This window comes from Spinacia oleracea, chromosome 3, assembly GCF_020520425.1.
Source record: "Spinacia oleracea cultivar Varoflay chromosome 3, BTI_SOV_V1, whole genome shotgun sequence".
NCBI classification, from domain to species: Eukaryota; Viridiplantae; Streptophyta; class Magnoliopsida; order Caryophyllales; family Amaranthaceae; genus Spinacia; species Spinacia oleracea.
This window is the reverse complement of record NC_079489.1, coordinates 105,832,119-105,976,297: the sequence shown is the minus strand read 5'-3', so window position 1 is coordinate 105,976,297 and position 144,179 is coordinate 105,832,119. Positions and strand designations below refer to the sequence as shown.

Genomic DNA, 144,179 nt, shown 5'->3' with positions numbered 1-144,179 from the left:
TTAAGCGAATTATTAAACCAAAATTAATTAAAATTCAATTAGGGTTTCAAACTTTACGAATTGCGGAAAGGAAAAATTAGGGTTTATACTTATCGCAAAAATCTGAAATTTTTACCATAGATCAAGCATGTACCCAGCAACATTTTGTCATAATTTCAAGCAATTCCGAGTAGTTTAGGTCGACCTTTTAATTGAATTACTGTCCGACACTTTTAATGAAACATTAACAAAAACGCCAAAAAACGATACTTTGAGGCCTGTTTTCGCAATTCTATTTACATGAGTTGATCTTAGAAAATCGTTTTCCATCAGATTAGGGTTTTAAAACTCGAAAAAACGAACATTTTTTATTTCGGACCTGATTATTACGCAATTCATCCAATAATTCCTAAAAATTCCGAAAAATCAACAAAAATTCCAAATTTTTCGGCAGATGCAAAAACAATAATAATCATGCTAATTCATGCTTTGAATACATAAGGCTCATGATACCACTGTTGGGGAATACAGTTAAACATAATAACATGTGCGGAACAATCCCCAAAGCCAGGAAACATGTATAAAGCACAGATTAAGCAAACTTACATTCGAAGCGTGTTTTCCACAATAATATGTCAATGAACACGAACAAAGAACTCCACTTGTCGTTCCTCTACTTGGTTCACCGACACGTTCAGATCCGTCTTGATTATCGTAGCTTGGACAATTGATCAAGATACTTTGCCTTTTGGGATGAACACACTATGGAGGCACAGAGAGAATTAGGGTTCTATGTTTTCTCCTAGGGTTGTGTGTAATCTGAATTGTGATTGTGTTAAGTTGGAAATTAGGTTATAAGGTTATTTACATAACCTTACTAACCGACCAAGCCTTGAGGCAAGGCCGGCTAGCAAGCCCCGCGTGAGACAAGCACAGCGAGCTGGGCCATGGGCCTCGCTGCTGTAGCTGTGTCGCTGCTTCGGCACGCGCGCACACGCGCAACATCGCTCGGCCATGGGCCAGCGCTGCCGTGTTGCCTTGGCCCTTGCTTGCTTGCCTAGCGCGCGCCCATGGGCCTCGAGTGCTTCGTGCACTCGGCTCGTGGGCCGCTCTTCGTATTCGCGTTTAATATATTTCCGATATATTATTTATCGTTTCGTATACGACGAATCACCGTCGTACGATACGATTTATTCGTGTCGCCTAGCTTACGAATATTCGCGATACGATATACGATTCCGATGCAAGGTCGCGATACGATATAAATTCTAAAAGAGATAGAATTTGCATTTCTGGTATATTTCGAAAATAGGAGTTACGTATTAATTAAATTCCTAACGAACCTAGAGTTTGTAACGGGCCCAGACGCATTCCGTCATAAGTTAATATGCACTAAAAGACTTGGATAATGCTCAAAAGCTTCGTGTTCTAAAAGTCCAAATCTGACAAAGAACTCGGCCCAGATCCCATTTTCAACGCCTGGATCTGGGCGCCAAAATCTTCGGCGCCCAGCCCTGGGCGCTGAAAGTGCCTGGGGCCGGTTTATCTCCGGGTTCTTTTTGGATTCGTATCTTAAAATCTATCTTTCCACACACTCTTTTCCTATAAATACAGCCTAAAACTGACGTGAAAACACACACAATTCCATAATCTGAGTATTGACTCTAGCCTTAAGCCTAAGCCTCACGCTGCGAAATTGATCCAGCGTTCTGTCGCAATCGACCCAAAAGTCGAACAGAACGCGTCCTGCCCCTTGTAGCTTGATGAATTAAGCCTAAATACTGGAACATTGCTTGGAAACCCGAGATTCGTTAAATAAAAGGAGAAATAGCAAAGCCAAGTGGTTAGTTTTCTGAGAACCACAACGCACCTCTCAAGGGTGCGTTGTAATGTGTCCCTCATATGATTTAATCGCTTTCATCACCCTTTTATAAAATTGTCAAACTATTAATTTGATTGATCTATCACGCCTAATAAGATAATACCTTGGACAATTGAATTATCATGCTAGGTACCTTAAATCAATCTAAATAAGATAATCACGATCGATTTAGTATTATGTGTTGCATATTGCTAAAATCAATTCAGAATAGTTTAATAATTTAACGCATGTCCCTTCAATTATTTATGCTAAGCTAGTAAGGATAACCTGCCTCTGGAGTATTATCTATGAGCACTCCTCTCGGTAGTTACAGTCCCCCGAACTCTCAATCTCTGCCCTGCGGGTGTATGTTGAGCGATCCCCACACCAGGGATCACAAGGGAACCTATGGCCGTCGTGGTCGAACATAATGGCACTCCCTTTATGTCATGATAACCGGGTTTTGTCAGTTTTTCTCATTGTCGTTAAAAACTGAATGGCGACTCCTATATTACTAGTCGATTGGGTGTAAACTCACAGGAAATCTAATTACACTTGATCTGACAACATCACGCCCACGAGGGACGAGGTCACGCATTAGCCTCGTGCTTTTTCGACCCCCTCACAGTACCTAGTCGGAAGTTTTCTATAAAGGTGGACGCATAGAAAACGCTAGACGCCTAGAATGCAAGATGACCAGTAGTTCCGTTTCTTGAACTATGTGGACATGGCAATGTCGCAATCATTTCCATAGATACTTACTTGAAGAAGATTAGTATCGGACAGACCTATGAAACTTTACTGTAAGAAATGAAAATCTGTCATAAGTAAATTTCATTACATTATTAGACACTAATCCTCAATACCTGAGTGATTTGAGGTTACTTGTTTGAGAACTGGTTACTTTGACGTTGTCAAGCGTCGCACCGTAAAAGGAGACTATAACGGCAACGCTCAGGTAATCACCTATCAAACGAAGTCTAACCTCAAGATCACAAGATTGGGATTGTCCTCCCATAAATCGGGATGAGATGTCGAAAGTTGTACAAGGCCACTCGGAGAGCTAGAAACGGAAAAATGCATGGTCGTGCTCTGATGAATCATAGGCTATGATTATCTGTTTATTTGATCAGTTGAACTCTGAAATCGAGGAATACCTCTGGATATAATAAGGATGACTATTATTACCTTATGTTCATGAGCAGGCATCAAGCGACAAAGGAATTAGGAAATGCACACTTGTCCATAAGGAAATAACGCCCTTGGTCCAAGTATGCATTTAATTCTAAGTCTAATAAATGCGGTTCAGTATTAATTAACAAGTTAATAATTCAGTGAGATCAAGTGAACTGAATGCCTAGCTAGAGGTCGCTTCAGTTCAAGTGGAATTAATAATATTAATCCAGAACTTACTCTTGATTGAACCCGTAGGATCACACAAATAGTACGTGAACGGATCAAGTATTTAAGTGAATATATTATTCATTAAGTACTCCATTTATGAACATTAGGAAACTACGGATCTCGGTTCCAGTGGGAGCTGAAATCGTCAAAAGGCAAAATAAAGAATACTCCGGAAATGATGATATTGCCGGAAACGGAAATATGGTTCATGACGGAAATATAAATATTATCCAAGTCGTAGATGTTGCCGGAAACGGAAATATGGTTCGTATCGGAAAATATTATCGGAAATAGAAATATTGCGGAATCGGAAATATTGCCGGAAACGAAAATATTACCGGAATCGGAAATATTGTCGGAAAAGGAAATAATTTCCGGAATCGGAAATATTAATGGAAACGTAAATATTGAAATGGATTCCGGAATCGGAAAACGAATCGGAAGCTCGACGAGCAACAAGCCGACAAGCGAGCCGGCCCGTCGCTCGACAAGCAAGCAAGGCAGTAGCACATGGTGGGCCGCGCCAAGCAAGCAAGGCAGCAGCGCCATGGGCTCCGCCAAGCAAGCAAGGCAGCAGCAGCTCCATGGGCCGCGGGAAGACAACGAGCAAAGCAACAGCGGTGCTGGCCCGCCAAGGAAAGGCCGTAACGCGTTGGGCCTTCGGCCATTTGCGGCTGTGGCTGGGCCTAGGCAGGCACGCGCACCAACGTGGACCGTTGTGGCTGCGTCGGATTGCTTCGTCTTGGGCTCCAAGAAAATTCCAATTGCTTAATTCTCAAGTAACCTTGGATTAAGTATTCCTAGTCCTACTGGAATTGATTTAATTAAGAGTTTAATTAATGTTGCAATTCTAATTGAATAAGAATTTCAATCCTGGTAGGGTTGGTAATTCTATTCCTAGTAAGACTCAAATTCCTTATTTCCTACCCTATAAATATGAGGCTAGGCCCTCGTAATTATACACATCAATTACATTGAAAGTTATATTATTTATTCTCATTGTATTCAAGGGAGAACATAATATAGCCTAACCCGAATACATAAAACCTTAAGTAAAATCCTAGTTGGTTAAACCTAAGGCGGATCTGAACGTGTTGTGGACTTTCTACGAAGGGGCAACGTTTGGGGATCTAAAGACTTGTTCTAGCTTGTTCGGTTTGGGAGCAGCTAGGGAAGGCACGCATCACATTGTATGTAACCTAAATTATGCTAATTGACTATGTGGCAATTAATTTGGATTATGGCTTTATGGTTTTTCCGCATGAATTATATTATTGTATTATTCATAACCTAACAATTTTTTTCACCCTGTACATAGAAATATGGTTACACTTGCTAGGCGTAGGAATGTGCTTGAGGTGTTCGTTCACAACAGTCTTCATAACCCAATTGTTCTCTTTGGTTCGAGCACCATAAAGCATAAAAAGGCAATTACACTTCTTCGACTTCCTCTTAACAATTGGTTCCTCAACGCAGGTGACTAACCTCCCATTAACCTTGCGCCGGTAATTTGGTCTTCCATATCACTCACACCTCCGCACATAGCTCTTTAGGGAATTTGATTTCCCTTTTTCTTTACTTTTTTACTCGAGCTATTTCCACCAATACAAACTACAACAAATCTTTGTTGCTCCCCATACACACGATAATAGTTATTGAAAACTTCCCAGTGACAAAATGTCATTCCAGCAATAGGGCTAGCTACAACGGGAGCAACAATCCTCTTTGTAGGAGTCGTATATACATCACAAATTTTTGCTTCTACACCAACACCAACACCATTTTGTACATCCTCTCCACCACCAAAAATGTATCCTCAACAATATTTTCATCTCCAACAACCTCATCCAAGTGAGCAAAAATATTTTCATTATTTTCCTCATTCAAGTCATCGTCATTTTCCATAAAAACTTCCTCATCTAAATCATCTTCTACATCCAGTTCCTCATCATAATCATCAACCACTTCATACTCATTACCACATTCATCACCATCTTCTTCATCACCTTCTTCAAAACCATCATCACTACATAAATTTCATTGTCCATCCAACACATCTTCATCCAGATCATTATCAACAACCTTAGGACCAACACATACACCACATTAATTGTGGAGGCTGGTACATGAATTCAATACCAAATAGTTATAAAGTTTATGAAATATATTTCGTATATATGGTACCACATCAAATACTATTTCCATAAAATTTACAATGTAAAACCCCATCATTGTAGTACCAACTTATTATCATTAATAACATCAATAATTAATACCGCATTACCAACATCGTACTATCATTAATTAATCCAGGTTAATTATCAACTTATTATTGCAATAAACCTTCTGAGTTTACTTCTGAAATCTAAGTCTGCCTGGCCAGGGGGTCCATTATCACCCGAAACTTCATCCGACGTGATCTCTATTATATAAGTGAAGATCTGAGGTCAATATAATATAGTAACTCCACTTTTGGTGTCCCCCTTGGAATATACTAAACTATCCTCTACCATTTTGCAATTTAATTGTATTACAAACCTAATTATTAAAAAAGTTACTAAATATTTATTCTGATTTTAATTAGCTCATATCGAGTTTAAAGTTAAAAGTGAAATTGTTTACGTTTATGTAGCCTAACAGACGTAATCAACTCATGGAACCAAGCTTTACGTTGTTAATACTTAGACTAATTGAATATTTTAATCCAGAATATTCTTATAGTGTTAGTTATGTGTTGCAAATCGATTGGGTGAAGAAGTGCACGTGGTTATGCAATATATTGCGAGAAAAATCCTATATAATAATAAAAAAGTCACTGGAGTATGTGAGGCCTCCAAAACCCAAATCCAGCAATCTGATTGATTCCCTCCAAAAGTACTAAAATCCCTCCCAAGAAACCATCACAAAATTTAAAAATTAAATACTCATTTAATAACTTCCCAGATAAAATTTACTATAAAAACAAAAACCAACTAAATTTCTTATTAAAAAAACTAAATTTCTGGGTCTGGGTCTCTTTTTAATAGGGAGAAAAAAAATGAGAGTAATTGGGGAAGAAGAGAAAGCGACATCAACAACAATCAACGATAACGGCAACAACCAACAACCAACAACAACATTTTCAACTCCTGAAAATGTCGACGGAAGTCGGTGCCGGATTGCGACATGAATCGGAGGCTGAAGGGTAATGGGCTGGTGGGGCGGCGGCGAGGAAACACGGGCTCCGACGAGATCAGTGCCTTCAACTCAAGACACTACCGAGCAACAATTTTTTTTTAATTCTTATATAGGAATTTCGTCATCTTGAAGAGAAAAGTAAAAAGATTTTTTTTGTTTAGGTTCCATGGGGTTATCTGAAATTGATTTTTACAGTATTGTTATTTGTTAATCATGGTCTTATTTGGAAAGCACAAAGTAATTGTCATCTTCTCCGGCAATAAATCAATAGAATTTCTCCATGGTTGAGATTTACGGTAATGGTGGAGTTGTTCTTCCCCACAAGGAGATCAAATAGAGTTTTGAAACCGGAAATAGTAATGTGATCGAGTCAAATAATTCACCGACGAGGTAGATTATTCTCGGGAAGTTGTAATTTAACTCCACTCTATATGCTTTGTTTTGCATTTTGTTAGAGTGAGTTTTGGAAAAATTTCAATTAAGCATCCCTCTATGAAATTTGTTTGTTAGTCATTTATCACACTATTTGTATGTTAGTCATTTATCTCACTCCCCAGTGACCTCAACTGTAAACATAGAAAACTCATTGTATTCGTCTGCATTTTTCAGTGGTTCACCTCATTGATTTTTTGTTGTAATATTTCAATAATACATTCTTAATGTCAAGCCCATGAAAATAATTCATCTTCAATTCTTAACGTCAATTTTTCTTTATTTTAGCCTCTCGGAACCTTCACCAACAGAAGTATGCTTCCTGCAAATATTTGGTAAACATTTTGTCTCTAATACTCCGTGGAGGAACCAAATTTGTTAAATAATTTTGAAAGAAAATTTAATTTTGCAATGTATTTATTAATTAACTAATTGTGTTTATATGTTTGTGTTGTACGGAGTATAATGAAGTGCATGGAGGCATGAGCTTTAAAATCGAGTTTTTCATCGGAATTACCGATCAAAACAACCCACAAAGTATTTATGATGATTAGAGGAGGTATGCCTCTTACTTAAATCCACATCCTTTATTGCAAAATAAGAATGTGATTATGACTATATAATAGTTGCTTACTTGGTTTGATATTTTTCGATCTTTATTTTTTATTTTCAATTATTTACATCGTATATTGATATAACAATTAGGGCTCTAACCGTTATCTCTATTTTGCAAGTTGCAAGGATGCGATGGTTTGTAGATTTTACGCACTACTCTGTATTAGATAAAGCATATATATATATGTAAATTTACTAAATTTATATGTTAAATTGATATAATTGCTTAAAATTACTTTGTGCTTTCTATTTGTGGCAGTGATATGATTGTGGCTCATGTGGCCATGTGGCATATATTGCTTCCCTTCTTTGATTTTACGTCTTTCGAAATGGAGGAAAGGTTTAAGGTATTTGATCCAGTTATTTGCTGCACTTATATGCTTTGTGGTTTAGTTCTTAGATTAGGCAGTGTATGCAACTTTATGTTTCGTAGGATTTTACGGAAGTATCTTTGATTTGGTTATCATGATTGTTTGTACATTAAAACAAACATGTGCCCTTAAATGGTTTATTGTTCATATTTAACTTCAAATACTCAGTGATTAATATCCCGTGCTAATGCACGGGCACATACTAGTTTTTAAAACAAAAAAGTGAAACGCAATATTTTATATGTTACTTTTTATATATGTATTGGTACTACAATTTAAATTTTTAGTCATGTAAGGACATGAGTATTACATTGTTTCATTATTTACAGTTTGGTTCATGTTGAAATTGATGATGTTTAATTTTTCTTTAGAAGATCTTTGTGAATAACTTTTCCTGCTTATTGTTTAGGGTGACTAGTTGTAATAATATAATACTAGTCTTATATGCACGCGATGCGTGCGAGATTATACACGCGATGGATATATTGTCACAAACCTCTTTAAATTGATTGCGAGTACAAAAAAATACTACAACAAACAAAATGCTACGATTATGAGACTTGATTGTGAGTAAAAAAAGAAATTGAGTATAAAAATAAGACTTGATTGCGAGTACAACAACTATTCTGTCTCTTTAGCTTCGACTTGTCACTCAACATTTTGACATCTCTCATTCTATTCATTTTCGACAGTGCCGCAGCTACAATAATGCTAGGATTATGAGGTCCACTGCAATAGAAAAAGAAAAAAGAACGTCGTTCAATAGAAGGGAAAAAAAGAAATTGAGTATAAAAATAATACTTGATTCACAGGAAGATATCAACCAAAGGGATATCAATAGATTGTTACTACTTAATACATATTTCAGAATCGATATGATCAAACATGAATGGTTTAAGTTTAATTAAAACAAAAGATGACATCACGAAATTTTAGAAGACCAACTCTAGCACTAAAACAACAAATAATCAATTGAACAGTGAGCTTAACCATGTTAAAATTGCATTACTCAAACCTAGCCTAATACACTGTCTTCTCAGGAACAAAACCACCACCTACGTTTCCTCAAGCTCTAGAATTAAAAGAACAAATTGCCCGAATTCTTACTCAATCAAACATTCGTAAATTACACGAAGTATATAAAAATTAGCAATCAAACTAAGCTTGATCGAGCCCATAAAGTAATTTCATCATATTGTAATCTGCTGGTGCATTGTACCAAATTGAAACAAAAAAGGTGAAAAAATAAATGACCAACAATCAATTTTGCAAGTTCAATCAATTTTGCTAGTCTGATCACAGTGTAATAACACAAAATTCAATTAAAAAAAAGTAATTGACCTCCCATCATCAGAAGAAGAATACTGCAGCAACTGCTCCAACAACCTTTTCGCCGACCGCAATGTTCGCTTCCCCGAACAAAGCTCACCGACAAAACCACGCCAGAGGCAGCCGTCTCCGCGATGTCTGGAGCTGGGAAGGCCCAAGGCAGCAGTCGTGTGGGCAAGGAGCCGCTGGCTCTCATTCAAGGTTCGACCTATAAATGACCAACAATCAATTTTGCAAGTTCAATCAATTTGTAATAACTGACACTTCATAATCACAGCACGAAAGAAATTAAGATCCTTATAAATCAAATCGAAATCATTATTTTTTGAAAAATCGAAAATAAAAAGAAAATCAACCTTAATAAAAACGTTTGGTAGACGGTAATCAATTACTAATGTCACCATACATTACGACCTACCAAACAGGCGGTAAAAGTCAGTTAAATGCCGGAAAGTCAGTTGTTAACTTGTAACATTGTCAAGCTAATTCTTTTAGCTTGTGTCATTGTTGGTGTATAACACCCTTTCAAAAAAAAAGGCGCTATTCTTGTATAGGTGTATGTATCTTTGTATGTTTCATAACGTGTTTCGGTATTATTTCTTATTTCACAAAGCAGTACAGACTATATATAGAGGTCTGTAGTTTGTACTATTAATTTCAGCGCAATTAGGCGCAAATGAAATGCAAGTAAAAATGCCAGTAAAATTCTTACAGGTATAGCAGCATCTCGGAAATCTTTAGAAGTGAATTCCACAATAGGGCCGGGCTGATTGTTCCCAGAAGATGGTGCGACACTCCTTCAACACAAAAATTCCATCTCAGAAAAATACACTAGAGGAAAAAAGCTCAAGTGCGGGCTCATTTTAAGGGGTTTAGTGCGGGCTTTTACATGTGCAGCACATGGAGTGCCCGCACTTGATGTTTCTCAAGTGCTGCCAAAATATTGGCAGCACTTGATGTTTCAAGTGCTGCCAATTTGAAAAATGAGCCCGCACTTGACTAATTTGGTGCTGCCAATTTCAGAATATGAGCCCGCACTTGACAAACTTGGTGCTGCCAATTTTGAAAATGAGCCCGCACTTGACATATTTGGTGCTGCCAAATTTGAAAATGAGCCCGCACTTGACATAGAAATGGGCAGCACAAGCATAAAAATGAGCTGCACTTGATATATAAATGAGCCGCACTTGGCCTATAAGTGAGCCGCACTTGATCAAGATTTGTTATATAACCCTGCTACATATATTATACAATTGGACCACGCCATTGATTAACCTCCATACATCACATAAAAGTATCCAATTATATAGATAATTAAATTAAAAAGTATATAATTGTAAATCTAAAAGTCGATTACATTATAATCATATGAAAAACTAGAATCCATAATATAAGATTCATTACAAGAAAATATCAAAGATAATCACTAGTAATGAAGTTTGTCAACTTGTCTCGAACTTCATTTATCCCCACGGTGGTGAAAAGCTGGTCCCACGGATTGTTGAATACCTTAACAAAATCTACCATCAAAAAAAAAAAATACATACTTTAGTTATATTATAAATATTGTATCGCATAATAAAGTAAGACTTAATTTGCTCCTAACAATGAAATAATGAACCGTATAATAATAAAAATGACTTATTTCACTCCTAACTTTCAACTAATGAACCTAAATGAGTTTTTTGAACCCTTTACATGTTTAACATACTTAGTTTTATGTTTCAAATACTCATTCTAACCTACTTTGGTAAAATTATGCACATTTAAGGCTCGTTTGATCATTATAGGCCACATTTTGACTAAAATGGCTACTTCGATTCCAACTTTTAACCAATGAACCTAAATAAGTATTTTTAAACCCTTTGTGTTTAATATACTTATTTTTATGTTTCAAAGACTCATTTAAGGTTCATTTGATTATTATTGGTCACATTTTGACTAAATGGCTTATTTCGGTCTCAACTTTCAACTAATGAACCGAAATAAGTATTTTAAATACTTTACATGTTTATTAGACTTATTTTAATGTTTCTAAGACTCATTCTCACCTACATTGGTCAAGTTATGCACATTTAAGGCTAGTTTGTTCATTATAATTCATATTTTGACTAAAATGGCTTATTTCGGTCCCAACTATCAACTACTGAACTTGAATAAGTATTTTAAACCCTTTACGTGTTTATTAGACTTAATTTAATATTCTTAAGTCTCAATCACACCACCCTTTGGTCAAGTTATGAACATTCAGGGCTCGTTTGTTCACTATAGGTCATATTTTGACTAAAATGGCTTATTTCAGTCTTAACTTTCAACTAATGAATCTAAATAAGTATTTTAAACCCTTACACGTTTATTAGGTTTATTTTAAAGTTTCTAAGACTCCTTTGCACCTACTTTGGTCAAGTTATGAAAATTTAAGGCTCGTTTGATCATTATAGGTTATATTTTGACTAAAATGGCTTATTTAGCTCCCAATTTTCAATTAATGAACCTAAAGAAGTATTTTAAGTCCTTTAAATGTTTAATATACTTAGTTTTATGTTTGAAAGAATCACTTTCACCTACTTCGGTCAAGTTATGCACATTTAAGGCATGTTTGATCATTATATGTCATATTTTGACTAAAATGGCTTATTTGTCTCCCAACTTTCAACTAATGAACCTAATTAAGTATATTAAATCTTTTACATGTATAATATTCTTTGTTTTATAATTCTAAAACTCATTCTCACCTACTTTGGTCAAGTTATGCATATTTAAGGCTCATTTGATCATTATAGGTCATATTTTGACTAAAATGGATCATTTCGCTTCCAACTTTCAACTCAATGTCACCTAGTTAGGTCTAGTTAAGCACATTTAAAGTTTATTGGATCAATATAGGTGATTTTTTGCTTTCACCAAAGTATGTTTTGAGCCAACCCATTTGTTCATTATTAAGTTGTAACAAAGTTGACTTAGGTTCAATAGAAAGTCAACCTAAGTCAACTTATGTCAAATGCAACTATACAGCAGCAACGCATATAGCAGCAGCAGAAAGAAGATTTGTACAGCTGTACAGATCAGACATAACAGACAAGCAGATCATTAAGCATTAGTGTAGATCAACAAGCATCAATGCAGATTAGAAAAGCAGAACATGATCATATCAGAATGCAGCGCATCAGTACAGAAACACAGAACATGTGCAGATCAGAATGCATCACAAAAAGCACTGAATATGTGAAGCTATTAAATGAAGGAAACCATATTATTGCAAATAGTCTCACCTTTAATTGATAAAAATAAATCAACCTGTTAGTGAGGCAGCAGATTGTGTAAGAATGATAACGCATAGAAGAAATATGAACCATAAGAGATCCATCATTAGCACGGTTACAAAATTCCTCAGCATCTGTAATGAACCATCCTAACCGTCCAACTCGTGTACAGCAGGAAGCACAAAAGGGGACCAACAACAACTGACAAAGCACCAGACAAGAACAACCAACACAACACAAGTGAGGAAGGGGAGAAAGAACTGTTTCCACACTTGTAGACAGAAAGTAGCAGCAGAGCTTCATTAAATGCATAGTACTAGGTAGCAATCCCTAAGTGCTTAAATAGAGAAAGAGGAGAGATAGAAGGGTTCTGAGTTTTGTATTGAAAGAGAGTTGTGACCTACAGTCACTAACCTTGAGAGTGGTAGCCTAAAGCTACTGATTTTGTATTCCACTCTGTTGAGTTTTCATCAATTAAACTTCTCCTTGCTTCTCCTATTTCGGTGTGTGAGAATTATTTGTGTCTGAACTTGCAAGTCTGTTGCAGCAGCATCATAAATGAGCAATATATATCGAATATCTGGTTTCACTTCAGACTTCTGCAGGCAAACAATCCCCATCTCTCCATCAGTTTCAAGCTATTCTTCAGGAATTAGGATATATAGTACGTTATATAAGTAAGGAAGAACATTGTGGTGATTGGGAATAAAAATAAAAGAATTCAGGAAGTAAAAAGGAAAAGGATAAATTAATAGTAATTAAGGTTTAACTTGCATCTTCCAATTAATTGCATATTATTTTTTATGTCCGGAAATCGATAGAAATTATCGACAGGATATATGAACTAATAGTTTCATTTACCTGATAAATATTTTCTGGAAGAGTAAATCTCCAAACAATTGATTCTTCAACGGGATTTGGATTTATTTTATAATTGAGACCTTTCTCGTTAAACATTGTTAGCAGAGGACCTATATCCAACGAAAAGTATCAGTAAGACTAAAACTAGAAGATAACACTCCTACAAGACTGAAGTTCAGCAGATATACCCTTACCGGGCCTACCTCTAAGTGAACCTGACAGAACGTTTAGATCAATTTCAGCCACGATGTCATTCTCATTGAACTTATAGTTCTCCAATTTCTTCCTCTCTTTCTCCAACTGCTTCTGTTTAGCAGCTTCAGCCCTCAAATCTGCTTTACATGACTTTTCTTGATGGGTTATGAAAAAACTCAGTAAGCTCTCATCTGAACATGATCCGCAAAATTGATTTGTACAACAAAAAATTGACCTCCTTTTAGAGCCCTTTTTTCGTCCATTAATTTCTTCCTATATGCTTCCTGATTATCCTTGTTCAATTTTTTCTTTGCATTAGCATCACTCTACTTTTTGGCTTATGGATTGCAACTCCTTTTTTCAGTCTGACATTTTCTTTTCCACGATCATGATCCTGAAAAGACACCATACTTGCATAAGCACATGAAGAACATATTTGGCATTTTGTAGCTCATCAAAATGCATAAAAGGACATCAAGATATTAACAAACAACTAACTAGCCACCTAATGCTAAGAGTATGCATCCAACTTCCAACAGCTTTTATCTGTACAACTCTGAACTGAGCTGAATATCACCTACTATTCTTAACTCCTCTCCTCCCACCCCAATCCACACACACACATTCTAGCATCGGAACTAGTACATAATACATGATAGACTCATTCTAGTGCTCAAATTGCACATAGAAGGGAAGGTATTACTTGTGTCTTATTTTCCCATGACTCTTTTGAAGCGAAGTTACTTCATATCCAAAATTCTCTGGTTTGGACCACGTCTAAGAACTGGGTTTTTTTGTAGTATTGCTACTGACTGCTTAGTGGTTGTGACAGAAATAAACTGCAGCTCTTCGATTAACTACTGCGAATGCATCAACTATAAATGACAGATTATGTGATGGTGTCCAGAATTGAAGAACAACACGTTTCATTTATGCTATGGTAGTGAACTGAAGCTTGATAACAAGCACACACTGAATCAATTAAATCATTGAGCATAAATGAGGCGAGTCTAACAACCTTGACATATGACAGTGTTCAAATTTTGCATGGATTATTAATGAGTAGGCTCAAATTTAGGCTTTGTTGGTGTACTCCAAAGGAGAGAAATCGGCAGTCATAGAAGACAATAAACGAAAAAAATAAAGGAAAATATATAAAAAAAGTCTCTCACAGCAAGACTTTAACCATTTTCCAGCTAAAGAACAACAAACTTGGTAAACCTTTATCAAGTGAGGTCATCTACTGAGTTCTGTTTGGACTACACAAATATTATAAAGGTATCAAGAGGTATATAGCATACTGTACATTGGCTGACCTGTAATTTAGATTCAAAGTCTTTAGGGGTCCATTGCATCAGATTGAACACATGATTTGTTCAAGTTCTCCAACAGCAACCTGTATGCAACATCATTGAGTTTAGCAAACAAGAATCACAAGTATCATGGATACATCTGAAAAATAATGATAATTCTCTTGTTTTATCTTTATTTACAACCTTAAGTAGAATCTCTAATAAGAGGAGAGGACAAGATATGACAGTTATAAGAAGTATAAATTCATCAATGTCTTCATCAAACTACAATCTTGAGCCCCATTTAACACAAAATACTCAGTCTATTATAGTGACCAACATCGAAGCAAGTAAACATGTAAAAGAAATCTTACCCCCCCCCCAGCTCTAGCATCCATGGCCGGTGCAACTACAACATTGGCTTTCCTTAGGACATCAACAGCTTCAGAGGTAATAACACCTTAATATAGATTAAGGTTAGAGATTTGACACAGATATAAAACACACCTTCAACTAGCAGACGACAACCAGAATTGACCAAACTAATGGCATCAGATTGATCTATTTCGTTTTTTGTAGCACAAGGAAATGAAACATCACACCTCTCAGTCCAAGGTTATGCTTCATCAAAGTACTTTGCATAAGTTTTAGTCTTTTAGAATAATCCCCGTTAGTGCCAAAAAAGTGAGATAAATTTCAGATTCATATACGTAAATAACATTACTAAATCTAAATCTAAATGTATTTACAGTAAACAGAAGCAGGTGCTAGAAAGAATGACCTCAAGCTTCTTTGGTGAGCCTTAATATCTCTAAGGAATTGAATCTTCTTGAAGTCAAAGAATTTTATCATTCTAACACAAGTGCATAATCCAATTAAATCCGATCTAAAACAGGATCCATTCGTAATCAAAACATCAATAATCATTACTATGCAGTTATAAAGTAACAGATTCAAGGAACATGAGAGAGATTTTTGATTACCCGGAAAAAGCCACCCCACATTTTCTAGGATTTGGAGAAACGCAAATTGAAATTTGACTTTCCAAAATTCGCGGCGGTGGGGGAGCAGCAGCGGAGACGCGGCGGTGAGGGAGTACCAGCGGTGACACGACGGTGGGGGGCCAGCAGCGGCGACGCGACGGTGGGGGACCAGCAGCGGCGACGCGGCGGTGGTGGTGGAGTGCGGTGTGCGTTATGAGTGTTGTGAGTGTTGATTTCGCGCACAGAGAAACCAAAGAGAGGAAGAGAAGAGAGAGGGGAAGAGCAGAGAAACCAGAGAGGGGAAGAGTAGAGAAGCCGGAAATGAAAATAGGTTTTAGGGAAACAGAGAAGAGGAAGGAGAGGAGCAGCGCCAAATGAAATATTTTTGGGAATTATTTTTAGAAATATTTTGTGCGGCTCGTTTTTAGAATGAGCCCGCACTTGCAGTCAAGTGCTGCCAATTTTCTAAAATGAGCCCGCACTTGTGAAATATACTTTTTTTTTTTTTTTTTTTGTGCTCTCAAGTGCTCCCAATTTACAAAATGAGCCGCACTTGAAAGGAAGCACATGACGATTTTTCTACTAGTGATAGGAGAGAGAAATTAAAGCGGGAGAATAGAGAGAGGAAGAGATAGAAATTGCCTTTTTGCTCAGGGAGAATGACTTTGTTAGTGATAACATCCAAGCTATGGTAGACTTGTTATGCCCCACCGTAAGCCCACCGGTACAGTGATCGGCCTGATTGCCCATTGGCATATAAGAATTAAGATAAGTTGGTTAGATATTTTGGAAAATTTATAGAGAATTAGAGACTGTTATCAACTCATCAATTCATCATCGGCCCTTGGCTGGGCTACAACTTCACCATTTTCGTTCTCATACTTTTAATCAACTATCCATAACAAATTAACAATACATAATCTCAAATACCAAACCCAGTTTCTCTAATTTATCAAACAACATTGCACAAAACTTCTACAAAACCATTTTCAATGAGTATCAAAGCCATGGCTAAAGAGCTCTATTTTAACCATTTTCAATAATCATGAGACACAATTTCAATCACCCATTAATTTCCTAAATTTGCACAAAAAATTAAGTCACCCATTTGTACAAAACCTTCACTTGACTAAATTCAGTAAAATTCCAGACAAATTTGGAGAAATAAATTCACGATGACTAAAATTCAAATTTTCGATGCTAAGCTCCGTCCTGGACTGAAGGCGGAAAAGTACAAGTACAAATCGGAGTCATCACCAACCGCACCGAGGTAGACTCTATCCTTTTTCTAACGCCTATTTTGTGCAGGTACCGGCGTACAAAGAGTGGTCTCGATTGCAGAACATCTTGACCATTCTCCGTCCCTTTCGAAATACTTTGACTTGCGCTTTCCTAACCGAACGCTCAGTCAAAGTGGGGTCTTCTATAGACACCTAATTTGTGTTTCCCCTTTGGGATGATGACGAAACCATTATCCTTGTTAGGCGATTGGAGTAACTCCAGGTGGAAATCCAAATTGCTAAGAATACCTCTGAAATCGAAAGTCCAAAATCCAATCCTCGAGACAGTTCCCCTCCCGGAACTCGGTACAAAATACAACTTCCAAAATCCAATTTCAAAATCCAAGTTTAATCTCAACTAGTGGACCATCCCATTGGTCTTACTAGGCCTTTTCCACTCAAAATCATATAAGGCAAGTCAAATTCGGGCGCCGACCCACAAAACCGAGCATGCCGGGCCCTGCCCCGTAAAACCGGAATTCAAAAACCCGAGAAAGGTTTGTTTTTAGACGCAAATTTAAGCCTTAACCTCCAAGCAAACACTACGTGACAAACATCGTACTATTCGTAGGAAGGTACACCCATACAAGACAAATCAAGGACGGCATCTTTCCGTCTTTTTTGGCAGCATTCAGCCCACGTCAGCAGCGCCCAGCGCTGGCCTGGCACCAGGCGCTGGCGTGTGCTGGCGTTTTGCACTATTTCCCTCCTAAAAATACCCCTCATTTCCTTCGAAAAAAGGGGGAGCACAACACATATAACGTCATAATTTCGACATTACTTCTCACAATACAAACTTCAAAACTCTTCAAAACACATACAAAAAGTCCTAAATTCAAGCGCAATTGGGAGCTCGAGCCTAAGCTTAACTAGGTAAATCCGAATCCCATTTCAATTAATCATGCTATTTTGATTTCAAATGATTAGCAAGTTGGTGTTTTTTGCCATAAAAAACACCACTTGCAACAATCATACATGCTTTTTCAAAAATACAAACCTTTTCAAAATACAAAATACAAACTTTCAAGATTCAAGGATGTTCAAAGTTGCTTGCATTCATCTCTTTGAACTAGAATCACCTTCAAGCATGGAGTAATTAAAGATGACACCTTTTAGCATTTAAAGGTTTAATCTTTTGAGATTCAAAACTCCATTTTTTCAATATACAAGTTCAAGTCTCCATTTTTCAATATACAAGTTCAAGTCTTCAAATTTCAACATACAAGTTCAAGTTTTCAAATTTCAATCATTTCAAGTTCAAAGTTTCAATCTTTTCAAGTTCAAACCTTTCAATATTCAAGCTTTCAATTTCAAGTTCAATATGCAAAATCTAGGACATTTGGGTTGAGCAACCTCTCCCAAGTTGAGAATTTTGGCTTTGAATTCGTGTCGGGCGCACTTATTTTTAAGGAGCCGCTTGGCGTTCGAATCTCATGTGCCCAAGTACAAATTTCAATATCGCAATTTCAATATCGCAATTTCAATATCGCACTTTCAATATCGCACTTTCAATATCGTACTTTCAATACCGCAATTTCAATACCGCAATGTCAAATACCGCAATTTCAATACAACAATTTCAATTTCGCACTTTCGATTCCGCACCTTTACTTGCCTAGTTCATTTCTAGGCAATGTGGACCTACTCCCTAGTCCTTTTCTAGGGGGTCTTGTATTTACTAATTCCGCACTTTATTTAGTATTGTGATGTTGCTTTATGTGCTTTATCGCTTTCATCACCAACATGCTAAATACAACAAAATACAAAGGTTACATCACGCTTAACGAAGATATTTTTGGACAAACCGGCCTTAGGTTCCTTAAATCAATCTTTAAAGCAAAGTGACCACCGTACAATTAGAAATTCTATTTTGTTCTAATTTGCAAACCCACATAGTCTAATCTTAGGGTTTATTTTCGAAACAATGTTGTGCCAACGTACTTGAATATTTCTAAAGCCCGTCGAATAAGCATTTTCGTTCCCGAGCCCGGATCTCACCCATCCGTTTCAAGGATTCAAGGCCTTATCCAAAAATAGAGTCATTGTGCGGTCTTCCCAAACGAGACCTAAAATAAGTTTGGTGGCGACTCCTTCGAGGTGCAAAAACAATTCAACGGTTCTTTAAACGAACCGCCGCGTGCCAAACCCCCCATTGTAGGGAACGGGAACCCTACAGTAAGTTGGCGACTCCACTGGGGAATTCTTGTAATTTCAATTTCGAAAATGAGAGCAGATTTCGAGCAACCAGCCACTGATCTGCCGAAGTACTGGATGCCAGCATTGGCGCCAGGCGCAGCCCCTGCGCCCAACGCCGCTGCCTGCATCCAGGACAGTGGCTCACAGTGGCTTGTTGCCCACTTTTGCTCAACTTTTCGTGTTGGGAGTTAGTCTGTTTTTGCATCTAGAAAGACGCTCCCAAGCCTCGTGAACGAGTGCCGAAAAACGGGCTTTACAAATACAAATTCAAGTACGATTTCAATTTCAATTTTTAGGCATTTCATGCATTTTTCGAAAACCATATTGTGCAAAATGAATTTCTACCTTTGCCCAAACGGATGTGTTCTACATTCGGGCTAGCCCCGGGGGCAACGAAATGGTGACTCTCCATAAGTTCCCGACCAAAGTGTGTGACCATTTCCGCGCCTACCGAAACTTGGCATTTGCTTGACATTCCCGATGTCAAGTATGGAGGTCGTCTGCCGACACACACTTCCCTTAGGCGGAACGTGAAAGCTTGTCGCCGGATCCGTCTCTTAGCCGATTACCTTTTTGACACTCAAAGCCGACCACTTGCATCATACAAAAACTTAGACCGACCTTAGGTTGAGAACTTTGCATGTCGCATTCATATTCATGATTAGTGTGACAACGTGCTACTTGTGCATTGTGTTGGCGTATTTGCACGTGTGAATGGCTCCAACTAGGAAACCAAACCCCTAGGAGCATCATTCAAACCTCATGCATCTAAATCGCCGATTTTAGGGTCTTTAGGAGTGTCACTCCATTTGATTCAAAACCCTTAAACACGCCTCACGCACAAATGCCAAACTCAAAATTCAATCCAACGGCGTCATAATGCTGGATTTTCGAGTCCAAATTCAAAGCTACAAACTCAAAATTCAATCCAACGACGTCATAATGCCGGATTTTTGAGTCCAAATTCCAAGCTACAAACTCAAAATTCAATCCAACGACGTCATAATGCCAGATTTTCGAGTCCAAATTCCAAGCTACAAATTCAAAATCAACCCAACGGCGTCATAATGCCAGATTTTCAAGTCAAAATTCCAAGTTCCAAATTCAAAATGCAATCCAACGGCGTCATAATGCCGGATTTTCTATTTTCAAAACCTCAAATCTCCAAGTCAAGTCCAAATCCAACGGCGTCATAATGCCGGATTTTCTAGTCCAAATTCCAAGTTTCAAAGTTGAATCCAAATTTTCTAGTCCAAATTCCAAGTTTCAAAGTTGAATCCAAATTTTCTAGTTCAAAACCTCAATTTTCAAGTCCAAATCCAACGGCGTCATAAGGCCGGATTTCCTAGTCTTCAAGCTTCAAGTTCAAATTCGAACTTTCTAGTCCAAAACTTCAAACACAACCCAACGGTGCCATAATGCCGGATTTTCTAGTCCAAATTTCGAGTTTCAAGTTCCAAGTCAAGACTCAATCCAACGGCGCCTTAATGCCGGATTTCTATTTCAAACATTCAAGTCTTCGAGCATCGAAGTCAAGTTGCCAATTCCAAACCTCAAAAGTTCAAATGCCAAAATTCATGACCGGCGTAATGCCAACTTTTCAACTCCAACTTTCAAACCTCAAAATTCCATGTCAATCTTTCGAATTTCAAGTCCTATGCTCAAAACTTCAAATTCCAAATACATACCGTCGTAATGCCGATTTTCCATTCCGCATTTCAAACCTCAAGCTCGAAGTTCAAAAATTCCAAACCTTCAAATTTCAAATCCTACACTCCAAGTCAACGGCGGCATAATGCCGGACTGTCAAGTTCCCAAATTCAATATCCACGGCAACATAATGCCGGATTTTCCAAATACGAAGCTTCATGTTCTACATACAAAATGCACCCCTTTCCATTTCAAAATTCAAACTTCGAGTCAAACTCAAAATTCAAACGGGTTGAAAATCCCCTGAAATAATACAAGTTCAAATCCACGGGTTGAAAATCCCCTGAAATAATACAAGTTCAAATCCACGGGTTGAAAATCCCCTGAAATAATACAAGTTCAAATCCACGGGTTGAAAATCCCCTGAAATAATACAAGTTCAAATCCACGGGTTGAAATTCCATTCAAATATTCCAATGGGTTGAAACTTCACTAAAATATTGACGGGTTGAAATTCCCTTTAAATAATACAAAATCAATCTCTTTCAATCGGGTTGAAATCCCCTTCAAATATTCCAAGTCCAATGGGTCGAAATTCCCTTATAAATTCAATTTCCTAGTACAAGCCCAATTTCCATGTCCTAGGGCGGGTTGAAATCCCCTTCAAATAAGTCCAATTTCCAATAGGTCGAAATATTCCTTTTCGATTTCCCAAGTTCTAGTACAAGAGCCAACTTTCACAAAAGAATGAACGCTCCTCTCAAACATTTCCAACGGGTTGCAAATCCCGAATACAAGTACAAAATCCAAAATCCCGAATCTTCGGAGTGACACTTAGTGTAACGCCCCGACTTTTCGGCTCCTTAATTTTCGATAATAAACCGTACTTAACTGATCATTAGCAGCGGAATTAGGCTTAATTAATCCTGAGACCTGTGGGTATGGGCCCACAAATAAAATAATCCTTAATAACATTCCATAAATAATACAATATCCCCAAAAATAAATATAATTTTATACTCTCATAATCTAAAACTCAATAGTAGGATTTCCATAATAAATATTTCTCATCTTCATATCTCTATAACAAATTACCAACTCCAGTGATAACTCTCCTCTTGAGCAACTCTTGTACATCATCATAAAAATAGAAAACAGGAAAAACACATAAAATACAAAAATGAGTGGAAAACTCAGTAATATTACTCCAGCCCGTCAAAACGGTTTTATTTTGAAAATCATTTGGCACATATCAATCATTAGCATTTATTGTTCGGAAATAACTAACTTAATCACGTTATCTTGAAAACTGTGTCGGCAGGGAATCATTTCCTTTACAACTCATTGGCAAGTACAGGCTTTGGCGGAACTTTTCTTACATCTTTTCAGGGGGGAACTGTTTCCCAAACTTTAACTTTAACATGGCCTCTACCTGTAACTTGCCCATTTACTAGTTCAGTTCACTTTTCCAGGCCGACAAAAGCAACATCGTATTTCTTTAAAATAACTTTATAAACATTATAATTATTTCCGAACAACGTCTTTAACATCATAACATCATGATCATAATCATAAACATATATCATCATTTATCACATAATAAACATATAATCACATAATAGTAACACATTTCATATATGGGCATATAAAGCTTAAATGCTGGACATAAAAACTACAATAACATTATATAATACTTTTACATACGGGCACATAAATATAATTGCTGGACATAAGTATTACCTCTATAGCTTATCATTTAAGCACCAATAATCGCCATCAGTAAGCTTGTCACTAATAATAATCCTCAATGCTCCATAATATACCCATAACAATATAATCATAATTAATTAGAAGCTTAACCAAGAAAGTACATCTAACTAAAAGCTAATCATATGCTTTTGTTAAGCTATAGTCATGTAACACTAGAATTTTGGGGCTTTAATTAATTTTGAGAAATAAGCAAATGGGCTTAAAAGGAATATGATATTATACCTTGGAAACAGTATCTGGGCTCTTGAATAAAAACAAGGGAGCATAGTAATAGACAAGAACAACAATAGCAGTGACACAACAAGAGCAAGGGCGGAAGAAAATGTGGCTAGCTTCGGTCATGGCGGCAGCAAGCCACACCGGAAGGACGACACCGTGGTTGATCGACAATGGGAAGGACTCGCCGACATCATGTGGTGGTGCGGTGGCCAAGAGGGCGGCGCCACGGTGGGTCGAAACAGAGGAGAGAGAAAGTGAGTAGTCAAAATTAATGGGGTAAAAAGCTCCAACCTTTAACAATGGTATTTTTGGATTATTTACTCAATAATCGAATTGGGTTTTTGTGTTGAAAAATACTGATCATTCAAGGAGCTATTTATACAGCTTGAATGAAATACAAAACGTCATTTATGAGTCCAATTTTTGTAGCTTCTTGGTGAAGAGATACATAAGTCAAAAGTATAAAGGAGGAAAAGAAACTTGGCAAAACATCAGAAGTTTAATTCAATGAGTCATCAAAATGAATCAAAATTTGGACATTTGGCAAGAATCATAGTTGCCATATCCTTGAACTCACACGTATGAGAGGTAGGAGAAGAAGAAATTGGTTTTCTTTGTTTTGGTTTAGATAAGGACAAAAGTGTAAATTTTAAAAATTTGGGTGAAAAATCAGATTATGGGTTATCAAAAATTGGGCTTAAATGTTTCGTATCATGTCACGATAAAAATGTGAACATAATAAGATAAATTAAAATAATATCGGAAAAATTTAGGACGTAATTACGTGAATAATCGTAATTACAGATTAATAAAAGAGGCTTAAAATACGGGGTGTTACATCCTTACCCCCTTAGAAAAAGTTTCGTCCTCGAAACTAGGTATCTCAAAACTTAAGTTCGGTCTAAACCCAGATGGTCATACTTATGACATACTTTATTAGCAACCCAAAAAGTCAATCACTTCTCTTAAAATACTTATTCTCCTCAAAAATTTCTCATATCCCAAAGATCATACCCAGGCAGTGCAGAGCACTTCCGGCTGGGCTCCGCTCTGATACCATACTGTAACGCCTCGACTTTTCGGCTCCTTAATTTTCGGTAATAAACCGTACTTAACTGATCATTAGCAGCGGAATTAGGCTTAATTAATCCTGAGACATGTGGGTATGGGCCCACAAATAAAATAATCCTTAATAACATTCCATAAATAATACAATATCCCCAAAAATAAATATAATTTTATACTCTCATAATCTAAAACTCAATAGTAGGATTTCCATAATAAATATTTCTCATCTTCATATCTCTATAACAAATTACCAACTCCAGTGATAACTCTCCTCTTGAGCAACTCTTGTACATCATCATAAAAATAGAAAACAGGAAAAACACAGAAAATACAAAAATGAGTGGAAAACTCAGTAATATTACTCCAGCCCGTCAAAACGGTTTTATTTTGAAAATCATTTGGCACATATCAATCATTAGCATTTATTGTTCGGAAATAACTAACTTAATCTCGTTATCTTGAAAACTGTGTCGGCAGGGAATCATTTCCTTTACAGCTCATTGGCAAGTACAGGCTTTGGCGGGACTTTTCTTACATCTTTTCAGGGGGGAACTATTTCCCAAACTTTAACTTTAACATGGCCTCTACCTATAACTTGCCCATTTACTAGTTCAGTTCACTTTTCCAGGCCGACAAAAGCAACATCGTATTTCTTTAAAATAACTTTATAAATATTATAATTATTTCCGAACAACGTCTTTAACATCATAACATCATGATCATAATCATAAACATATATCATCATTTATCACATAATAAACATAATAAACAAATAATCACATAATAGTAACACATTTCATATATGGGCATATAAAGCTTAAATGTTGTACATAAAAATTACAATAACATAATATAATACTTTTACATACGGGCACATAAATATAATTGCTGGACATAAGTATTACCTCTATAGCTTATCATTTAAGCACCAATAATCGCCATCAGTAAGCTTGTCACTAATAATAATCCTCAATGCTCCATAATATACCCATAACAATATAATCATAATTAATTAGAAGCTTAACCAAGAAAATACATCTAACTAAAAGCTAATCATATGCTTTTGTTAAGCTAAAGTCACGTAACACTAGAATTTTGGGGCTTTAATTAATTTTGAGAAATAAGCAAATGGGCTTAAAAGGAATATGATATTATACCTTGGAAACAGTATCTGGGCTCTTGAATAAAAACAAGGGAGCATAGTAATAAACAAGAACAACAATAGCAGCGACACAACAAGAGCAAGGGCGGAAGAAAATGTGGCTAGCTTCGGTCATGGCGGCAGCAAGCCACACCGGAAGGACGACACCGTGGTTGATCGGCAATGGGAAGGACTCGCCGACATCATGTGGTGGTGCGGTGGCCAAGAGGGCGGCACCACGGTGGGTCAAAACAGAGGAGAGAGAAAGTGAGTAGTCAAAATTAATGGGGTAAAAAGCTCCAACCTTTAACAATGGTGTTTTTGGATTATTTACTCAATAATCGAATTGGATTTTTGTGTTGAAAATACTGATCATTCAAGGAGCTATTTATAAAGCTTGAATGAAATACAAAACGTCATTTATGAGTCCAATTTTTTTAGCTTCTTGGTGAAGAGATACATAAGTCAAAAGTATAAAGGAGGAAAAGAAACTTGGCAAAACATCAGAAGTTTAATTCAATGAGTCATCAAAATGAATCAAAATTTGGACATTTGGCAAGAATCATAGTTGCCATATCCTTGAACTCACACGTATGAGAGGTAGGAGAAGAAGAAATTGGTTTTCTTTGTTTTGGTTTAGATAAGGACAAAAGTGTAAATTTTAAAAATTTGGGTGAAAAATCAGATTATGGGTTATCAAAAATTGGGCTTAAATGTTTCGTATCATGTCACGATAAAAATGTGAACATAATAAGATAAATTAAAATAATATCGGAAAAATTTAGGACGTAATTACGTGAATAATCGTAATTACAGATTAATAAAAGAGGCTTAAAATACAGGGTGTTACACTTAAGTCAAGTCTAGGTCTCATTCATTGCATGCATATCATATCACGTGTCGGGAAGTTCAAAGTTCTAAAGTTCAAAATCATGACCTAACTAGGTGCTCAGATTCCTCTTCTCAAGATCCTACTCAAGATGACTTCACTAGCAGCAGCTGTAGCAAAGCTCTATGAACGTGTTGAGGAAGCTGAGGTTCGCATAAGGGCTCTCGAAGACAATCAAGAAACTTTTTTCCATGTTGTGGGCCCATTTGAGGTAGAGGAAATATTTCATAATCAAGGGTCTGTACCACACTTTGTGCAGCCAAGTGAAAACTCAGAATCTGGGTTACCTCAAGGAGACATTTGCGGGATCTGGGCCACCGATGATGAAGACACATATCAGGACCCTCCTGTTGAAAACATCTCTGACGATGAATGCCGAGAAATTGTAAGCGCCGGCTGGTATTTGGACCCTAAGGTAGAAAACAGTGTTCAAGTCATGATTAGGTCTGGTCGAATTCAAGAGCCAGCCAACAGAACGGCACCGGCAACAAATGTTCCTCTACCCACCGAGGAGAACCCTCTAATCAAACAATTGAAGAGCACTAAAGCAGAGCTTAATATTTGGTAACTCATGGCTTCCTCTGTGGAGCACCACACTGCTCTTATCAATGCTCTGGTCAAACTGAATGTCACCCCAGAAGTCACTCCTGACGAATTGATCGGGTTGCTTACAAATCTGGAAGAAGGAATCACCTTTACTAATGAAGACCTCCCACCTGAGGGGGCGGGCCATCACAAGGCTCTCTATCTGACTGTTGAATACAAAGACAAGATCATCCCCATGACTCTAGTGGACAATGGATCGGCTATCAATGTGTGTCCTCTCCGCACTGCCGAAAATCTGGGTTTCACCCCTAGTGACTTTTCTAGTTCCACCCAAGGTGTTCTTGCCTATGACAACACTCGTCGGGAAGCAATGGGAACTCTCACTCTACTACTCCGCACAGGGCCAATCGAGCGGAAAGTGAGCTTTCAAGTGCTTAACATCAAAGCAAGTTTCAATCTCCTACTGGGAAGACCTTGGATCCATGACCTCAAAGCAGTGCCATCTTCACTTCACCAGAAAGTCCGAATGGAGGTCCAAGGAAATGGCATTACCCTGCACGCATCTCATCCAAGGACCAAGATAGCCGACAAGGCTCTGATACTAATCGAACATGATGACAGGGACAAAGACCTCTGGGGATTCAGTGCTGAAGTTGGGGCTATCGAATCCCGAATGAATCCCATGGCAAAGCGCATGATGATCAAGCGTGGGCGTTTCTTGGGCACTACTCTGCCACCACCTACCGAATCTCCTTTCAAAACCCAAGAATAGACCAACTGTTGCGGTCTGGGATACAAGCCGACCAAGTTCGATGACAAGCAGCAAAAGGCTAAGCTAAAGGCCCGTCGAGCTGGCAAAGATCAATTCAAAATACCTCCTCATCAACTCACACTCAATGGGCAATTCGTGAAAGAAGGAGAGGATGACTTATACTTCGACTTCCCAGAACCATTCTATGACTCTTCAAAGGGGGTTCTCTACCCTGGATTCGAGATCTTTCAAGACTATCACTTTCTAGAGGATGCTCCTCCAATACAAGACAAGGCCTCCCTGAATGCCTTGATTCCTCAGCTTTCGGTCTGCTATTTGGCCAGGAGATGACCCCAACCATTTCTGAAGACACCATGGTTCAAATGATCACTCAAATCGAAGACTTCGACCCATCTAAGTTGATTACTCCAAGTGAGAAGATGGTCAATGGCTGGAGAAAGTCTCTCAAGATAACAGCTCCAAACGGCAAAATGTTCAAGATTACTGTGGGCGAAGGATCTATGATGAGCGAGTCCGAGTCTGAGGATGAGTCTGGATCTGAGTCTAGCAATGAGTCTAAGTGTCTAGAAGTAGAGTCTTGCATCAATAAAGTGCCTCTAAAGGCCGAGCTTCAAGTCAAAACAGTCGATGTAATGATTGTTGATTTCAATAACACTTCAATTTCTACTTAATCTTCGAGTCCTAATTCAAAATCAAATCATAAACCACACAACTTTGCTTCACAAGAAACTGACTTTGAATTTCTAAAAGCTATCGAAAATCATGAAAACATGACGCCCATAATTGAGGAAACAGAATAAATCAACCTTTCTAACAGCAGTGATTCAAAACTAGTTCAGATTGGTTTAACTCTTTCCCCATCAGAGCGGGACGATCTTATCAAACTACTTTCAGAGTATGTAGACGTCTTCGCATAGTCCTATCATGATATGCCAGGGGTTGATCCAAGCATCGGTCAGCATACAATTCCCCTTATTCCAGGGTCAAAGCCCATCAAGCAGAAGCTCCGTCGCATGAAACCGGATGTTTCCCTCAAAATTCAAGAAGAGGTCTCCAAGCAGTTAGAGGCCGGGTTTATTCGAGAAGCAAAATATCCAGAATGGATTGCAAATATCATCCCAGTTCCAAAGAAAGACGGCAAAGTACGAATGTGTGTGGACTACAGGGATCTTAACAGGGCCAGCCCTAAAGACGGTTTTCCATTGCCTCACATCGACATCCTAGTCGACAACACCGCAAATCATGCCTTACTCTCTTTTATGGACGGGTACACAGGCTACAATCAGATTCCCATGGCAGAGGAAGACACGGAGAAAACAACCTTCATCACTCAGTGGGGTACATATTGCTATACAGTTATGCCATTCGGACTAAAGAACGCAGGAGCAACTTATCAAAGAACAGCAACAACCATCATGAGCGATATGATTCACAGGGAAATTGAGGTATATGTCGACGACATGATTGTCAAATCCAAAGAATGACATGAGCATACCTCAGTACTTCGAAAGTTTTTCAACAGGCTCAGACAATACAATATGAGGCTCAATCCTCAAAAGTGCGCATTCGGGGTAACGTCAGGCAAGTTGCTCGGATATGTCATCAGCTCTCGAGGCATAGAGGCTGACCCTTCAAAAATCAAGGCAATTCTCGAGATGCAACCACCAACGAATGAAAAGGAAATTTGGGGTTTTCTCGGCAGACTACAATATATCAGCAACTTCATTTCAAGACTCACATACTAGCAAAATTCGACCTCAAATACATTCCACAGAAATCTATCAAGGGTTCAGCAGTCTCAGATTTCCTAGCCGACTGTCCTGTCAAGGCAGAAGAGGAAGTATTACGACTTGCCCGACGAGCAAATCTTAATGACTAGTGATGACAGTTGGTCAATGCATTTCGACGGTGCCTCCAATCAGAACGGATGTGGTGTTGGAGTAATTCTAGTAGCCCCAGACGGCACGCACATTCCTATATCAGCAAAACTGCAATTCAACGTCACAAACAATGCGGCAGAATATGAAGCATGCATTATGGGCCTGGAAGCCGCCTTAGCCCTAGGTGTCCAGAGACTTCGAGTGTACGGGGATTCCTCCCTAATCATCAATCAAATTTCCGGCAAATAGAAAGTAAGGAGCGAGAGCCTGGCTCCATACCAATCTTACCTTGAGCAATTTTCTGAACAAATAGAAGAGCTTCTCTATACATACCTCCCGAGAGAGGAGAATCAATTCGCCGATGCACTGGCAAAACTGGCCTCAATGATCAACATTCCAAGCAGCATGGCTGAAATGCCACTTAAAATTGAAACCCGTCAAGAAGAAGCATATGTCCATGCTATTCACCACGTCGAGCAAGACGAAGATGAACCTTGGTTTACAGACATCCAAAGGTATCTACAAAGTTTGGAGTATCCCCCACACTTTTCAAGCAAGAATCGAAGGGTTCTACAACTACAGTCAGCCAATTTCGTCATAGAAGGCGGCATTCTATACAAAAGGTCCCTTAACGGTCCTAATCTCCGATGTGTTGACAAGAACGAAGCTCAAAGAGTCATGGACAACATACATGCAGGAGTCTGTGGCACCCACATGAATGGGAAAATGCTAGCTCTCAAGATCGTCAGGGCACGATACTATTGGACTACCCTCGAACGGGACTGCTACTTCTTTGTCAAGAAGTGTCCCACATGCCAAAAGTGTGCGAATCTGAAGCACATTCCTCCATCACTACTATACTCTCAATCATCACCGTGGCCATTCTCAGCCTGGGGTATCGACGTCATCGGCAAAGTCACTCCAACAGGCATCGGGGGTCATGAATTCATACTGGTCGCCATCGACTATTTCACCAAATGGGTCGAGGCCAGATCATTCAAAGCATTGGGTTCCAAGCAAGTGGCCCAGTTCATACAAGAAAACATTATATGCAGATATGGCGTTCCTCACGAGTTCATCAGTGACCAGGGAACCCATTTTCAAGGAGAGTGTGAAGATCTATTCACCGAGTCCAAGATTCAACATCATCGCTCTTCACCTTATCGCCCACAAACCAATGGGGCAGTCGAAGCAGCCAACAAGAATGTCAAGACCATCACCATGAAAATGACTACCAATTACAAGGACTGGCCCCAAAAGCTGCATTTCGCATTGTGGGGATATCGAACTTCAATTCGCACTTCAACTGGTGCAACTCCGTTCTCATTGGTCTATGGAATGGAAGCAGTACAACCTGTCGAACTGGAGATACCTTCTCTAAGGATAGTCCTAGAAAGAAAAATCCCAGAAGCTGCATGGGTACAAGCAAGATATGACGATCTAGTCATGCTCGATGAGCGACGGCTTCAAGCCGCTCGCCATGTACAGTTCTATCAGCGCCGAGTGGCCAGACATTTCAACAAAAGGGTCAGAACTCGAAACTTCAAGGAAGGCGAGCTTGTCCTGAAAGCCCTTTGCAAAAGCATCATGGACCCAAGGGGAAAATTCAAACCCAACTGGGCAGGCCCATACATTGTCAAGAAGATCCTCTCCGGGGGAGCAGTTGAACTAACAGACATCGACGGAACAGAATTCAGATCTCTTACCAACCTCGATCAACTCAAGAATTTCTATGTCTAAGTTCCATGTTCAAATTCAAGAATCCAAATTCAGGTCTTGTAAGGTAGTCAGAACTACGTCCGGCCTGATTCCCTAACGGGACACGTAGGCAACCTCATTTCGAGGCCCGACCACTTTAATACAAAAAAAATCAAAATTTCCTCAATTAAGGGCATCCGAAAAATCAAATCAAATTTCAAAACTCAAATTGTGTTGTTGTCATTCCAAATGTGCCAATTCAAAGCAAAGCATGTTCAAGCGGAATTTAACACAATATCTCTTTATTTGGCCCTAAGGCCTTCAAAGCAAATTCAAATACAAAGTCGGGATCAAGTGAAGCAAAGTTCAAAAGCCCTTTTCACTTCCTAAACGCATGTTCTAAACACATTTTCCAAACACATTCTAAACACAATTCCTTCAAATACAATTTCAAACACATTTAGCCTACAAAGATCTAGGGTCGGGCGACTATACTCTTGAGTCTTGGCACCTTGAGTACTATCCCCTGGCTCCTCCCGCAATCAATCATCAATCTTCCCCTTGCCCAAGCGGCGGGAGAAGGAACTTGCAAGCCTTCCAAGGCGGGAGGACGACGAACCTCCTTTGGATTCCGAACGGTCAAGCACCGGATGGGCCACACTCCCGTCACCATCCTCATAGTCAGTTGATGCAGGACGTCTAGCTCTAGAACCTCGGACTCTATCTTGTCCGGAGAGAGAAATGTCCCTCTGGCTTTGGCCTCTCATCCATACAATGTACCCCGCAGACAGAGCAACTAGCTCAGGTGGGAACTGGATACTCAAGAATGGTTTGGCGACCCAATACCGCCTCCAAACTTCAAGTCGATTTGCATTCAGCGCAACAGGTTTCGGGTTCTCTTCAGTACATTCTGGGATCTCCTGTTTCAAGCCATATTGTCTCATCACTCGAGCAGGCGAGTAGAAGACTAGCATTGTGAGGCTTGGCACCCTCAAAACAGCAGAACCAGGGGCATGTTTCATAGCAGCAATTCCCCACCAAGGAACTACCCACCTTATACAAGATTCAATCCCAGAGAGTGCGCATCTCCACTCATCCAATGAAAGCCGGCCATACACCATGGGCCGCACAGTGAATCCTTTTCTATTGTAACTCGCCATGTTCTCCGGTGGTGCCACCAACATGAGCCTCTCCATAAGCCAAACCTTAGGGAGTATACAAGGAGCACATTTCAAAATTCAACATTCAAAATTCAAGTACAAGTACAAGTTCAACAATACAAAGAAGGCTCCAGATCCTTACTTGGAGTAATACCGGATTTCCCGACGACAATGAAGAGGGGTCCGACTTCAGCATGTCAAGGCCCATCAATGTTTCGCCAATCACGAGCGGCATTGGGTCCCGACCATTAGCAAACTTCTCTACAATCTCAATTAGGGAGGCATCACCATTACCAAACCCCTGCATCGAAAAGAGAAAGCGTGCAAATATACAAAAACTCAAGGCTCTCAAGCGGAAAACTTTGGGAACATCAAGCCCAGCAAAGTAGGTAACAAAGAGGGACAAATCCACCCCTCTGCCATATACAACAGCACTCAAAAGTGGGGGCTTCAGGCCCAAATACCTTTCAAAGTTCAAGAAAAAGTGTTCTTCAGCACTAGGCATGCATGGCTCCAGCATCAAGGGCCACCCCAATATGGCACTAAATTCTTCAGGGAGGGGACATACCTCATTATTTCCAAAGAGGAAGACATGATGGTTCAGGTCCCAAGCTTCCAGAGCAGCAAGAATGAAGTGCAAATCCAATTTTACAAACCGGAAAGAGACGGGCACCCCAAGATGCATGCCATCAAGCTCCCTTTTCTCCAACTTGCCTAGCGAACCAAGCCACGAGTTCAAGGCACTATCAAAAGACACAGCCATATCTTCTTTTCTTTTCGAGAGGAAGCAGTATGCAATGATAGCAGGGAAGGATTGATGCAAGAAATGATCCAACAAGCTCCCTATTTATACAAAAGTCGGCTTGCACGACAGCTCACAGGCGCCAGGCGCCAAGCCTGCGCCAGGCGCAGGGGCCTGCATCTAAGGACGAGGCCACCGTCCTCTCTTATGACTCCGAGTACACACTCTTTATTGTTTCGGACAGCAGAGTACAACCTCCATTATTCAAGATTCCAAAGCCGCAAGCCGCGCAATTTCAAGCAGTCCGGATCAACGCTTCGGGCAGATTCCGGGTCGATTTTTCAAAATTCAAGCATTCTAGTCCTAGATCGGCGTCCTAAGTCGAGTCTGCATATGCATAAGCAAGAGTTGAATATACTTTGACTTGCGCTTTTCCTAACCAAAAAACCTCAGTCAAAGTGGGGGTTTTATAGTGGGTATATACACCCGAAAAAATGGGCAAATGTTTTCAAATTTTTTCGCAAATTTGTCATGCATGCATTTAGCTACAAAATTTCAAGGCACACACTACGCATACAATTTTAAACATACAAAAGCCAATATTCAAATTTTACAAACCAATTCAAGTTCAAAACCATACAAACACAAAAATTCAAGTTTCAATCCATACAAATACAATACATCTAGCCTATACAAAATCAACCCAGACAAGCTGGAACTCGCTACCATGCAGGGTCAGTCTGAGTCATCATCAGCAGTGACGTCAACCACTGGTGCCTTGTCCCTATTACGCCTCCTAAGGCGCTCCAGCTCCTGATCCATCTCCGTCCCAGGGGTACTAGGATCCTGCTCCGAGATACGAAGTATGCCAGTGGAGGGATGAACTCCCTGCTGAGGGGAGGAATACTGATACGGCGGCGACATCGAAATATACGGATACGACCCATACATCTGAGCCTGGCGCATCCTATCCATCTCCGCGTAGCAAGCCCATGAACCTGCACCCCAAGGCTGAGGACCACTTCCTCCGAAGTAGTAGCCGGAAGGAGGAACAAAGGGTCGTGAACCGCTAGCACTTCCGAATGAATGCCTGGTGTGGTCAACATGTACAAAAGGGGAAGCTCCCCACTCAACATCAGAGTGCCTCTGATGAGCACCAGCACCGGACCCCTGTCCCAGCTCCAAGCTCGGTCCCTCCTGTCTCGAGGACGTCTCCGCCTGAGGCTCCCTGTCAACAGAGTCTCTACGGTCTCGACGGCGCTCCTATACAAGATACAATTTCAAGAATCAATTTCCCAAGTTGGAATTTCCAGTATACAAGTTTCAAAATCAAGTGAGGTACCTCTCTGTTCCGGCCAGAAAGCTTCCGGGTCAGCTTGGCGCACTGCCTCTTCCAAGAATCAAGCAAGAGCATCCAGCGATGCACTCTCGCCCGAGGCGCCTGCATACAAAATTCAAGATCAATTTCCAAACACATGTTACAAACAGTTTCAAAAATGCAACAGTACTTACAGGGGCGTAAGGCTCGGGTACAACATCATATGATTTCCGGTGCGGAGGAGAAGCCCAAGGAATGGTCTCCACCTCTTCCCCGTCCGAGTTCTCATAGCGGAGGATCCTATCAGCATGAGGAATGTCCTTAGGATCAACCTCCTCCTCCTACATACAATCATACAATGATACAATCATGCAATCAATACAAGAATACAAGAATACAAGGTTCAAAACTCACCGACAGTACGAAGCGTACTGGTGGAGCCATCATAGCTCCCCTTCCTGTGTACAAACTCCCTCCAAGAGCGGCAAACAGCCTCGCCCCTAGCCTCCGCATAGAGCCGGGCCAACTCTTTATCCAACGCCAGCATGGACTCCGGTGGATCCTTGGGGACAAGTCTATCCCCTGAACTGTGCTGAAGGGACACTCGCTCCCCCAGATACCACATATGGCGGTACAGCCCTAGAAGCAAAACCCGCCGCCCAGACAGGAATTGGGCACGAGCATCTGAGGCAGGTACAACTGCATTGGCAAAAGGACGCCATACCACATACAAAGCAAACAACTCAGGCAACAGTACAAATACAAATACAAGAAAGCAAAACAGTACAAGAATATTACCCTATCAGCAGGCAAAACTCTCCAAGCTCTACGAGAAGCCGCCAGGGACGCACCAAGGCGCACCGCTCCTATCCAAGAGGCAGCATACGGGTAAGCCGCATCTCTAGTACGCTCCGGCGCCAAAGTCGGGAAGTGCTCATAGATCCAAATCTTTCAAGGAACAAACAAAACATCAGTCAAGTTCAAGATACAAGCATACAAATACAAAATACAAAGTACAAGGAGTCTCGAACTCCAGCACGCTCCACAGAGCAGCCATGCTTGGGTCACTCCCAGTGAAGTCCGGGAGGCCCGCCCCATTTCATACAAGAGGTGGCTATAGGCCAAACCACCCCAGTTATAACTCGGAACAGCTCTCAAGTCCCTCAGAGCGGACAAGAAGCTAATATGCACCCGACTGTTCCTACTAGGGGCAATCATTCTGCTAACCAAGACAAGGAGGAAGAGCCTAACTCTCTGCTCCGCGGACACACCCTCGCCACAGATAGCATCCACAAGCACCACAGAAGCGTGAGAGTCGTCCTCTGACAAGTCAACAACAGGGCCGAGCAAGTCCCTGGCAGCGGCCGAGCGCCACGTCAGCTCAGAGTCAAAGGTCACATTCCTCTCAGAAAAAGGAAGACCTGTAATCATAGCAACTCAAGAGGGGTAATAGTAATCTCCCCCCCATGCCATGTGGAAAGTGTTGGTGGTATCCCACCACAGCTCCAACAAAGCCCACAAACGGTTCTTATTCCCCGTTCTCCTCGAGGAACCTCCCATGGTGCGCCAGAAATCGGCCAGGCCCATCTGTGACCAAATCCCCATAGCCTCCTCATCGGCACGGAGAGCTTTAAAGGCCCTCTGAACTTCCACCAAGGACCAGTAAGTACGGAACGGCTTTCCGTCGGCCTACAGGTGAACGAGTTAGCTCAAGACCTATACAAATACAAAGTACAAATTCGAAATACAGTACAAGACTCACCATGCCAGCGCGAGGCCGCTGAGACAAGTGCCAATCCGGCCGAAACACCAGGTCGGAAGGGGTCCAACCAGCACCATGGAAAGCGGGCGCATCCCGGGGAACCATACCCCCACCTGGTGCATTTATTGCAGCCGCTTCATCATCCGAAGCATCTTCCTCAGCAGCTCGAACCACAGATGACTCAGCAAGCTTTCTCCGAGTGTGACGAGGCATACTAAATCAAGCAGCATACAAAGTGTCAAAATTCTAAACTAGGGGCTATCCTATACTAGCCTGAGCAAAGTCAAAAAAAATTCAATTCAAAACAAAATCCCCAGTGGACCTCTAATTCAAGGTACAAGTTCTACACCAACGCCTAGGCTACCCACGCCGAAGCAGGTATTCAAATTCCTACACCAACGCCTAGGCTATCCACGCCGAAGCAGGTATTCAAGTTCTACATCAACGCCTAGGCTATTCATGCCAAAGCAGATACAAGTTCAAAAATTCAAAAGTACAAATTCCAACAGTTCAAGTTCAAGTGGCTATCAAACAATTTTCTACAAGATTCAAGAAACTTAAGCATACAAGCATCATTTCAAAGTACGAGAAAATCAAACTACATGCAATCCTAGAGTTATTTCATAAGCAAAAAACATGAAAAACTTACATGGACAAGGCAAGAACAAGACCAAGGGGAGAAGCTAGTCGACCTTTGAGAGAAAAGAAGCAAAAATTTCAAGTGAATGTACCTCAAAATGGCACGGCAAGGGGGCACTTATATAGTGCTGCCCAGTGCCAGGCACCGCACCAGCGCCCAGCGCTGACCTGCTGCATGCGCAGGTCTGCCGCGCGCGATTTCCCGTGCTGATTGCACGTCCTTTGCTGCTACGGTCTTCCGCACCAAGCATCAAACGTCGCATCGAACCATCCATCGAAAATACGGGTATACACCTGTATCTCCAAGTACAAACAGATGAATATTTCAAGAATACAAAGTCCAAAAAATACAACGACTCAAGCGCCCAACTCCCAATGCACCCAAGCTCCGGGAAAGTCAGTCAAAGTTCAAAATTTTAAGGGCCAGTAAAAATCTCTTATCCCCAACAAAGCACATCCCAACGGATTAACTTCGAGTGTCAAAGTTCAAAATTCAAGATTCAAAAATTCAAATTTTCGATGCCAAGCTCCGTCCTGAACTGAAGGCGGAAAAGTACAAGTACAAATCGGAGTCATCACCAACCGCACCGAGGTAGACTATATCCTTTTTCTAGAGCCTATTTTGTGCAGGTACCGGCGTACAAAGAGTGGTCTCGATTGCAGGACATCTTGACCATTCTCCGTCCCTTTCGAAATACTTTGACTTGCGCTTTCCTAACCGAACGCTCAGTCAAAGTGGGGGCTTCTATAGACACCTAATTTGTGTCTCCCCTTTGGGATGATGACAAAACCATTATCCTTGTTAGGCGATTGGAGTAACTTCAGGCGGAAATCCCAATTGCTAAGAATACCTCCGAAATCCAAAGTCTAAAATCCAATCCCCGACACCGTTCCCCTCTCGGAACTCGGTACAAAATACAACTTCCAAAATCCAATTTCAAAATCCAAGTTCAATCTCAACTAGTGGACCATCCCATTGGTCTTACTAGGTCTTTTCCACTCAAAATCATATAAGGCAAGTCAAATTCGGGCCCCGACCCACAAAACCGAGCTTGCCGGGCCCCGCCCCGTAAAACCGAAATTCAAAAACCCGAGAGAGGTTTGTTTTTAGACGCAAATTCAAGCCTTAACCTCCAAGCAAACACTACGTGACAAACATCGTACTATTCGTACGAAGGTACACCCATACAAGACAAATCAAGGACGGCATCTTTCCGTCTTTTTTGGCAGCATTCAGCCCACGTCAGCAGCGCCCAGCGCTGGCCTGGCGCCAGGCGCTGGCATGTGCTGGCGTTTTGCACCATTTCCCTCCTAAAGTACCCCTCATTTCCTTCGAAAAAAGGGGGAGCACAACACATATAACGTCGTAATTTCGACATTACTCCTCACAATACAAACTTCAAAACTCATCAAAACACATAAAAAAAGTCCTAAATTCAAGAGCAATTGGGAGCTCGAGCCTAAGCTTAACTAGGTAAATCCGAATCCCATTTCAATTAATCATGCTATTTTGATTTCAAATTATTAGCAAGCTGGTGTTTTTTGCCATAAAAAACACCACTTGCAACAATCATACATGCTTTTTCAAAAATACAAACTTTTTCAAAATACAAAATACAAACTTTCAAGATTCAAGGATGTTCAAAGTTGCTTGCATTCATCTCTTTGAACTAGAATCACCTTCAAGCATGGAGTAATCAAAGATGACACCTTTTAGCATTTAAAGGTTTAATCTTTTGAGATTCAAAACTCCATTTTTTCAATATACAAGTTCAAGTCTCCATTTTTCAATATACAAGTTCAAGTCTTCAAATTTCAACATACAAGTTCAAGTTTTCAAATTTCAATCATTTCAAGTTCAAAGTTTCAATCTTTTCAAGTTCAAACCTTTCAATATTCAAGCTTTCAATTTCAAGTTCAATATGCAAAATCTAGGACATTTGGGTTGAGCAACCTCTCCCAAGTTGAGATTTTTGGCTTTGAATTCGTGTCGGGCGCACTTATTTTTAAGGAGCCGCTTGGCGTTCGAATCTCATGTGCCCAAGTACAAATTTCAATATCGCAATTTCAATATCGCACTTTCAATATCGCACTTTCAATACCGCAATTTCAATACCGCAATTTCAATACCGCAATTTCAATATTGCAATTTCAATTTTGCACTTTCAATTCCGCACCTTTACTTGCCTAGTCCATTTCTAGGCAATGTGGAACTACTCCCTAGTCCTTTTCTAGGGGGTCTTGTATTTACTAATTCCGCACTTTATTTAGTATTGTGATGTTGCTTTATGTGCTTTATCGCTTTCATCACCAACATGCTAAATACAACAAAATACAAAGGTTACATCACGCTTAACGAAGATATTTTTGGACAAATCGGCCTTAGGTTCCTTAAATCAATCTTTAAAGCAAAGTGACCACCGTACAATTAGAAATTCTATTTTGTTCTAATTTGCAAACCCACATAGTCTAATCTTAGGGTTTCTTTTCGAAACAATGTTGTGCCAACGTACTTGAATATTTCTAAAGCCCGCCGAACAAGCATTTTTGTTCCCGAGCCTGGATCTCACCCATCCGTTTCAAGGATTCAAGGCCTTATCCAAAAATAGAGTCATTGTGCGGTCTTCCCAAACGAGACCTAAAATAAGTTTGGTGGCGACTCCTTCGAGGTGCAAAAACAATTCAACGGTTCTCTAAACGAGCTGGCGCGTGCCAAACCCCTCATTGTAGGGAACGGGAAAAAACCCCCTACATTAGGGTTCTTCATTGAATTTCTAGAGTTTCGATGGTGACCGGAGATGAAGAAAGGGATGTTTGGGAGTTGCAGAATTACCATGGAGTTGAGAGGAGAGAGAAAAGGCGTGAGTTGAGAGGAGGGAGAGATCGTGGGTCAGTGAATCTCTAGGGTTTGGAAGGATGGGGTTAGTGAGGCTATTATCGTCAATTCACAGGGGGACACAAAAAGTTATTTTACTCTTATGCCCTCAGCTGTTCCTTTATATAATAGAGATTAATTTTTTTAATATATATACTCTCACACGCATCGTGTGCATATAAGTCTAGTATTAATAATTGTTACTTAATGATGCTAATAATTGCTATATTAATACATTAATGATGTTTCTTAATTATTAATGAAATATTTTTCATACTTATTGAAAACTTACCTAGTCTAATTATAATCTTCTTTTGCTGCCCTCCCTTTATCTTCTTCCATAGATGTTTCCCGAAAACAGACTACAGAATACTTGCTACAACCCAGATTTATTCAGTAGAATGGAAAGATGAAGAAGACGATGACGATAATGCAAATCGACGCCGACGACTTTAATGTTTCACCTCCTGAGTTCAAGAAGGAGATATGGAAACGAAGTGGATGAAGTTGTTGATGTGAACGATAAAGATGATTTTTGAGTGGAATAATTGTTTTAGTGAACTAAAGATACTTTGTTTTTGCCATCGGGAATTTCAGCAATGAAGTTTGGCGCAATTGCTCAAACTTCATTGCTGAAATTTTGCTTCTGTCTCTACATTTCATTTAGCGCTAACCGACTTTTCATTTTTTTAACACTACAATTACCCCCACTTTTGAAGAAACTAATACTTCCTTTGTTTCAAAATAGTTGCAACACTGTGCTTTATGCACTATTTGCACAATCTAATTTGTTTATTTTTTATCATCTATATTTTAGAAAAATATATTCATGTGGGATCCTATTAGAATCGTCTTAATGTATATTTTGCTAATATCAATTTTTTTATAATTTTCACTTATCAATAATTAAAGACATTAATAATTAAAGACATTAATAATTCAAATTATGCATTGGCAACCGTGAAAAATAAACGGTTGTGACTATAAAGAAATGGAGGAAAAGTACTTACTTCGTGTTGTATTGTGAATCATCAAAATATGGTTTATGCACCCGGGTGCACAATGCTCACTGTGCACCTTGTTTTTAAATGAACATATAGTTCAAATACAAAGAACATATTATTCATACCCAAACAACATATAGCTAATGAACATATAGTTCAAATCCATAGAACATATAGTTTAAATAGTTCACTAGTACATGTACATTGAAATCATTCTCCATGTTCATTAGATTTTCAATAAATGTTCAACAGGGTGCACGATTAACACTGTATACCCGGATATATAATCCAAATTACCGTTAATCATTTCTATCCTCCACCGAGTAGAGAACGAGACTTTCTCTTGGAGTAGTCCGAATCTTAAACCAGTGTCACGGGATTAAGTCGGTTAACTCCCTTCTCCAACTATCTGTCAACTGTTAGTCTGTCATATCCTTGAGCTCCACCCAAGTCCGTTGCAGTTGCAGTTGCAGTTCCCATGGTAATGGCAAGCACCTACGCCATCTCCGGCATTCCATCTCCCAAAGCATTCGGACATTCACACTCCGATTCCCGCAACTTTTTTCTCTCCTCAAATCGCTCGACCTCGCTTCATTCTCATCGCCCATTCCCTAATTCCAACCTCAATTCAAAATTTCTATCACCACCATTGTCATTTTCGTCGTCATCAATGGCTTCCACTATCCGAGTAACCTCTTCCTCCGCCGCAGTCGGTCAGCTTCTTCCTTTCTTCTTTAAAATTGATGTTTTCAATTCGACAATTAGACATTTTACTTGAATTTTATGGTGTTCGCAATCAACTGACACTTAAAAATTATTTCGAATCGAAAATGGTAATCAGGAACATCGTCATCATCTGTGGTAGTTGGTGACAGTGATTTGTTGATTGTTGGACCTGGTGTTCTCGGCCGCTTAGTAGCTCAACAGTGGAGTCAGGTATAAATGTATAATCACCATTTCTGTTGCATTTTATCTCCTATTTCTTTGGTTTGTATAATAGTTACCTAATTTCCTATTTCCTATTTCCTAATCCCAATAATTTCCTATTTCCTAATCCCATGTCAACCAGAAAAGGCGAATTAATACATGAATGTGGTACATTTTTTTACCTAATTTAACAATACTATGTAGTGAATTGCGTCTCCGTACCCATTATTATACTGGTGAATTAGGTGACACTTTAACTAACTACATTCATTTAGCAAGATATGGTTCTTGGATAACAGATGTTCATTATGATGGGTTGTAAATTGTACGTTTACATTAGTTACCTGAAAAGTCATAACCATAACCACTTAGGTAGTGTTTGGATACAATCATTTCAAATGAAATGAGTCATTTTAAATCTGTAATTCAAATACTGAAATTCAATTCCAAATATTATGTTTTGGAAAAACAGGAATTTCAAATTTATCATTTCAAATTATGGGATTCCAATCTCATACGAAGTATTTGAATACCTGAACCGCTTATTTCCTGTATAATCCAATTTAACAACAAAAATCCTTGCCAAAAAAGAACCAACAAAAAAAAATCAATTAATTTGTACTGATGCATCTCCAATTTGTTTTCCCTTACTTCGACATACACATTGATTTGCTTGATTTTGATGATTATTGATACATAAACCTAGAAAAGCAAGATTTCTTTCGTGATTCATTTAGCCCAACAATTGACAAAATTCATGCAATTGTCAAGGGGCTGAACCTAAATTTCAATTACAGCCATGGATGAACTTCATTTGAAGAACAACAGAGAGAAAGATGGAGAAATTAATAGAAGATATGGCAGAGACTATGCTGGCGGTCATGAGATTAGAGGCGGCCTCTTACGAAGGTGGATGGGGCGTTTATGGAGGTGGTAGTCGTCAAGGCGGTGGTGGAGCGAGTCGTTGTGAAGCGGTGGTTGATTGCGAGAGAAGAAAGAGCGGTGGAAGATCGCAAGAGAAGAAAGAGCGGTGGAGGAACGGTGGTTGATCGCAAGAGAAGAAAGACCGGTGGAGGAGCGGTGGTTGAGGGGGTGGTGGGTTTGGGAGAGGAGAGAGAAAATGGTTCTATGAAATATGGGCAAGGAGGAGAGAGAGATGTGAGAGCAGTGAGTGTTATCCAGGGAATTTGAAATGATAACCTTTCAGCTGGTATTTCAAATCCTAAAAAATAGACTTACTTGTTTAGGGGTTGGATTTGGCCCAAATCTAAATTCAAATTCCAAATGTTTCCAAACAATTGAATTGGGCCAAATCCATCATTTCAAATGAAATCTAAGTTTTCACACAGGGCATTAAATTATATGCTAAACTCAAATCATCAATTGCGTAGAAATTAAAGAAAAACCGAAGAACCCTCTAGAACTGAAGCATTGTAAATGTTGGTAGCTCGGAGGTTTAATTGGATTATATTTGAATTGTTAGAAAGGGGCAGTTGTTGTGGTACATGGAGTAGGTTTTGATTTTTGGGGTTTATTGCAGGAGATAAGCAGCAGTGCAGCAGAATATTTGGTTTTTAGAATGGACAGTTGCTGTTAGAAAAGATGGAGATGAGAAAGGAGAGAGGACGAAGATATTGTCCCACATTAGGGAAATAAATAACAGAGTTAAACAGCGATAAATTTTGGTGTATTATTGTTAGATTAGTTTAGACTTTAGATTATTGGTATATTTGCATTGCGAACTTGGGATTATAATCATTCGAAAGGGTAAATATTGGATTATCCTAGGCTTAGGTCACTTGAATAAACTATATTTGGGTTAGTTGTGTGATTCTCATTTATGTGGGCCGGTGGTAATTTGACTGTTACTTTTAGTAGTAGGGTATATTGTTTGGTTTGTAAGCTTGGCAAGTTATTGTTTCAACTTTCAGGGCATATGTTTGGATTGGGGGTAATAAAAGTCAAACCACTTTAATAAAAGGAAAATGAAGGTAAATTAAGGTGATTGCAAGGAGGTTGATGTGGTGATGTTTTGAGAAGGGGGGAAGGGGGATCTAATACCCCAAATGAGAGTAATAATCACCCTAGTGGGATGGTGGGTGATAGAATTATGCTTTCAGGAAACAAATTTTTGTAATTGTACTCCCTCCGTATTTATTTAAGAGATACAGTTGGCCGGACACGGGTATTAAGAAAAAGAATTGATTAAAATAAAGTAATAAAACAAGTGGGGTTGAGTAGATATTTTAATAAGAAAAACAAGTGGGGACCATGTCATTTTAGGGAGTGGGGGGTGGGGGTGGGGTGTAGATATATTATTTAATTAGATGGTGGGGTTGATAAGTTAATAAAAATGGCAAGTGTATCTCTTAAATAAATACGACCAGAAAAGGCAAGTGTATCTCTTAAATAAATACAGAGGGAGTATTAATTATGAAGCATTACACAGCTTATATACTGAAAGTAGAAATCTAGAACCTTCTGTGTTTGTTACAGTTGGTTATTACAAGTCCCTGATTCTTAGGGAATTAGTTAGTCCTAATGCTGACTCATCAGCTAGAATAACTAACGTAGCATAGCAGTGTAGCATGGCAGCTTGATCACCATAATGCATAAGCTTGATCACAGTACACCAGTCTAACAATCCCCCTCAAGATGGAGTGGTAGATACTCCCATCTTCGGCAGAAGTTTCTGAAATTGTGCAGAGGGTAGTGGCTTTGTAAAGACATCAGCCAACTGCTGTTGAGTAGGCAAATAAGTAAGTTGCAATAGCCTTTCAAGAACTTTATCTCGAGTAAAGTGGCAGTCAATTTTAATGTGTTTTGTTCTCTCATGGAACACATGATTCATGAAATAAAGTCAATTTGGGATGCAATTGAGGAAGCACATCCTATGCCATATTGTACTTGCAACAACTGCACTTGTAATGTGACTAAGAAATTCTTTCAGAGACAGCAAGAAAAGATGGTAATGCAGTTCATGATGAAGTTGATTGTCCAATATGCAACTATAAGAGGTAATGTTCTGATGGTGCCAGAATTACCTAAGGTTTCAGAAGCTTACGGACTCTTTGCACAAGAAGAAAGGCATCAAGAAGTCTCCCATACTAGTATTGGCTCAGAATCAGTTGCATTTGCTGAGAAAAGAAGATTTGTGGTGACAACTGGAATAACAGAAACAAGTCACAGGCAACTGGTGGTGTCAATAGGCAAGGGAGGACAGGTGCAAATTACTTTTGTACACACTGCCAAACTCCAGGACATAGTATTGAAAGATGCTTCAAGATTATTGGTTATCCACCAGGTTTTCAACCTAGAGAACACAAAACTGCTGCATTATCTTATGGCAATCATGACAATCACTCTGATGTTGAGCCACCAACATTACCAAAGCATGAAGCCACCACAGCAATCACAGTAGATAAATATAAACAGTTGATGAATCTGCTGACCAAACAACAACAGAATACAGGAACTAGTCCTTCTACACAAAACAACAACCTAGCTATGATGGCAGGTAATCTCTGCTTATTATCTCAGAATAATTCTAGATGGTTGCTAGACAGTGGTGCTTCAGATCACTTTTGTCATGATTTATCACAATTTTCTGAGTTCAAATCAATTGAACATCAAGGAAAATGCATAACAATACCAGATGGAACTAAAGTTACAGTGAAACATATTGGTTCAGTCTACTTGAATGATGATATTGTTCTGAAAAATGTGCTCCATGTTCCAAGTTTTAAGTATAATTTGATATCTGTGCACAAGCTGTGTAAGGATTTGAAATGTGAGATTCATTTTACTCACAACAAATGTTTTGTTTGCTGCCAGAAAGGGAATTTGATTCCTCTTGGTGATGTCAATTCTGGATTATACAATGTGGGGGAACAAGTGTTATCAGAAACAACCTCTATGCAGTCTCATGCTTGTAATACAAGTTGTTCATCTGCTGTAGACAATGCCAAACTATAGCATCTAAGATTAGGTCATTTACCTTTCAGTCAGTTGAGGTTAATAATTCCAGATCGTGAAGTCAATAGTTGTATACAAGACACTATTTGTCAGGTCTGTCCTGTATCAAAACAAACCAGACTTAGCTTTCCACATAGTAGAATCAACACTTTTGCACCCTTTGATTTGATTCACATTGATGTATGGGGTCCTCATTCTGTAAAGACTCGTACAGGCTGTAATCAGTTTCTCACTATAGTGGATGACTATAGTAGGTTCACTTGGATTCATTTGTTGAAAAATAAAAAAGATGATGTTTCTGTTATGACTAACTTCTTGAACATGGTGAAAACACAGTTTGGTGTGATGGTTAAGTGTATAAGATCTGACAATGCAAAAGAGCTGTGTGAAGGTCTATGAAGCACGGGGACGGCACTGGAGACCCGTTTCCCGTACCGGGGACGGGTACGGGTCGGGTACGGGACGGGTACGCCCCGGATTCGTCCCCAGAACGAATCTGGAATCTGGGTACGTGGGCCGAAAATGGGTACGGCTGGGTACGGGGTGGGTACGCGGGTGGGTACGTATTTGGACAAAAACCAAGTACCCAACACCCATTAAGACCCAAATTCGAATTTTTAGGGTTTTTTCCAAATCTCTCTCACCTGGTTCAACTCTCTTCGGCTCTTCGTCTGAATCGTCTCTTCCTTGCCGCCGGCCACCAGCGAGGCCGGCCACCCTTCGCAGTCGCACCAGCGAGGCCGGCCACCCTTCGGCCTTCGCAAATCGCAATCACCCTTCGCAAACTCGCAGCAAGCCAGCAACTCGGGCTCGCAACTCGCAAGACTCGCAGCGACTCGGGCCCGCCGCCGTGACGCCGTCTCTTCTTCTCTCCTCGCCGCCGGTGAGGCGGTGACTCGCCGTCCCTTCTTCTCTCCTCGCAAGACTCGCAGCAAGGCCAGCAACTCGGTGAGTCACTCGTTACTCACTTCAGTACTCTTTTTCTTTTCTTTTTTCCTTTTTTTTTCCTTTTTGTTTTGTACTTTCGATTTCCTTTTGTTTTTGTATGAATGGGATTGTTTTGCACTTCACTACTTCAGTACTTCTCGTTCCTTTTTCTTTTCTTAATTAATTAGTTGAATGAATTAAATAATTAATTAGGAAACTTAATGTTTAAAATCTTAATTAATTAGTTGAGTGTTGAATTGTTGAATGGTTGTGTTGAATGCATTTGTTTATTTTTCATTTGATTAGGATCAATATGGATTCATCTCAATCTCAACAACAAAGTACTAATATTGGTAGTAGCACGGGTAGTGGGTCAATTGGTGCGGAATCATTGTCTAGTGAGGGTTCTCCTCCATTGTGGAGGTTTGTAACAAGAATTGAAAAACAAGGGGCGGTTGGTGGAACATGGAAATATCGATGTAATTTTTGTAATGAAAACCGAACATCTAGTTATTCAAGAGTTAGGGCCCATTTGCTTCAAATTAAGGGTCAAGGCATTGCATGTTGTAAGAAAGTGTCTCGTGCTGATAAACTTGAAATGCAAAAACTTGATGATGAATTTGAGAATAAGAAACTTGATTCGGGCCCTAGAGAAGTTCCTTTGCCTAGTGAATCTCTTTCTCATTTGGACTCCGATGCTATGTTCAAGAAAAGGAAGTCTGAAAAATCACCAATTACTAGATGTTTTGGTATTGAAACTAGGGATCAATTGGATCAAGAGATTGCAAGAATGTTTTACACAGGAGGGTTGCCATTTAATCTTGCTAGGAATCCACACTATATGAGGTCCTATACTTTTGCTGCCACTCATAATATAGCAGGTTACAAACCTCCTGGTTACAATAAGCTTAGAACTACATTACTTGTGCAAGAAAAAGCTAATGTAGAGAGGCTAATGATTCCGCTAAAGTCAACTTGGAGAGAAAAAGGGGTGACAATTGTGACTGATGGATGGAGTGATCCAACAAGAAAACCTCTCATTAATTTCATGGCTACTTCTGGTAATGGTCCAATATTTCTTAAAGCTGTGAATTGTTTTGGTGAAATAAAAGATAAATTTTTCATTGCTAATCTCATGAAAGAGGTTATTCAAGAAGTGGGTCATCAAAATGTAGTGCAAGTCATAACTGATAATGCAGCAAATTGCAAAGGGGCTGGGGAGCTAATTGAGAGTGAGTTTCCTCACATTTATTGGACACCATGTGTTGTGCATACCCTTAATCTTGCTTTGAAGAATATTTGTGCGGCAAGGAATGTGAGTAACAATTCTGAAACTTATGAAGAATGTAGTTGGATCACTGATATCCATGGGGATGCAATGGTAATTAAAAATTTCATCATGAACCACAACATGAGATTGGCTATCTTCCAAAAGTTTTCTCCTCTTAAGTTGCTTTCCGTGGCCGATACTCGCTTTGCCTCCATTATTGTGATGCTTAAGAGATTTAAGCTTATTAAACGAGGTCTTCAAGCCATGGTTATAAGTGATGAGTGGACTTCTTATAGAGAAGAAGACATGGGGAAGGCAAACTTTGTGAAAGACAAGATTGTGAATGATGATTGGTGGGACAAACTAGCTTACATTGTTGATTTCACAAAGCCTATCTATGACATGATTAGGCTTTGTGACACCGATAAACCATGCCTTCACTTAGTGTATGAGATGTGGGATTCTATGATTGAACAAGTGAAGCTTGAGATTTACAAGAAAGAAGGTCGTCCTAATTCGGAGTTTAGTCCCTTTTATCATGTGGTTTATGAAATCTTGGTAGCTCGTTGGGCAAAAAGCAACACTCCTCTCCATTGTCTAGCTCACTCCTTGAACCCGAGGTATATATTCTATTATTATTTGACATTTTCTTTATCTTATTATACTTATACACAAATCTATAACTCTTTTTTTTAAAAAAATATTGAAGGTTCTATAGTGATGAATGGCTACTTGGTGATCAATCTAGAATTGCTCCTCATAGAGATGGTGAAATATCTCGAGAGAGAATGAAGTGCTTTCGTAGATTATTTGCACTTAATGATGATGTTGGTAAAGTGATGGAAGAATATGCTCAATTCTCTATGAAGAGTGGACCTTTTGAGGATTTAACTTGTATCTCAAGGATGCATTCTATGGATCCTAAGAGTTGGTGGGCAAACTTTGGAGCTCAAACTCCTCTCCTCCAATCTTTGGCATTTAAAGTGCTTGGGCAACCTACTTCATCATCTTGTAGTGAACGAAATTGGAGTACATATGCCTTCATTCACTCACTTAGGAGGAACAAGCTAAATCCAAGTCGTGCCCAAGATTTGGTTTACATTCACAACAATCTTCGCCTTTTATCAAGGAATTCCGAAGAATATGCGGAGCTTTATACAAAGATGTGGGATGTTGGTGGAGATGCATTTGATTCCTTGGAGGATGTTGGGTTTCTAGAGTTTGCGGAACTCTCACTAGATGAGCCGGATTTAGAAAATGTGTTGCTCGTTGAAGATTGATGTGCCTTGTCTAAGTTTTATCTACTATAAGACATTAAATTTAGTTTTTGTGTTTTTGTTATTTTGAACTTTGAACTATTTTTTTTGTTTTTGGTATTTTGAACTATTTATGTATGGATGTTTAATTTAGCTAAATTCTTGTTTTTTTTTTTTTTTTTTTTTGCCGAATCCATGCCGTACCCGTTTTTTGCATTTTTGATTTTGCCGTTTTCCGTCCCCGTACCCGTCCCCGTATCCGTCCCCGTACCCGTATCGGTGCAACCTAGGTGAAGGTGACCTTAAGAAATTATATCAACAACTTGGAATTCTAAGTCAAACAAGTTGCGGTCATACTCCTCAACAGAATGGAGTAGTTGAGAGAAAGCACAAACACTTGTTAGAAACTGCAAGAGCTTTATACATTCAATCAAAGGTACCTGATAGGTTTTGGGGAGATTATGTTCTATGTGCTGCTTATTTGATCAACAGGGTGCCCTTGAAAGCCATAGACCTTGAACTCCTTATTACAGGATGCATGGAAAGTTACCTAACCTTTCTCACTTGAGAACCTTTGGTTGCCTATGCTATGCTTCCACTTCTAAAGTTGAAAGAACAAAGATGGATTACAGGCTACACCATGTGTTTTTCTTGGATACTCTACTTCACAGAAAGGTTACAAAGTGCTTGAGGTTGATACCAATAGACTGTTTGTCACTAGAGATGTTAAATTCCATGAAAAACATTTTCCATTCCATCTTTACCACAAACACAAGACACCAACCTCAAACTATACTAATGCCATCTATCTCCCTGCAGTTTCTTCCCCCCAGATTTTTGACATACCAGATTTCACTACACCAGAATCCACTTTTCCATCTAATGACACATCTCCATCTTCTCCCATTCCTAATCCTCTTATTTCTTCATCACCCATGTCTTCAATTGATTCTACTTCTTCTTCCCTCTATCCTCATTCCCCTTCTGAACCATTCATAATAGTGATTCAGGTCATGACACACCTGATCACACACCTGACCCAATTCCACTTAGACAATCTACTAGACCTCATAAAACACCATCCTATTTGAAAGATTACAAGTTTTACACAGCCAATGGAACTGAGCATACACAGAACTGTTTTGGTTTCATATGAAGTTTTTCCCTCTGAGTTTCAAGCTTTTCTTTCTCTATCCTGTGACATAGTTGAACCTCTAAGCTATTCTGAAGCTGCTACATAACAGCTATGGGTTGAAGCTATGAAAAAGGAATTGCAAGCTTTAGATGATAACTTCACATGGGAAGTAGTGGAGTTGCCTAAAGGGAAGAAGCCAATAGGATGCAAATGGGTATTCAAGGTTAAATTAAAGTCCACCGGTGAACTAGAAAGATGTAAAGCAAGGTTGGTAGCAAAAGGGTTCAATCAGAAATATGGTATTGACTATGAAGAGACCTTTAGTCCAGTTGTCAAAATGAGTACGATGCTTGATTGCAGTTGTAGCAAGCAACTCTTGTTTCAACTGGATGTGAACAATGCATTTCTACATGGAGTTCTGAAGGAAGAAGTGTATATGACAGTACCAGAAGGTGTCCCCAATCCCACCAACAAAGTCTGCAAATTGGTTAAGTCTATCTAAACAAGCATCTAGGCAGTGGCATGAAAAGTTAATGACTGCACTCCAGAGTCAAGGGTTCATTCAATCTAAGTATGATTACAGTCTATTTATTCATAAACAAGATACAGACATCAACATTGCAGCAGTGTATGTTGATGATGTGATTCTCACTGGTACAGATCCTAACAGACTTGAGGCTTTAAAGGTGTTTTTGCACAAAGAGTTCAGTATAAAAGACTTGGGACACCTTAATTACTTCCTTGGTATTGAAGTAGGATACACAGAAGAAGGGATTATACTCAGTCAGAAGAAGTCAGAAGAAGTTAACCAGTGAACTCATACTCATACTGTGACTTTCATGTTTCTAAGAAGGTTATTACTCCTCTACCTCTGAATATAAAGTTGACCAGTTCTGATGGTGCACTCTACCATGACATAGAGAGATACAGGTCCCTAGTGGTAAAGCTTAATTTTTTAACTCATACCAGACCTGACCTGTCATACACAGTGCAAACACTCAGTCAGTTTCTTCATTCACCTAGACTACCTCATGTTGAAGTACTACATCACACATTGAAATATTTGGCTCACACAGAAGGGCAAGGTATTCTACTAAAGGCTGCAAACAACATTAGCTTACAAGCTTTCTCAGATTTAGATTGGGCTTCATGAGATTCCATAACAGATATGTTTTATTACTTGGTGGTTCACCCATCTCTTGGAAATCTAAAAAGCAGAATACAGTTTCGAAGCTGAATATAGAGCAATGGCTGCAGCAGCTGCGGAGGTGACTTGGATTGTCAACCTTTTGTCAGACTTTGGAAATCACAGTGTAGTGTAATAGGTTTCAGACCAGTTATTCCCAAGTCTGTCAAAAGGTTGACAATGGGTAACAATTAACCCCATGATGAGAGTAACTATTCCCCCCTTCCTATTATTTTCTTCTTACCAACACTGTACCACCCCTTCATCCCCTTCTCATCACCTCCAATCACCTTATTTCTTTTCTTAGTTTAACTTTTGTTACCCCTTAATGCGTTACCCACAATCCAAGCATGCCCTAAAGATAATTAATGTTTATAGGAATGCTGAATGAAAGTCAATGATAGTCCAAAATAATTATGTACATTATTTGATAGGACTTACATTTGTGTCGATATCCTATTTTTGGAGAAAATAATTCTGATACAGTAGTCATTTTTTTTTGGCTAGGATCATTCGGGGTGTCAAGTTTATGGGAAGACTGCGACAACAGATCATCATGATGAATTGATAAACATTGGAATAATTCCTTTACTGAAGGAAACTACGCTGCCCTGCCAGTTTCCCTATGTTATTTTCTGTGCTCCTCCATCAAGAAGTCCAGATTATGCAGCGGATGTTAGGTGACTGCATACTCCTTGAAGTTCAGCATGCTATTCCTTGATGAAATGATTGTGTGATATTGAAATTGACACCAATTTTAAATTGACAGCAAAAGAAATTTAAGGCAAAGACTAAAAAGAGAGAAGATAGACGGAATTAAACACTCAAAATCTCAAACTAATGTTGGTAAAGAGTAACCTTCATGCAGATCACTTTGTCAACATCAAGCCCGATCCTGACATTTTGGAGGCCTGGGGCAGAATAAAATAAAAGACCCCTTAATCAGAATTGTACTTGATATTTTAAGTTATTTTCCAATAAAATAATTATGTTTGATTACATTAATTAACCAAATAATAAGAAGTATTGTTTTACCAATTAGAACACAATATGCTTTAAGTATGTATTACAATATATATGAAAAAAAATATAAAGGATGATTGTCAATTTTTTTTTTTAAGAATTTGGAAGAAATATCAAGCTAAAAAGAAATTAAAAACTGGCATATAAAAAAAAGATCAAAGGAAATATGGGGAAAAAAATTACAAGCAATTAACATGTATATAATAATATAATGTAGTACTATGTATAATAAAAGGCAAAGTTTTCGAAGGTAAAAAAAGGTAAAAAAAAGTATGAAAAGAGCTATTAATAGGGATCGAACCCTCGACATCCGTGAAGGTTAAGGAACTGTTTACCACTAAGCTGTGTGACTTGTTTGTGGTAATGGCGCATCATTTGATATAGCCATATAGGTACCTTTACTTTTATGGGCCTGTTCAAAATTTTGGGCCCTGTGCAAATGTTAACTTTGCACGTGCTAAGTGCCGGCCTGTGTCAACCAATTCAGAAAAGCAGTAGTAACAAAAGAGAGAGTTTTACTTCATAGTGAATAAGGTTGGTTACCTAATGTTATGTTTTCATTCATTATCATTACCCCATTGCCTCAAAGAGGATCCCACAAGAAGCGGGGTAAGGGGGGGTCGGGTGTACGCAACCTTACCCCTGCAATTGCAGAGAGTTTGTTTCCAATTGACCCAAAAGCGACAACGGGATGATAACGGGACGACCATCTTCTACTTCATGGAAAGGAAGCGAAGAGGTTTTAAGAGCCATTTTGATTTAGTTAATTACATTCCACAGCCAAAAGAACAAATGAATCTTTGACTCCATCGAAAATGGACATGCCGAATGTTATGTTTATGGACTAATTTCTTCATTGGTAAAATATTTGGTTCCTTTGGCAATGCTTTCTTTTCTTCTTGTATTTGATGGTCTGTTGAAGTAAACAAGTTTTAAAAACCGCCAGATCCTTGTATAATTGTTGTGTCAATTGTTTTCATTGCAGGGAAGCAGCATCAAGTTGGAATGGTGAAGGATCCTTTGTTTTCACATCAAGCTCTGCACTAGTTGACTGCACTGACAACGGGAGTTGTAATGAGGTGTTGAATCCCTTGTATTACATTGTTGCTATCATCATATGGGTTTATATTTATATGCCAACATTTGTTGCGGAGTTTGATCTGATCACTTTAATCGAAGGAAAATACTTCAATATCCCATTTACATATTGAACCAGAACAATGTAATATATTACAAGATAGCAATCTTTCTCATAGCATGTTTATCTTCAATAATGCTCTCCTAGATCCATTGTATTATTATCCCATTGATGAATCCTTTGTCATGCTACCATTGATTAATATTTTATTTTTACAAATTCATTGGAATAAACTCTGGCTGAAATTTAGTTGTCCACTCTTTGCATATTTTTATGCCTATATAGCGTATTTCTGATTTTTACAGTCCTCTGTTATCTAAACATGTCAATTTTCTTCCAATTAGGTACTGGGTTTGGTATTTCCAATATTAACGGAGTCTCAATTTCTTTTCATGGTTTAACAGGAAACCCCTGCTGTACCAATGGGAAAGAGACCTAGAACTGATGTCCTTCTAAAAGCAGAGAACGTTGTTCTGGATTATGGTGGTTGTGTTCTTCGATTGGCGGGACTCTACAAAGCTGATAGAGGTGCCCACACTTACTGGTTGAAGCAAGGAAAGAGTGACCTTCGGGCAGATCACTTTGTCAACCTTATTCACTATGAAGTAAAAATTTCTGTCTTTTGTCAATCATGTCATCATTATCTGATCCTCTGTCTCTCAAATATTGACATTTTAGTATCATGATAGTCTAGAATAAGAAAAGACTTGTATAATCATCGCTTGGCATCTGTTAATGTTGGCAGCATTGCTATGTCCGCTTCATTTAACCTCCAAGATCCTAGTTGAATTTGTGGAATTTTGGTTTTTGGTTTTATCGATTATTTGCTATAAACTGAAGGTTTATGCTGTTTGCTAATCTGATAATTCGGATGCAGCATGAGATGTATTACAAACTGTTAAGGTGCAAGTGCAAAATTATGTTTATTGAGATTTGTGTATGTGTAGCTTGTTTCTTTAGTATTCTCTTGTAATAATGTCCATTGATGCATTTTGGTAATGTTTGATGAGAATTTGTGCACTTCACAGTTTCTTTGGTAATTTCCTGTTAGGATGCAGCATCACTAGCAATTGCAATCTTGAAAAAGAATTTACGTGCAAAGGTCTTCCTGGGTTGTGACAATCATCCTTTGTCAAGGTATTCGTGATATCTTGATATCTTGATTCTCTTGAATTATCCTAGAATACTGTTGTTGCGATTCACTATTCAGTTGGTTGCTTTTCCTAGCCTTATTAACTTACCCTTATTCTGTGCAGGAAAGAAATTATGGATCTGGTTAATAAGAGTGGAAAATTCAGTGATAAGTTTGAGGGTTTTACAGGTATGTGGACTTGCGACAGTAAGTTTGATGTCTAAATCTGATACAAATAATTGAAAACAGATTTTACTTGCCCATATGGGTTTATAGTTCTCTTCCCCTCCCCAGCCAAAAAAGGTTGTATCGAATCTCGTATCCTGAACCGTTCTTCCGTTGCTTCCTTGAGATTTGTGAAAATGTGGATACCACTGATTTTAGTACAGAACCTCTTTTTAACTAGTAGCACCATTAACTGTCACAGGTGCCGACGATTCTCTTGGTAAAAGATTGAATAATTCAAAAACGCGTGCCGAAATTGGTTGGGAACCAAGATACCCGAGCTTTGCTGAATTTCTTGAAGTTATGTAAATGGTCATCATAGACAAGTGCATGATTATGAAGCAGTTCCTTTTTGCCCCTGTTGATCACTATATCCAGTTGATTGGTTACTTTCCTTTGTGTAAAATGTATTATTGGACTTGAAAATTTGAAATATGCAACTGACCGTAGTTTGTTGAGATTTCAAGTAACATAACGTTCACTCTTGTTAGCCATAAGGACCCCAACTAACAGGATTCTTACTTCATATACTCTTACAGAGTTACTGTCCGGCGGGTCATACATCAAGGAAATACTGAAATAGTAATGAATTTGTGTGATTTTGTAAGGAAGACCCATGCTTATAAAATTCATACTCAAATACCAAGTACGAAGTATGTGATTTTCATACTCAAAATTTGAGGTATTTGAGGATGGACTCACATTTCTATTGACATTGGCATGAAATTTTCTTCATAAACTTATAAAATCATTTACTGTGTCCTAAGCATCAAAGTGTCCGTACATACAATTATATCTTGTGTACGGGGTGTCCTACCGGTACCACTGGGTACCAGCAGAACTTCCCGTAGGTAAACTTCAACCAACTTCAACATGCAGGTAACCTGGTCATCTTAGGTAAACAGCACCTATCGGCAATATTTGAGGAACCTTACCGGCGTTATCACAGAGGACAACCAACCAAGGGTCACTATCAACAGGTCGCTATCCAACTACAAGGGACCACCTGATCGTACCCTTGGATTGGTCTATATAAGGAGCACCTCATTTATTGCTATGAGGTACACAAACACTTAAACACACTTCTTTATTACTCTCTGATTACCTCTTAATCACCTCTTAATCCCTCAGTAATCTTACTTAAGCATCGGAGGGGGGATCCTCGAACCACCCCCGAGGCTAGTTAATCCATTCTGTTGTGCAGATATCAACCGGCACTCTCAACAGGAATCAAGTATTCCACAGTCAGCTGTTCTCATTCCACACCCGGAACAATTGGCGCTAGAAGGAGGGGACCTCATCCCTTGTAACGGTAGAACAGTCAGTATGGATCTCTCACAGAAAGACGGTAAAAAATCAAAGAAAAGTCAGGAAAAAACAGCAACTCCACAACCGGCGGGAGCCTCCAAATTCCAACCCTCACTTGTAAACCCAGCCCATCCATTACAAGCGCAATCAATTCTAAGCCCAGTGACAAAAAACACCCCGATACCGGCACAAAAAGAGTTCACAGTGGAAGATGATGATGAGTTAGAAATGGAAAGCCCTGTCAGAGAGCAACCAAAAACACCTTTAGAACAGACGCTGCAGGAGCGCCTGTCTCCCCTATTGGAAGTATTCACTGGAGAGCAATTGAAAACACTGTCGGCGGTGATGGCCGCTTTGTCAGAGTTACCGGCCTCCCAGCAGCCAGGCTCGGCAGTCTAAGAAAGACCAAGTCGGCGAATCCCCAATTACCCGTTAGGGATCTCCTAACCGCCCTGAATCAAGAAAACACCCCGGAAAAAAGAAAGCGCTCGGATCCGACGGAAACAGAATGGCATGAAACAGAGCAAGTCCCCACCACTGAATATGAGCGAAGAGCGCCGGTTCTATAGGTAGCTAGACGGCAGACAATCCAGCCAAAAGACTCTCCTTTGTGCCGAGAAATCCTAGAAGAAAGGATGGAAAAGATAAAAATCCCGACAGGAAGATACGATGGGACAACGGATCCGGAGGATCACTGCACCACATTCGAACAACACATGATGCTGTACACAGATTCTGACGCCATGTGGTGCAAGGTGTTCCCATCCACACTCTTAGGAGTTGCAGCAAGCTGGTATAAGGGCATAGAGGCTCATTCCATTTACAGTTTTCGACAGCTACAGGCGGCGTTTTTGTCACGATTTGTGAGCAAACAGAAGAGAAAGAAATCGTCGGGAGAGTTAATGTCGTTCGCTCAAAGAGATAGAGAGCCGTTAAGAGATTACCTCACCCGCTTTAACAACGAATCAATCACCATTCCCAACCTACAGCAGGAGGTTGCGGTTCTGGCTCTGATGAGGGGAATGCAAGAGTGCGAATTCAAGAAGTACCTCAGCCGGAAATCATACACTAATCTGGGCGACGTCCTACACAAGGCAAATGAGTACATCAGGGGGGATGAAATGATGAAGATCTCCAATGTGGTAGTGGAAACCGGCGGAAATGCCGGATAATCCAAGCTATAACAACCCGCAGGCGGGAAAAGGAGGAAATAATTTTCACCAGAACAATAATCAGCAAGGGGCAAGCCAGAAAAACCAGAATAACATAAATGCCAATCCACAGGGGCAGAGACCCCGACAGGACAGAAGGGAGTCCAGAGGATTCTTTGATAACTACACTCCGATGAACACACCGCGGACGGGAATTTACAACATAAACAACAAGATGGACGGTTGGAGAAGGCCGCCACCAATGCAGAGTAGGGAAAGAAATGTCAAGAAATTCTGTGACTTCCATAATGAGCACGGCCACCTCACAGAGGACTGCAGAGACCTCAAAGACAACATCGAGGATATGGTCAGAAAGGGGTATTTTTCGCAGTATAGGGCGAGGCAAGGAAATGGTAACAACAACTCGGTGGGGGGAAACCCTGCCAATTCATACCGGCCACAACAGCAGCAAAATCAACAACAATACCCAAGAATTGAGCAGCCATATCAGCCACCTAGAATTGAGCAAAAACAACCGGAAACCAGTGCCAGAGCAGAACAGAGGGATGGCGGGAAAAAACCACCCGTGTATGTAATCTCTGGCGGCCCAGTCCACGGAGGGACGATAAGCGGCGCCAGCAGAAGTTTGGAAGAACACAGGTACATGGTAAACTACCATAACACAAGAGTGTGGCCGAACCCACCCAGCATACCAGTGATGACGTTCTCGGAATCGGATTGCAGAGGCATCATTTTCCCGCATGATGACCCGCTAGTTCTAACAATTGACATAACAAATGCCGATGTGAACAGAGTACTGGTAGACGGCGGCAGCTCATCAAACATCATTTTCTGGGAAGCCTTCAAACAGTTGCACATACCAGAGGAAGAGCTTCAAAGGGTGAACTACCCAGTAATCGGTTTCTTAGGATCTACAGTGTATCCAGAAGGTAGCATACGGCTGCCGGTGAAAATCGGAGAGGGGGCTGAAATGCGAGATCTCATGGTGGATTTCCTAATCATCAAAGTACCAGCGGCCTACAATGTGATCATCGGCCGTCCATTCATACACGACGCGCAGGCGGTAGTCTCCACCTATCACTTGACAATGATATATATGTCGAACCTGGAAAGGCCGGCAAAGATAAGGGGGAGTCAGTTGGCGGCAAGATCCTGTTACTTGACTGCTTTGAGAACACCGGGAAGAATGGTCCCAGAAGTAAACTTGACTACTGAGCCGGCAAGGCAAGAAAAAAGGCCGAAAAAGAAAAACGCCACGAAAAGAGGTCGAACTGACCTAGACATGGAACATTTTGATGAAAGACCGGTATCAGCACAAAGACCAACGCCAGATGGTCTGACGGAGAATATTGAGCTGGAGGTTGGAAATATGGATAGAACGGTCGTGATCGGTACAGAAATGGGGAGTGACATGAAGGTCAACCTCATAAGCTTGCTAAGAGAGCATGCGGACATCATTCTCAGCGGATGAGATGCCTGGTATCGATCCAGAGATAATGGTCCACCGGTTAAACGTCGACATAAATGTTAGGCCAGTACGGCAGAAAAAGCGTAATTTCTCCACGGAAAAAATCGAAGCAATACAAGAGGAGGTGGATAAACTGTTGGCGGCAGGTTTTATTGAGCCATGTGATTACCCTGAATGGTTGGCAAATGTGGTAATGGTAAAAAAGCCGAGTGGGTCATGGAGGATGTGTGTAGATTTCACCAATCTAAACAGAGCGTGTCCGAAAGATTTCTACCCGCTGCCAAGGATTGATAAGTTGGTAGACTCTACTAGCGGCCACGCAATGCTCAGTTTTCTAGATGCTTTCTCAGGATATCACCAGGTCAGCCTGCATAAATTAGACAGAAAGAAGGCGACTTTTATCACAGATGCAGGAGTTTTCTGTTACAAGGCAATGCCATTCGGGTTGAAAAATGCAGGGGCAACATATCAAAGGCTGGTCGACAAGGTGTTTGCCGACCAAAAAGGCAAAAACGTAGAGGTCTATGTAGACGACTCTATCGTAAAAAGCCGGAAAGAGGAGGATCATATTACCGATCTCCGTGAAACTTTCGAAACTCTGAGAAAATACAGGATGAAATTAAACCCGAAGAAATGCGTCTTCGGGGTAAGATCAGAATTTTTTTTGGGATTCTTAGTCAGCGAGCGTGGCATAGACGCTAATCCAGAAAAAGTAGAAGCAATCATCAGTCTGCCGCAACCCAAAAGTGTAAAAGACATACAACGGTTGACAGGAAGAATGGCCGCCTTGAACAGATTTGTGAGCAAGTCGGCAGACAAGCAGGTGCCCTTCTTCACAACCTTGAGGCAAAACAAGAAATTCAAATGGGGGCCGGCAGAGCAAGAGGCTTTTGAATCTCTAAAAAGTCACCTGAAGAACCTACCAACAATAGCAAGGGCAAAGGAAGGCGGAAAATTACAGTTGTACATATCGACGTCACCAAAAACAGTCGCAGCAGTACTGGTAGCAGAAACAGAGAACAAAGTGCAGCAACCAGTATGTTTTGTGAGCCATGTGCTAAACGGCCCAGAAACAAGATACACGTTGGTGGAGAAAATGGCATATGCAGTCCTTATCGCGGCTAGAAAGTTAAGACCATACTTTGATGCACATACAATCGAAGTGCTGACAAACTTCCCTCTCGAAAAAGCCATTAGCAAGCTAGATACATCAGGAAGGCTGTTAAAGTGGGCAATAGAGTTGTCAGAATTTGACTTGGAATTCCGGCCAAGAACGGCAATCAAGGCCCAGGCATTGGCGGACTTCATAGTTGAAGCGTCATACCAAGAGGATGAAGTGCAAGCTGAAGTATGGGAAGTGTCAGTGGATGGTTCAGCTGCGCAGACAGGCAGTGGGGCCGGAATAATCATGAAATCGCCAGGAGGAGATATCTTCGAGTATGCTATAAAATTTACGTTCGCCGCGTCAAATAATGAGGCAGAATACGAGGCAGCAATCGCCGGCATCCAAATGTGCCTCGCAGCAGATGCCAAAAGAGTAACACTGACAACAGACTCCCAGCTAGTAGCAAGTCAATTCAGCGGAGAGTACGAGGCCAAAGAACCTTCGATGATAAAATACCCGGAAAAGTTGAGGTCAGTGTCGGCTCAGCTAGAGAAATTCAGTATTAATCTGGTACCCCGGGCAGAAAATACGCTGGCAGACGCGCTATCAAAGTTAGCAAGTTCGAATATCGCCGACTTAAAAAGAACAGTCATGATGGAAGTCATGAATAAGCGAAGTACGGAGTCGGAAGAATTACGGGTCATGGCCATCACAACTACTTCAGAGTGGTACGATAATATCCAAACATACATACAGACTGGAGCCCTACCAGCAGATTTGGCAGAAGGCAAAAAGGGACGCGGTTTGGTACATCATCCTGTGGGGACGACTGTACAAAAAGTCATTTAGCCTGCCATTCTTAAGGTGCCTGACAGCATTCGAGTCAGCAAGGCTGATCGAAGAAATGCACGAAGGGACATGTGGGAACCATGCCGGTGGAAAACCCCTTGCCATCATCTGCCAAAGGCAAGGCTATTACTGGCCAACAATGTTAGAAGATTGTCGAGCGTACGTAAAAAAGTGCGAGAAATGTCAAAAGTTTTCAGCTATGATAAACTTGCCAGCTAATGATTTGATGCCCATTCTGAACCCAATCCCATTTGCGCAATGGGGAATGGATATTGTAGGACCATTCCCAATGGCAGCCGGAGGGCGCAAGTTCTTAATAGTAGCAGTAGACTACTTCACCAAATGGATCGAAGCGGAGCCGGTAGCAAAAATAACGGCAAATCAGGTGAAAAAGTTTATATGGAAAAACATAATAACAAGATTCGGACTGCCGCAGGCGATAGTTTTTGATCATGGATCACAGTTTGATTGTGCGCGCATACAATGCTTCCTGGGATTATACAGGGTAAAGTTAGCCCACTCATCAGTATGTCACCCGCAAAGCAATGGGCAAGCAGAGGCGGCGAATAAGCAAATCCTAGCTGCGTTGAAAAAGAAACTAGAAGACTGTAAAGGCAAATGGGCAGATCTTATGCCAGAAATTTTGTGGTGCAACAGAACTTCCGTTAAGGAGGCTACCGACGAGAGTCCGTTTAAGCTAAGCTACGGGTCTGAAGCAGTCATACCGGCAGAAATGGCTCTGCCAGCCATGCGAATCGAGCATTACGATGAGGAAAGAAACGATCAGCTGCTACGACATCAGTTGGACTTCATGCCAGAAATCCGCATGAAAGCAGAAATCAGTTCGGCAGCATACAAAAGCAGAATGAGCAGAGCATACAACAAAAAAGTAAAACACTGGCCTCTAGGAGTAGGAGACCTGGTGTAGACACCTAATTTTATCCCTTCCCGAAAGGGAAGGTTCGATGATGAGAACATAAATCTCCACTTGACAACGCATCTCCTATAAAATAACGAATCTCAATTCCCCTTTTCATTTCACCCGAAACCTGCTATTTATGGAAACCCGCTAAAAATAGTAACTGCCGTAATGAGTAGTTGTTAAAAGTGGCAAGTCATAAAAGATAGAAACATGTCAGAATTAGGTGTTGCACTCCAACATAAATCCTAAATGAGATAGAAACTGCGAGAGAATCCTATTCCTAATACGATTCGAAAATAAGAGTTACGTATTGATCGAAACGAGCCTAGAGTTCGTAACGAGCCCAGACGCATTCCGTCATAAAATTAATACGCACTAAAAGACTCGATTAAGTCTCATACACTCCGGATTCTAAGAGTCCGAATCTGACAAAGAAACGGCCCAAAACAGCAATTTCAACGCCCAGCCTTGGGCGCTGAAATTGCCTGGATCCTATTTTCAACGCCCAGAGCTGGGCGCCGAAATCTTCGGCGCCCAGGCCTGGGCGCTGAAAATACCTGGGACGTGTTCTTTCCTAATTCCTCGTGGATTAGAGCTCTACAATTCTATCTTTTCACGAACTCTCTTCTATAAATAGGGCCTTAAGTTCGACGTGAAAAGGACACAACACACAATTATTATTCTGAGTATTGACTCCAAACCCCTAAGCCTAAGCCTCACGCTGCAAAACTGATCACGCGTTCTGTCGCAATCGATCCATAAATCGAACAGAACGTATCCTGTCCCATAACTTGAGATTCGTCAAATAAAAGGAGAAATAGCAAAGTCAAAGTGGTTAGTTTTCTGAGAACCGTGACACACCTCTTAAGGGTGCGTCGTAATGTGTCCCTTTTCCATGGTTTAATTGCTTTCCTCGCCCTTTTATGAACTGTTAAACTAACTAAAATCTGATTGTTCGATCACGCTTAATAAATATGATATTTTTGGGAAATTGGATTATCATGCTAGGTCCCTTAAAACAATCTAACTCAGATAATCGCGTTCGATCTAGTACTATATGTTGCATATTATTAAATCAACTCAAATTAGTTTAATAGTTAACGCATGTCCCTTCAATTATTTATGCTGAGGTAGTAAGGATATCCTGCCTCTGGAGTTATCGAAGAGCGAGTACTCCTCTCCGTAGTTACAGTCCCCCGAACCCTCAATCTCTACCCTGCGGGTGTACGTTGAGCGATCCCCACCACCAGGGATCACAAGGGAACCTACGGCCGTCGTGGTCAAACATAATTGCACTCTCTTTATGTCACGATAACCGGGTTTTGTCAGTTTTTCTCATTGTCGTTAAAAACTGAATGGCGACTCCTATATTACTAGTCAATTGGGTCTAAACTCACAGGAAATCCAATTACACTTGATTTGACAAAAAGAAGCGTCACACCCACGAGGGACGAGGTCACGCAATAGCCTCGTGCTTTTTCGACCCCCTCACACCTGGTACTGCGGAGAACGGCCGCAACGGGAAAAGCAAATGCTCAAGGAAAACTGACATCAAATTGGGAAGGACCATACCAGATATGGGAGGAAATTGTTCCTGGATCATACCGGCTAATGCAGATGGATGGTACCACGCTCAAGAATTCATGGAATGCCAGTACTCTGAGAGTGTACTATGTTTGAAAAAGTGTAATCATGATATGTACGCAGACTAACTGCACTAGCAATCTGCATTTTGCTGTTGTGTATAATTAGGACGGTCCTCAAATACGACCAGTCCATAAATGAAGGAAGATAAAGCAAAAAACAAACGTTGCAAAAATTCACGCACAAAGGTAATGTATGGATGTGATTAGTAACAGTAAAGAAAATAAATGCCGTATGGGCACTTTACTGTGAAGCGTAGCAGTCCATAATAAGTTGATGTGATTAGTAGCCTTGGAGAAAATAAATGCCGTTAAGGGGCACTCCATTGTGAAGCGTAGCATTCAACGAAGTGTATGGATGTGATTAGTAACAGTAAAGAAAATAAATGTCGTATGGGCACTTTACTGGGAAGCGTAGCAGTCCATAATAAGTTGATGTGATTAGTAGCCTTGGAGAAAATAAATGCCGTTAAGGGGCACTCCATTGTGAAGCGTAGCATTCAACGAAGTGTATGGATGTGATTAGTAACAGTAAAGAAAATAAATGCCGTATAGGCACTTTACTGTGAAGCGTAGCAGTCCATAATAAGTTGATGTGATTAGTAGCCTTGGAGAAAATAAATGCCGTTAAGGGGCACTCCATTGCGAAGCGTAGCATTCAACGAAGGGTATAAATAGTAATAAAGGCCGTATGGGCACTCGTGTGTAAAACATGGCGTTCAAACACATTAAAATAATATCGCGAAAAAGCCGATAACAAGCATATTTTTAACGAATAAATGGCAAATATAAACGGCAAGATAAACGGCAAAATGAGCAATCATATTACTAGTCATAAGTACGATTACAAGAGAAAACACGAAAAACCGACAGCCATCACCAAAAAATCTTGTGAAGTGATTAGCTGATCACAAGGCACAAAGGATGTCGATTAAAAACCGACACCTCTACAATAATACGATGTTCTAACATATGTTACATCAACATTAAGTTCCCTAACAGCATTTGTCAAAAAGTCAAAAGCCAACCGCCCAAACTAAAAAACCCTAACATGTATGAGGCCGACTGGGAAAAGTAGAAAATCCGCAAGAAGAGGAAGGTGATGACTTCCAAGACCGTCAAACGGCATGTTCATCACCAGACCAGTAGGCTTCTTCTGGAACTTGCAATGGGGGCAAGGTTCTCTGATTAGCATTGCGAATCACAGCCTCCGGCAGCTCTTGCGGCTCAAAGCCGGTTGAGGTCTTGTATAATTCCTTCTCCTCATAAGCATCTTCGAACTCCTGCCAGGCATCCTCATCCAGCTTCTTCAGGTTACAGACAACCCGATGAGCAGCGCACCAACCACCATTATGGCGCAGAGTAAGAAGATCATTAAACCAGTCAGACTGAAGAAGCTTATCAACAGCCCTCTTGGCGGCAGTCTTCTTCACTCCAGGCAAACCACGATTAAGATCAGTCAGCTGCTGAGTCAGGCCATCTGCTCTCTCAGTCTCAGCCTTCAGCTTCGGCTCGACATCTTCCAGCCTCTTGTTCGCCGCCTCCAAATATGAAGAAGCAGTCTCCAACTTCTTCACGCTATCCTTCAAAGCAGATTCAGCCGCCTTAGCCCGCTTCTTCAGCTCGGCAATATCAATATTATTCTGCGTCAGCTGCAGCTGGTTCCAACGATAGACATAGTACAAATCCATGCTGGATTGAACAGCCTAAAAGCAAAACAAAAAGCGGATTAGTAACCAAAGATAGCCGGATAGAAAGTTGTATCAAATTAAGCAAGAAATACCTTATACAAATCATTGAAATGCTGAGCAGCAGGGGCGTCAATCTGACCCTGTGGCCTGTCAGCGGGAGTTATCAGATCCCGAAAAGCGCGGTAGCCCAAATCCCCACCGTCTTTAGCAGAATCGGTTGCCACCGACTCCCCACATAGCAGATCAATGTGAGGGTAGAATTGATCGGTAGGCTCGCCCCCAGAAGACCCAAACCATGAGTTCATTGCCGCCGGGATTTTGAAAGGCGTATCCTCAATCCAACCGCCGGTACGCAGCGGCAGATGGTAATTCAACCGAGAATCACCAGATCTATTCTCACTACGACAAACACTAGTAGAAAAAACCCTTGTTGCAGCGGGCTTTTAGACCCCTGTTGCAGCGTACATCGTATGCTGCAACTGGGGGGCCTGCAACAAGTCTGGACTTGTTGCAGCGTACAATGTTCGCTGCGAAAAGTACTTTTTTGCAGCGTACATATGCATGTACGCTGCAACAAGTGTAAAAAATTTGGCCAAAGTTTTGACTTTTTGCAGCGTACAAATTCATGTACGCTGCAAAAGACCCCACCTGTTGCAGGGTACATCTTTTTGTACGCTGCAACAAGTCTGAAATTTTACCAAAGTTTTGACTTTTTGCAGCGTACAAATTCATGTACGCTGCAAAAGACCCCACCTGTTGCAGGGTACATCTTTTTGTACATATATATGTACGCTGCAACAAATCAATTTTGGCGGGAAAATTTTTGTTTTGTTCAGGGATACCTAGAGTGCCTTGCACCAAATATAGAAACCTGTCACAACAATAATAAAATATCCCAACCTGTATAACGAATATAAAAACAATAATTGTTGTTTTGTATACATGAAACCAAAGTGCACGTACATTTAAATATATGTTCCAATTTCAACGTACGTATACATTTTAATATAAAAGATTGTTCTATAACATCTAAACCAACTCGATCAAGCGCGCTCAGGCCAATAATAAATATTTGCTGGTAAAAAACTTAGCCCATTGCTCACGAACCACATCAATTTCCTCACTAGCATAAGGCGCATTCCTCAGAGTATAGACCTTTACAAAAACAAAAATTCCAATTAAGCATTAGATTAAATGCAAATTAAATATCACATTTTAACATTCAAGCAACTAATGACAATGTCTTAATAGTCTAGAATACGAGTCAAGAGTAAGGAAAATGTTATTTTAGCCTAAATATGACCTATAACGATTCAATGAGCCTTAAATGTGCATAAATATATTGGAATGAGTTTAAGAAAATTCAAACTATGCATATTAATCATGTAATAAGAATAAAACAAGTCCATAGGTTCTTTAGTTCAAAGTTGGAAGCGTAAATGTCATTTTAGCTCTAAATATGACCTATAGCGATCTAATGAGCCTTAAATGTGCATAAATAGATTGGAATTAGTTTAAGAAATTTAAATAATATGCATATTAATCATTTAATAAGAATCAAATGAGTCCATAGGTTCTTTAGTTCAAAGTTGGGAGCGTAAATGTCATCTTAGCTCTAAATATGACCTATAACGAATTAACGACCCAATGAGCCTTAAATATGCATACGCATATTAGAATGAGTTTTAGAAAGTTAAACTATGCATATTAATCATGTAATAAGAATCAAATGAGTCCTTAGGTTCTTTAGTTCAAAGTTGGGAGTGGAAAGGTCATTTTAGCTCTAAATATGACCTATAAAGATCTAATGAGCCTTAAATGTGCATAAATAGATTGGAATGAGTTTCAGAAAGTTAATACTATGTATATTAATCATTTAATAAGAATAAAATAGTCCTTAGGTTCTTTAGTTCAAAGTTGGGAGCGGAAATGTCATTTAAGCTCTAAATATGACCTATAGCGATCTAATGAGCCTTAAATGTGCATAAATAGATTGGAATTAGTTTAAGATAGTTAAAACTATGAATATTAATCATGTAATAAGAATCAAATGAGTCCTTAGGTTCTTTAGTTCAAAGTTGGGAGCGGAAATGTCATTTAAGCTCTAAATATGACCTATAGCGATTTAATGAGCCTTAAATGTGCATAAATAGATTGGAATTAGTTTAAGAAAGTTAAAACTATGCATATTAATCATGTAATAAGAATCAAATGAGTCCATAGGTTCTTTAGTTCAAAGTTGGGAGCGTAAATGTCATTTTAGCTCTAAATATGACCTATAGCGATCCAATGAGCCTTAAATGTGCATACGCAGATTAGAATGAGTTTTAGAAAGTTAAACTATGCATATTAATCATGTAATAAAAATCAAATGAGTCCTTAGGTTCTTTAGTTCAAAGTTGGTAGTGGAAATGTCATTTTAGCTCTAAATATGACCAATACGACCCAATGAGCTTTAAATGTGCATACATAGATTGGAATGAGTTTTAGAAAGTTAAAAATATGCATATTAATCATTTAATAAGAATCAAATGAGTCCTTAGGTTTTTTAGTTCAAAGTTGGGAGCGTAAATGTTATTTTAGCTCTAAATATGACCTATAAAGATCTAATGAGCCTTAAATGTGCATAAATAGATTGGAATGAGTTTCAGAAAGTTAATACTATGTATATTAATCATGTAATAAGAATCAAATGAGTCCTTAGGTTCTTTAGTTCAAAGTTGGGAGCGGAAATGTCATTTAAGCTCTAAATATGACCTATAGCGATCTAATGAGCCTTAAATGTGCATAAATAGATTGGAATTAGTTTAAGAAAGTTAAAACTATGCATATTAATCATGTAATAAGAATCAAATGAGTCCATAGGTTCTTTAGTTCAAAGTTGGGAGCGTAAATGTCATTTTAGCTCTAAATATGACCTATAACGACCCAATGAGCCTTAAATGTGCATACACAGATTAGAATGAGTTTTAGAAAGTTAAACTATGCATATTAATCATGTAATAAGAATCAAATGAGTCCTTAGGTTCTTTAGTTCAAAGTTGGGAGCGGAAATGTCATTTTAGCTCTAAATATGACCAATAAAGACCCAATGAGCCTTAAATGTGCATATATAGATTGAAATGAGTTTTAGAAAGTTAAAAAATATGCATATTAATCATTTAATAAGAATAAAATGTGTCCTTAGGATCTTTGGCACAATTAAAAGAGAAGGCCAAATCACGACTTCTACTTATTGCTGAAAAGAGGAACATAAAACTTACAATACCCCGCACAAGCAAACCCGCTACATTGGCAGCAACAGGGTATCGGGCAGCATCTTCATTGGCCTAAATATATAACGAGAGACACACTTTCAGAGGGATGCTAGTGGACCTCCAATGTAATCACATAGTTATAATTATCAAGGAAATTTACTATTATCCCATCCTATACATAGAAAGCATATTACATGTCCACTTATCAGTAAAGGGTTTCTGCCCTCATCAATAAGAACAGAATCGACTTCATCAAAAATTGCAAAATGAAATGGCTTTGGCCTGTTTACAATTTCTAGATTAAACTCTCATAGGGCAAAAAAAGAAAAATCAAATAGAAATTCAATATTATTTGGAGAAGTACCATCTCATCACAAGCTCTCCACTAGTTTTCTGAAAGATAGGACACAGAAAGCCATTTGGCATGATGTTTACATTAAATATTAGAATAGATGGAAACATAATATGAAGCAATAGATTTCTCGTTTACGCCTCATAATATATACAAAAAGAAATTGCGGATTTGAAAGTCTTCCTTTAAATTCAGCAAGTCAAACAGATTTTTACTTCTTTAACAATAGCACATATTACTGCATGATTAACATTTGCATGGAAAAAAAGCACTAGGATATTAAATTTAAGGCACCAACTGTATGTCTGTGTATTTCAGCTAGTCAAATTGTTGAACAGGTAGACATGATTATCAAATGAAAGAACAAAAATACCTGCTTTCAGCAAAACTGTTTGTAGGCATTTCTTCAAAGCTGCACGCAAACTAAGACAAATATAAGGGGCCAAGAATAATCAATTAAGATGAGGTGCAAAATCTTAGATGAAAATAAAGAATTACAACACAGCAAAAATAAAGAGAGAAGAATGAGATCCCACTGAAGGAAAATATCTTTCAATTGCTTCCGTACCTGAAACATCGAATGATGTCAAATGTAAATAAAAAAATGATTACCAGTTGATGGGATGAGATGATAAGAACATATTAAGATAAAGAATCTGTCAGGAAGAATTTAGCTTGTAGTAATTTACAGACTTAGCATTCTGCTTCCATGAAGAAACAGTTCATCCATTTTATCTTATCTTTAGGCTTTCTCTTGCTGGTTAATATCATATTCCTCAATGCCTCATTTTGCAAAATATAACTATATTGCATGCAGAATTGCAGATCCCTTTTACAATTTTGTATTGGAGCGCATCTAGCCATCCAACATAATATTCCACAATATAAGTTGATAAACAAAATAAACCCGAATTGCAGTCGGCATAACCAAGGTTGAAACTGATTGTAACCGATAGACGGCAGTACAATTAAATATCAAGCAAAGTAGACTAGTTAAGCATACGCTTATCTGAGATGTATTTGTTCATTTGGATCTTGTAAAAGATATACTCATTGACATGTAAATGATTACACATCATACAGCAGCAAGAGGTTTTCTCACCCTTTTCACTATTTTACTACCATCATATTTATTTACTTTTTTGATCTTTTAAGAGGGCCAATTGAAAGAAAACTACATTGATGGGAACCAAAGAAGTGCCATAATGTCATGCAATTTTAATCAGAATTCGACCAAGTAGCATGCAATAACAAGAACTATTTAACGATATGAGCTTGAGAACATTTTCACATTAGAACGGTGTCAGACGTACACCACACAGATACAACATCCAAATAGAAGCTCATCTGGTAAGAACCTGAGATTTGATCGAATTTTTGCAATTATGCTTTTGTCTAAATTTGAATATAACAAATTCAGACAAAAGAAAACTTCAATCGAAATGATTCATACAAAAGCATAATTGCAAAAAATCAATCAAATCTCCAACCAATTTAAACTAATCGTCAAGCAATACTATCAAATCTGCATGAAATACATGAAATTTGAGCATAAAAAACCCTAAACCTCTGGAATTTAATAAGAAAAAAATAGCAGGGAAGGAAAAATCAGCAAACTACACTTTTCTACCTACCACTCACGGAAGAAAATGAGCTAGTTTATCAAATGATTACGCAATCTAACAACAATAGGATCTATTTATGCCGATTTCAAACAAACAATTGACATTAAGATATGACAGAAAAACAAACATATACTCACAACAATGGCAGAAATTAAACAAATCAATAGCTAAGAAGACTGTTCCTTTTTCATACAAATTTATACGAAAATCTAAGAGATTGAATCAAAAGTTATTACAATAACATAATAAACAAAATCTGAATCCAAATCTAACCATTTTGTCCAAAATCAATCCAAATCCAGTAACCAATTAAATTGCGGATTAGGGTTCTTCACCATATTAATTTTCCATATATATTCTCTGTAAATCAAAATGCAATAAAATTATCAAATTAAAAACATAAAATCGCTAATACAAGTATACAACTCCAAATTCAAATATTACAACTAACCTTCGTTGTTCGCAATTCACTTATGTAGATTTTCACTTTTTCATCACTTAGATCCATTCGAAAATCAAAATCATTCTCTGTTGTTCGCAATTTCATTCTCTCGAGATCGTTTAACAGATGATTTCCTATTGTTCTGTATCCCACCAGCATCATCTGTATCCTTGGGTGTTACAGCAATCTCAGAAACTCAGTGAAGATTAGTCTGCATCTGAATCTATCGGTACAAAGTTCGAAATCTGCAAACAAAAACAGTCAATTATTAAGCCTAAACAAACTGTGTCAGTTATTGTGACATATACAAGTATACAACAACATTGCATACCTCTCTGACTGGTCAAGAGCGAATTCAAAGAATATCCTGTCAGTATCAGGTGAATGCAGCAGCTCTTCATTCAAGGGACTGAGGATGGATGACTCATTACTACTGTATAATATACTGCTCCGAAGATACATGCTAGTACAACTCTAACTGGTGAAATTTTGACCAAATGCTTTCTTATGTCTAACTGAAGATGGTACTGAGCAATACCAGCTGAAGCCAAGGAACTGTTGGCATCACTTGCAGAAGTCCCTCTAGCAGAAGATGTCGGTAAATGACTTGCAAGGCTAATCTTGGCACTGGATGCAACCAATGGAAGACAAGCCCAACCATGGCCACACCGTGAAGGATAAACATGAGGTATACATGCTGAGATAACTTCTTGAACAAAATAAGTAGACATGATATCTGCTACATTTTCAGCTGCTTCCGTGCTGCCTTGCTAAAAAACTGGGCGAGTTACAAGCTGTACAAAAAGCATGAAAATCATGAAAGGCCTTAACATACACCCTGGTTGCTTTCCAGCGGCATGATTATAATTTCTTTTTCATCGCGCCTACATGAATTAAGATAAGCGCACAGAAACAGCCAAAACAGGCATAAACTCAGACCCGACACCAAACCAAACCATATATGGGTGAGAAAATAATTTTGTTCACTGTAAAAGGAAGCTATGTTTCATGTGACTGCCACCAATACCACCCAACTACATAAGATAATAAGGCTGTAAAGTGAAGAATAAAAGCTTATTTAGAAAACGGAAATGAGCAGCCGAACTCCCAGCCTAAACTAGTAAACTATCTGAAATGTGAAATCAGTGAGGAACAACATAAGTCGAATATCTAAGAACAATGCCGGAGAAGCCATCCAAGTATACTTTGAAATTTCACAGGCTATAGAATTTCCATCCAATTCAACATAAGAGAATCCTAAACCATCAAACTTGCGAGCCAGTTTATAATTTTGCAACCTATAAATTATTGATTGTATGAGATATCGAATTATACCAGCTGTCCTAATCTTATTTTAGGCTCCAATTTGAAATTCTACCGTAACAAGCTGCTTTATGTTCGTAACCCTAGTTTTCTGAACCCCAGATTATTTTCATACAGATTCAAACTCAAATTCAGATTCATCAATCAATTAAACAAAGAAATTAACTACATGAACCATATGCATAAGTAAATCAACTAATTAAATTTATTACAAACCACATTTACCATAATATTTAAACAACAAATCCAACAAGGTTTTCAATAATTGCATAAATTTAACAAATCAAACAAGATTATACCTCATTTGCGCTTGTTCTTTCCTCAAAATCAATCAATGTATTTCTTTTGCAGCAGATGGGAACCCCAACTCCAATCTTCTGAAACCTCCTTGACCTGCTAACTTTGGAACGAACAGAATATTGAGCAATTGAAACACGGGAACAACCCCATGACTTCTAGGGTTTTTTTTTTCCGGTATAGGTGAGAGGAGAGAGAAAAAGAAGTGTGCGTGGTCGTCTGGGTATGCCCTCACGTCCACCACTGAGTGTGGTGTTTGTCGGTCCGTAGAGGAGATCTGAGGGAAGAAGAAGGGGGAAGGTCAATTTGAGCAGGCTTTGAAAATTTTCAGATTGAAAATATTCTAAGTTCAGCCCTAGGGCGACTGACGAGGAGGCGAGAAAAAAGGACCCACTGGCGACTGGCGAGAACCACCGACGAGGAAGCTACATTGATTGCGACGCAGGAAAGCTGAGGGAAGAAGAAGGGAGTTGAGCTCGGGAGGCGGGAGTATGAAATTTTTGGTCTAGAGTTTTGAGATTATTTTGGTCTAAATTGAACTAACCTGCTAAACCTGGTTGGGTTGCAGCGAAAAACTTTTACAATGTGTTATTGCAGGGGGCTTTTACAATGTACGCTGCAACAGTAACGGGCTATTGCAGGGGGCTCTTATAACGTACGCTGCAACAAACTTTTTTGCAGGGAACAATTAATTTGTACGCTGCAACAACCCTTTAAAGGGTTTGACCCGCGTTGACCGACTGCTTGTTGAAGCGTATTAATACATGTACGCTGCAACAAGGGGGCTGCAACAGGGGTTTTTTCTACTAGTGTAACAGGGGGCATACTAGAATTACCCCCTGTCACAGCAGCCGACGTAGCACAATGCTGAAGTGGAGGCTCATTCTCGCCGCCACCACCCTCCACGTCCAAAATCTCAATGGACGGCTGCGGAGATGGATGAACCACAACGGTAGAATGCCGTCTTCTTGAGAGTGTCGTCGATGGGGAATTCGTGGGTGTCAACAGCAGCCGAAACATCATCACCGCCAGCAGCCTTAGATTTCTTATTGGGGTCAGAGCGCCCACTAGTAAGCGACGACCTCTTTCGGGTCTTTCCACCGCGGCCGGTTGGATTGGATTGCATATTGGACGGTTACGCAGTTTTCGAAATAGAGGCAGATGAGGATTTAGTTTTAGAACCGGCGACAACACGGTTCTTAGTAATGGTAACGGTTGAGCGACGGGAGGAGGCCCGTGTGGAGTACGTTGATATGGTGTCGTACTTTCCTTTAGGCGACGGAGGCTGCGTGCACACAGGTCTCCAGTTCTCGTCAAAACCAAGAATATCTCTATCCAAGGTTTTGGTACCTGCAAAGACAAGGACACAATTAAAGCCGGCAACTGACTTATTCAATACACAAAACTAAAAATAGCAAAAATAAATACATCCCATTCAGCTAAAAATATGTTTACCAAAGTAGTGGGTGTTGCAAAGGCCGACAGCAGACAGGGGTTGACTACCCAAAATATAATAGGCATTAGGGAGCCAATTTCGATTTACAGCCTGCCTTTTGCTGAGGCCGACATCTAAAATGTCACACGCCAGATAATCAAAAGCTTTTCTCTCCCGCTTGCCCAAACCACGCTGGTTGTACTGCTCCATTTGAGGCCGGGGTTTAGTAAAAGTCCGTCGGAGAGAAAAGTCGTCAGGAACTTGAACAAAGTAAAAACGATCCTGCCAATCTTTGCAGCTCGACAAAGGAGGATGCACAGTCTTCCTTCTCGTTGCGCTATACGCCGACATCCACCCTGTCTCACCATCCTTCTTCAACCATAACAGCCGCTTGAATAAATTCAACGTCAGCGGCCATTGTTTAAACAAACACAGCCAGACATACGAAATAACAGTTCTGATGGTAGTAGGGGTAACTTGGGCCAAGCAGACATTCCAAGCCCGAAATATCTTCTCAACAAAAGGGTGCAGAGGAAAGCGAAGCCCAAAATCGAAATGCTTCGCGTACACAGCAATATGGCCGGGAGGACAGTAAAAAATAGTAGCACCTTCAGGCGGCACTACTAACTTATACTCAGTCGGCAATCCAAGAAAAGTCCCTCCATGAACCACATGATTTTTCTTTATGATCAGATCACGCCAAGTCGTCAAAATCTCGGTCGTACGAGGAAGACTATCTAAAGGAGGGAGCTCTTCTCTCCTATGAACATCTGTGGAGTCATCGGTAAAATAAGGCTGCTCCTTAGCCTCATCCGCAAGAACGTCGACCACTATCACGTCGGCCGGATCATCATCATCTGAACCAATACCATCGTCACCGACGTCTGTGTCATTCCTACCAGATACGCCAGCGTCATCACCATCACCACCCCTATGTTCATCAACATCCTTACCAGCGGAATCCTCGAAGATGGAATCACCATCGGAGTATTCGCCGGTAGCCATATCTATGTCATCAGTCACAGGCTCTTTACCAGGGCGGCGCCCGCTAGTGCTAGCCGGTTGTTCTGAAGCCATCCTATCAGCCTGACCAAAAGAAACACCAAAGTTGCCAGTATTAGTTCCATACTGCCCGAGGCCACTGCCGGCGGAATCCAAAAATTCCCGGTAAGAACGAATATAATATCGCACCGAAATAGGGGAAACATCTAAAACAGGCTCAGTAGCCGGAATAGGACGCTCATGAGACCTCATTTCCCGTATCATTCGAGCCCGTAGATGATGTAGGGCATAACAACGCTCCCTCTCAGCCTGACTTAAACCCTCGTCGTATATCTCACGAATGGCAGTCCGTCTTAAACTAGATCGAGAAGGCGGCCTCACCTGGGCCCAACTACAGTTACTCTCTTGGGGAACACTCCAACCGGTAAACCCAGAAGGTTGAGAAGAAGGATTGTCCCCACCCAAATTTTTGGTCATTTTTGAAGGCGGCGGATAATTAAAAGTTTAACACAGCAGAAAAGCAAAAACAACTAAGAAAACAAAGAGGAGCATAATAGAAGAGGGGGTACCTACTATTTTTCTAGAGTTTGAAATACAAATGAAGCACGCGAAAGAGAAAAACAGGAAGAACCTACAAAAAACACAGAAATGAAGAAAAATTAAACACAAAAACAAAAGAGAGGAAGAAAAACCCGAAATTCAGTAACAATAAAAAGAGGAGGCTAGTAACCTTGGCAAATTCAAACCACCACAACAACAAAGGCTTGAAAAATCAAACAACAGCGAAGTTCAGCGAAAAACCCCAAGGGAAGAGAGAGAAAAGTCGGAATTTCAAGAGAAAAAGTGGGTGAAATGGCAAAATCTCGAAGAGGTTAAGGGTTTTTATAGGTCAAAGGGGGGTATGCGAAACGTCATGACCCCTAAGTCAAACAGTTAAAAGGTCAGTTACACTCGAAATCAATGGCCCAAACTAAGCGCACAAAATAAGGCACTGGATGAAGGCCAAGTGGAAGAACGTGGGTAGCAATCTCCCGCCACTTGTAAGGTAAAAAATTCAAAAAGTGGCTAGTCATCCAAAGTATCCTCAAGGTGGCTAGTCGTCCAAAAATTTTCTCCAGGAGGCTAGTCGTCCAAACATTTTTCAAAGAGGCTAGTCGTCCAAATCTTTTTTCAAGGGGGCTAGTCGTCCAAATCTTTTTCAAAGGGGCTAGTCGTCCAAATATTTTTCAAGGAGGCTAGTCGTCCAAATCTTTTTTCAAGGGGGCTAGTTGTCCAAATCTTTTTTCAAGGGGCTAGTTGTCCAAATCTTTTTTCAGAGGGGGCTAGTCGTCCAAATCTTTTTCAAAGGGGCTAGTCGTCCAAATATTTTTCAAGGAGGCTAGTCGTCCAAATCTTTTTTCAAGGGGGCTAGTTGTCCAAATCTTTTTTCAAGGGGGCTAGTCGTCCAAATCTTTTTTCAAAGGGGCTAGTCGTCCAAATATTTTCAAGGGGGCTAGTTGTCCAAATCTTTTTCAAAGGACCTAGCAGTCAAAATCTTCTATCAGAGCGAAGACAGTCGACAAACTGTTCGAGGTCTTTCCTCAGAAACACTCGCAACACAGTCAACGCCCGCGCTTCACTCTGAGGGGGCTAGTTGTACCACCAGGTATCAAAATAATACTTATTTTTTCCCATTATTCAGAGCAAGCGCAACAGTTGTCATATATGCGCTTACTCTGAGGGGGCTAGTTGTACGGGGTGTCCTACCGGCACCTCTGGGTACCGGCAGAACTCCCCGTAGGTAAACTTCTACCAACTTCAACCTGCAGGTAATCTGGTCATCTTAGGTAAACAGCACCTACCGGCAATATTTGAGGAACCTTACCGGTGTTATCACAGAGGACAACCAACCAAGGGTCACTATCAACAGGTCGCTATCCAACTACAAGGGACCCACCTGATCGTACCCTTGGATTGGTCTATATAAGGAGCACCTCATTTATTGCTATGAGGTACACAAACACTTAAACACACTTCTTTATTACTCTCTGATTACCTCTTAATCACCTCTTAATCCCTTAGTACTCTTACTTAAGCATCAGAGGGGGGATCCTCGAACCACCCCGAGGCTCGTTAATCCATTCTGTTGTGCAGATATCAACCGGCACTCTCAACAGGAATCAAGTATCCCACAGTCAGCTGTTCTCATTCCACACCCGGAACATCTTGTACTCGTAAAATATAATCATAAAATTTTGACTTTTTATATGACAAGCTTTTACAACTACCGGCTCATGCAATAAAGACCTTACTTATATGCACTCTATATCTCTCTCCGTCGCTCTCAACAACCACAGACCTCCACGATGTTCATGGTCCCCTACTATCTTGGAGCACCTCATCATTTTAATCATCCTCAAGAGGCCCTAGACTACCGACCAAGATTTGGCCTAATAACCTTAAACCCTTAAGGTTATGGGATCAAACATCACCAGGTGTTCTTTGGAGGTGAGAATTTCCTTTCTACAACTTCAGTAGGATCCTTTATCTTACCTTAAAAAAGAATGAGGACCTACACTGTAGTTGAATAAATGTATTCTAATCGTTTACAGAATCTTGACCACTATTCCGAAACAAGTTGACCTGGCAACGTCCTGGTCTGATAAGGCAAATTTTCTTACCAATCCTGAAAAAATTACATGCAATTGTATCTACTTTAAACGAATCATATTATGTACTCCCTCCGTCCCTAAAAGATTGTCCCATTGCAATTTTTTGGGTGAAACTTTAAAGACCATGAATTCTCATTAACTTATAAAAAGTAATATAGTCATGTGGGGTCTTGTTAGATTCGTTTCAATATATATTTTGGGAATATCAATTGTTTATAATTTTTACGAGTGTAGAATTAGAGTTATTTAAGCTTTTAAACTGTGTCTTGAAGTCCACAAAAAGTCAAATGGGACAATCTTTTAGCGACCGGTGGGAGTATCTTTGTTAAACAATACTCCATACTAAAGTAACTACTAAACTATGAAGTTAATGCCAATGTATTTTCTCCATCTCTCAGGAATTGCTTTCCAAAAATTACCTCTCAAACAGAACAACACCACGACATGTATCATGTACGCATCATGCACTCATTACGCGTCATATACATGTTGTGCTTACTGTATTGGGCAATCGGGTGTATAATATACATGTTGAGCAAAGTGTATCGCTATTTGAAGAAACCCAAAGTGTTTGTAGAGAGAATTTGGGAAGAAAATAAGTTGTATTTCGATTATTCTCACCCTATGAAGCAAAGCAGAATAAACTGCTTATATACAAGACCATAAGGCCAACTCAGCAATAACAGAATTGTAACAAACTTCTGTTATAATTAATAATAAAATAGAATAAATAATATTTCCTATACTCCCCCGTCAAGCTGGACCTTGGAGATAAGTCCTAGCTTGGCAGAAAGTAACTGGTGTTGAGAAGAAGCAAATGGCTTAGTAAGAACATCAACAAGTTGTTGAGAGCTAGAAACATGAGCAGTTTGAATAAAGCCAGTTCAACCTGTTCTCTCACATAATGCATATCCCTTTTGAGTTGCTTAGTTTTATCATGAAACATAGGACTTTTAGCTAGATGTTCAGCAGAAGTGTTGTCACAATATAAAGTGATAGGTAAAGGAAAAATCACTTGAAGATCCTCAAGTAAACCTTGGATCCAAAAAAGTTCACTTGAAGCAGCAGACATACTCCTGTATTCAGCTTTAACAGAAGACTTACTAAGACTTCTTTGCTTTTTAGTCTTCCAAGAGATCAGATTGGGGCCAAGAAACACAGCATAGGCACTGAGATATCTAATGCTAAACTGACAAGAGCTCCAATCAGCATCACTATAGGCAGACAGATGAAGGTCAGCACTGGCAGAATACCAAATGCCATCACTTAAAGTTCCCTTCAAGTATTTGAGAACATGAAGAGCAACACGCAAATGTGGTACTCTGGGAGAGTGAACAAACTGACTTAGGTGTTGCACACAGTATGATAAATTTGGTCTGGTGATGCCCAAGTAAAGTAATCTGCCAACCAATCTTCTGTAAAGATCAGGTTCAGCCATCAAGTCTCCCACATCAGTAGATAACTTTAGGCCATATATGCCAGCATCAACAAGTATATCCTAAATGTATTTCTTTTGAGAAAGAAATATACCTTGATCATTTCTGTGTACCTCAATACCCAAAAAATAAGCTAATTGACCAAGATCTTTAATGGTGAAGGCTTGATCAAGAGCCATTTTCACTTCTTCAATTTGAGATGATCGAAGAGGTTCCAGTGAGCAGAATGTCATCAACATACACAAGCAAAACCAAAAATTCACCATCAAGTGTTCTGGTGAACAATGAATAGTCCTGTGTGGACTGCGGAAAGTGGAGAGTCTTCAAGAACTTACTTAATTCCTTATTCCATTGTCTAGAAGCCTTTTTTAGACCATAGATTGATCTTTTGAGTCTGCAAAATTCACCTGGTTTGGCCTTAGTGTAACCAGCAAGAGGTTTCATATACACTTCTTCATCAATGAAGCCATGTAAAAAGGCATTATTTACATCAAGTTGACATAAAATCCAGCCTTTCATAGCAGCAAGAGCTATAACAATCCTAACAGTAGCTAACTTGGCAACTGGAGAAAATGTTTGAGTGAAATCCCTATCCTAAACTTGTTGATAACCAATAGCAACTAGTCTTGCTTTATGTTTGTCTATTGTATAGTCTGGATTCAGCTTTGTTCTGTAAATCCATTTGGATCCTAAAGCCTTCTTATCCTTAGGTAACATGATGAGATCCCAAAGTGTTATTACTATCAAGAGATTGTATTTCTTTTTCCATAGCAATGACCCAGTGCTCACTATCCTTAGCTTGATTGTAATGTTTAGGATCAGATGGAGAAGAGCACACAGAAGAGGCAAGAGATTCCTAAGTATCAAAGTTATGTATAGCCAAACCAAGTAGCCAATCAATATCAGATGTGACTGAACTAGTAATGTCAGCCAGAGTAGAATCAACAGAGAATTAAAGAGATTCACTGTCATTAGGTTGAATCAATGGATCTCTATGAGGCACATATCCACCCACAAAATCTTTAAGAACCGAGGAGGGTTTTATTGGCCTAGTAGATTGTCTAAGAACATGAATAGAATCAACAACAATATTAGGAATTGGCTGAGGATTACCAGAAGCCAAAGAACTGTCAAAAATAGGAATAGAAGTATGAGAACTGGGGGAATCAGGATTTATGAAGGAGTTACAAATATATGGGGGTGAATGTGAAAGTATAGGAGAATTAGGAGAAGAAAGTAAATGTTTAGGTTCACCAATGTGATTTGTGTTAGGAGCCATGTGTACAATTGATGGGGAATGATCAGTACCAAATTGAACAATAGAAGGGGAAGAAACAATATCAGGAATAGAATCAGGGGAAATTTTATATGGAAAAATTGTATCAAAGAAAATCACATCTCTAGAAACAAATACAGTGTGAGTATCAAGATCATAGAGTTTGAAGGCTTTGTAACCAACAGGATATCCTATGAACAAACACCTTCTAGTCTGGAGTCAAATTTGTCCCTCTGAACATGAGCATTATGAGCAAAACACAAAGAACCAAACACCCTTAGAGTGTCATACTCAGGTAGAGTTTTGAACATAACCTCAAAAGGACTTTTCCAATTCAAAGCTTTAGAAGGAATTTTGTTAATCAGGTGAGTGGCAGTAAGGATGCATTCTCCCCAGTATTTCTTAGGAAGACCTGCATGAATTCTCAATGATCTAGCAATTTCCAGAAGACTCCTATGTTTTCTCCCAACTCTGCCATTTTGTTGTGGAACATAGGGAACACTTCTTTCATGAAAAATGCCCTTATTGGCGAATAAATTTCTACAGGATTCTTTCACAATTTCAGTTCCATTATCAGACCTGATTCTTTGGACCTTTGTATTAAATTGGGTCTCATCCATAGACAAAAGTCCAGAAACAACTTTCTCAACTTGAAATTTATAATGAAGGAGATATGTCCATGTTGTCCTGCTATGATCATCAAGTACAGTTAGGAAGAATGAAGCACCATCTAAACTTCGGATTCTATATGGACCCCATAAATCCAGATGAATCAAGTCAAAACATGCATCTGCTCTACTTGTACTAACAGCAAAAGGAAATTTATGATGTTTAGCTTTGTAGCACACAACACAGTTGTATTCAGAAAGTCCTTTACAAAACTCAGCATTTACACATTTCATTTTGGACAATGAGGGGTGTCCTAGTCTGGCATGAAACATATGAATCTTATTTCTGTCCAAATCCTTAGCTTGAGACACACTAATGGAAATTTTATTTGGTAGAGTGACCACATTTACATCGGTCACACTTGCTACAGTATTACACCTTGGTTGCTGAAGAGTAATACCTTTGTTGATCCCAGCATTTGATAGTGTGTTGTCTGAAGGTGTGACAAAATAGTACAAACCATTTGTCCTTTTTCCAGCACCAATCAACTCAGAATTTGCAGGGTCCTGGAAAGTGTATCCAGTACCAGTGAATATAACTTTCACAACAGTGTGTTCAATTAGTCTACCAATGGACAACAAGTTATGTCTAAAACCCTTAACCAGTAAAACATTATGTAGGACTAATTTCTTGCTCAATGTAGTGTCTCCTATAGTGTCAACAATCAATTGAGATCCATCAGGTATACCAACTTTGATGGTGTAATATCTCGTATTTTTATAATAATTATAAATATTTATTATATTTATAAAGCACTTTATGATTTTTAGAATTTATTTCGCATTTAAATGTTATTTAAATGTATTTTAATTCATTAGAATATTTATTATTTTAATTAATTACGAAACAAATTTAATTTTCGAGTCGGGAAATTTAATGGGTCGCAAGTAATTTAAAAGGTTTGGATTTTTAAATAAAAGTCCAACTCGTTTTATTAAACGAGCCCAATCAAAAGAATTTAATTCTAAACTCTAGGCTAGCCCAATATCAAATTCCTAAGCCTAGCCCACTAGGGATTTGAGAGCCTATAAATAGGACTCTCCTCATTAAATGATCCCCTTATTTTTCATTAAAGCCTCCCTTCCTTTCTTGCCCCACAGTCTTCCCTTCTCTCTCTCTCCTTGTGCCTGGCTCTCCACTCACCCGCACACGAGAATTTCGTGCCTCGAGTGCTTCCATGTCGTGCCCTCGCACACCCCTCGCCCCACACTCGCCCTCGCAGCTGTGCACTCGTCGTGCCCTGCTGCTGCTGCTGTGCTATTGTTGTTGCTTGTGTGCGTTGCTTTCGCCCAGCCACACGCCCAGCCCTCGTCCCTCTTGCGCGCGCCCAGCCCTCGCCCTCGTCCCTCTTGCTGTCCCGCGCCAGCGCCCTGCGCTGCTGCCCTTGCTCTTCGTTCTCGCCGCGTGCGCACACACACAAGGTGTGTGTGTGTATTCTTGCTCGTTCATTCAATTCTTTTTCCCAATCACAATTAATTCGTGGTTGTTCCGTGCTATAGGCCAGATTGGTATAATTCTCTTCTTCCTTGCCTATTCTATTTCAATTCCATATTTTAAATTATATTATTATTATTGTTTTGAATAATTAAAATGTCGGGAATCGGTTGTGAATACCGTATTGTGATGATTTACATGTTTTAATTCTTAAAGCGTATTTTAATTATTAAAGTACGAATTTTCAGATTTGTTTATTTAATAAAGGCTTGATTTTTATGGTGTTACATTGATTTTATTGAGAAATTCAAGTTATGGTTTTAACCTAAACCTAAAGGGTCAACTGATTAGCATAATTAGGTGATTGATTTAATTATGATAATCAATTATATTTTCAGATTTATAAAAAGGTTTAAAGTGTCAATTTTTATTGATTTTAAGGGTGAAAAAAGTATGTTTTCATACTAGGGATTAGTTTTGCAAATTGAGACCATTAATTTATTAAAGAACGATTAATTTCTAATTATTATCAAGGTTTTAAGTTTCATAAAGTTGCTGGAAATTTAATGAACATGGAAATAATTAAGGTTTCATTATTTTGATGATAGGAGGTGATTTCTAAGTGAGTGATCGTGTTTTCAAAGTGGCCCCTACGCTTAGATATTCAAGGTACGTACAAGTCTAGGGCGACCACACGAATTGTCAAGGGAAATTACATGATTGTTTATTGATGTGAATTGTATTACGTGAACTTGGTGGATTTATATTTGATTTGGTGGGCAATCATGTGGATTATTATTACTGGAATTAATTATTGATTTGTTGATTGAACAAGCATGTTGGGACTATTGTGAGTATGGATTTCATTTTCAATCATGTTGTTCAATATTTATGCATGTATGGTTTGTTTCACATGCAAAGGATGAATTATTTATTGTTATGCTATTGTACGGGATGTCTAGCATACTCTTGAGCCAATTCTTCTTACCTCGTTGTACTATTTATTTTACCACATGTGAAGGGTTAGCTCACGCAAGCCACCGCACATGTAGGGTTTAGTTGGGAATATTTTATATGAAATGAATTAGGATTTTTCGTGCAAGGGCACAACCCTCATGTTAATAGGCATGATGTTGAATCTCACCTTTTGTGAGAAGGAACTTGGTAGTAATTTCACTACGTCTTGATTTATTGATAACAAGTCCTAAAGGATTAAAATGAGATTGTTTTGGTTGTCGTTTATTAAATGTATGTATGTATGTATGTATGTATGTATGTTTGTTGAATCTCGAGTTCGCCTTTAATAAAGTATTAATAAACGTAAAGTGCAACCAGAACAAGCTTCAAAACTCTTGGAACGTATATACCTTGAGTATGAACAATGGGGGGAGACTTGCTGGAAAGCTTTATCTCCTACTAATAATACAAGACGTTGTTTCATTTAAATTATGCGCTGGAATTCCGTCGGTATGGCCCGACACTCGGTATGGTCCGATATTCATTATATTATATATCATGGTGGTTGGTGGGCTCCCAACACCCTTCCTTTATGGAATATTCTTTTGGCCCGTTCGAAGCTTATTCTAATTAGATTGTGAGTCAAGAGTCGAGTCTTGTATTCATGATTTGTTTTGTTAATTATTAAATGGCTTTTGCATGTTGATTAGTGCTTTAGCGAGTGATGCATGTTTATAGTTTTATTTCACTCTAGCCTTGTAAGTACTCAGCTTTTGCTGACTACGTGCTTTGTGTCTTTTGGTCATGGCCTTCGCCTTAATGACCCTATGATGATCCATCATTTGCACTTGCATTGTTGGGGAGTAGATTAATTTAGCAGGTTGGTAGAACAAAGTACGATCGAAATCATGTAGCTTGGGAGGGTTGAGAGAGTTGCATTCTTTTGTGCTTTGAAACTATTTTAATACTTTAATCATGTTTTGGGTTTGTTGGATTTTTAATACTTTGGTTTTTGGGCCGCTATGGTTCCAACTTGTAGGTGGCCTTAATAATTGTTATTTATGTTGGTTTGAAAGTTAGTTAACATTAATTTCCGCTGCGTGATTCTGGTACTAGCCTTAACCGTTATCACGGTACACTAGAAGAAAAAAACTCAAGTGTGGGCTCATTTTAAGGGGTTAAGTGCGGGCTTTTACATGTGCAGCACATGGCTTGCCCGCGCTTGATGTTTCTCAAGTGCTGCCAAAATATTGGCAGCACTTGATATTTCAAGTGCTGCCAATTTACAAAATAAGCCCGCACTTGACAAACTTGGTGCTGCCAATTTTGCAATATGAGCCCGCACTTGACAAAGTTTGTGCTGCCAATTTTGAAAATGAGCCCGCACTTGACAAATTTTGTGCTGCCAATTTTGAAAATTAGCCCGCACTTGACATAAAAATGGGCAGCACAAGCATATAAAAGAGCCGCACTATATAAATGTGCCGCAATTGATCTAGATATTTGTTATATAACTGATATCCCTGCTACATATATTATACAATTAGACCACGCCCACTAGTTAACCTCCATACATCACATAAAAAAGTATCCAATTATATAGATAAATAAATTGAATAGTATTTAATGATAAATATAAAAATTGATTACATTACAATCCTATGAAAAACTAGCATCCATAATCTAAGATTCACTACAAGAAAATATCAAAGACAATAAATGGTAATGAACTTTTCCAACTTTTTTCGAACTTCATTTATCTACTCAATGGTAAAAGGTTGCTCCCTCGGATTGTTGAATACCTAAAGAAGATCGATCATCAAGGAAAAAAAAACATGTTAGTTATATTATAAATATTGTATGGTACATTAAAGTAAGACATAATTTGCTCACAACAATGAAATAATGAACCTTATAATAATAAAAATGGCTTATTTCTCTCCTAACTTTCAACCAATGAACCTAAATAAGTATTTCAAACCTTTTGGATGTTTAATATACCTATGTTTATGTTTCAAACACTCATTCTCACCTACTTTGGTCATGTTATGCACATTTAAGGCTCGTTTGTTCATTATAGTTCAATTTTTGACTAAAATGGCTTATTTCGCTCCTAACTTTCAACTAATGAACTTAAATAAGTATTTTAAACCCTTTACATGTTGAATACACTTAGCTTTACCTTCATTAGACTCATTATCACCCACTTTGGTCAAATTATGCACATTTAAGGCTCGTTTGATAATTATAGTTCACATGTGGACTAAAATTGCTTATTTCGGTCCCAACTATCAACTAATGAACCTAAATAAGTATTTTAAACCCTTTTACATTTTTATTAGACATATTTTAATGTTTCTAAGACTCATACTCACCTACTTTTGTCAAGTTATGCACATTTAAGGCTCGTTTTATCATTATAGGTCACATTTTGAATAAAATGGCTTATTTTGATCCCAACTATGAACTAATGAACTTAAATAAGTATTTCGAACCCTTTACATGTTTAATATACTTAACTTTATGTTTAAAAGACTCATTCTCACCTACTTTGGTCAAGCTATGCTTATTTAAGGCTCTTTTGGTCATTAAGGTCACTATTGACTAAAATGGCTTATTTCGGTCCCAACTTTCAATTAATAAACTTAAATAAGTATTTTAAACCCTTTACATTTTTATTAGACTCATTTTAATTTTTTTATGACTCGTTCTCACCTACTTTGGTCAAGTTAACACAGTTAAGGCTCCTTTGATCATTATAGGTCATATTTTGACTGAAATGACTTTGATTCACTCCCCACTTTCAACTAATGAACTTAAATAAGTATCAAAGATCAAAAAAAAAACATTAAAATTTAACAACAACCAAAACGTAAACTAACAAATTTCATGTAAAGGTTACTTATTCGGACCTCAAGTACTTTGAACACTTTTTTGTACATTCTCACTGTTCACATCTAGTTATATATTCCTTAATAATCGTTTTCATTTGTTTAGAAGTTAGAAATATCATATGAAGTTCAAATATACCTGTTGTCAGGGTCAATTTCCAGTGTCTTCTTAATGTTAAACTCTACTAAGTCAAGATCTGTTGAGTTCATATACGCTTGTGCCCTTCTATAGAGCGCTTTGACATTCATGACATCCATTTCCAACACCTACAATTTCCACAATAAATTAATCAAAGGTGAAGAGCATATAAGATTTATAGTTAATCATGGTGTAGGAAATGTCTTTACTTTGGTGCAAAGTTTCCCTGCTTGTTTATATTCTTTCAACTTCAGCTTATAGGCTGCATTGTTCAAATTGCAAGATATCTTCAAGACCTTTGTCTACTTCTTCTCCTCATCATTGAATGATGTACGTGTCACACTCTACATATTTAACAGCCTGGTACAAAATAAAATGCAGAACATAATGCAAGTTAAGTTTGACGAAACTAATGTCATTAATTACTTGCATTAACCTTTGCATATGAGCATAATTAAACCAAAACACAATAAATATTGGCAGATCAAAGTAGGATAGTTGTAAATTAAGACAAACTTCTAAGACTTACATTTTAACCCCGTGGATGAGCCATTTTTCGCATGGCTAGTCTTGGGTTTTTGTTCGAGGATGCAGGCATGGTGGTGGGTTTACAGGCTGCTAGCTTGTTTCTGTTACGCTTGTTACAATGTTGCCTCAGTTCACACATTGGACATTGCTGGTTCTGTTGGATTGGGGTTTCAATTAGAACTCTGGGTTGGTTCCTGGTCAAACCAGGTCAACTTCATTTGGCGAAGTTGATTACTGCAGTCTCACTCAGGTCTGCCCCGGACTGATAGCGGTTGCCATGCAGTGGTGGTTCTGTTACTGCTATTTGGTTTAGCAGCTGTACAGATTGTTGGTGATTCTGTTGCCGGTTCTGAATACATAACATGTTCTTGCCTTGTCTCTCAAGTGAACGAATGCTCTCATAGTTTCCACACCGAAGCCTCTTGTGAACTGATCATACTAGGAGGAAAAAGTTCTTTAAAACATCATTACGTAACTTTGTAACAGATTTAAGAGCTTTATTTTCTGTAAAAACAACCATAATAGCTAGTGAACCATAATGAGCTTTCTTTTTTGTAAAAACAACCATGCCAACCTACATGAAACTATAGTTACATTCATCATTTCAACCTTGTATGATTTCAGGACAAAACCAGACACAATACTCCAGAAATTTCATCTCAGGACATAAGAGGTAAGGTTGTGTATAAGTCTCTAGTCCAATCATAAAGCACTTTATAAATATTAAGGGCATAGAATGACATGGCATCAGAATATGAATTGAAGCAAGCAAAAGAGAGAACAGAAAAGTGAGAAAAATAACAATTGGATTTTTTTGGATCATTTTCTACTTTTAACCTCTTGATAGATGAATATTGTGTGATTTCAAAATGAAAAACCTAATCACCATATCATGCTTAATATTTTTCTTACAAAAATAAATAAAGGCCATAACATGGCTGTTCACCAATCAAAGGTTGGACATTTTTTATAGATCAGCGAAATGTCATTGAACCCTAGTATAGCGCTTACAAGTGGTGTACGTAAATAAAATGCCGCATATGAACACTAGTAGAATAATGGTGAATTGCCGCACCTCATTTGCCTCACTATTACACTTATGCTGAAAATTACATTTTATTTGTCGCATTGTGGTTCAAAAATGCAGCAAACGTATCTGATTAACTCCTTAAAGTTCAGTTTATTTATCCGTATTATAGATCAACTATTAGAAAGGAAATTTGATGGATATGATTCTTATTGTTTCAGTAATCAATATACAATTAGGACTCAAATTTATTTAGTTTCACAAAACAATTATAATTAGGACTCGAGTCTTAAGTACAAGGCTAAAAGAGATCCTTCTATCATTCATACCGGCCTTATTATTAGGACTTAAGGACAAGGCTAAAGAGATCTAAAATGGATTAGCTTCCTTTTAATCTTTTCCTGTTTTCTAAGCTTTAGTAGAATTGGTTGCAGCCTTATTATTTTCCTCACTTCATCGACATGCTAATGAGTGCACAGGAATGGACATAGCTTTCAATTTCTCTTTAAGACTGTACTATGTGATAATTTGTTTGCTTGTAGTTTTCTGAATTTGATTTTCCCTTAAATTTTGGTATAATTGTCTTATGATGTGTAGATGATCTAAAATACGATGATGCGGTCCTAAATCCTTGATTAGCATAGTTGATTAAGCATATAATATTGATATTTTATTTTGGCTCAACTGAGTTTATACTACTTTTTCCTGGGAAATTCTAATGAGAATTTAATATTGAATCAAGAAATTTATGATTAGGCAATGTCCAAGCCTATGAATGTGTTAGACAGACTGATTTAGTAGTCTTATCTTTCACCCAAACAAAACTCATAGGTAGACTTATTTTCCAATGCTTTTAGTGATTTCAAAAACTTATCAAAGCTTACAGGTGGATTACCAATAACTATAAGGCATACCTTCACTAGTACAAAAGTAACATTAGGTAACACCAATTGGTAACACTTTAAGAGTTGCAATTTCTTTTGATGTATAAGTATCACTTTGGTAACACTTTGATATTAGGTAACACTTGTTTGTAACACTTAATATTAGGCAACACTAATTTGTAACACTTTAATATAAGGTAACACTAATTTGTAACACTTAGATATAAAGTAACAGTAATTTGTAACACTTTATTATTAGGGATCTCTTGTTGGTAGACTTTAAAATTTTCATTTTTTTTTTGAGGGAAGACTTTAAAATTTCATAGCAGTACTTCGTATCAAACTTGCATATAATTAATTTTTTGATCATGTTTAATAATATTTGTGGAGCTTTGCGAACTACTTCGTACAACAAATTATGGGAGCTTGGGCTGGGCCGACCCATTTAAACTTCAGCTTGCCACCTTGTAATTTTTTAAAAAAGACAAAATTTACTTGAAACATCTATCCCCTTCTCTCACTTCTTTGTTGATTGCATCTTCCACCTTCAATATATGAACAACTGCTTCACGGCCGACCCAAGAACTGCTTCACCATCACTAACAATTGCGGTCAGCCATCGTAACATTATTATCTTAAATCAATTAAATCTAGCAATTTTGCATCAATGTCTCTATTACTCTTCCAGAAAATAAGGGTTTTGAGTTCTCTACTTTCCAAACCCTAAATTATGTAAGTGTGATTCTCTCTGAATTCTTATTGCACTAACTTAATCTTTTAGAGGTTTGGTTTCTTCACAATTATAATTATTTTTATTTGTGTTAATCGAAAGGGGATGAGAAAATTGGAGGTGCCATAAAAAAAATCAGAAAAAGGAAAATCGAATTTCCATAAAAAAGGAAAAAGTAAAACTCTTTGAAATCTTGTTAAATTTCTCTACTCCAGGTTAGTACTTGCTTTGAATTAAAACGTATAAACTGAGATGAAAATGGTTATGTTATAATCGTCTATATTAAAGTTGCAATTAGATTTTGATTTGCTTTAATTCGTGGTTAATGGAGGAAAAACCAGATTTATTGGGTTTTATTTTCAGATTTTGTAATCGATTTGTGTGTTGTGTGATCGATTAAGCTCCCTTTATTTTATTGTGAAATTGCTGTTCTCATTATTTTATGTCAGAACGCTTATCATAATTTGTTTGTTATTCCTCTAGGTTGTTCCTTATTTAAGTGGAAGTGAGAAAATTTGTTGCACATCAGAAAATGCCAAATTTCAATTTACTTAGTGTTAAAATTAAACTCTTCGTAGAAATAAAATTTGCCAGTTTTGGCTGGTTGTAGTGGGTACATACTTCACTATACTCTCTACAAATCGATTAAGTAGTTTTTCCAATTTATTAAGTACATAGTTAAGTACTTCACTAGTGAATATACAACTAATACAAGTATCTAGGTATTTCCTGGTATTTTTCCTGCAGGATCTATAAGTATCTAGGTATTCTAATTTCGCAAACTTGGGAATAAGGAAGAAATATCATGTGTTGGTTCTGATGTTCTTTGTTCATTGATCCTTGATAATTTATTATTAAGTGTAGGTTAGTTTCATGCTCGAAGTAGCTCCTTATCTTTTAGCTATTTTCAGTATGTTATCCTTGTTAAAAAAATGACATTTGAAGGAAGAGAAGCAAGAAACTGGCATTTAAAGGTATATATACTCTTCTATCTCTTGCTTTATATTTCTCCTTTTGTTTCGTTTTATTAAATCTGGAAGAGAAAAGCACCTTATTTTGATTAGTAGGGATGTAGAAATTTTGGTTAATGTAGAAAACATAAATGATAGAGGAAAGACCAGCTACACTCCAGTAATAGGGAAAGAAAAGGAAATTGTGTTCAATTATGCATTGTAGAATCTTAAAAGAGATAGTCGATACTTCCATGTAAAACCCTTGACCATTGAACATGATCTCAAAGAGACGCTAACCCACTCCTTTGTGTCAGAAAGAAGCGTTTAAACTCTGATTGTGATATGTCCTATCATTTCTCTCAAGCCTTTTAATATATGATATCCAATATTTGTTTACCATAATACTTTACACCCCTTGGTAAAGTTTGACCTGAATCCCCGTAAATTAAATTTCGGTCTACTTTGCTGGAATCTTCCTAGGAATCTGCCCATCCTGCTTGGTGTAACCATTCGTACAATGTTATTTGGACTTGTACGTTGAATCCTTGATCTTTGATGATGCTACGCATTGAACACTTGGTCTTTGCATATTTTTTGAAATATTGACAAAATGTGTCATATTTAGGTTCACTCTCTTCAGTGTTCAGTTGCAAGTTGCAAGTTAAGATCTAGGATGTGCTTCAAATTCAATTTGTTGCTAAAATTACTCTTTCTTACTCCTAATATTTGGTGCAACTACTATTGTTATCCTCAATACACTAGTCCTGCCACTTAAATGCTTAGATTTTCCTCTGTTCATTTGTAGACTTATGCCCTATGAGTTTGATCTAAAAGAGAAGGAAGAGGATACCAAAAACAAGTAAAAGTGGCTGGCAAGAACTAGATAGATAAGAGCACGGGAGATGCCACCGAAAATGACCCTGGTAAGTGGTAACCGAGACATTTGGCTATTTTCTGTTTTTATTTCAGTTAGTTTGTTTTTTACTTTTTTGTAGTGGAGAAGATAACTACTACCAATTACTCCAAATTAGACTAAAGTGCCTAGGATTTTGTTTAGTCTAGAGGAATGATGATTCGAGTAATCCTTGAACTCTTGAAGTAAGGTTGCTCGTAATTTTTGCTCCCATGTCTGAACTCTCAAGACAATTGCGTTCTGTTTGGATTAGAACAACCAGTTGATCCGTTTGTAGCTAGTTTTTGTCCCAACTTGGGGCATTGTTGCTGTTGGTAGTCGTTGGTGTTGTAAACTGCCTTACCTGCTTGGCAAAGCTACTGTAGAAGGTTGGCTCATTTCCACTTCGTAGTTATATACTTCTATACACTTATAGCCAATTTTTTCCCTATTTAACTCAATGATAATCTCTTTTTGGACTAGATATCCTTATCTAGATATCCTTATCTAGTCTACTGTAGAAGGTTGCCTTTGGTACTTTTTGGACTAGATATCCTTATCTAGTCTAAGTAGAAAGCTAGAAAGGAAGGCAGAAATCAGAAGAGTGAAGTATTTCAGAAGATTGTTAGAACTCAGAACACCAGAAAATGACTTGTGCTTTGGATGATGAAATTTAGCTAATTCTTTATGTTGTGAAGTGGAAATTTGAATAAATGTATCTGTTACAGACTTACAGGTGATCTATTTGACTCCATTTCATATAGGATTACCATACGATTATGACTCTTTTGCTAGCAAAGTTTTGTTAGATTCGGAAAATTCTTTTATGTGAATTCAACTGCTGGTTTTCTGTGCAGTAATTCCTACATAAATGAATTTGGGTTTAGTCTAAATTGTCACTTTAATGCTACTAGATTTGGTTACCAGAAGTCGGTATATATTTGATGAAAAAATTCTTGCTTGAAGATCATGTACAAGAATCCTTTGAAAACAGTAAACTATCACTATCTTGTAATAGATCATAAAACCATTTTAGTAATCAGAGTTTATGACTTCCTAAGACTGCATATTAGGCAAATAATCCAAAAAATCCCTGTATAGTATATCAGTGTTTGGTATCAGGCTTCTTCCTTCTCTTCTTACTCTCATTTTGAATTATAAGCAGCAGATTATGGATGTTAACTTCAGTTCTTGTAATGCAATGTCTTGGTTGTGCTTTACATGATTATGGATGTTGGATCTTACTAATTTTATACTTCTTATAGGATCAAGATGATGGATTGGATCGGATAGCAAATGAATATTAAAGTTGACATTGAGAATCATGCAGACGTAAGGGAAACCAGTTGAAGATGAAAAGATAGAAGACATTTAGTTTTGGATTATACATTTTAGTTTTGGATATGATCATTTGATTTTATTTTGAACATAATAATTTAATTTTCATAGATCATACATCAAATACTATTATTTTAATGTGTTAATTTGTTAGGGAGCAGGTGTGCTCCCTTCCTTAGTTGTTTCCTTGTTTGGAACTTATTTTGTGTACGTACTATCTTTTGGTAATAAAATTGCTATTTTACCAAAAAAAAATTATAAATTTATTATTATTATTATTATTATTATTATTATTATTATTATTATTATTATTATTATTATTACTATTATTATTATTTATGAACCAATTTTGTAATATTTGTTAAATTGTTATATTTAATGAAAAGAATTACTTTGCAATTGTTACAATAGATATTAAAAAGTGTTAAATATGTAATGTTACCTAAGAATAGAAAAGTGTTCCTAAATAATGAGCAAGGTGTTACGTTATATGGTGAAAAGTGATACCTACGATTCAAAAAGTGTTACTGTAAATCAAAAAATGATATAAAAAAGTGATACTAATGGTTAAAAAGTGTTACCTAAGATATTACGAGTAACACTTTTAAAGTGCTACAATAGGAATGAAAAAGTGTTACATAAAATTATTTTTGGTAACACTAGTAAAAGTGTTATCATATGTTATTTAAAGTGTTACCTAATAGAATAGGTAGCACGAGCAGATGTATCACCCAAAAAGTGTTACCTATTATCTATGGGTACACTTTACCACCTTTATGTAACAGTTTTTCGGTGTTACCTAAAGTTAATTATGTACTAGTGCTTAACTTCTGATTATCCTTAACAAATTTCAAGTTCATCTCGTATAATCTGATTTTGACCTTTATTTTGACAGTCACTTTTTTGTGCATCACCTCAGGCCCCCAAAAATCATCCACAACAAGTAATTCAATCACATAGATAAACGAAGTTGTACCCAAATTGCCAACAAATCAAAGAAATTAATAATATTTCCATTGATTCCCAACTACCCACCACAAAACAAATCAAAATTGATCAAAAGACAAAATTATCTAAAAACAATCAATCAATTGCTGAAATTACCAATTCAACAGGTAAGTATTATGATGTAATCGGTTGCATAGAAGTGGAATTCATCCGAAAATTTGACTTGAGTAAGAAGAGTTAACCATACCTGAAGAACAAAAAGGGGAAGCACGAAATCCTAATACGACGCACAGAGGAGAGCGGCAGACGACGTGTAGCCACCCACCGGAATTGTGGGTCCTCGGTGGAGAGAGACGCGACAGACAGGTGGTCCTCGGTGAATTTTCTGAGTAATGTGAGTAAAATTGAAGAAGTGACCTAGAGCCTGTTTGGCCAAGCTTCTAGGAAACAGTTTCTGTTTCCTAAAAGTAGTTTTCTAGAAACTGTTTCTAGAGAAACCGTGAAGGTGTTTGGCCACACAGTTTAAGAAGCACTTCTTAGAAACAGAAACACTTTTACATTGTTTGGCCCATTGCTTTTGTTATAACTTCTTGTCTATTATTAACTAATTCTTAAAAGATGTTATTGTTGATTCTAAATCATACTATTATAAATAATTTCCATGTTAACTTTTACCTAAAAAAAATATTATCCTTATTATGCATTAATTATTTTGTTAAACCAAAATTTATTCCAACGACATATTTAATAAAAGTACTACTCCGAATATATATATATATATATATATATATATATATATATATATATATATATATATATATATATATATATTTATTGAGAAAAGATAGCTCGGGTATTTTTTTTAATTTAAACCAATTTCCACCAAACTATTTTAAGTTAATATAATATGTTTAATACACAACTAGTAATAACATTTTATACACATTGCTCTTGCAAATCTTGTTTCAACATAGAAGATGCAATGTTGTGCCGGACAGACTCCATGCTATCATCATCCATTGAGCCATCGTGATCTTCTCGTAAAGTACTCGAAGAACCACCACCAATATCTTGAGCATCTTCTTCCACCACAGGAATATAATTTGGGTCCGCATCGCATTTGTCGAATTCCAAATCTTCAAGTGCATGTCTTCTAATGTAGTTGTGCATAGCCATAGTTGCAGCAACAGTCTTGTTTTGTGTTTCTAGTGGAAAATTTGGCATCATGGATAGTATCCTCCATCTACTTTTCCATACTCCAAATGTTCGCTCAATCACATTCCTTAATGAAGAGTGTTTATAATTATAGACTTCGTAATAACCGGTTGGAGGTTGAGTTGAACGGCGATAATCAGGAATATGATATCGTTGGCCTTTAAACGGAGCCAAAAATCCTTTCATATTAGGATAACCCGCATCAACAACATAATATTTACCTACATTGCAAAAATGAGATATTACATAATATACAGTACGTAATAATATTAATTGTCATAAAATACACAAAAGTTTACCTTCTGGTGGATGAGGGAACGCCTTCTTTGGATTATCCATTGCATTCTTTAAAACACGATTGTCATGAACGGATCCAGGCCACCCAACAACAAAGTATGTAAACAACATGTCAAAGTCACAAATTGCCAGAATATTTTGAGTTGGGTGCCCTTTACGCCCTATGTAAGGAATTCTATCTTCTTCCGGAACAACACATGGGATGTGAGTCCCATCAATGGCACCAATACAATCCTTGAAATGTGGCCAATACTTATAGTTACCTCGTATTTTGACCGAGACCTCCCTAAAATATGGATCAGAAGCTCTCACAATATCTCTAGAAAATTTAGTCATAGCTTTAAGAACTTCATTCATTTTTCTACTGATTGTTTCCCCCGAATGTTTAAACCTATTTTGCAGATTACGGTTTGATTGAAACTGAGCACATAAATATATAAACATTGCAAGTGATTCTTCAGAACACATGGTCCTAGTAGACTTCAAACCATAATCGTCTTTCAACAATTTAGCAAGACTACAGAACACATCAGACTCCATTCTAAACATCCTATAACTCTCACCTGGAGTTGAAAGCACTTCTTGTACCCATTGCCATCCAGAACACAATGAAATTCTAGGGGGTTGTTTTATCAAGTTGATTCATCATCCCACGTCGCTTTTGATCTCTTCACTTTTTGCTCATTCATCTAACTCCATAAGATTAGATTGAAAAATATAACAAATAAACAACTAACATAGGATAAAAAATAATCTATGAAAGTAATAAAAAATTCAGTATACAAATATTTTGAATTGCCTCTCTAATCAAAAATTTAGTATACAAATATTTTGAATTGCCTCTCTGTTCTATGTTTGGTTGAGTCAAAATTTGGCAAACAATTTATTCAAGGGAAGTAATAAATAATTAGGATGTGTTAGTTAGAAAGTGGTTTAACAAATTGTAACTTAATGATCATCATATATTCTATAATACTTTGATGATAGTACTTTGCATTACCAAAATAATTCTTAGTAGGATGTAGCATTATCAAAATATAGTACTTATCAAAACCCAGCCGGTTCTTCTTGATGATAGTACTTTGCATTATCAAAACCAAGCAGCAACTTATATTTCCTCTTGCAAATTTATTTTTTACATGATTTTAGTCAAGTGTTTAAACTTTTTTAATCATTTCATTTATCTTAACATCTGTAAACTAACTTATATAAAACTTATTCTTATCAAAATTTGCTTAATTTGTAGAACAGGGTCTTTAAATTTAGGAGTTCTAGACATTGAGCAACTGGCCCAAATCAAAGTAGATAAAACAAATTGTTTCAGAACACAACCACACACTAGCATTAAGGAATTAATATAACAATCACGGCCTAGTGCCGACGCCGACTTGTTTGAATCAAAAAGTTAATGGGTCAGAGATTGGAGAGGAAAGTAGGATAAACAAAACTAATCTATTTTTTTTTAATTAAACTCACCTGATTTGAAGGAGGAGAAGGAATAGTAGATGGATGCATCTTCGATTTCCCCTATTCAACCAAAATTACAGAAATTAGGGTTCTACACCTAACAAATTAATTGGGGAAACAGATTTGTATAAATAATTAAATTCACCTTATTAGCTGTGTTGCTCGTCGTAGATTTCGTGGGTGGACGAACGGGTGGAGTATTCATCGACGATGTAGGTGGTCTGCGTTCTTCGGGATGCATCGATCAGAAATAATGAGGGAAGTAGGAGAGACAGTTGTGAGTTGAGGGAAGTAGGAGAGACAGTAAAGATGAGAGAGAAATAATGAACTTGATTTATTTATTATATGAGGGACAATAGGTCATTTTTTCTATTCAGAGGGGCAAGGCTGTCAAAAAATATACTCTCATTAAATGAGGGGAATAGCTCCCCGAGAAACTAAAATCAGAAGCCTCCTTTTGGAGCTTCTGTTTCTCAAGCCCATAGAAGCTAGTTTGGGCTTCTAGGAAGCTGTTTTCTACAACACAAAAATCCTTGTTTGGCCAAGTTTCTACTTCTCACTCGTAGAAGCTGCTCTAGGAGCTTGGCCAAACAGGGTCCTAAAAACGAAAAGTAGAGAAGAAGGGAGGAAGGAGAGAGTGAAATAGAGGTTCAGACTTCTGAGCGCAATTTTTTTTTTCGAAAGAAATATTTTGTGCGGGTCGTTTGGGAAATGAGCCCGCACTTGAGTTTAAAGCCCGCACTTGAACTCAAGTGCTGCCAATTTTTTATAATGGCCCGCACTTGTAAAAATGTATTTTTTTTCTTTTTTTTAGTGCGCTCAAGTGCTGTCAATTTACTAAATGAGCCGCACTTGAAGAGAAGCACATGACGATTTTTGTACTAGCAAAAGGTCTTGCGCGCACTAGGTGTACAATAAATTTATTGTACACCAAGATAACTTTTACCCATTTTTTTGTAACTTTAACCTAGTTTTGATTAACTTTTATATTAGTAAAAAAACGTTGATAGATAAACATTTTAAAGAGTTAAATGATTAATTTTACGGAAATTTCATGAAATGCCCTCGAGTTTTGCCATAATTCACCAAACGCCCATCAAGTTTCAATAATTCATAAAATACCCCTCACAATTCGTACAAATACTCAACATACCCTTTCTAATAACGGGCCGTTAGTCCGCCGTTAGCCAAGTTTCCAATTCACCTAAATGCCCCTATTCTGAAACTTATTTCACCAAATGCCCCTATTATGAAACTTATTTCACCAAATGCCCCAAATTTAAATATAGCTATTCTGATGTTCCGACGGCTAGTTTTTGTGTTTGAAAACTGGTTCTTGGTCATGGTTGGCTATAAAACCCCTTTGCTGAATGGTTCTTGTATTTTAGATGTTATTTTACTTTACTTTGCTAATTTCATAAGATTTGTGTCATGAGTTTTCTTTTAAAATCATCTTCCACACCCAATGAGTCCACATATATTAGGGTACCTAACAAATTTTGTTATTGTGGTAGGAATGGAGGTTGAAGTGGTGTTCCACAAGCTCTTTTGGATAGCTGCTAATGCTTTTTGGGGTAGTTTTTTGAACATTTGTTTTGATCTTGCACATATTCATTGAGTAGAAAATAACATTAAATGTAGTTGGTGCAACGATGTTTTGTAAGTGAAGCTAAAAACAGAAATGCTTCACAGTTTGGTATTTTGTGCAGATTATGCAACATCAATTATTTATGAAATGTGAATTTGTTTCTCATTACTTGTGTTTACTTCATGATTACAAACAGTAAAATTACAAACATCAATATCCCCATTTGTATTACAACTTTGACTACTTTTTGTTGTTGTTTTAGCTTCTTCTTCATTTACTTCAATTCTTCTTGCATCTTACTGTTTCGCCTGTTTTCAATACATTATTAATGATTTTGAAGAAATAAATTTTATTAAAATGAAAAAATTTATCATTAAAGAATGGATAACTTTTACATATATAAGCTTAACTTTTAAGTATTTTGAGTTAACTTTTAATGTGGTGTACAATATTTATTGTACAACCCTTATAAATAAGAATTTGTGTTTGCACTAGTGGTAGCGGTAATACTTTAGTAATTCCTTTATTTTAAGTTGGAAAATGGTTTTATAAAAGCAAGGAATTATTAGGGTGTTACAAAGTGGTATACTAGAGCTTAGTTTCATTCCTTCTTTGTAGTAAGCAACAGTACAAAGTTGTAATCGGAGACTAATGCTTCTTTGTAGTAATTCATACTACAAAATGGTATTTGCGAAACTTTGGGAGTTTTAAATATTATTTTCCTAAAGTCAAAACGTATTGTTTTGAGTACTCAATATTTTAAAGGTTAAATACCAATTATTTTGAGTCGTTTGAAATAAGTTGAAAAAGTTTGGGATTATTATTTAAATTAATTAAATATCCGAATTTTTTTTTATTATTCGAAATTTCCGAATATATATATTTTTATTTATTTCGAATTTCTTTAATTTTTCGGATTTTCCTTTTTTTTTTAAATATCCGAATTTATTTTTTTATTCGAATTTCTTGAATTTATTTTTATTTTCTGATTTTTCTTTTTATTTATTTATTAAATATCCGAAATTAATTTATTTAATTAATTGATAATTCTTATTAATTTTCGATTTTAATTTAAATAATTTCAACTAATTTAGGAGTTATTTCTTAATTAATTTCGAAAATTAATATTAATTCAAAGTGAGGAATGGGTAGATTAAGAAGGGCATATTAGTTTATGTATGCATTTTATGTGATTATGTGATTTATTAATTGCCATGTATATGTTTTGACCATGTTTTGTCTTGCTTTATGTGATTAATTGCATCATAATTCATGTTGAGCATATACTTGTGCATTGAAATTGTATGGCTCCACGAACTATTTATTGTATCCTTTTTGGGTTGGGATTTCTTTGGGAACGCGTTAGTAAGACTTTTTAGTTGTGAATTTTCAGGATTTAAGATGCTACCTTCTAAGTTCTCAAGTCTAGGATGCCTAGAGAAACCGGATAACGAGACTCCTCACATGTATGTTCAGAAGATTGTGTTTGCTTGCTACTACTTTGCTTCAACCAAGGATATGCCACATCTTAGGCATAAGGATATGATGGCTAGTATGGTTATTCATTGTTCGTCCCATAAGAACCCTTACATAGACCTTAAGAACAAGTTCAGTGACATGCACTACAATGATGGTACCCCTAATTGGTACAAATATGGGACTGAAGATGGTAGATGGAAGTATGATACCGAGGTTCTCACTACTATCTTAGAGGTTGCTGAAAATATTTATGAGGATGGAAAATACTCTGCGGGTCTAGGTATGGGCTATGGAGGAGAAGAAAGTGATGGTGAGGATGGCATGATGCATGAAGAGCAAGCTAATGATATTGAGGAGGATGATGATGATGTAGTTGAGATTGAAAATCCTAATCTTGTAGTTCCCGAACCAACAATTGAGATATCTAGTGGATCTGAGGATGAGCTTGAAGAGGAAAATGTGGTTGATAGTGTGCCACAGCAGGATGATGAGGCTATGGATGAAGATTTTGATCCTGAAGAAGACTTGGATGATCCTAATGATCAAGACTTTACTCCAGAGCAATACAAAGAATAAGATGATCGTCGTGATGACATTAGTCTTTAAAGAAATGTAATCCTTAGTTATTTATTTCGTTGATTAATAAAGTGGCAAAGCTACTATTTATGGTTATTAGTTCAATTATGGTTTGCAGAAATAAAAGCAATGTTATTGATGGATGTAAGACTTTGTCATTGAAGTATTAATAAAAGCATCGAATTTCCTTCTGTTATCTCTTAAGTTCAATTTTCGATTATAAGTTTCATGGGTATCGCAAAGGGATTAATTTCTATTTCTTCAATGAAATTTATGTGCAAGGTGGTCAATATGGCAACCATCTAAACTACATGCATCGAATAACTGGGAAAGAACGCCCAAAGTGGCGCCAACTTCCCCTAGGACGCGTTTGATTTGTGCTCTTGTTGTGAGTGGGTTCATTGTCGAACTAGTGCCTTAGTGATGTCACGTCCAACCAATATTAAAGTTAGTCTTTTATTCTATTCAGGAGAAGGGATATGGCTAACCAGGAGATTTCTGAAGTGGTTAGACAACTAGCTGAGGTAGTTCGAGACCTAGCTCAAACTAGAGCCAACCTAGTGCATGATCCGGCTGGGGAAATGTTTAAGAAAATAGCTCAAAGCAAGCCTCCACTGTACCAAGGGGAGATTGAACCAAGTGTGCTTGAAAACTGGTTGAGAGAATTTGATAAGCTTATCCTAGTTGTGAATTGCCCCGAAGACCTTAGGGTAAACAGTGTTGTGTATTACCTTAGAGGTGAATCTGATTTATGGTGGCAACGATGTGAGAATACCCTTAGAGACACACCTAACTTTGTGTGGGAAGCGTTTAAAACCGCGTCGAGGAACAAGTTTTACCCACCTTACCTGAAGAAGCAAAAGGCGTAGGAGTTCATCGAACTCAAAATGGAGGGTTTGTCTGTAACGGAGTACTATTCCAAGTTTATAGAGCTGTCTAGGTTTGCACCTGAAGTGGTGGCAACGGAAGAGCTTAGAGCTCAGAGGTTTGAGAATGGATTGACCATGGACTTACAGTTGTTGCTGTTTGGAGAGACGTTTACCTCATTAAACACCGTACATGAATCACCCTGGAAAGGATTGTGATGGAAACCTAGTGACCTGTAGATTCTGTCAGAAGTTAGGCCATAGGGAGTACGAATGCTATTCAAAGAATGGAAAGCCTAACCAAGGTAACCACCAGAACAATAATCGGAATAACCAGAACCAAAATAGAGGAATAGAGGTGGAAACCAAAGGAGTTACCAAGGTGGTAACAATAACAATAACCATGGCAATCACCAGAACCATGGAAAGCCTGGAGGAAACCAACAACAGAATGGGAACCAAAACAACAATGGAAACACCAATGGAGGTGGATATAACAAAGGAGTTGCCCAAGGGAAGCTGAATGTGATATCTTGGCAAGAAGCAGAAACTTCCTCTGACGTCAAAGATGTACTTTTTCTATTAACTCCGTTTAAGTTAAAGTACTATTTGATTCTGGTGCAACATATTCTTTTATCTCAGTAGACGTTTTGGGAAAATTAGGTTTGAGAGAGCCTGAAAAAATTGAGGTACCTATAGTCATACCTACTGGCAGCAAGTAAAGTGTACCAAAATCCATAGGGATGTGCCTTTGACCATAGCCAAGACCGTGTTCCTATCTAACCTAATCGAGTTTGAGTTAGGGGACCTAGATGTGATTCTAGGGATGGACTGGTTGGCCATGTTCAAAGCCAAAATAGATTGTGAGAAGCAGAAGGTTCACTTGAGGTTTAGCTTAGGCAAAGCAGTGTCGTATCGTCGTTTTGGTAAACCTAAGAACATAGGGATTATCACGGCAATGGAACTCGTGAAGCTAGTCAGTAAAGGGAACCCAGTCTTCTTATGCAATGTGAGAAACCTAGAGCATGTGACCAAAGATCAACCTGAGGACATTGCAGTAGTGAATGAATTCCTCGATGTGTTTCCGGAAGAGATCCCGGGGATGCCTCACAATCGACCTACTGACTTTACCATAGACTTAGTGCCTAGAACCGCGCCTATCTCGAAAGCACCATATCGAATGGCTCCAGCAGAAATGAATGAGTTGAAAGGCCAATTGGAGGACATGTTAGAGAAAGGTTACATTAGGCCAAGTGCATCGCCTTGGGGAGCACCGGTCTTGTTTGTGAAAAAGAAGGATGGAAGTATGAGGCTCTGTATAGACTACAGTGAAGGGAATAATGCCCTTGGTCCAAGTATGCATTTAATGGTAAGTCTAATAAATGCGGGTCAGTATTAATTATACAAGTTAATAATTCAGTGAGATCAAGTGAACTGTATGCCTAGCTAGAGGCCGCTTCCGTTCAAGTGGATTAATGATATTAATCCACAGCTTACTCTTGACTAAACCCGTAGGGTCACACAAATAGTACGTAAACGGATCAAGTATTGGATGGCATTAAATACTCCATCTATGGATATTCAGAATCGACGGATCTTGGTTTCAGTGGGAGCTGAGATCGTCAAAGGCAAATAATGAATACTCCGGAAACGATGATATTGCCGGAAACGGAAATATGGATCGTATCGGAAATATAAATATTATCCAAGTCGTAGATGTTGCCGGAAACGGAAACATGGTACGTATCGGAAAATATTATCGGAAATGGAAATATTGCCTGAATCTGAAATATTGCCGGAAACGGAAATATTGTCGGAATCGGAAATATTTCGGAATCGGAAAATAATTCCGGAAAAGGAAATATTAAATATTCTTTCGAAACGTAAATTAATTCTGGAATCGGAAATGTTAAATATTGTTCGTATCGGAAATGAATTCCGGAATCGGAAAATTAATCGGAAGCGCGTCGTACGAATTAGCATCGGACGAGCTTGCTAGACGAAGGCCCAGCGTGAAGCCAGGCCCACGTCCAGCAAGCCTAGTGCGCCTCACAGCAGCCCAAGGCCACGCCAGGCACAGCGCAAGGCCAGGCCCAGCGCGCCAAAGGCTGCGAGCACAATGGCAGCACGCGTGGGCTTCGTAGCTGCTGCGGGCTTTGCGTATGCGCGGGCATGGCCTGCGCGCATGCGGGTCATGCTCGTGTGTGTTTGTGCTTGCGTACGAAACCTAAATCATGTAGGATTCGTTTAAGATTAAATTCCTAAATCTACTAGATAATTAATTAATAGAATTTTAATTAAATTCAGATTAGTTAATTCGTTTCCTAGTAGGATTCTAATACCCGATTCCATATCCTATAAATATGTGATTATAGTTCACAATTTACAACGAGTTTTCCAAGTATTCATAAGAGTTTTAGGCATAAAATTCAGTCATTATTTTGCTACATAAAACCGAAAATACATAGTACCTTTGGGGCGATTGTAGTTAATTAAACATAAGGCGGATCCGGACGTGCTGTGGACTTTCTACAGAGGGACGACACTTGGAGTCCTAAAGACTTGTTCTTGTTCGGTTCCGGCGCAGCAATGGAGGGCACGCTACAGGGAGTATGCATCCTAAATTATGCTAATTGTTATGTGGCAATTAATTTGGAATCCTGGCTTTTATGGTTTTTCCGCATGATTTATATTCATTTATATGTATCATAACCTAACAGCGGTATCACGAGCCTCTAATTAATTACATAATAATTGCTTAACATGGTTAAATTTTATAAATTTGCAAGGAATTAAAAAGGGTGATTAATTTCGTAATTGTAATTAATTGCAAATTTGCGTTTATTTAATTATATGTACGCAGTTTTTCGGCAGTTTCTTCGTTACTCAACGAAATCGAGTGATTTTTGTGTCAATTCTGTATGTAAAAGGCATTCTAAAATTTTGACAAAACTAGTATTTTTCGGCCGAACCCAGAATTCCCAAATTCAAAGCCTAACTATGACTTTTCGGAGGTTTTAGTTTTTCGAACACAAAGTTTGTAACTTTAAGATGTTAAAACTAAAGATTTGTGCTCCTTGTTGTTAAATCTTAAATTTTTGATTGACCTACTGTATATGTTTAACAAATTTGAATGCCTAATCTTGTTAATTATACAAACCTAATTTGTAATTGTAATTAATTTGTTGAAATTCGAATAATTTAGAATTGATTTGATTTTCATAATTAATTGACCATTTAATTAGGTATCCATGATTAAAAACCACCATAAAAATTGTTAATTTATGATAAATTTTAAATTTTTATGACCTAGATTTCGATCCATTAATTTCCGATTTTATTAATCAATTAATTTCCGATTTTTCGCCCTAAATTTATGAAATTAATATGTTTTATTAATTTTCAATAAATTTGAATTAAAAAGTTTTAATTTTTATGAAATTCTCTCATGAATGTTGCACGCACAAAGCAAAGGACGCTACGTGTTACCCTTAAGGGGAGTTGTATACTTGTATAGTGCGGGCATGCGACGACGAGCAAAGGAGCTCGTCGCCCATACGGTACGAATGCAGCGAGCAACAAGCAAGAGGCACGCGCGCGAGGCAATGGTGATGGGCGTGTGTGACTCAATGGGCGATGGGCGATGGGCAAGGCGTGTGCTAGGCGAGCAGTCGCGTGTGGGCAGCGCGCGAGCTGCGCCACAGCGCGCGCTGCCTCGCCCAGCGAAGATACCAGACGCGTTGAAGCAAGGCGGGCTGCGCGCAGTGTGGCCTGGGCTGGCTGCGATGCGTGTGGCCTGCTCGTGCATGCCGAGCGATCAGTCGATGGGGCGCTGCTGCCTCATGACTCGATGGGGCTTGGGCGCAAGCCCAAGTGCCTCGTCGTGTTACGATTGATGCGTTTCGAATTTAATTTTGAATTTTCAGTTCGGAAACGATTTTAATTAACTTTAAAATTCGTAATTTAAATTTTTTTCTCGGAATTTAATTTTGAATAATCTAATTATTAAAAATTCTAATTTATATAATTATTTTACTAAAATTAAAACCTTGAATAAATTTAAATTCATTTATTTAATTCAACTGAAAATAAATTAAAGGATTCAATTATAAATTTATATGAGCTTTAAATTTTAATTAAATTTGTATGTTTCCGGTTAGACTAGGAAATACAATTTTATGTTTAAAATTAGTAAAGCATGTAAATTTATTGGCTTAAGTGGGAGCGTTTTAGTCATAAACTCTTGATTAGGTCTACATTCCTTTAAGGTTAAAACAACTTGATTAGAATTAATAAGGATTGAATCATTGGTAGATTATTGGAACCCTTGATTAATTGCTGCAAATGTTTATGTGTTGCATAATATGTTCTACTAACCAGCTATGTGGGCCATTCATGACAATGAATGGGTGAATGGTATATATTGTATATGTAATGTTTTGCAGGTTATTGAAAAGTGACTAGTATGACCCAAATAGGATAGAAAATATGGTCTGCGTACCATCAATTTGAATGTAAAATTGGTCTAATGCACCAAAGTTTTTAATTTAAATAGGGTCTGCGTACCATCAAATAGTTGTAATTAGTTTAATTATAGCTTATCCTATTTGAAGAAAATGGCACCTCCCATGGTGAAATTCAAGACGGAGTTTCCAATCCATTTTCAAGACGGACTTTGAAGTTGAAGCTTCAAGATGAAGTCGATCCGTACTAGATCACATTTATATCTTATGCATGTTTTAAGTTATTTATTGCTTTAAATATGTCTTAATTATGCATGAGATTATGGCTTGATTATGTTGCATGATTAAGGATTTTAGTTCACTTAAAATCTAACCAACATAGTAAGAGCCTTAAGTTCCAAACTTTAAAAATTGAGTTACAAGGTGCCATGCCAAAATAACACTTACTTGGATAAACCTTTACATCAATCTTAGTAATAGTTTTCTCCCTCATAGCGAGGTGTTACTTATTGATCCTAAAGGGGTAAGGTACACAAATAATTGTGAGTACATGTTAGTTTTGGTGAAACTCAACGATATAAGTAAGGAGTCATTTTATGTCGTGGCAAATGAGATAGGGTTACCTAATAAGTTCTTAGACGTACCTATCAACCAAGAGTAGTTTCTAAACTATTAGCAAAGGCTTTGCTTACCTAAAATATTTTAGAATTGAGTCTAAATACATAATGTGCTTAATTCTTCAATGATTTAAGGATCTTGGAATCATTTTATTCACACCTGCCGGAACACATAACTTGAATAAAATGCTTAATAAATGATAAATTATGCATCTTTGCTAGAATTTAAAGTTTATTAAGAAAAACTGTGAATGGTTATTTATTTGTTTATTCTTTTCAATTGTAGTTTTAACTATGGAAAACAACAATTTATTCAACATCCGATCAATTCTCCAAAAGGAGAAGTTGAACGGGAAAAACTTCCTTGAATGGCAAAGGAACTTGCAAATAGTTCTAATGCAAGAAGAAAATGAGTATGTCCTGGAAGAGGCGATGCCCGAAGCCGCGGGCGACGGGGTCACTCAGGCAGCCCTCAATCGTTGGATTGATGCCAACAAGGATTTGAAATGTCTAATGCTTGCAACCATGAGTGCAGATCTACAGAAAACGTTCATCAACTCAGATGCTTTCACGATCATCAGTGAGTTAAAGAACATGTTCCAAGATCTAGCTCGAGTCGAAAGATTCGAGACTCATAGGCAAATTCTTGAGACTAAGCTTAAGAAAAACGAGCCCATAAGACCACATGTTCTCAAAATGATTGGACTCATTGAGAATATGAGTCGGCTGGATCAGCAATTCTCTAAGGAAATGGCTGTAGAAACCATCCTCCATTCTCTTCATAGCGGGTATGATCAGTTCAAGCTGAACTACAGTATGAATAGTCTGGACAAAACGCTCACTGAGCTTCACGGATGCTGAAGACCGCTGAAAAGACGCTCAAAAGTGACAAGAAAAATGTGCTTATGGTGCGTGGGGGCTAGTTCAAGAAATCTGGCAAGAAGAGGAATGCTAAGAAAGGTGGCAACAAGGCCAGTCAGACTAAGCAACCTGGCGGCACCAAATCTGAAAAGAAGAAGGTGATCCAACCCACTTCTGAATCTGAATGCTTCTACTGCAAGAAGAAGGGGCATTGGAAGAGAGATTGCTTGAAGCGTAAGGAAGATCAGAAGAACGAAACAGTCGTTCCATCTTCAGGTGTTTTCGTTATAGATTGTATACTTGCTAATTCAACTTCTTGGGTATTAGATACAGGTTGTGGCTCACACTTATGTTCCAATTCGCAGGGACTAAGAAGAAGTAGAAGGTTAAGCAAGGGTGAAGTCGACCTACGAGTGGGAAATGGAGCACGGATTGCTGCATTAGCTGTAGGAACTTATTATTTGTCGTTGCCCTCTGGGCTAGTTTTGGAACTGGAAGATTGTTTCCATGTTCCAAGTCTTACTAAAAACATCATTTCTGTTTCTTGCTTAGATGCTAAGGGATTTTCTTTTTTAATAAAAAACAATAGTTGTTCGTTTTATTTTAAAGAGATGTTTTATGGATCTTCTAGATTAGTCAATGGACTTTATTTATAAGATCACGACAAACAAGTTTATAACATAAATACCAAACGGCCAAAAAGAATGATTCAGATCTCACCTATATGTGGCATTGTCGATTAGGCCATATTAACTTGAAACGCATAGAAAGACTTCAAAAAGAAGGAATTCTAGAACCATTTAACTTAGAGGATTATGGTAAGTGCGAATCATGTTTACTTGGCAAAATGACAAAGCAACCTTTCTCTAAAGTTGGAGAAAGAGGAAATGAACTATTGGGGTTAATCCATACAGATGTATGTGGACCAATGACTACAAATGCTAGAGGTGGTTTCAGCTACTTTATCACTTTCACTGATGACTTCGGTAGATATGGTTATGTCTACCTAATGAAGCATAAGTTTGAATCCTTTGACGAATTCAAGGAATTTCAGAGTGAAGTAGAGAATCAATTAGGCAAGAAGATTAAAGCACTGCGGTCTGACAGAGGCGGTAATATCTGAGCTATGAATTTGATGACCATCTGAAAAAATGTGGAATTCTATCAGAATTGACTCCTCCTGGAACACCACAATGGAACGGTGTGTCGGAACGGAGGAATAGAACCTTGCTAGACATGGTTAGATCAATGATGGGTCAGGCCGAACTTCCAATAGAATTTTGGGGACATGCACTAAATACAGCTGCACTCACTATAAATAGAGCTCCATCTAAAGCTGTTGAAAAGACTCCATATGAGTTATGGTTTGGAAAACCTCCAAAAGTGTCTTTTCTTAAGATTTGGGGATGTGAAGTATACGTCAAACGATTAATTTCAGACAAACTTCATCCAAAATATGACAAATGTATCCTTGTGGGCTACCCAAAGGAAACAAAGGGGTATTACTTCTACAGTACATCTGAGAACAAGGTGTTTGTTGCTCGAGATGGTATCTTTTTGGAAAGAGATCACATTTCCAAAATGACAAGTGGGAGAAAACTCAGAAAAGTAGACCTCGAAGAAATTCGATTCGAACAACAAACTCTAGATAATGCTCAAGAAGACATTCAGGATGAAACTTAGAGATCTTTAGAAGTATCTGGTGAGAATCAAGGACCATCTAGAAATGTAACCCCGCGTAGATCGTAGAGATATAGATCTCAACCGGAAAGGTACTTAGGTATTTTGACGAACGAGAGCTATGAAGTTCTATTACTTGAAAGTGATGAACCTGCGACTTACAAACAAGCTATGATGAGCCCTAGATCCAAGCAATGGCAAGAAGACATGTAATCTGAATTAGACTCCATGTCTGAAAACCAAGTTTGGGATTTGGTCGATTTGCCAGATGGCTACCAAGCCATAGGAAGCAAATGGGTTTTCAAACTGAAAAGGACAAGGATGGGAAACTTGAAGTTTTCAAAGCTAGATTGGTTGCAAAAGGTTACAGGCAAGTCCACAGTGTGGATTACGATGAAACCTTTTCACCAATTGCAATGCTAAAGTCTATTCGGATAATGTTAGCAATCGCTGCATATTACGATTACGAAATATGGCAGATGGATGTCAAAACCGCTTTCTTAAACGGTGTTTTAACAGAAACTGTGTTTATGACACAACCTGAGGGTTTTGAGGATCCAAAGAATGCTAAAAAGGTATGCATGCTTAAGAAATCAATCTACGGATTGAAGCAAGCATCAAGGAGCTGGAATATACGTTTTGATGAAGTAGTCAGTGACTTTGGTTTCATCAAGAACGCAGACAAATCTTGTGTATACAAGAAGGTCAGTGGGAGCAAAATTGCTTTTCTAGTATTATATGTCGACGACATATTACTTATCGGAAATGACATTCCTATGTTGAACTCTGTCAAGAATTGGCTTGGGAAATGTTTTTCGATGAAGGATCTAGGAGAAGCACAGTACATACCGGGCATCAAGATTTACAGAGATAGATCTTAGAAGATAATTGGACTCAGTCAAAGCACTTATATCAATAAGGTGCTAGAAAGGTTCAATATGGCAGACTCTAAGCGAGGCTACCTACGCATGTCTCATGGAATGACTCTAAGAAAGACTCAGTGCCCAAAAACACTAGATGAGCGTAGACGAATGAATGGGATTCCATATGCATCATTGATTGGTTCAATAATGTATGCTATGATATGTACACACCCGGATGTTGCGTATGCACTCAGTGCTACGTGCAGATACCAGTCAGACCTAGGAGAGGCACATTGGACTGCTGCCAAGAACATTCTGAAGTACCTGAAAAGGCACAAAGATGATTTCCTGGTCTATGGTGGAGATGATGAACTCATTGTTAAAGGCTATACGGACGCAAGTTTCCAAACCGACAAAGATGATTTCAGATCACATTCTGGGTTTGTCTTCTGCCTCAACGGAGGTGCAGTAAGCTGGAAAAGTGCTAAGCAAAGAACCATTGCGGATTCTACAACTGAAGCGGAGTACATTACTGCACATGAAGCAGCAAAGGAAGCTATATGGCTAAGGAAGTTCATAGGTGAACTTGGTGTAGTCCCCTCCATTAAAGGACCAATAGCTCTGTATTGTGATAATAATGGAGCTATTGCACAGGCAAAGGAGCCTAGACACCACCAGAGAGTCAAGCATGTACTTCGTAGATTTCACCTTCTACGAGAGTTCGTTGAAAGAAAAGAAGTCGAGATAAGCAAGATTGGAACTGATGACAACATCTCAGATCCATTGACTAAACCTCTGCCGCAGGCGAAGGACAACTCGCACACTGCAGCTATGGGAATCAAGCATGTTGGAGAATGGCTTTGATGTCCTTATTTAATGTTTTAAAGTTTTAGAGTTTAATACTTTGTAAAACATTATTGGTTAACCATTCACATTAATGAATAGAATTCATTTTTCCATTTAATTTGTGGTTTATTAAATGATGAGTCCCTTCAATTTGACGATATATTCAAGATAGACTGTCAGGACCAGTTCTGTGACTAAGAATGTCTATCAAGTGAACTTGAATGTCAAAAGTTGAAAATGGTCCCTGGTCGGAGTTTTCTATAAAGATGGATGCATAGAAAACGTTAGACGACTAGAATGCAAGATGACTAGTAGTTCTGTTTCTTGAACTATGTGGACATGGCAATGTCACAATCATTTGCATAGATACTTACTTTGGGAAGACCAGTATCGGAAAGACCTATGAAACTTTACTGTAAGAGATAAAAATATGTCATAAGTAAATTTCATTAAAATTATTAGACACTAATCCTCAATACCTGAGTGATTTGAGATTACTTGTTTGAGAACTGCTTACTTTGACGTTGTCAACCGTCGCACCGTAAAAGGAGGCTATAAAGGCAACGCTCGGGTAATCACCTATCAAACGAAGTCTAATCTCAAGATCGCAAGATTGGGATTGTCCTCCCATAAATCGGGATGAGATGCTGAAAGTTGTACAAGGCCACTCGGAAAGCTAGAAACTGTAAAATGCATGGCCGTGCTCAGATGAATCATAGGCTATCATTATCTGTTTATTTGATCAGTTGAACTCTGAAACCGAGAAACACCTCTGGACATAATAAGGATGACAACTCTTACCATATGTTCAAGAGCAAGCATTGAGTGACAAAGGAATTAGGAAATACACACTTGCCCCTAAGGACAAGTGGGAGACTGAAGGAAATAATGCCCTTGGTCCATGTAAGCATTTAATGGTAAGTCTAACAAATGCGGTTCAGTATTAATTATACAAGTTAATAATTCAGTGAGATCAAGTGAACTGTATGCCTAGCTAGAGGTCGCTTCAGTTCAAGTGGATTAATGATATTAATCCACAACTTACTATTGACTGAACCCGTAGGGTCACACAAATAGTACGTAAACGGATCAAGTATTTGATGGCATCAAATACTCCATCTATGGATATTCGGAATCGACGAATCTTGGTTTCAGTGGGAGCTGAGATCGTCAAAGGCAAATAATGAATACTCCGGAAACGATGATATTGCCGGAAACGGAAATATGGATCGTATCGGAAATATAAATATTATCCAAGTCGTAGATGTTGCCGGAAACGGAAACATGGTACGTATCGGAAAATATTATCGGAAATGGAAATATTGCCGGAATCTGAAATATTGCCAGAAACGGAAATAGTGTCGGAATCGGAAATATTATCGGAATAGGAAAATAATTCCGGAAACGGAAATATTAAATATTCGTTCGAAACGGAAATTAATTCCGGAATCGGAAATGTTAAATATTGTTCGTATCGGAAATGAATTCCGAAATCGGGAAATTAATCGGAAGCGCGTCGTACGAATTAGCATCGGACGAGCTTGCTAGACGAAGGCCCAACGCGAAGCCAGGCCCACGTCCATCAAGCCTAGCACGCCTCACAGCAGCCCCAGGCCACGCCAGGCCCAGCGCAAGGCCAGGCCCAGCGCGCCAAAGGCTGCAAGCACAATGGCAGCACGCGTGGGCTTCGTAGCTGCTGCGGGCTTTGCGTATGCGCGGGCATGGCCTGCGCGCATGCGGGTCATGCTCGTGTGTGTTTGTGGTTGCGTACGAAACCTAAATCATGTAGGATTCGTTTAAGATAAAATTCCTAAATCTACTAGATAATTAATTAATAGAAATTTAATTAAATTAAGATTAGTTAATTCGTTTCCTAGTAGGATTCTAATACCCGATTCCATACCCTATAAATATGTGATTATAGTTCACAATTTAAAACGAGTTTTCCAAGTATTCATAAGAGTTTTAGGCATAAAATTCAGTCATTATTTTGCTACATAAAACCGAAAATACATAGTACCTTTGGGGCGATTCTAGTTAATTAAACATCAGGCGGATCCGGACGTGCTGTGGACTTTCTACGGAGGGACGACACTTGGAGTCCTAAAGACTTGTTCTTGTTCAGTTCGGGCGCAGCAAGGAAGGGCACGCTACAAAGAGTATGCATCCTAAATTATGCTAATTGTTATGTGGCAATTAATTTGGAATCCTGGCTTTTATGGTTTTTCCGCATGATTTATATTCATTTATATGTATCATAACCTAACATACAGGGAGCTCAATAAGGTCACGATCAAGAATAAGTATCCTTTACCTAGGATAGACGACCTATTTGACCAACTGAAAGGAGCATGAATCTTTTCAAAGATTGATTTGCGCTCAGGTTATCATCAATTGAGAATTGCTGACCACGATATACCAAAGACCGCATTCAGGACTAGATACGGACATTATGAGTTCACCGTTATGCCTTTTGGGTTAATCAATGCACCTGCAATATTTATGGACTTAATGAACTGTGTGTTCCATTCTTATTTGGACAAGTTTGTAGTGGTTTTCATAGATGACATCCTAGTGTATTCGAAGAGTGAAGAGGATCACGCTGAACACTTGAGATCAGTGTTGAGTACGCTGAGAGATAACCAGTTGTATGCCAAGTTCTCAAAGTGTGAATTTTGGTTGGAAAAGGTTGCATTTTTGGGACATTTTGTGTCTAAAGAAGGAGTGGCAGTAGACCCTGCTAAGATCAAAGCTGTTAGTGAATGGCCTACACCCAAGAGTGTGACTGACATTCGAAGTTTTCTGGGATTAGCTGGCTACTACAGACGTTTTGTGCAAGACTTCTCTAGGATAGCCAAGCCAATGACAACCTTGATGAAGAAGGAAGCAAAGTTTGAATGGAATGACCAGTGTGAGGAGGCGTTCCAAGCCTTAAAGACGCGATTGACAACCGCGCTGGTGTTAACTTTGCCAGATGAGAGTGGTACCTATGATGTATATAGTGATGCCTCTAAGAATGGCTTAGGGTGTGTATTGATGCAGAACGGAAAGTTTATTGCGTATGCATCGAGGCAGTTGAAACCATATGAATCCAATTACCCTACCCATGATTTAGAGCTAACCTCCATAGTGTTTGCTTTGCAGATATGGAGACACTATCTGTATGGTGTGAAATGTAGGATATTCACGGATCATAAGAGTTTGAAGTACATTTTCACACAGAAAGATTTGAATATGCGCCAACGAAGGTGGTTGGAGTTAATCAAGGATTATGATCTGGACATTCAATACCATGAAGGAAAAGCCAATGTAGTTGCGGATGCCTTGAGTAGGAAATCAAGTCATAGTGTGAATGCGTTAGTAGTTGCTAACGAGCTGTGTAAGGATATGCAGCGATTGAACGTTGAAATAGTGAGTGGTGAATGTCTTGAGGGAATGATAGATTACTTAACCATCCAGCCGTCAATATTTGATGAGATTAGGAAGAATCAGGCTGGTGATGTAAAGTTGGAGCGAATCAAGGAAAGATTTCGCAAGGAAAGGAATTAGATTTCAAGATCTATAATGATGGAAGTTTGAGGTACAAAGGCAGGTGGTGCGTGCCTCAAAAGTGTGGTTAATTGAAGGAGAAATTGATGAGAGAAGGGCACAATACGCCATATTCTGTGCACCCAGGTGGTGACAAGTTGTATAAGGATTTGAAAAAGGTCTATTGGTGGCCAAGAATGAAGAATGAAGTGGCTGAATTTGTGGCTAGATGTCTGACTTGTCAGAAAGTCAAGATAGAGCATAGGAGACCTCAAGGAAAGGTCCAGCCTTTTGAGATTCCAAGTTGGAAATGAGACTGTATTTCAATGGACTTTGTCACTTGTTTTCCCAAGTCGAAAACCGGAAATGATACAATTTGGGTCGTGGTAGATAGGTTGACCAAGTAGGTAGTGTTTATACCAATGAAGGAAACCTAGAAAATGGAACAACTTGCCAAATCTTACATTAAGAATATTGTGAGATTACATGGAGTTCCTAAGGATATCGTATCGGATAGGGATTCAAGGTTTCTTTCGAACTTCTGGAAAAGTGTGCAGAAGAACTTTGGTACGACATTGAAAATGAGTACAACATTCCATCCAGCCACCGATGGACAAACTGAGAAAACCATCCAAACCCTTGAGGACATGCTTCGAGCATGCGTCATCGATTTCCAAGGAGGTTGGGAAGATAGCCTGGATATGATTGAGTTTTCATACAACAATATCTACCATGCGTGAGGGGGTCGAAAAAGCACGAGGCTAATGCATGACCTCGTCCCTCGTGGGCGTGACGTCGTCAGATCAAGTGTAATTAGATTTCCTGTGAGTTTACACCCAATCGACTAGTAATATAGGAGTCGCCATTCAGTTTTTAACGACAATGAGAAAAACTGACAAAACCCGGTTATCGTGACATAAAGGGAGTGCAATTATGTTCGACCACGACGGCCATAGGTTTCCTTGTGATCCCTGGTGTGGGGATCGCTCAACGTACACCCGCAGGGCAGAGATTGAGAGTTCGGGGGACTGTAACTACCGAGAGGAGTGCTCATCGATAACTCTAGAGACACGTTATCCTTACTAGCTCAGCATAAATAATTGAAGGGACATGCGTTAACTATTAAACTATTCTGAATTGATTTTAGCAATATGCAACACATAATACTAAATCGATCGTGATTATCTTGTTTAGATTGATTTAAGGTACCTAGCTTGATAATTCAATTGTCCAGGGTATTATCTTATTAGGGTGATAGATCAATCAAGTTAATAGTTTGACAATTTTATAAAAGGGTGATGAAAGCGATTAAATCATATGAGGGACACATTACAACGCACCCTTGAGAGGTGCGTCACGGTTCTCAGAAAACTAACCACTTGGCTTTGCTATTTCTCCTTTTATCTAACGAGTCTCGGGTTTCTGAGCAGTGTTCCAGTATTTAGGCTTAATTCATCAGCTACAAGGGACAGGATACGTTCTGTTCGACTTTTGGGTCGATTGCGACAGAACGCGGGATCAATTGTGTGTTGTGTTGTTCACGTCGGTTTTGAGGCTGTATTTATAGGAAAAAGTGGCGTAGAAAGATAGATTTTCAGGAATATGAATTCGGAACGGATTAGGAAAAGAATCCGTCCCAGGTATTTTCGGCGCCCAGCACTGGGCGTCAAAGATTTCGGCACCCAGGATTGGGCGTTGAAAATAGGATCTGGGCAGAATTCTTTGTCAGATTGGACTCTAGAGTACGGATTCCATTAAGAGACTTAATCCGAGTTATTTGGTGCGTATCAATTTACGACGAAATGCGTCTGGGCCCTTTACGAACTCTAGGTTCGTTATGAGTTTAATTAATACGTTAACTCTTTTATCGAATTGCGATAGGAATAGAATTCTTTTTACAATTTCTATCTCTTTTAGGATTTATGTTGGAGTGCAACACCTAATTCTGACAGGTTTCTATCTTTTTATTCTTACTACTTTTAGCAATTACCTTTTACGGTAGCTACTATTTTTTAGCAGGTTTCTATAAATGGAAGCTTTGGCTGAAATGAAAGGGTGATTTGAGATTCGTTATTTTATAGGAGATGCGTTGCCCAGTGGAGATTTATGTTCTCATCATCGAACCTTCCCTTTCGGGAATAGGGACAAAAGTGGGTGCCTACAGTTAGCCCCCACTTTGACTGAGTCTTGGAGTAAGACGATGGTCAAAGTATTAGACGGAGTGCGTCATACAAGCCATGGTGTATGTGACCTGTTTTGCGAGGGTCTCACGAGCCCCCGAGTGATAACATTTGACTTAAGGGTCGTCACTTGAAGTGTTAACACATTCCTCACGTGTCATTGGAATCTGTTAACCAATAGTATAGAAACTCCCTCACTTTGTCATTGGAAGTATCTAAAGATGTATAGAAACTCCCTCACTTTGTCATTGGAAGTATCTACAGATGTTTTCGAAATCAAAGCTATAAAGTGTAACCAGGCCTGGCCAAGCCTAATCACGAGGTAAAAGTATTTTTAAAGATTCTCATTTTCAGGGCTAGCTAAATGAGAAAACCGCCTTGTTTTTATAGGACGTAAAACGAAGGAAAATCCAGCACATCACTCTTTTTGGAAAAGCGGAAAACCAATTTTTTGATTTTTTGAAAAGAGAAACGGTCCTTTGATTTTTGGAAAAGGGAAACCATATTTTGATTTTTGGAAAAAGATAAACAATCTTTTGATTTTTGGAAGAAGATAAACCATCTTTTGATTTTTGGAAAAAGATAAACCATCTTTTGATTTTTGGAAAAAGATAAACCAGGAAAAGTTATCGCTGCAGCGACTAAGGACATGCGCTGTTAGTGACACAGACCCCGCCCGCTGAAGGTGGGCGAGCCTGTCCTGCTGAGGGTGGACGCCCCGTCCGATAGAAGTGGACGAATCTGTTTTGATGTTTTTGAAAATAAGGACCTACGCGGTTTGTGACGTAGACCCCGCCGGCTGAAGATGGCGAGCCTGTTTTTTCGTTTTCGTGGTAATTATCTTTCATGGTTTTGAGCTAGTCTTTACGGCTCAATTTTGCCACTACTCGGGTCCTTGATTAGGGGACTATGTATAAGTATCAACGGCGACCTTTGTCTTGAGGTCGTAATCTGGTTTTATCTTTTGAGATTATCCTAACACGGGACTTCGTAGTCTGGGAATATTGTTTTAACTTTGCATACTCTCTTTTGAAATATATATTTTCTTTCAAGCCCCCAAGCACTCGTGCTTGACGGTCATTTCTTGTCAAAGAGGTTCCTTGGGGATACGCATTTTGTAATGTCCTTGATCGTGTTTGGGATCGTGCTCGTAAGTGCGAGCGATCTTTGTAGTGGTGTGCTACTCTTAACAAAGCCGTGAGGTGCGACTTTCAGTAAAGAAATCGGCAATTTTCGAGTCGAATGGATACGGCAGGGCCCTATAGAAGTTAGGGCTTTTTTGAGCCTGGTTCCATTTTCGGCGCCCAGGCCTGGGCGATGAAATAATTCACGCCCTAGGTTGGGCGTTGAAATGTTGTCTGGGATGGTCTTTTGATGACACAGTTGGCCTCTTGTTCGTTCGTTTATTTCACTTGGAAATTCTACGTATTCTCTTCTCTTTTGTTTTTCTTTATTTTTGGAACGTAGAATTTTATTAGAGATCACAATGAGTCGAGCTGATTTTTAGCGCCCAGAGCTGGGCGTTGGAATATCTGGCGCCTGGACCTGGGCGTTGAAAATGCGTCCCAGGCAGAACTTTCTCGTGATGATTTCTCGAGAAGCCGTAGCCGATTGGTGGACTACGGTGTTTGTCGCTTTGGGGCGACTATTTAAAGGAATTGTTGCTCTTAAGGCGTACAGTTATTGCAATAGTCGGGCGAGTCTATATGGCCCGAGGAACATACCTTGAGGCGTAAGACTTTAATCTCTCTTGTTGTTATTTTGAACGTATATTTTTTTTCTTTTGAACGTGTTCGTGAATGTTTGATACTTAGAATGTATGTGCGAACGAGCATTCATAGAATGGCCGTTGCGTGCGGTCCATTAATCAGTTCTCTTGAATCATTTTTTTTGAGCAATGACTGATGTTGAATAGTTTGCTTAGAAGCTTGATTGGGTTCAGGCTTATTCATGAAGTGGGCTCAAGCATCGTGCCCTTTCGATTGTTCAAACATTTTCTTTGAGATTTTTTTTTTATTTCTTTTTATTTTGCTGCGGTCGTTTCGTAGCTTGGAGCCCCCAAGTACGTATGTCGGGATGCTTCCTTTTGGCGTGCGATTTTTGTAGGTTCTTTCGAGAACGATGCCTTGGGGTTCCACTCGTGTAGGTGCGAGCTATCCCTTCCGTGGTAGGTAATGTTTTGCTACCTTTAATCCTTAATGTAGAAGTCGTGTGGCTTGCATTTTGAATTTGGGCGATAAGTAGTCTTTGCCTCTTTTACACATGCTCTTGGTCGTGCCCGCATTAGTGCAATATGCCTTACCCTCTTTTTTTTAGACTTGTACCGTGGGATGGTTGAACTTATGGTGCGACGTAGGCTTGTGTGGCCTAACAGCGTGTCTTAGAACATTCCTCCAGGTGTTTGGGGTATCATTATTTTTTGCATTGGAGTACTTCATCACGCCTCGTTCAGGTGCTCGAACAAGTGTAGCACCTTCTGCGTGGGTGTGCACGGCTTATTACTTCGTTCGATGCGAGGATTCATAGATGTTTCTTTCCCTTTTTTATCCTTGATTTTTCTTTCGCTTTTGCTTCGGAACGATGTAGACTGTGTAACGGGCGCTTGTAGGGCGAGCGTTATGTGCAGTAGTTTGATTAGAGTTTTGGTGACTCGCGATTTTCAGTTACCCTTGTTAGTAGGGTGACTTTACATATTCTAAGTAGCGCTTAGAATTTGGGAGGGGTTGTAGCCATTCTAAGGTTCGTTTTACACGATCAAACCTTAGGATTGTGCCATTATGACGTGTGTATAGCATTAGCGTCGAGAATTTGCGATAAAATCGTCATTTCGAGCATTTTTAGAGTGTTTTTCTCAAGCCCCCCAATTGTAGCTACGGGATTGGCTTGGTGCTATAATGCTTGGCATACGTTTTTATGCATTCATGGTGACATGGATCATGAATAGTTTGAACCAGACTCGTTTAGTGCGAGGTACGTTCGAGTAGTGATTTGCTACTTCTCTTGTAAACGTCGTACTGTGCGACATTGCCACGGTCAAGGTAGTCACATGTTGAAGTGTGCCTTGACCAAAAGCTAGGTGCCTTTCTTTACCCATAATCATATTTAGAAATCTTTTTTACTTACTTGCAACATCGAGATAAACGCATATTTAGCTTAAACCAACGACACTTTATTATGTTCGAAGAAGTCTTTGAAAATTATTTGAAATCTGAGTCCTACTGTGTACAATCCGAGGTGTCCTAGGTAAGTTGACTTATAGAAGGGTTCGTACAGGATTACATGAGTGAATCAAAATACTGTTACGATTTTTGGAATGTTGTCTAAGGATTTGCTGGAAGCCAGGGTGCAGGCGTCAAGATATTACTTGTGCCCGTGTGGCACATGCTTTAGGTTTTTAGGGCCATCTTTTCCAGAATTGCGGGAATATAAACCGTTTTCAAATTGACTTAGATTTACTTGGTGTATGTCTGCACATAAGGTCAAGGTATACTTAGTTCTTTCCCTAGTTCTTTCATTTCAATGTTTAGCCCCTAGTTGCTATTATGTCTTCCCATTAATGATGCTTTCAGATTTCGATTTTAGATGCCCGTGTCATATGTCTGAGTAGGGTGAGCCTTGGTTAAGTGTTAAGTGCCAAGTCCTATTGACAATGTCTGATTTTTTCAAAGGGGATTCGCAAGCATTTGAATTACCATGAACGGGTGCCCTGAGTTCGAAGGAACGATGGGGCGATGCCGTAGAATAATCCTCTTTATTGCAAGCTTACTGCCCTTACTACTTGTTGGCGATTATGACTGTGTCTAGTGGTGAAAGAAGGTCTTTAAGTGAGTTACTTTTGCTTTAGGGAGGGTCAAGTTGAGTACTTTAGAGGTCATGGACGCTCGCGCTAGCCCCCATGCAATTGAGGCAAAGCGATCTTTTGAGTATTGGCTAAGTGCCTAGGAGTGTGAGTGCTTCTTCTGGCAAGGGTACGTGCCCTTATTATTTTTCGATGTGTGCTCATTTTGGCATCTTGATGACTTGGATTCTTCCTTTGACTTAAATTTTTCTTTCGACTTGGATTGCAAGTAATTAAATTTCAACAAGGGACTCTATTTTTTATTCTTGTTATTCTATAGGCTTTAACATTTTTGCAAATTGGTTGGACCGAATCATGGATTGCCTACGTATACGCCTTAAATAGATTTAATTTGGAATCAGGTCTTGCGTAGTTCTTAGCCAGAAAATGCATGGTTTCTTAGAATGCCGATTTTAAACAACTACGTTCGAGTGGAATCGTAATGTTTGAAATAGGATGAGATAAGTGAAGTTCATTATTATTTTAATCTGCTGCTTTGCCGTAGGCCAGAAATTTGTTTCATTTTTTAAGTACATGTATTAGCACAAATCTTTTCATGTATTTTTTTTGGTATGTATACCTGAATACGTGTTGTACCCCCCCAAGTGTTTCGTTATTTTTCCGTGTATGTGTGGATAAAATGACGAGCACTTCTGGAAAAAATTTGGCAAGCAGAGAGATTCAGCGCCCAGGCTGGGGCGCTAAAGATTCCGGCGCCCAGCTCTGGGCGCTGAAAATGATTTATGGGCAGATTTTTTTTGGTGTGTTGCTTCTTTTCCTTTCGTGCCAAATATTTGCGAATCTTTTTGTTGTGCGCTAAATGCTCTTTTTTTTAGACGAACTTTTAAAGGCGCTTTGCAAAGTTTCTTTTTTTATTATTATTTTTTATGTTAAGCGTAGAATGTACTTTTCATTTGTCTTTTTTTTTTATTCGTGACTCAAGACGGCTTGAAAGATGGGTTGAATGAGATAGGATAATTTGTATAGGCATTAGTCAAGCATGAGGATTGGAAAGGATAGAAGGTCGTAGAACTTTATGTATATTTTTTTGTGATATGATTTGGATTGGTTGACTCAATTCTTTTCCTTCGTTTAATTGGGTAAATTCCGCACTTTGGGAGGTACGGGCTAAATATTTCATGTCTCGCTCTTTTCGATCTCCCTTTTCTCTTTCTCTTTAAGTATTTCATGGCTCGCTCTTTTCGCTCTCCCTTTTCTCTTTCTCTTTAAGTATTTCATGGCTCGCTCTTTTCGCTCTCCTTCTTCTCTTTCTCTTTTTTTTTTTTTCTGTTTTTGCTTGGGATTCCCCCCTTTTTTATTTGGGCTAAAAGGTAGATGGTTGTGGTCTTTGAGTCACGAGGCGAGACTGAGTGAGCCTCGTTTGGTAGGCCTATAGTGGACCTTTAGTTTTAGTAGGCCTAGGGTGGACCTTTAAATTGTCTCACTTTGCAAGCGTATTTAGTCGTTATTTTTTAAAAAAATGTGCAAATAGCGTAGATTCAAAATGTTGATTTTACTTTATTGAATTTTAACGAAAGAATTACATCGAAAATAATTTTTTGCTTCTTTTCAGACTCCAGTTTCCGGGATTTAATTGGAAGTTTTAGACTCGAACTTTCATTAATTTTTCTGATTATAACCCGTGTATGAATACAAGGAGGTGGCCTGGACTCAAGATAATAACGCGGCGTAAGCCTATAATACTTGACCAAGCGACTCGAACTTAGGCTAATTGGACCATAATTTTCTTTGGTTGACACTTTAGATTTTAACCCTTGGGTGTTCATTTGTCATGCGCCATTTTGCTTAATATTGGCAAGGTAGTCAGTTGGGGAGATCGAATTTTCATTTTTGCAAGACTAGAATTATTAGTGCGGCTTCCCTCTTAGTGTGTATTGCTTTACCCCGATGGTAGCCCTATGGCATGCCGATTTGGGTATTTTCATGGTTCGTCATGTTGCATTCATGGAAAATCTTTTAGTCCGTACTTAGGAGTATTTCAAGGAGCGAGTGGCTCGAGAGGACTATGATATTCGTGACCCAATGTGATCATAAGCCTTGAGGCCATTAATTTTTTTTTTTTTTTGCCAATGGTATTGGCACCGTAGTTTCACTTTGGGGGTTGTGCGACTATGGAGGAATGATTTTCAGAACGTGACTGTTTCCATTTTGCAAATATTTGAATTTCATAATATATTCTTTTTATTGGTGAGAGAGAGTATTGAGGCCGTAGATTCTTAGCAAGGGATGAAAATTACATATGGGTGCTTATTGATTTTTTTTTTAAAAAAAATGTTTGGAAGGGAGACTCAATATGGTTTGACCTTTTAACTTGCAGAACGACACCAAGCATTAGGACTGATTCTATGTATAAGACAACTAAGACTTAGGATTTAGATTGTACTTTGGCATAGCCTAGTCTATACTCGGATTTATTTATTTTTTATTCGAACATTATTTTTCCTTGAAAACTTTATTTGAACATTATTTTTTTTGAATACTTTGCCCATGTGACATTCAAGGTCATTTAATTAGCGTGCTCGGTTTTGGTGCCGAACATTGTCGTCATAGAAGGCCTAATGACGACGCAAAGAGTTGTTTATTTTATAAGTCGTTCTTAGAATTGAGTGCCTTTTTCATACGTCCTTGTAGCAAATTTGTTACAAATTTTTTATTGCTACGTATATTTTGTGCGCGGGCACCGAGGCTGCGGTGCCTGGCCAAAAGGCCAAGTAGCAACTTCAGCGCCTAGCAGAGGCGTTGAAATAATTGGCGCCCAGCCAGGGGCGCTGAAAATGCGTCCCTGACTGGTACTCGTATTCTGTTCGTCTATTTTTTTTCGTACATACGACTTAATTTTGTGTGCTTGCCCAATAACGTCATTTGCGCGTCATGCAGCGTCGTAGGATCCGTTACAGGCCGTCCTGGGCGTCGCTTATTTTTGTGGCGATCGCCCGGGACTGCGGGACACGTATTTAGGTATAACTCTTTGGCCAATTGGTGTTTATGAATGTTTGGGCAATTTTTAGGGTCGTTGGTTTTCTAGCGTTATTTGTCACACACAATCACAACATAATCACGTAATTCGCTACACAATACTAGCATTACAACATGAAGCAAAAATAACATGTCACGTAGTTTATGATAGGCTTCTATGGGTAATTTTTGTGCCTGGCTTGGTACCGCTTCTATCATAGATCCAACACATTCCCCGGTCGAGGTAGTGCATTCAACAGACGAATTTCGTCCCAAGAGGCCAATCACGATGTAAGCCAAGGGGGCATGCACCAATGAGAGGGACCTTAGTGGGCGAGCGATTGGGTTTGGGACGGGTGTACTACTAGCGACAAGTGCCGAGTGGACAACATTCAAAGCGTATGCACCCCCCGGTTGGCGATGGGTATCCTTAGTCCCAACTCCCGAGATGAAACATGCCAAGGGAGCCGAGATTCGTTACGCGGTTCTGTCCGTTCACATTAATATGCTGATTTTTAGGTCGTCCCAACTTGATAAGGAAATAGACGCGGAGTAGGATCGTTTCACCCTTCGGCTATTTTGATTACCTACAAGCACGAGTATTTCATTAACGTTCCCCAGCGGAGTCGCCACTGTGAGGGGGTCGAAAAAGCACGAGACTAATGCATGACCTCGTCCCTCGTGGGCGTGACGTCGTCAGATCAAGTGTAATTAGATTTCCTGTGAGTTTACACCCAATCGACTAGTAATATAGGAGTCGCCATTCAGTTTTTAACGACAATGAGAAAAACTGACAAAACCCGGTTATCGTGACATAAAGGGAGTGCAATTATGTTCGACCACGACGGCCATAGGTTCCCTTGTGATCCCTGGTGTGGGGATCGCTCAACGTACACCCGCAGGGCAGAGATTGAGAGTTCGGGGGACTGTAACTACCGAGAGGAGTACTCATCGATAACTCCAGAGACAGGTTATCCTTACTAGCTCAGCATAAATAATTGAAGGGACATGCGTTAACTATTAAACTATTCTGAATTGATTTTAGCAATATGCAACACATAATACTAAATCGATCGTGATTATCTTGTTTAGATTGATTTAAGGTACCTAGCTTGATAATTCAATTGTCCAGGGTATTATCTTATTAGGCGTGATAGATCAATCAAGTTAATAGTTTGACAATTTTATAAAAGGGTGATGAAAGCGATTAAATCATATGAGGGACACATTACAACGCACCCTTGAGAGGTGCGTCACGGTTCTCAGAAAACTAACCACTTGGCTTTGCTATTTCTCCTTTTATCTAACGTGTCTCGGGTTTCTGAGGAGTATTCCAGTATTTAGGCTTCATTCATCAGCTACAAGGGATAGGATACGTTCTGTTCGACTTTTGGGTCGATTGCGACAGAACGCGGGATCAATTTCGCAGCGTGAGGCTTAGGCTTAGGGTTGGAGTCAATACTCAGATTATGAATTGTGTGTTGTGTTGTTCACGTCGGTTTTGAGGCTGTATTTATAGGAAAAGGTGGCGTAGAAAGATAGATTTTCAGGAATATGAATATGAAACGGATTAGGAAAAGAATCCGTCCCAGGTATTTTCGGCGCCCAGCACTGGGCGTCAAAGATTTCGTCGCCCAGCACTGGGCGTTGAAAATAGGATCTGGGCAGAATTCTTTGTCAGATTGGACTCTAGAGTACGGAGTCCATTAAGAGACTTAATCTGAGTTATTTGGTGCGTATCAATTTACGACGGAATGCGTCTGGGCCCTTTACGAACTCTAGGTTCGTTATGAGTTTAATTAATACGTTAACTCTTTTATCGAATTGCGATAGGAATAGAATTCCTTTTACAATTTCTCTCTCTTTTAGGATTTATGTTGGAGTGCAACACCTAATTCTGACAGGTTTCTATCTTTTTATTCTTACTACTTTTAGCAATTACCTTTTACGGCAGCTACTATTTTTTAGCAGGTTTCTATAAATGGAAGCTTTGGCTGAAATGAAAGGGTGATTTGAGATTCGTTATTTTATAGGAGATGCGTTGCCCAGTGGAGATTTATGTTCTCATCATCGAACCTTCCCTTTCGAGAATGGGGACAAAAGTAGGTGCCTACACCATGCTAGCATAGGAATGGTACCATTTGAGTCCCTGTATGGACGGAAATATAGAAGTCCACTTTGTTGGAATGACATTAGTGAAACCGTAGTGTTGGGACCTCAAATGATAAAGGACACCATGAACCAAATCCGAACCATCCAATCGAAAATTTAAGCGGCGCAGGATCGCCAAAGGAGTTATGCAGACTTGAAACGTAGGGATGAAGAGTTCAACATAGGTGATAAGGTGTTGCTCAAAGTCTCACCAATGAACGGTGTCATGAGATTTGGAAAGAAAGGAAAGTTAAGCCCTAAGTACATAGGCCCATACAAAATCTTAGAACGAATTGGAAAGGTAGCCTATAGACTAGCCTTGCCTATGGACTTGGATAGAGTGCATAATGTGTTCCACATATCTCAGTTGAGAAAGTAGGCTCCGGATAAGTCGCATGTGTTGAAACCTGAAACCATAGAATTAGACCAAAGTTTAACTTTCGAGGAAAGACCTGTCAAAATCCTGGATAGTAAAGTGCGTAGTACACGTACTAAGGATGTGAAAATTGTCAAAGTGTTGTGGTCTAATCAAGAATCTGAGGAAGCAACTTGGGAAGCTGAGGACGAAATGAGAAAGAAATATCGCGAGCTTTTTCCCGAGGTTAGTTGAGTTACGGGGTCGTAACTCGTGTCTTTTAAGGGGGGTAGAGTGCGGTAGAATTTCGCGCTTTTTACCTTGTTTTCCCCTATTTTATGCTCAATTTAGTGCTTTCTATTAAATTTGCACTCATTATTTTCCAGTTTAATCATGTAAAGAGTACAGCAACTTAAAATTTTTGCAAGTGAACGCATTAAAATCTCATAAAGTCTCAAGTTTTGAGTTTGAATTTTGATTTCCGAACCCAAGTTTCGGGACGAAACTTCTTTTAAGGAGGGTAGACTGTTATACCTCGTATTTTTGTAATAATCATAAATATATTTTATTTTATTTATAAAGTATTTTATGATTTTTAGAATTTATTTCGCATTTAAATGTTATTTAAATGTATTTTAATTAATTAGAATATTTAATATTTTAATTAATTACGAAACGAATTTCATTTTCGAGTCGGGAAATTTATTGGGTCGCAAGTAATTTAAAAGGTTTGGGTTTTTAAATAAAAGTCCAACTCGTTTTATTAAACGAGCCCAATCAAAATAATTTAATTCTAAACTCTAGGTTAGCCCAATCATTTAATTTCTAAGCCCAATATCAAATTCCTAAGCGTAGCCCACTAGGGATTTGAGAGCCTATAAATAGGACTCTCCTCATTAAATGATCCCCTTATTTTTCATTAAAGCCTCCCTTCCTTTCTTGCCCCACACTCTTCCTTTCTCTTTCCTCTCCTTGTATTCGGCTCTCCACTCACCCGCACACGAGCACTTCGTCACTCGAGTGCTGCTGTGCCGTGCCCTCGCACACCCCTCGCCCCACACTCGCCCGCGCAGCCGTGCACTCGTCGTGACCTGCTGCTGCTGTTGTGCTATTGTTGTTGATGCGTGTGTTTCTCTCGCCCAGCCACACGCCCAGCCCTCGTCCCTCTTGCTCGCGCCCAGCCCTTGCCCTCATCCCTCTTGCTGTCCCGCGCCAGCGTCCTGCGCTGCTGCCCCTGCTCTTCGTTCTCGCCGCGCGCGCACACACACAAGGAGTGTGTGTGTGCGTTCTTGCTTGTTCATTCAATTCTTTCGCCCAATCACAATTAATTCGTGGTTGTTCCGTGCTATAGGCCGGATTGGTATAATTCTCTTCTTCCTTACCTATTCTATTTCAATTCCATATTTTAAATTATATTATTATTATTATTGTTTTGAATAATTAAAATGCTGGGAATCGGTTGTGAACAACGTATTGTGATGATTTACATGTTTTAATTCTTAAGGCGTATTTTAATTATTAAAGTATGAATTTTCAGAATTGTTATTTAATAAAGACTTGATTTGTATGGTGTTACATTGATTTTATTGAGAAATTCAAGTTAGGGTTTTAACCTAGACCTAAAGGGTCAATTGATTAGCATAATTAGGTGATTGATTTAGTTATGATAATCAATTATATTTTCAGATTTATAAAAAGGTTTAAAGTGTCGATTTTTATTGATTTTAAGGGTGGAAAAAGTATGTTTTCATACTAGGGATTAGTTTTGCAAATTGAGACGATTAATTTATTAAAGAACGATTAATTTCTAATTATTATAAAGGTTCTAAGTTTCATAAAGTTGCTGGAAATTTAATGAACATGGAAATAATTAAGGTTTCATTATTTTGATGATAGGAGGTGATTTGTAAGTGAGTGATCGTGTTTGCAAAGTGGCCCCTATGCTTAGATATTCAAGGTACGTACAAGTCTAGGGCGACCACACGAATTGTCAAGGGACATTACATGATTGTTTATTGATGTGAATTGTATTACGTGAACTTGGTGGATTTATATTTGATTTGGTGGACAATCATGTGGATTATTATTATTGGAATTATTGATTTGTTGATTGAACAAGCATGTTGGGACTATTGTGAGTATGGATTTCATTGTCAATCATGTTGTTCAATATTTATGCATGAATGGTTTGTTTCACATGCAAGGGATGAATTATTTATTGTTATGCTATTGTACGGGATGTCTAGCATACTATTGAGCCAATTATTCGTACCTCGTTGTACTATTTATTTTACCACATGTGAAGGCCGGGTTAGCTCAAGTAAGCCATCGCACATGTAGGGTTCAGTTGAGAATATTTTATATGAAATGAACTATGATTTATCGTGCAAGGGCACAACCCTCATGTTAATAGGCATGATGTGGAATCTCACCTTTTGTGGGAAGGAACTTGGTAGTAATTTCACTACGTCTTGATTTATTGATCACAAGGATTAAAATGAGATTGTTTTGGTTGTCGTTTATTAAATGTATGTATGTATGTATGTATGTATGTATGTATGTATGTATGTATGTATGTTTGTTGAGTCTCGAGTTCGCCTTTAATAAAATATTAATAAACGTAAAGTGCAACCAGAACAAGCTTCAAAACTCTTGGAACGTATATACCTTGAGTATGAACAATGGGGGGAGACTTGCCGGAAAGCTTGATCTCCTAATAATGATACAAGACATTGTTTCATTTAATTATGCGCTGGAATTCCGTCGGTATGGCCCGACACTCGGTATGGTCCGATATTCATTATATTATTTATTATGGTGGTTGGTGGGCTCCCAACACCCTTCCTTTATGGAATACTAGTCTTATATGCACGCGATGCGTGCAAATATAAAAGCAAATTTGACCCCCTTGAGCAAGCATACTTTAAAATCAAGATCAAATCATTAATATTACCAAATAACACAAAAACTTCATAATTCTTTTGTTATATCTTAAAAGAATTTTAACTTGTAAAGGACATACAATTGATGGAACACACTCTAGAATCTAAATACACCAAGACGGAGACGCTAGATAGAGCAGTCTTGCACATTTATTTTACTCAAATTTGAGGAAATGGAATCGTTTAAGCTAAATCTCGAATACAAAAGATATAAGGTTTACCATACATGTAAAATATCATCAATCAGCTAGACAATACTAATCCCTTCATAACAACCATGCATTTATAAGTTTAAGTAGAAATGATCTTGGCTGCTTAAACCTAGCAAAAATGATCTTGGCAAACTCAGCAAGCTTAGCAGTCTCAAGTATGTAATCCTTGACAGAATCATTAGCACAGAACTTGCCAACTCAGGCTAGGAGGTTAGGCGTCTTCTCTTGTTCAGCAACTCAATATTGTTTGTCTTTTCAGTGACGTGCAACCATCCCAAGTAGCTCCAAAAGGCGATGTCAAGGTAGCCAATACTATCACCCGCGAAGAAGGGAATTCCCTTGGCTGCATTTGACAAAGGCATCCACAATCAATGTACTTGGATTATATTGGTAGCCAAAACAATAAGATTATATCGATCAATCTGGTAGCCAAAACATAAGATTATATCGAAATAATTGGCAAAATTGAAAAAAATACTCATCAATTGAAAAAAAATAAAACTAAGAGAATAAACAAAAAAGAGAGGCACCAAGGTAGTCCTTGTACTTGGAAAAGGAAAAACTCCAACATAACTGCTTTTCAGTAATTGGTTTTATTTAAGAATGTAAAAAATACTTCCAACTATTCCAAATTTGAGAAATTGTTTTGGATAATAGATGGATGTGCATAAACTTGATGGGTAGTCTCAATTCAGTTTGTAGCACTCTAAGTCAGACCATCCTTGCTGAATTCAACAATAAATCCCCAAATGTTACTCAATTAACTCATTTTCACCCCATCATAGATGCATATAACAATATCATAACTAAAAAACGATTCTTACAGTGATAGCAACACCAAAATCAATTAGTTGATGACGGCATACTCTTTTCTCAGGGCTCAGGCCGTTAATGTCATAAACAATCATTAAGTTGATTTAATCAGGAAATTTCTATATACTGTTGTCATGCTGTCATGCTTATTTTGAATCTGCTTTCTTACCTTATTGATTTTCATTGGTCTTAAATCTGCATGCAGTAGATGCTTTAGCTAGCTCTGGATCTCTCACTTACAGAAGAAGAAATCATGAATCAAGTTGGAGCAAACTAAAAGATTTAGCAACTTCATTTATGGTGTCAAACTATCAACTACCATCTAAAATTTGTTATTTGCACTTTGCAGGTACCGGCCCCTTCATGCTCGATCTTCTACAATTTTCTGTTTGCTATATATATTGTTGCTTGATTAAACAGATTATATCTTTAATTGTCAATTGCAAAGCCAACTCAGTTGAGCATACAATTCAGACCAAACACAAAATCAATTGGAGCACATTCGAAAATCAGTATGCCATCATCAAAATCAGTTGCGCATACAATTCAGAAACCAAACACAAAATTTCAAACAAACACAAAATTTCAAACAAAGGGAGGGTACAATCTTGGTCTATGTCTAAACTCGATTCGAGAAATACAGTTAAATAATTGCCTAATTCTAACTATTAATCACCCATTAAAAATTGAAATTTGGAAATTGAACAGGAATTACCTGAGGGAAGCAATGCGATCAATTAGCTTAGCAGCTGCAAATTTCACAATTAATAGAAACCCAGAAAAAAAAAGGTGATTAATTCAGGAGTTAGTTGGTAATTAAAGGGGAGAGAAAGAAGTTGGAAGATGATTATGAAGGAAATAATGCCCTTGGTCCAAGTATGCATTCGACGTTAAGTCTAATAAATGCGGTTCAGTATTAGTATGCATTCAATGTTAAGTCTAATAAATGCGGTTCAGTATTAATTAACAAGTTAATAATTCAGTGAGATCAAGTGAGCTGAATGCCTAGCTAGAGGCCGCTTCAATTCAAGTGGAATTAATGATAATAATCCACAGCTTACTCTTTACTGAACCCGTAGGGTCACACAAATAGTACGTAAACGGATCAAGTATTTAATGGCATTAAATACTCTATCTATGGATATTCGGAATCGACGGATCTTGGTTTCAGTGGGAGCTGAGATCGTCACAAGCAAGAAATGAATACTCCGGAAACGATGATATTGCCGGAAACGGAAATATGGATCGTATCGAAAATATAAATATTATCCAAGTCGTAGATGTTGTCGAAAACGGAAACATGGTACATATCGAAAAATATTATCGAAAATGGAAATATTGCCGGAATCGGAAATATTGCCGGAAACGGAAATATTGTCAGAATCGGAAATATTATCGGAATCGGAAAATAATTCCGGAAACGGAAATATTAAATATTAGTTCGAAACGGAAATTAGTTCCGGAATCGGAAATATTAAATATTGTTCGTATCGAAAATGAATTCCGGAACCGGAAATTTAATCGGAAGTGTATCGTACAAATAAGAATCGGACAAGGCCTGCCGGACGAAGGCCCAGCACGAAGCCAGGCCATCGCCCAGCAAGCAAGGACGCGCGCACGCCCAGCCCAAGGCAGCTCCAGGCCCACCGCAAGGCAGGCCCAGCGCGCCAAGGCAAGACTGCCCAGCGTGGGCTGCGTTGGCCGAGCGCACGCGTGCGGGCGCCCTCGTGGCTCCGTGCGTGTGTGTGCTTGTGTCCATGCACAATTCCTAAATCTATTAGGATTTGGTGTGTGAATAAATTCCTATTCCTATTAGGATTATTTAATTAGAGTCCTTGTAGGATTCTAAGTTTAATTAAATCGTATCCTACTAGGATTCCAATTCCCTTTCCAAACCTCTATAAATAAGGGCCTAGGGTCATAATTTATACACACGATTGAAGTATTCAAAGGGTAAGTTTTTGAAAGAAAATTCAGCCATACTCTTGCACTAATAGCCGAAAATTCCTAAGCACCTTAAGGGCGATTCTAGTTGGTCAATCTTGAGGCGGATCCGGACGTACTGTGGACTATCTACGGAGGGACGACACTTGGAGTCCTAAAGACTTGTTCTTGTTCGGTTCGGGCGCAACTAGGGAAGGCACGCTACAAAGTGTATGCATCTATACTATGCTAAATGATTATGTGTAAATAATATGATTTCCTGGCTTTATGGTTTTTCCGCATGATTTATGTATTGTCATATGTATCATAACCTAACAGTGGTATCACGAGCCTCTTATTATTTTCATAATCTAAATTGCATAAACATGGTTAAATATTACAAATTTGCAAGAATTAAAAGGGGTGATTAATTTTCGTAATTGTTAATTAATTGCAAATTGCGTTTATTTAATTATATGTACGCAGTTTTTCGGCAGTTTCTTCGTTACTCATCCAAATCGAGTGATTTTTGTGTTAATTCCGCATGTAAAAGGCATTCCAAAATTTTGACAATAATAGTTTGACAACAAGGACTAAATAATTTGTAGATTATTGGTGCCCTTGATTAATTGCTGCAAATATTTATGTGATGCATAACGTGTTTTACTAACCAGCTATGTGGGCCATTCATGATAATGAATGGGTGAATGGTATATATTGTATATGTACTGTTTTGCAGGTTATGAAGTGACTAGTATGGCCCAAATAGGATAGAAAATATGGTCTGCGTACCATTAATTTGAATGTAATTGGTCTAAAGTACCAAAATTGTTTTTCAATTCAAATATGGTCTGCGTACCATCAAATAGTTGTAATTAGTTTAATTATAGCTTATCCTATTTGAAGAAAATGGTGCCTCCCACGGAGATTTTCGAGACGGACTTTGAAGTTGAAGCTTCAAGATTAAGTCGGGCCATACTAGATCACATTTATCTTATGCATGCTTTAAGTTATTTATTGCTTTAAATATGTCTTAATTATGCATGAGATTTTGGATTGATTATGTTGCATGATTAAGGATTTTAGTTCACTTAAAATCTAACCAACATAGTAAGAGCCTTAAGTTCCAAACTTAAAAATCGAGTTAAAAGGTGCCATGCCAAAATATACACTTGCTTGGATATCCTTTACATCAATCTAGTAATAGTTTTCGCTCAGCGAGGTGTTACTTATTGGTCCTAAAGGGGCAAGGTACACAAATAATTGTGAGTACATGTTAGTTTTGGTGAAACTCAACGATATAAGTAAGGAGTCTTTTTATGTCGTGGCAAAATCGATAGGTTTACCTAATAAATTCTTAGACGTACCTATCAACCAATAATAGTTTCTAGACTATTAGCAAAAGGTTTTTGCTTACCTAAAATGTTTTAGGATTGAGTCGACAAACTGTGCTTAATTCTTCAATGATTTTAGGGTATTGGAATCATTTTATTCACACCTGCCGGAACAATAAATTCGAATAAAATGCTAATAACTTGTTTGAATTGCATGATTGCTTTAATTTTCAAGTTATTATTCATGATAAATGTTTAGACTTTGCATGCTTCAATGTATGTTTTAATTATTGTTTATAATTAAATATCTTGCACTGCAGTAAACCCTTTTAGAAAGGTAACAGTAAATTTCCTCGATTGGTAGTGAATCCAAGAACGATTCACGGAAATTAGAGAAAATGAGCAATTTAAAATGTACGTTTCTTATATCGACTTTTATGGTTGTTTTCGAATATCAAAATCGAATGGCAAACCAATTGGTGCTTGTGAATTCAAAATACAATGTAGTTTTGAGATCATAAAGCATTGAGTTTAAACGCTCAGCCTTACCAATGGTTAACAACCTAATTTATTTGTCCATTTATTTCTCGAATGAGTCTAGTCCCTAGACATTTGAATAGATTGATGCTTAGAGAACTTTAGAAGCTTCTGGTAAGATCATCTAGTTGAAACAGAATATTCAACATAAATAAAATGGTAAGAACTCTGTTGGAATGACATCGGACATGTCTAACAAAGTATAAAAGTCAACACTATAGAATTCAATTCTTAAGATTATAAGAAAGGGTACAAGAAATAGGAAAACAAGGAACAAATGAAAGGAATTTACGATTCCGTTTCTACCTATAAGTTTATGTTTAAAAAGAAGTGACCTAGCAATCAAACTTCCTTTGTATCATATACCGCTTGAGGTTCTTACTTCGGTAATAACTCAAACAATGGAAGCTAGGCTACACTAATGACCTACAAGTGGGAAATGAAGCATGGCAATGCTACATTAGTTGTAGGGTCATCTAGTTTGTTTTAAGTCCTTTCAAGGCTGGAACTTAATGGCTATTTTGTTCCATAATCAACATACCTAAATTTCTGTTTTCAAACACAGAAAGACTCACATTCAAGAAAAACAAAAACAATGTTTGTTTGTTTATTTGAATGAAATGGTCAATTACAGGTTGAGTCAATATGCTTGATTAAAACAAACAACTCTTTAAAGAACTTTACTAGGTTCAAATCAACCCCTTGATTTGAGTTCCACTAATCTTTGGCATTGTTGCTTTGACCATATCAACAAGTTAACATTCAAAAGCTCTATTTTGATGGACTTTTGAAAGTTCATTGATTTCTAGATCAATTTAAGACGACTAGTCTTACTTGTTGAAAGTAACAAAAGATATGAACTATTGTTAGAACGCCTAGACAATAGAGTTCAAAGCTAAAGAAAGATTTTATGACTTTATTATTTCACATGGATTTGAGTGAATATAGGTTTATTTACTCAAATGTGATATAAAGTTGAATCTGTTTGGCTAGTTCAAAGATTCAGAAGTATAAAATCCACTTGGCAAGAAATCATAAAGATCTAGGTTAGATCATGTTGATGATTACTTGAGACCAAATATGATCATCAATGATTGTGTGTTGTAATTTCACAATCTAGGTCCATAAGATATGGCATATCTTAGTTGGAAAAATCGAAGTCAATTAGTACTTGATTCGATTAATGATGAATCATAAAGACTTTTCTTATAATTTCTGAAACAAAATGCTCAACTACCACCAAACTAAACCAAATTCGTCAAAGCTATTGAAAAGTAATTTCAGAATAACTTTTCATAAAATATATCTAGAGAGTTGCAAAACTCAGTGGGAGCTTAGTGTTTGTCATTTCGACAAACTAAGGCCCAAGTATAGATATATGTTTCATTATGATTTATTCAAATGAGACACAAGGGTATTGTTTCCACCACGAATCTTTGAGAACATAATGTTTGTTTGCTCGAAATAATGTCCTTTTGGAGATTCGTTTCCAAAATGACAAGTGGGAGAAAATAGACCTCGAAAGTCTTCGAGGCGAACAACAAACATAAACGGACATTTCGGAGGCTTTTCGAAGTTCTTCAGAAAAGCCGAACACTTATTCTTAAGGACTTTAGAAGTGGCTTTAAAAAATAGACATCTCTTAGAAGACTTTACAAGTGATTCAAGGAGAACAGAATATTCAAAGGACTTTCAAGTGGCTATTGATATTCTATTGTTTGATGTTCTATACCCAAGTAGGCATAGAGTTCAGGTCACTGAAGTATGCGATTCTTCTATTAGATAGTGAAGAAACCTACAACTTGCAGTCAAACTATTATCATGTAGATTAATAAGTTTGTGACTTGTAAGAAAGCTATGACGAAACCCAGATTCCCTAAAATGGTTAGAGGCCATATATAGACTCAAATGTTTTAAATGGTTAGAGGCCATAAAACATACTCAATGTTTTGATGACAAAATTGAAATTTTGTTGATTTGCAAGAATAGTTTAACACCTATTGGTTGCAAATTGGTTTTAAGGATAAAAACCATCAAACATGGAATTGTATTCACACACAAAGCTAGATTAGTTGCTAAACGTTACAAGCAAATTCATGGCATGGATTGTGTTGAAACCTCATGCATAATCGTAATGCTCAAGTCTATAATTCAAGCAATGATTGCATATTGGTACATATAGCAATTGGATGACAAAACATCTTCCTCAGTCAAATGTTGGAAGAAACTATGTACATGGTATGTCATAGGATTTGTGGATCCAAATAAATGCTTGAAAAGGAAAAGCTAGCTTATGAAACCTAAGTACAGATTTAAGCAAGCAATTGGGAATTGGAATTGTATTTTAGTGAAGCTAAAAAGTATTTTAGTTTCATAAAATATACATAATTCTTATAGATATATAAGAAGTTTAGTGGGAGTACGTAAAACTTAATTGGTCCTATGTGTATCACACACATATCTCTCTATTGAAATAACATTCAAATGCTAATGACTTAGATTTGAGATTATTCATCAATGATGGACCATGGCGAAACTTAGTACATACTGGGTATTAAGATATATTTACAAAGATCTTATATTATTGTTTTGGATTAAGTAATGACATTTACTAAATCAAACACGAAAGACTCCATTGGAGATATTCGACCCATGTGAATAAATCTAAGTAAAGAATGTTTGAACTATGTATAAGCATTTACTAAGTTAAACATCAAAGGATCTAAATGAGATTCTTAACCTATATTATATGTCAAAGAATTTAGCTGGATTCAGTATCTACTGAAATTGAATGAGCTAAAGTTACATGAATAGAATTCAATTGGGAATTATTCTGCCAAAGAATTTATCATGTATGACATAATATGAGGATCGCCAAAAACGTATCGTATGACTTTAGGCTTGACGAACATATACCAATCTCTATTGATCTAAGTGAAGATCAACAAGATTGAGATCAAGAATACTTAAGGTACTTGAAAAGGTACATAGGAATAGTTCTTGATTCAAGGAAATAAAGATATGCTAAATATTGATGCTACACGCATAAACACTGGCAAAGGATCAAGCAAGACCCTTTGGAGTTAACCATTGATAGGGACGGGCTAGAGAGCATCGTGTTTTGAAATGGCAACATGGATTGGAGACCATGAGTTGTTGCGTGCATTAAAATATTAATTTCTATGTTCTAAGATACAAACTGGAAAGTATTCCACATATCTGTGAACTGCTTGGATAAGTAACTCCAAACAAAGCATCACTAGCAACCTATAAAGTTGAAGTAAAAGAACTTATTGCCTAAAAAGCAATAAAACAAGGTTGTTTATGTTAAAGAGTTCTTCACTGGACTTGGGTAGATCACATGTCTGCTGGCTTGATGGTTCTTCATTGAAAAATGCGTAGAACCACTCTTGAAGCAAGAAAAGACTAGATCACAAAATAAACATACTCAAAAGATCTTATCATCTATCTCGAAGAACATTCGATGAAAAGGATATTAAGATTGGCAAAGCATGATAACTGAACCTATGCAACAAGTGAGAAGCAACACTCACATTGTAGCACTGGAAATCAAGCATAGCTTTGAATTCCATGAACTGTTTTAAAAGATGGGTTTGAGGCCCATGGTTGTAAAACATTAGGGTTGAACATTTATCATATAAGAAATGCATTTTCATATTCCATTTAATCTTGGTTTAGTATTAAATGATGAGTCCCTTCAATTTGACGATATATTCAAGATAGACTGTCAGGACCAGTCCTGTGACTAAGAAATGTCTATCAAGTGAACTTGAATGTCAAAAGTTGAAAATGGTCCCTGGTCGGAGTTTTCTATAAAATTGGACACATAGAAAACGTTAGACGACTAGAATGCAAGATGACTAGTAGTTCTGTTTCTTGAACTATGTGGACATGGCAATGTCATAATCATTTGCATAGATACTTACTTTGGGAAGACTAGTATCGGACAGACCTATGAAACTTTACTGTAAAGATGAAAATCTGTCATAAGTAAATTTCATTAAAATTATTAGACACTAAATCCTCAATACCTGAGTGATTTGAGATTACTTGTTTGAGAACTGGTTGCTTTGACGTTGACCAACCGTCGCACCGTAAAAGGAGGCTATAAAGGCAACGCTCAGGTAATCACCTATCAAACGAAGTCTAATCTCAAGATCGCAAGAGTGGGATTGTTCTCCCATAAATCGGGATGGGATGCTTAAAAGTTGTACAAGGCCACTCGGATAGCTAGAAACTGTGAAATGCATGGCCGTGCTCAGATGAATCATAGGCTATGATTATCTTCTTATTTGATCAGTTGAACTCTGAAACCGAGAAACACCTCTAGACATAATAAGGATGACAGCTCTTACCTTATGTTCAAGAGCAAGCATCGAGCGACAAAGGAATTAGGAAATGCACACTTGTCCCTAAGGACAAGTGGGAGACTTAAGGAAATAATGCCCTTGGTCCAAGTATGCATTCAATGTTAAGTCTAATAAATGCGGTTCAGTATTAATTAACAAGTTAATAATTCAGTGAGATCAAGTGAGCTGAATGCCTAGCTAGAGGCCGCTTCAGTTCAAGCCAATTAATGATATTAATCCACAGCTTACTCTTGACTGAACCCGTAGGGTCACACAAATATTACGTAAACGGATCAAGTATTTAATGGCATTAAATACTCTATCTATGGATATTCGGAATCGACGGATCTTGGTTTCAGTGGGAGCTGAGATCGTCACAAGCAAGAAATGAATACTCCGGAAACGATGATATTGCCGGAAACGGAAATATGGTTCGTATCGGAAATATAAATATTATCCAAGTCGTAGATGTTGCCGGAAACGGAAACATGGTACGTATCGGAAAATATTATCGGAAATGGAAATATTGGCGGAATCGGAAATATTGCCGGAAACGGAAATATTAAATATTTGTTCGAAACGGAAATTAATTCCGGAATCGGAAATATTAAATATTGTTCGTATCGGAAATGAATTCCGGAACCGGGAATTTAATCGGAAGCGTATCGTACGAATAAGCATCGGACGAGGCCTGCCGGACGAAGGCCCGGCACGAAGCCAGGCCATCGCCCAGCAAGCAAGGACGCGCGCACGCCCAGCCCAAGGCAGCGCCAGGCCCACCGCAAGGCTGGCCCAGCGCGCCAAGGCAAGACTGCCCAGCGTGGGCTGCGTGGGCCGAGCGCACGCGTGCGGGCGCCCTCGTGGCTTCGTGCGTGTGTGTGCTTGTGTCCATGCACAATTCCTAAATCTATTAGGATTTGGTGTGTGAATAAATTCCTATTCCTATTATGATTATTTAATTAGAGTCCTTGTAGGATTCTAAGTTTAATTAAATCGTATCCTACTAGGATTCCAATTCCCTTTCCAAACCTCTATAAATAAGGGCCTAGGGTCATAATTTATACACACGATTGAAGTATTCAAAGGGTAAGTTTTTGAAACAAAATTCAGCCATACTCTTGCACTAATAGCCGAAAATTCCTAAGCACCTTAAGGGCGATTCTAGTTGGTCAATCTTGAGGCGGATCCGGACGTACTGTGGACTATCTACGGAGGGACGACGCTTGGAGTCCTAAAGACTTGTTCTTGTTCGGTTCGGGCGCAACTAGGGAAGGCACGCTACAAAGTGTATGCATCTATACTATGCTAAATGATTATGTGTAAATAATATGATTTCCTGGCTTTATGGTTTTTCCGCATGATTTATGTATTGTCATATGTATCATAACCTAACAGATTACATTGCGCATGCCCATGTCAACGACAGTGAGAACCCAAAAAAAGATCAGTTGATCATCCAAAAAAAGAAATACCCAGCGACAGTAGATATCCAAAAAAAGAAACACCGAATTGGATCACCCATTTTCTCAACTTACCTTTTGATTGGAAGTTTCCTGTTCTTGGCGAATTTTTTTAAGGTCTTCAAACAAAGAAGTTTGCAATCTTTCAGCAACAATCATGACGATCAAACCCTAATCATGACGATCAAATTTAATTTCCATCAAAGCCTAATCATGATCATGATGATCAAACTAATACACTTACAAAGAAAAGCAACATAACTTGACATCTGCAAATTTAATTTCATTAAAGGGATAGGGCTATCATAATATTCCAAACACTGAAAGTAATTAATGAACTACATAGTTGCTGATATTATCATCCTAACCAATGAGTAAGGAAAGTAATGCACCATAATATTTTTGTTAGTTTGTTACCACATAAAAATTAATGAACTACATAGGCACTTGAATAACTTCTCTGAATCTACTAACAGGCTTTTTGCTACTCAACTCTCACGTGTCATACAACTTTGCGTTTTCAGTATTGTCAATGCGCGTCAATTTCAGTACTACTACTATGCTGTTAATTATGGAGAATAAATTTAAAAAAAGGGGAAAAGGGAAAAAGAGTAGAAGCAAGAAATACTGACAAAAAAGAGGAAGGAGAAGCAGCGTGGAAGAGCAATTTCATTTGTTTTATCTAGATACCATTTAGAACTCATGAATTAGCTAGTTATGAATACTAAGCTATTAGACAGGGAGTAATTAGAAGTATAAGAAAGGGTTGGGAGACTGGTAGATTGTGTAGTGTTGAACAAAAATTGCCTAAACATTATTGGTCACAAAACTATTAATTTGGTTAAAAGTTGTAAACTTTCTCTAGTTCAAATTTCACAATGATAAAGTATCCAACATGTCTAGAAAGATTTATAATGCACCTGTAAATATTAGAAAGAAAACCAACATGTTTCTTTTCTTTTGTGTACGCCCAATAACCAAAGGGAAGAGCCAATCTCATAATAATAATAAGTACGTTAGTAGTTCTTTTTTGTTATTGCTAGTGCTTATGCGTGCGTAAAATTTTACATATTAGTTCATATTTGGATAAATTATTTTATCCAGATCCAATTTCATTTTCCAAACCTCAGAAACACTCAGATGTTATAAACATGAGTAAAATATAAAATAAATCCAATCCAATGAAACCAACCACAAACTATGTTTGATTAATAAGAGGTCAGAGGGGGGAATACCCAAAAACAAAATAAATGCACGGGCTATAGTATTGGCTTTAGTAGCAAGGTTGAAATTAAGAAAGATAGTAAAGCCTAAACTTCAGGTATCATTTGTAATCCGAGTTTCCAAGTCACCAAATTAATCACCTTTTGACCCTAGCACATTATCTAAGAGCGCTAAATTTTAGTATCAGATGATTTTTAATCAAATAATTAATCATCAACAATATCAGAATCAAAAAATCACCATGACAGCTCAGCGCTATTAAAGAATCAATGGCAACGTAAGAGCGCTAGTCACCAAATTTTAGTTTCAGATACTGGCTTGGTTTGAAATAATTTACCATTTGTATCATTGTATCAAAACTGTAATTTAGACACACCAAATCCAATTTTACTGAAATACGAAAGAGAATACAACAGATGTTCGTGTCACGCTCTAAGTCTCCAAACTTATCAAAATAGGGATTATAAAAAACCAATTTGAAGCAAAGAAGTGACCCAAACTGACCCGACAATAATAAAAAAAACTCATTTACAACAAATTTGAATGTGAAAAGATCCAAATCAGGCAAATGTGACCAAAATATATATACTCAAATAATTTTTCAGAACCCCTCTCTGCAAACAATCTATTCCTTCAAAACCCCATAAGATAAACATCAAACACTAACTAATAACTACTCCCTCCGTCCCGGAATACTCGACCCGGTTTGACCGGCACAGAGTTTAAGGAACTTGAATTGACTTATTTAATTTAATAAGTAGTAGTTGATAGTGGGGTATTATTTTAATGTAGTTAGTGGGAGGTGGGTTAAGAGAGGGGTTGGGGGAGAGTAGGGGTTGAATTTTTAATTACTTTTTGTATGGAGTAGGGGGTAGGTGGGTTAATAGGGGTGGAGTGAGAAATAATATAATATTGTTAGAATATTTCCATTTTTAGAAACAGGTCAAGTATTAAGGGACGGCCCGATAAGGAAAACAGGTCAAGTATTCCGAGAAGGAGGGAGTAGCATATAAAAGAAAAATATTGAATTGTACAAAATCAAAAAATTAAAAAAAAAAAAAAAAAAAAATGAATGCAGTACCTTGAGAAAGCCATTGTTCACGGCGAGCATCAAACTTACACTGCTTCAATTTCGCCGACCTATTCGCCTTTTAAATCAAAAAACTCAATTGTCATACCAACATCAAACAAATTACATGCAATCGAAAACAAAAACCGAGAAATAAAAATTCAAATTGGAGAGATAAATAATTAAATTAATTAGTAAATTACCCACTTTTTTCTTGCCGAAATCCTAAAAATTACCCAAATCATAAAAAATTTAGCTAAGCAACCTAAATATTGAGAAAGAGAGTTCTGGAACTCGATTTCTTCCCCAAATATTAAAAAATTGAAACCGAAAGAACTGGGAATTGGAAGAAATTGAATGATTTACCTGGGAGAGAGAAACTGAGCGCGCGCGAGTGAATTTTGAATTTGATTTTCTGGGAAAAGTTTGATGCTGAAATTCAAAGGACGCCCATTTCAGATCTTTAGATTGGGAATTGGAGAACAACAAAGAAGGACGCCCTTTTCATCGTTGACGGCGGCGGACACCTCATCGGTTTTGATTCCCCGTTTTCTGAGACAGGGTTTATGAGGAGAGAGGGAGACTGAAGTCTGAAACGAATTTCTGAGAGAGATATGAGGAGCGGTTTTTTTTTTAAAAATGATTTGTTTGTACTACCAAGGGGGTTTATTTTAGGGTTGGACGGTTTTGAATTTTTTATGGAAGATGGGAAGGGTAGTAGCTTTATTTGGGGTGTTAGGGGTTTTTTAGTATTTTACTTGGTGGACACCAAAAGTGTTACAAAAATAACCCTCCCCTCTTGGCTTATACAATAGAGATTCTTTTGGCCCGTTCGAAGCTTATTCTAATTAAATTGTGAGTCATGAGTCGAGTCTTGTATTCATGATTTGTTTGTTAATTATTAAATGGCTTTTGCATGTTGATTATTTCTTTAGTGAGTGATGCATGTTTATAGTTTTATTTCACTCTAGCCTTGTAAGTACTCAGCTTTTGCTGACTACGTGCTGTGTGTCTTTTGGTCATGGCATTCGCCTTAATGACCCTATGATGATCCATCATTTGCACTTTCATTGTTGGGGAGTAGATTAATTTAGCAGGTTGGTAGAACAAAGTACGATCGAAATCATGTAGCTTGGGATGGTTGAGAGAGTTCCATTCTTTTGTGCTTTGAAACTATTTTGATACTTTAATCATGTTTTGGTTTGTTGGATTTTTAATACTTTGGTTTTTGGGATGTTGTGGTTCCAACTTGTAGGAGGCCTCAATAATTGTTATTTATGTTGGTTTGAAAGTTAGTTAACATTAATTTCCGCTGCGTAATTCTGGTACTAGCCTTAACCGTTATCACGGTGGCGGTAATACTTTAGTAATTCCTTTATTTTAAGTTGGAAAATGATTTTATAAAAGCAAGGAATTATTAGGGTGTTACAGATGGGATTAAAAAGAGTCCTTATATTAGTTAAAATAGTTTCATCATATGTCATATGATCACATGCTCCAGAGTCAACTATCCACAAACATTGATCATGTAATTTATTCACAACACAGTTGAATGAATGAGAGATTATACCTGCTGTGAGGGGGTCGAAAAAGCACGAGGCTAATGCGTGACCTCGTCCCTCGTGAGTGTGACGATTCTTTTTATTCAATCAAGTGTAATTGGATTTTCTGTGAGTTTACACCCAATTGACTAGTAATATAGGAGTCGCCATTCAGTTTTTAACAACAATGAGAAAAACTGATAAAACCCGGTTATCGTGACATAAAGGGAATGCAATTATGTTTGACCACGACGGCCGTAGGTTCCCTTGTGATCCCTGGTGTGGGGATCTCTCAACATACACCCGCAAGGTAGAGATTGAGGGTTCGGGGGACTGAAACCACCGAGAGGAGTATTTCGCTCGTCGATAACTCCAGAGGCAGGATATCCTTACTAGCTCAGCATAAATAATTGAAGGGACATGCGTTAACTATTAAACTAATCTGAGTTGATTTTAGCAATATGCAACATATAATACTAGATCGATCGTGATTATCTGATTTAAATAGTATTAAGGGACCTAGCATGATAATCCAATTTCCCGAAAATATTATATTTGTTAGGCGTGATAGAACAATCAGATTTAGTTAGTTTAACAGTTCATAAAAAGGGCGAGGAAAGCAGTTAAATCATCGAAAAGGGACACATTACGACGCACCCTTGTGAGGTGCGTCACGGTTCTCAGAAAACTAACCACTTTGACTTTGCTATTTCTCCTTTTTATTTAACGAATCTCAATTATGGGACAGGATACATGCTGTTCGATTTATGGATCGATTGCGACAGTACGCGTGAACAACTTCGCAGCGTAAGGCTTAGGCTAAGGGTTGGAGTCAATACTCAGAATATGAATTGTGTGTTGTGTGTTCTTTTCACGTCGAATTTGGGGCTGTATTTATAGGAAAGAGTTCGTGGAAAGATAGAATTGCAGAGTTCTAATCCACAAAGAATTAGGAAAAAACACGTAACCAGGTATTTTCAGCGCCCAGGCCTGGGCGCCGAAGATTTCGGCGCCCAGAGCCAGGTGTTGAAAATAGGGTCTGGGCTGTTTTCTTAGTCAGATTCGGATTCCTGAAATCCGTAGTGTTTGAGACTTAATCGAGTCTTTTAGTGCGTATTAATCTTGTGACGGGATGCGTCTGGGCCCGTTACGAACTCTAGGCTCGTTAGGATTTTAATTAATACGTAACTCTTATTTCCGAATCATATTAGGAATAGGATTCTCGCAGTTTTCTATCGCATTTAGGATTTATGTCGGAATGCAACACCTAATTCTGACAGGTTTCTATCTTTTATGACTTGCCACTTTTAGAAGCTACCCTTTACGGCGGTTACTATTTTTAGCAGGTTTCTATAAATAGCAGGTTTCGGGTGAAATGAAAAGGGGAATTGAGATTTGTTATTTTATAGGAGATGCGTTGTCAAGTGGAGATTTATGTTTTCATCATCGAACCTTCCCTTTCGGGAATGGGGACAAAAGTAGGTGTCTACAGTTAGCCCCCACTTTGACTGAGTCTTGGAATAAGACGATGGTCAAAGTATTAGACGGAGTGCGTCACACAAGCCATGGTGTATGTGACCTGTTTTGCGAGGGTCTCACGAGCCCCCGAGTGATAACATTTGACTTAAGGGTCATCACTTGAAATGTCGACATATCCCTCACGTGTCATTGGGATTTATCAACGGATAGTATAGAATAC

At 38.4% G+C, this 144,179-nt stretch overlaps 5 protein-coding genes and 1 long non-coding RNA gene across 17 annotated transcripts; 3 read left to right on the top strand and 3 right to left on the bottom strand.

The window, feature by feature from the left end:
* Positions 1–8,464: 8,464 nt before the first annotated feature.
* On the bottom strand, positions 8,465–16,153 carry LOC110801852 (uncharacterized). 3 transcript variants are annotated; one of them, XR_008930835.1, is made up of 10 exons: positions 15,763–16,153; positions 15,154–15,239; positions 14,804–14,883; positions 13,496–13,881; positions 13,293–13,402; positions 12,846–13,030; positions 12,441–12,632; positions 9,881–10,688; positions 9,181–9,376; positions 8,468–8,568 (listed from the first exon to the last, which is right to left on the bottom strand). It is a non-coding gene; the product is annotated as an uncharacterized lncRNA (long non-coding RNA). The 3 variants fall into 3 exon arrangements; XR_008930836.1 differs by lacking the exon at positions 15,154–15,239 and having other exon boundaries at positions 8,465–8,568; positions 13,487–13,881; XR_008930834.1 differs by lacking the exon at positions 15,154–15,239 and having other exon boundaries at positions 8,470–8,568; positions 15,763–16,152.
* A 24,544-nt stretch (positions 16,154–40,697) lies between these two features.
* On the top strand, positions 40,698–55,023 carry LOC110801846 (uncharacterized). Its single transcript, XM_022007260.2, has 8 exons — positions 40,698–41,084; positions 41,213–41,307; positions 51,555–51,727; positions 53,056–53,149; positions 53,613–53,813; positions 54,260–54,345; positions 54,465–54,529; positions 54,768–55,023. Exons 1-8 carry the CDS (start codon positions 40,850–40,852, stop codon positions 54,872–54,874), a joined length of 1,056 nt encoding a protein of 351 aa, XP_021862952.2. The 5' UTR covers positions 40,698–40,849; the 3' UTR covers positions 54,875–55,023.
* On the top strand, positions 46,084–51,541 carry LOC110801847 (uncharacterized). Its single transcript, XM_022007261.2, has 3 exons — positions 46,084–46,221; positions 46,507–48,090; positions 48,180–51,541. The coding sequence occupies exons 2-3, from the start codon at positions 46,514–46,516 to the stop codon at positions 48,748–48,750; spliced, it is 2,148 nt and encodes a 715-aa protein (XP_021862953.2). The 5' UTR covers positions 46,084–46,221; positions 46,507–46,513; the 3' UTR covers positions 48,751–51,541.
* A 1,485-nt stretch (positions 55,024–56,508) lies between the features above and the next one.
* Positions 56,509–57,045, top strand: LOC130469944 (uncharacterized). Its single transcript, XM_056839480.1, has one exon. The coding sequence runs from the start codon at positions 56,509–56,511 to the stop codon at positions 57,043–57,045; it is 537 nt and encodes a 178-aa protein (XP_056695458.1).
* A 13,122-nt stretch (positions 57,046–70,167) lies between these two features.
* LOC110801848 (uncharacterized) lies at positions 70,168–93,751 on the bottom strand. 9 transcript variants are annotated; one of them, XR_008930829.1, is made up of 5 exons: positions 93,457–93,687; positions 86,439–86,941; positions 86,119–86,269; positions 85,910–86,037; positions 84,457–84,681 (listed from the first exon to the last, which is right to left on the bottom strand). XR_008930829.1 is itself a non-coding variant. In XM_056840626.1 (3 exons), exon 3 carries the CDS (start codon positions 74,931–74,933, stop codon positions 73,455–73,457), a length of 1,479 nt encoding a protein of 492 aa, XP_056696604.1. In that variant the 5' UTR covers positions 74,934–75,087; positions 80,889–80,994; positions 93,457–93,751; the 3' UTR covers positions 73,376–73,454. The 9 variants fall into 9 exon arrangements, 2 of the variants coding, with proteins under 2 accessions (XP_056696604.1, XP_056696605.1); XR_002537005.2 differs by having other exon boundaries at positions 86,439–86,866; positions 93,457–93,683; XR_002537004.2 differs by having other exon boundaries at positions 86,439–86,875; positions 93,457–93,682.
* A 379-nt stretch (positions 93,752–94,130) lies between these two features.
* LOC130469230 (uncharacterized) lies at positions 94,131–96,597 on the bottom strand. Of its 2 annotated transcripts, XM_056838208.1 has the most exons (4): positions 96,334–96,597; positions 96,198–96,248; positions 94,724–95,410; positions 94,131–94,645 (listed from the first exon to the last, which is right to left on the bottom strand). In XM_056838208.1, the coding sequence occupies exons 3-4, from the start codon at positions 95,268–95,270 to the stop codon at positions 94,146–94,148; spliced, it is 1,047 nt and encodes a 348-aa protein (XP_056694186.1). In that variant the 5' UTR covers positions 95,271–95,410; positions 96,198–96,248; positions 96,334–96,597; the 3' UTR covers positions 94,131–94,145. The 2 variants fall into 2 exon arrangements, with proteins under 2 accessions (XP_056694186.1, XP_056694185.1); XM_056838207.1 differs by having other exon boundaries at positions 94,724–96,248.
* Between the last annotated feature and the right edge of the window lie 47,582 nt (positions 96,598–144,179).

Bases quoted from the DNA above. Each gene is read 5' to 3' on its own strand.
- LOC130469230 (XM_056838207.1), bottom strand. From the start codon at position 95,270: ATGTTTAGAATGGAGTCTGATGTGTTCTGTAGTCTTGCTAAATTGTTG. The intron at 94,646-94,723 runs GTAAACTTTTGT...TTTGCAATGTAG, and splicing joins GTTCCCTCATCCACCAGAAG to GTAAATATTATGTTGTTGAT.
- LOC130469944 (XM_056839480.1), top strand. From the start codon at position 56,509: ATGGAAAAGATAAAAATCCCGACAGGAAGATACGATGGGACAACGGAT.
- LOC110801846 (XM_022007260.2), top strand. From the start codon at position 40,850: ATGGTAATGGCAAGCACCTACGCCATCTCCGGCATTCCATCTCCCAAA. The intron at 51,728-53,055 runs GTGACTGCATAC...TTTTCATTGCAG, and splicing joins GATTATGCAGCGGATGTTAG to GGAAGCAGCATCAAGTTGGA. The intron at 53,814-54,259 runs GTAAAAATTTCT...ATTTCCTGTTAG, and splicing joins TCAACCTTATTCACTATGAA to GATGCAGCATCACTAGCAAT.
- LOC110801848 (XM_056840626.1), bottom strand. From the start codon at position 74,933: ATGACCAAAAATTTGGGTGGGGACAATCCTTCTTCTCAACCTTCTGGG.
- LOC110801847 (XM_022007261.2), top strand. From the start codon at position 46,514: ATGGATTCATCTCAATCTCAACAACAAAGTACTAATATTGGTAGTAGC. The intron at 48,091-48,179 runs GTATATATTCTA...AAAATATTGAAG, and splicing joins GCTCACTCCTTGAACCCGAG to GTTCTATAGTGATGAATGGC.